Consider the following 120,918-nt stretch of genomic DNA (forward strand, 5'->3'; position numbering starts at 1 on the left):
AAATGTTTCAGAAAAATACATGATGCACAGGTTATTTTTTTTTTTTTAAGCCAAAGCAAAGAGGCATGGTTTGTTCAGTAATAATCTTTTTGGTAGCTTTTGCTACTAAATTAAAATTGCCACTTGTCCCCAACTAAAGACCTAAGTTATTAGGTAATTAGGCCCCTCATTGATTTCTTGGTTTGTGGCCTGCTTATCAGTGCCACAGAAAATTTTTTTCTTCTAAAAATGAACCAGTTAAATTCATGTAACTTATAGCTTTACACACATAAAAGCTTTAAATACATTTTCTAAGCATACGCCAATAGAAAGAATCAAATATTTTTGGTTTACAAGGTGCTTTTCCAACCAGTTATTTTTGAGATACTTATGTTTTTGAACAGTTTTCAATTCAATGAACTCAGAATGCACTTGTATAAACTACTTCAAGCTCTCTGGGAGTAGAAAGATTCTCTCATGTTAAAACCAAATTAGTATTATTTCAGTGCCTCTTGCTAAGATTATTATATAATTTTTTTCTTTTTTCTTGCAATTTAGGACTACTCTGGAAGGTTACTTCATTGTGATCTACTTCAATTACTAAAATGCCCTCCCTCCTTTAAATCTTACTCTGGTGTTCTATTATTTCTAGAGTGTACCCCCCTAGGAGCTCTGGGAATTTTGTGATGATGCCTGAGACCTTAATTTTCTGTAGAAGAAATTTCAGAGGGGGATTCTTGGCATCCCTGTAGGTAAGAATTAGAAAGTTTGTAGGGACTCAGGACAGTGGTGGCTTTAGCTGATAGTCTGTGTACGGGTGGCACACACTTTTTTCTTCATCATCTAGTAACCAAACTCTTCTGTTGTGTTTCTCAGCTTTGAGGGTGGCAGCCCCTCTCTGCAGTTATCATCTTTGGCTTATCTCAGTGTTTCCTTTTGCCCCAACACCTGTCTAACCAATTCCCTATACTGCATACCCTCTAGTGAAATACCTATTATGTTTTTTTTCCTCAAGTGGATCTATCAATAGACCCAGTAAAATCTACATTTTTCTAGTATAAACTGAGCAGGGAGTGGGATTCTCATCCTGATCCTGGGACTCAGGAAAGTCCACGCTCAGTCTGTCTGACTTGTAGTAAAAAACAGACACCCTAACTTTTTATGGGTCTTAAGAGAGGAAGAGGAATGATACAAAAGATAGACCCAATTTATGATCCCCAACTGACAGAAAACCTTTTGGATGGAACTGGTTTCACGGATAGAGTCTAACTGCAGCAGCCTGGGACCATAAAAGCCAAGTTAAAGTGAAATGTAAAGAGAAGGGTGCCCTCAAGTGAATTCAGGGTCCGTGTTGCTCCAAGTCCTGCCAAAACAAGGCATAAATATACTGAAGGGGAAAAAAAAGACTAAAAATTAAAGTCATGATTCTTTATTAATCTTTACACAGGAATTAAGAAATAAGTAAACATACAGTAGTAGCTCAATTCCTTTCAAAGTTTGTGGTATTTTACACACCTTTATGTACACCAAATGTATAGAAGCAGTATAGGAATCTGAGGAAGCCACAAGGTATTTCCAAGAAATGGTTTCCTGAGGCCAAAGTCTCCTGTCATCTGGGAACTGTGACAGAGAGGAACTTATGAGCAGGGGTTTCTTGTTACATGGTGCTGTGGACACATCTGGCAGGAGAGAGGTCAGTGGAGTCTCCATGAGTAGACAGAAGGTAACTGCAATTTACTGGACGCTGTATGTGGGTACTTATGGTCGCACAAAGTCACGGGATAAAGTGAAACTCTCTTCAAAGTGGGACTGGTGGAGTGATGAGGCTGCAGGATAGCCAGGAGAAAAGAACTATCACTTATTAAAGTTCATTTTTGAATCACGGCCTGCACCAGGTGCTCAATGTGTATTACTTTCCTTCACTCTTGATAGCGACTCCGTTAGTTACACTGATTCCCATTTACAAATTAAAGTAATTTGAGGGGGAGCATATAGTTGTGTTGATGGTCCAAAACTTATGCACGAATTACTAGTCCCATAGTTCAATTCCTTATGGAATAAATATTTGTGAACTAAGGAACCTAAGAGCCATTTAAAAGCATTCTTAGCTCACAGGCCCTACAAAAATTGTCAGCGTGCAGATTTGGCTTGTGGGACATAGTCTGCACACCTCTGTGCTAGGGCTTTCAGTTGAGGCCTTAGTGTGTTCAACAGGCTTCCTTTCCCTGGTAGGACCTGAACTGTTCTTGTCTCATTAGCACCTTGTACCTGATGACAACTCCTCTCTGCTTTTCAGAGGTTTTCAGCCTTTTGGCCTCTGCTCTGAACAGTTTCAAAACTGTGATTATCTCTATGGGAAAGCCAACCTTGTGTTTGATGACCCTTGTGTCACTCTAGCTTCATGAGATGGCCAAGAGCTCTGCCGGTTTCTCTGTTCACCAGCAGCAGCCCTGAATCTCAGCCTGCATTCAGAGTAGGCACATGCTATGAGCGAAAAAGTGGTTGCAAACATCAGTTCACCTCTCAAGTCTTCCCTCTCTAGAGTCTTAGCGCCAACTTGGTCCGCATTGTTTCAGTAGCTTTCCGATGCTTTTAAGTAGAAAATTTTACATTTTTTAAATCTGGCTTTTCTTATTATTTTCAGCAGGACTACAGGTTTGCTGCAATGCTACCTGAAAAGCCTAAGATTTGCTTTTCAAATAATTTTAAAATAGTACATTAAAGCCAAATATATTCAAATTCATTTATAATACTATTTCCAAAAATTCACAATGCTAATTATTTTTTCACACTGAAAAACCTTCCTGAACTACAACTCTTAGAATTTAAAGGCAAAAAAGGACTATCCAGAGTGGTGCAGGCTGAGATGCATAAGTTTCCTTTATCTTGCAATATTTTAAGAACATTTAAATTTTGACTGATACAATAGATTCAATATGACTGAAAATTCAAAAAATATAAAAGAACAATAGCAAAAAGTCATTCTTTCATTTATATCTCCCAGTCACCCAGTTTCTCTCCCCACTGGCAACACTGTCTCTCTTGTTCATACATATATTTCTCTTTTTTTGGACAAATGGTTGCTCACTATATATGCTATTCTACAGCTTGTATTTTTGGTTTACTCTGTATCTTACAGTTCTTTTCACATCAGTAAAGTAGGTTTTTTGTTTGTTTAATTGCAGTATAGTATTCCATTGTACCATCATTTATTTGGTGTGTATTGATATGATTAAGGTTGTTGCTAAGCTTGTTATTACAAACAATGCCATACAAAAGTATTTTGTGCCATTCTACATATATGTGAAGACAGCTTTAATAGAGGAAGAATTGCCAAGGTTACCTCTCTAGGAATTTTAAATTTTCTATTCATACCAGGCAACATATAGAAGTGCCTATTTCCCTACACTCTTGCCAAGATTAAAACAAACAAACATGTATCAAAGCAAACCCCAAAAAGCACCTTTATCTTTACTAATCTGAAAGGTGGAAAAATATATGAGCATTAGTATAAGTGATATCATGCATCTTTTAACACATTTAAAAGCCATTTACATTTCCTTTCCTTGAACAATGTTTCTTGGGAAAAAATTTCTCTAGTTTTCCTTCTGGGTTGTTAGTCTTTTTCTTAACGTATTGGCAGATACTTTATTATAAAGGAAATTAGCTCTTTGTGATGAATTGCATCTTTCTCCCCTAGTTTATGTATTTCAATTTTCCTTTATGATAGTTTTTGTTATGCAGAACTTTTAATTTTCATGTGTTAATTTTTACCTGTTGTAAACCACAGTCCATTTAAATTTTTAATAATTATTTAAATTTCTAGATTCTCAATCTCTGCAGTTTTAGAACTCCCTGAGAAATTAAACACTCTCATATCCCTTCCAAAGAAATGGGAGAAGTATCCATACATTCTAATGACTGACACGAAACATTTACTAGTTTCCCACAAAAATGCATAATTTCTCAGAACGACTGAGAAATTAAACTTTTATCTTAAAACCGACTTTAGTCAGAAAGATTTCTTCACAAATAAGTGGTTAGATATGTAAATCCTAAATACATTACCCTATTTTTCCTCCTTTTTTGGTCATAGACTATTCCAGGAAGATTTAATTACATAACTTTTGATTTGAGGCATTACAACAATGCCTACCCTAAACTGTAAAGTGAAATTGCTCTTAAAAAATACTGGTTTGATGAAAAAAGATTTTAGTCTATTTTAGACAAATTTGATTAGTTTCTAACTACATTTCATTTCAGCACAATCATTACTCAGAAGGCAATCACTTTTGAGAAAGGGCAAACTAAATTTTAAATCAGCATCAGAATTCTACCCATAATTACCCAATCAATATTGAAGTGGATGCCGTCAAGTATGCAGATTTCAGTTACAAAATTGGAGGAAAAAAACCCTTAATAATGTATAGAAATACTGATAAATTTAATCTTGAATTTTTACCTCTAGGACATTTTATTGTTATTTACCTTAAAAGGATGGCTAACTAGACATCAGAAGAAATGCTGTTAAAACTATTGTTTGTTTGCTCTAAGTTGTTCACATTAATGAAACATAAGATCAATAGTTTCTAAGTTAAATTCACAAAATGAAATCACTACCTTCTGATTTAACTTTCATGGGTAAGACAGGGCCAAACTCAAGTATCATACTTTCTATTTTTGTCCATAACACAAGTAAGTCAGTATCAATACAAATGATAACATAAGGAAATAAATACATGGTTAGTCAGGTTGTACAACGTAGATACTGTGATATAACTCTCAGTAAATTCCCATTTTTCCCCTTGAATAGCAGATTAGATACAACGGTGCAAAAACTCACATTTTCTGTGTCATTTAGCAAAGAAAGACAAGGAAGAAGACTTTGCCAAACAACACATGCTACTCTATTTTGGACCCAGTCATCTGATCATCTACTCAGTTCCAATGCTTCCAAACTGTCAATCCAGTCCACTCAGCCTTATCCCAACTCTTAGGCCCTTTTGTATCAAGAATCTCGCTTCATCTCTGTCAGTTAATCCCTAATTTTCCAGAAAACTCTGATTCTTCTGACTTCATGTTGATCCAGATCCATTTTAAATCAAAGAAAATGCTGTAATACTTAAAAAAGTAAAGTGGAATAGAAATTAGATTACTTTAGTGTTATGGAAGATGCATTTCATGAGCTCTGCAAATACATGGGAAAGTTGCAAGAAACAGATTTTAAACCCTGCCTGGATTCCTTAACTACTTGGTTATACTATAAAGTTGCTTTAATTACTAGGCAGGACAAAAAGTTGAGCAAAGGCCATAAAATATGCATTTTTTAGGAAATGCATGGAAATGATTTCTTGGGAGTCAGCCAAGGCATTTTTATATCCATAAGGACTGTCAACTTAGTACATCACAGTTACTAAAAAAGGAAAGGAGCGGGATTCTTGCTTACCACTGAGTTTGGCAGAAATACCTTCATATATTTCTCCCTTATAATCACAAGGATTGTCCTGTAATTGAGGACAATGAGTGTACCCACAGAGCAGAATTAATAAAAAAAAAGTTAAGAATCTACAATAGAGAGCTTCACAATCCAGCTTTACTAGATTATAAAACACTCCCTTTACCCATGCATTACTTTGTGTATCTCTGAAACATCTGAAAAATACTTTTCTGTGACTTACTAGGCTGTAGGGAATGAGCAGTTTTAGGCACATTACCATCATCTCTAGTAGAATTTGGTATCTTTTTTCCATTAACTGAACGTTTAAACTGGATCTTTAAAGAAGGTTGCCAATTTTCATTTTTTGAGCCTCTCCGAGGTTTTGGATGCTCCAGATCAGTTTGTCTTTTGAAGTTCCTATCTTTGGAATTCTTCCTCTGTCCGTTTAGTAATCTGTCTGGAGGTGAGGATGTAGCACGTAACTGATACTCATCTGGGGATCCTTTTTGCCGGTTTGGCCTCAGTCGTTCTTGATCCACCTCTTTCTGAAGCTGTAATGCTAATAACCTGTCCTGTTCTTCTTGTTTATGTCTCTCAAAAAGTAGATGTTCCAAATCTATCAGTTTTTGGGTAAAGTTGATTTCTGTGTCCTCTTGGTCTGAGGAAGCTTTGGGGAACATTTTTCTTCTTTTTGCAGAAAAGCATGGATCCCTGGCTCCTTCAAACAAAGATTCCTGGTTTTTTCTTTTGGAGATATCTTTATTGATCAGTAGGCGAGACTCCTCATTTTCTGTCTCAACTGTGTCATTTCTAATTATCTGTGTCATATCAGATACAGTACAGCCACTCTGTGTTTTGCCACAAGGTTCATCTGCAGCTTCTCCAGAGTAGGGAACTCTGGCTTTAGGTTCCTCATGATTTATGACACATAATTCTTTACCATGATTGCTTGATCTTGTTTCGACTTTTCCTTCAAGGCACCATTCTCTACCACTGGCACGTAACTGAGGCATAGGTGACTCCACTGAAGATTTTGCACATTGTTCTTGAATTTCAAGGCATATCTGAGGAGAGAGTATTGGCATATCTTCCTCCATTTCTATGTCTTGCCATGTAGGGCTATTTACATCACTGCTGTCAGTTTCCTGGAGAAAACAGAAAAAGACCAAATAGGGGAAAATATCAAGTCATAATATGTAAGTCTAATTACACTGATACTATAGCAGAGCTGTCAGCATAAGGTAATTATTATTACCAAGAAGGTATATTAATTCTTAATAGTATTTCTATTGTGTGCCAATTTAGACTAAGGTATTTCTTCATTTTCATTCCCATGAAAACCTATAGATTAAAACCCACAAACTAGTTATATATATATGGCCAGGAGCTGGCACCATGACCTGACCTCTCACTTTATAAATTTCCTCTACACTAGAGGTTTTTAATCCCTTTTTGTGTCACAAATCATCCTCCCTTTGGCATTTTTGTGAAGCTTACAGACCTCTTCTGAGAAAAATAGTTTTAAACATAAAAATAAATACATACAGTTATAAAGGGAATAATTTATAATACAATTATTAAAATCTTATAATTTATGATGTAATAAAGCTTATCTATTAAATACATTAAATATTAAGATCTAGTGGCAAGTCTAATAACTTATAATATTGGAGGGATGAATATAAATGATACTTTAAGAGATCTTGCAAACAAATGTAATATGATTAAAAACCTGTGCTTTCTACTGGCAATAAAGTCACAGGTACTGATAACATTATTATGGTTTGCTGCCAACATTCATAACTAAAGGAAACACTAAAATGAGAGGTCAGGCAAAAATGAAAACAACTTTTTCTTCTATCTAAGTTCATATGTACTCCGTGGATTCTACTCATAGACCCTAGGTTAAGAACCCTTGCTTTGCCAGTATAATTCTTCTTCTCACTTACAGGTCTTAGGTATGTCAAGACCTAGGATTATTTTTGACCATGTGAAAGCCTTAAGAAGAAACGCTTCAATGAGAATTTGCTCCACAACAAAAATTACTCCTTGTTGTTGGAGACCTTAAATCTGGTTTTTTTTTTTTAAACACCTACTTTGCTTTGCATTTATCATCACTCATAACATTTCTTATGAATCAATGTGGTTTGGATTGGACAAATTCTAGGCTGCTTACTTGATTTTGCTGTGAATATTAACATCAGGATAGGAAAAAAAATCCCAGCCCTAGAATGCATCTTACATCAGTCCTTAGTTCTAGTATGAGCCAAACTATCTGGACTTGAATCCTCCCTCTACTCCCTCTACTTAAGGGACTTCGGGAGTCTCTTATCTCTGCATACCTCAGTCTTCTCAGCTGTAACTGGGCACAAGAAGGATACCTTACAGAGCTAGTGGTTGGATGAAGATTAAATGTTGGTGTTATAAAACCACCTGGCTGAACTGAAAAAATTTTAGGAACCCATGAGTAAAGGGTTAACAAAACCTCTTCTCTGTAGGAAATTGACTTTGGTGTCAGCTCATCTTTCTTCATTCTATTTGCTTGGAAACCCGATAAAGGGGGAATGTCACATGTGTTACTAGGCCACATAGCTTATGGTAAAAATGACCCTTATTGGTGAACTGCATCTGTACTAGGAGACCTATGAGTGGTCTATAAACATGTTGCAGGAAGCCAAAGCCTGGGGCTTCTTAAAGTAATTTACAACTCCTTTGACTGGGTGTGCCCTTTACCAGGACCCCTGGAAGCTATACCTATGAATTGTTACAGTAAATAACTGACTCTTATGGGGCATGGGACTTCCGAACCTGGGTGGTTACTATACTCTTCTGCATGGTCTCATTTCCAGGCCATCACTTAGAAGCTCTGTAGTAATGACTCTTGTTGAACAGCGATGCCTGATGCTGCCCTACTAGCATGCTTTGTTTTCCATCCTGTAATCTTTTAAGGGAAGCTGGTACCAGGGGTAGCCTATCCAGTTTTGTGAATTTGATTATCTACGTCAGGGATCTACAAACTGTGGCCGATAGGCCAAATTCAGCCTGCTGCTTGATTTCATAAATGGTTTTACTGGAACAAAGACAAGCGCATTTGTTTACATATTGTCTGTCGATGCTTTCACATGACAACAGCATCATTGGACAGTTGGGACTGAGACCCGGTGGGCTGCAAAGCCGAAAATATTTACTATCTGGCTCTTTAGAGAAAAATTTGCTGACTCTTAGTCTAGGTGAGTCTAAGATAATTAAGAAATAATGTTCCATTTAGTACAGTGACTTTAAAAAGAAGTTAGGAAATGACAAGTGTTAACAATTTATAGCATTAGTAAACTTGCTAAACCGAGAACATCTGTAGCACCCACATACCATAGACATGGAGTTTTTCCTGTCTTCTTGTGCAACTTCAGACTGTGATGCTGACCCAAGTTGAGGTTTAGGTGACAAATACCTTAAAAAAAAAAAAAGTTTGCCAAAATCAAATGCTTTAAACACAAGTGGCATGTACCACTAGCTACCAGTCTGTGAGTCTATTTTTTTGTTATGGAATTGTCATTTTAGATATATTTTCAGCCTGTCTTCTTTATCTGATACGGCATTTAAAGCCTTCTAAATGCTACTTCAGTCACATCCCGTAAGTCTTGATGTGCAATATTTTCAGTTCTATATTTCTATCAAGATTTACTCTTTAGCCAATGAGTTACCTGGCACTTTTTCTTAATTTCAAACACTTTAGTAAGCTTTTTGTTAATTATTTTAAATTTGATTCATATAACATAAAATTAACTATTTTAAAGTGTACATTTAGTACAAAGTTGTGCAACCAACACTCTATCTTGTATGTTGCTGTTTTATGTAAGAATTCTTTATATATTCTAGAGACTAGACCTTATCTGTATTTAACTTTGTTTTAACTTTAATCCACTAGTTTCTCAGTTTCTTCTATTTCTGCTTTTAAATTCATAAGTTTATTCTTATATTTCTAGTAAATTTTTATCTTTAAATATTTCAAAGTATCTATTTAGATTCATTACAGTTACATTTTTTAAGCAGGAAAGTACTATATCAATACGAAGTATCTCTGCTTTTCTCCTTTCAGTGGTTTTTCTCTTGATTTCTACTTTGCATATCAGCATTAACAACACTGATGTTGCATATCTTTTTTCTCCCTTAATAGCAACCACTTCCTTTAATGCTGCCCTCTTCCCGCCAATCTCCATCTCCCCATCCCAAGTCTCCACCACCCCAAATCCTAAATTTCTATGAATTTTGGAAGGATGCAAATTACCTGCACATATTTACGCAGTTGAACCAAAAGCCCTTACATGTTTGACGTCTAGATTGTAGTTGATAAACTACAGTTGATAAACTGTTTCAACTATGAACTACTATTGGAAAGCTTATACACTTACAGAGACATCAACTCTTCCTGCTGCTAGCTAGAGGGGCGCTGTGGGGCAACTAAATTCGCTCTACTATTGACTACCTGACTGATTTGTTTTGTATAGTAGAGAAGAAATATAATCCATAAACTGGGGAAAAAGAGAGTGTGGGGGATGCCAAAATTGTAAACTCCTTCAATGAGGATGACCTTACTTGGGACCAGCTTTTCTCACTTGAATCTAAGCCAAAAGAAAAAGGAATCCAATTGATTAATTTTGAGAAAATAGGAACAACATGGAAATCCTGAGCAATCAAGATAAAAAAAGCTTCACATCTCTGTGCTTAAGATGCACAGGATGTGAGCATCTCTCTTATTTTCACTTTACGTCAAGCTTAGACCATGTGGAGGGTTTTCATGCAGGGTTGATGGATCGATTTTGATCAACAGTAGACTCTATGAACAAAAATCTACAGTAGGTGGTCAATAAATAATTGATAGTCATGTTCACTTACTTCTGAATATCTCCAGTGTTTATTTGTTTGTTCTTACTTTTCTTTTGTGATTTGGTTGTGACTGGATCAGATTTTCTGAAATTCAAGGGCGAAGCCAAGATGCTTCCCTCACAGAAATTGTTCTTGAGCAACACAAAAAGCATAAAACAATTTTAAAATAAATTATTAATTTGACTAATTAAATCAGAATCCACAACAGAATTTTTCAGAAATTATGCTATGTTTAAATTCTGTACATCCTTTGAATAATACTGACCATGCAAAAATTAGTATGAACAAGATTAAGTTTACCTAAGTTGGTCTAAATTCATTTTTACTCTACATTATAAACACAAAGAGCATGATGATACTAATCTCATTAGCTGATAGTTTCTGCTAATTTTTCTAATGAATAATTTCATATATTTATAACTACCGTAATCTGTAGGGAAAAATTCAAAGAGCTGTGACTATACCTGGAATAAAAGTCATTTTATGTAAAATAACTTAATCTGGGGATTTAAGGGCATACCAATAAATATCATGAATATTTACTTGTGGTCCTAGTCTCGTAAGTTTCTTACTACACCACTGGAAAATTTTTTTTAAAAAAGGTCAGCAGTGGCCTTGAACCACCAAACTTTTACAAGTAAACCAAAAATTATTCTAAAATATCAATAGATCTGCTCTTATAATCCCCATGTGAAAACAAGAAGAATTAGAATTAACTCTTGAAATACAAGTAAAATTGACCTCAGATTTTCCTCTCTGATATATTTTTTCTTTCCTATCCCATTTGTTATTCTTTCGGCCTGCGTCTTTTATTTAATTCTCAATTGTGTACCATTCCGAAGCTATCCCACTTATATCTTAAAAGGAAATATATTTTTAAAAAGGGCATATAATCTAAAACTTAGGTATATTATTATGAATGGTAAGCCTCTCAAATATGGAAAAAACAAAACCCCAGTTCTGGATATGCTTCATTTTGGTAAATATATTTTAAGATATTTGTTGTTTGAAAGCAGAGGAATTGTTTTTAGAGGCTCAAGCCTGAATGCATGTCACACTTCCCTGGATGCCTCTGGGAATGGTATCCCCTAAATCCCATCCCCAGGGATTCTGATTTAGTAGATTTAGTATAGGAGTTTGCATTTTAAAAGAACCACAGGTGATTCCACCAGGTTCTTTCAAATCACTCAGTCCCCATTGTATCCTATGGTCTTAAAGTATGTGTTTTATCATCCTTTCTTAGTTCATTGTCCCCTAGGCAGTAATTTAACTATAGCAAGATTAATAAAATCCAGGTTTTATATGTTACTAAAAAATTTAATGTGCTTCACTTGCAAAAAGTGATTTGCATCCTGCAAATGCCATTACTAGAAAAGAACTTTAGATAGACTATATGTAGTAATACAAAACACCTCTAAGAAATATCATGTGAAGAAGGTCAGGAAAAAAACAGTGTGATTCACACATTCTTTTTAGGTAAACAAAGTTGTAAGAAACTATTAATAGTTTCTTCTGTATAACATAGGGAACTATGTTCAGTATCTCATAATAACCTTTAATGAAAAAAATATGAAAACAAATATATGTGTGTATATGCATGACTGGGACATTGTGCTGTACACCAGAGACCGACACATTGTAACTGACTCTACTTCAATTTAAAAAAAAGAAAGAAAAAAAAGAAACTGTTAATAGTGCTAACCTTTGGGGAGAGTGTCTGATGTAATGAAAAAGGAATCAGAGTAAAGACGTGGGAGGGAGAAAGAAAACTCATTTTTCACTGAATAGCTTTCCTACATAACTGAATGTACTGACAACTTATAAAAAAGGTTTTTTTAAGTATACTTGGATTAAGGCAAATGTGTAACAATATGCAAAAAAACCCTTTTAAGTAGAGTAAATAATGTCAGAAATAGTTTCTAGTTATGGTAAACAATTCTTCAGGCTGTTCAAAATCACCTAGGAAAAGCAATAGGAATATTAACACTTCAAAGTTTTTAAAACTTACAATATTAATGCTTAGCTTTCTTGCCAGCTCTTCATCACTTTTCAGTTGTTCTTCCATCTCCCTCTGCCTTTTTTCTGCCTGCCTTTTTTCCTCTTCTTCCTCCTCTGCCAGTAATCTCTGAATGTATTCTTCACTGGCTTTGTTTTCTTCTTCCTCATTGGCTCGTCGCTCTGCCTCCACCTTAAAAATGATTAATAAAGAACAATTCCTCCCTGAACTTTTTCGTGTATCTATAATATTTCTTAATAAGAATAATAGAAGTAAAAAAAAAATGGCAGGAATTAACATATTTCAAATCCAGTGCAAATCTGGAGAGACTAATTTCTGTAGAAATGTCCACAAAGTCTCTTTCAGGAGCCTTCCCCAGTCAGTCCAATGGAACCTTGATCAAAGCCTCATCTTTCCTCGCTTCAGTCCTTATCACATTTTCCATTACACTGTAACACATTTTTGGAAGTGTTTCTAGGTAATACTTTCCCTCAATTAATGGAAGGCCTAACTTTGGCCTAGGTTTCTGAACCAAACCCTAGCAAAGCAGATGGAGTGAAAAACTAACTCAAACTAATCAGGGTCTATCCTTGAAGTTGGGATGAATCCTGAAACACACCAGGCAGAGTGGAATGTTTGCTGAAGAAACAACCATAATGGTCATTATATGATTTATGGATGAAGAAACAGACATAGAAAAGCAAATAACTTTCTTAGATCAGTAAATGCAGAGTGCAGACTCAAACAGCTTTGAGGACCTAAGGCCACCCTTGTGGCCACTTAAACTATACTTTCTGAAAGAAATAATCTAAGAGCCACTTCAGGAAGCTAAAGGATTTGACTCAAGAACAAGTCTTTGATCCAATTTAAGTGAAGGAGACGTGAGGAAAAGTTTGCTAAGAAACTTGTACGTTTTCTTGCTGTTAAAGGAAGGTGACTGAAGAGCCTGCTGCTTCTCCCTCTGCATGTTGTGGCACATGCACCTGCTGTTCAGAACTGTGCAGCTATCTTGCTGTTAGCCTGAGGAGAAAGCCAGCTGACAGAAGTTAGCAAAGAAACGAAACTAGAGCTCTGGATGAAACCAACCCTGAAGCTGTTACTACCACTGGAATTCCAATAAATTACAATTTTCTTATTGTTTAAGGCAGTTTAAATTAGATTTTGTTTTACCTGTATTCCAAAGCATCCTGATAGAACGTGTTCTCATTACATTGTTGTAAGGATTAAATTATTCCTTTAAAACCCTTACTGAAGGACTTTGTTTAGACAATATGCTGACACTTAACTATCGTAATTATTTATTAGTTCTAGACCTCACATGATCCAAGACAGCAGCCACTAGCTACATGAGGCTACTGAGCAGCTGAAATGTGACTATCCAAATTGATACGTATTACAAGTATAAAATACACAACTGGAGACTAAATAAGAAGAAAAGTAAACTCTCTCATGATTAATTTATATGTAACTATATAATTAAGATCTAATTATATAATCTGACATGTAATTATATAGGTAATATATAATTTTTTCATTTTTTATTGAGTTATAGTTTACAATGTTGTGTCAATTTCCAGTGTAGAGCCCAATTTTTCAGTTATACATGAACATACATATATTCATTGTCGCATTCTTTTTCGCTGTTAAGCTACCACAAAATCTTGTATATATTTCCCTGTGCTATACAGTATAATCTTGTTTATCTATTCTACTTATGCCTGTCATTATCTACAAATTTCGAACTCCCAGCCTGTCCTTTCCTACCACCCTCCCCCTGGCAACCACAAGTTTGTATTCTATGTCTATGAGTCTGTTTCTATTTTGTATTTATGTTTTTGGTGGTTTTTCTTTAGATTCCACATATGAGCATTCTCATATGGTATTTTTCTTTCTCTTTCTGGCTTACTTCACTTAGAATGATATTCTCCAAGGACATCCATATTGCTGCAAATGGTGTTATGTTGTCGTTTTTATGGCTGAATAGTATTCCACTGTATAAACATATCACATCTTCTTTATCCAGTCATCTGTCAATGGACATTTAGGATGTTTCCATGTCTTGGCTATTGTAAATAGTGCTGCTATGAACATTGGGGTGCAGGTGTCTTTTTGAAGTAGGGTTCCTTCTGGATATATGCCCAGGAGTGGGGTTCCTGGGTCATATGGTAAGTCTATTCCTAGTCTTTTGAGGAATCTCCATACTGTTTTCCACAGTGGCTGCACCAAACCGCATTCCCATCAGCAGTGGAGAAGGGTCCCCTTTTCTCCACAGCCTCTCCAGCATTTGTCATTTGTGGACTTTTGAATGATGGCCATTCTGACTGGTGTGAGGTGATACCTCATTATAGTTTTGATTTGCATTTCTCTGATAATTAGTGATATTGAGCATTTTTTCATGTGCCTATGGATCATTTGTATTTCTTCCTTGGAGAATTGCTTGTTTAGGTCTTCTGCCCATTTTTGGATTGGGTTGTTCGTTTTTTTCTTATTAAGTCGTTTGAGCTGCTTATATATTCTGGAGATCAAGCCTTTGTTGGTTTCATTGTTTGCAAAAATTTTCTCCCATTCCGTAGGTTGTCGTTTTGTTTTGCTTATGGTTTCCTTTGCTGTGCAGAAGGTTGTAAGTTTAACGAGGTCCCATTTGTTTATTCTTGCTTTTATTTCTATTGCTTGGGTAGACTACCCTAGGAGAACATTTTTGAGATGTATGTGAGATAATGTTTTGCCTATGTTTTCTTCTAGGAGGTTTATCGTATCTTGTCTTATGTTTAAGTCTTTGATCCATTTTGAGTTTATTTTTGTGTACGGCGTAAGGGAGTGATCTAGCTTCACTGATTTACATGCTGCTGTCCAGTCTTCCCAACATCATCTGCTGAAGAGACTCTCTTTATTCCACTGTATATTCTTGCCTCCTTTGCCGAAGTTTAGTTGACCAAAAGTTTGTGGGTTCATTTCTGGGCTCTCTATTCTGTTCCATTGGTCCATATGTCTGTTTTTGTACCAATACCATGCTGTCTTGATTACTGTAGCTCTATAGTATTGTCTGAAGTCTGGGAGAGTTATTACTCCAGCCACTTTCTTTTTCTTCAGTATTGCTTTGGCAATTCTGGGTCTTTTGTGGTTCCATATAAATTTTATTATGATTTGTTCTAGTTCTGTAAAATACATCCTGGGTAATTTGATAGGGATTGCATTAAATCTGTAGATTGCCTATAATTAATATTTTCTATATTGATTTCATAATAAAATATTTTAGATATATTGAGATAAATAAAATATATTAAAATTAGTTTCATCCTTTAAAAAATCTTAAAAATGTGACTAGTAGAAAAATTTAAATTACATATGGACTCACATCGTATTTCTAGGGGACAACACTACTCTATACTAAGCAGGGTGCAGGAAGTACTAAGGCTCTCTTAGTACAAGTGAAGTTCAAAGGCTTCACTGTAAGCACCACTCCCTCTTTTCCTATTTAGGGACTTCACAACTAGCCCTTTATGCTCTCATCTAAACACATCGTTTGTGTTCTCCCAAATTCGTATGTTGAAGCCATAACTCCCAATGTGACAATATTTGGAGGTTTGGCCTTTGGAAGGTAACTGGGTTGTAAGGGTGGAGTCCTCATGAAAAGACGAGACATGAAAGAGAGGATCTCTCTCTCCCTCTCTGCCATGTGAGGACACAGTGAGAAGGCAGCTGTCTACATGCCAAGAAGCAGGCCCTCGCCCAATACCAGATCTGCCATGCCTTAATTTTACGCTTTCCAGATCCAGAACTGTGAGAAATAAATGTTTGTTGTTTAAGCCACCCAGTTTATGTGTTTTTGTTATAGCAGCCCAAATGAACTAAGACACCCATAATCTACCACCCTTTATGTTCAAAGCTTCAGGGAAATTAAATAAACTAAAGCTAGTTTTTAACTACTTTGAACAATGTAAAAAATGGAGTCTTTATAAAGTACATTAAAATTATTAACACTTCAATATATACTATTTATAGAAGCACATAAAGCTGTACGTAAAATCTGAAACTGAAAACACAGCAGAGAATTCTTCTAAAAAAGAACAAGTATTTAGTACCGACCTTGCTTATCTCCTCTTCATATTCTCTTCTTAATTCCCCAGGTTTACTTAACAGGCGAACTGGCTGATAGTCATCAACTGTTTCAGATCAAGAAAGAAAATTATATAGGCAACACAGGAGTCTATGGCTAACTTTTATTTTCCATTAAACCTATATTAACATAAAAATGCGAAATTAAAATAAATATACAATTATTAACAGCTATAGCAATATTTTTTATGGAGTTGCATTTTAAAAGAAAAACCAAAGATTTTCTGGTTCAAAACGGCACATGAATATATATACTTAGCTCTTTCTCTAGAAGCCATTAAAATAATAGTAAAGGAGTTTTTAAAAAAGTAATCCTACAATTACAGCAAACACATATTTCTTCAAAAAAGATACATACATATAGCCAACAAGCACAAGAAAAGATGCTCAACATCACTATTCATTAGGGATATGCCAATCAAAACCACAAACAGATAGCATTATGTACCTATTAGAATGGCTATTATAAAACACTGATCTCAGACTTCCCAGCTCCAGAACTATGAGGAGTAAATTTCTATTGTTTAAGTGACCCACTCTATATACTTTGTTACAACAGCCTAAACTAAGATAGATGTGCAGAAACCAAAGTTTGTATTATAACTGGTATCCTCACAAAAAAGGGGAAATTTGGACACAGACACACAGAAGGAAAATGCTGTGAAGACACACAGTGACAACACTGTGTGAACACAAAGGGTTGGAGGGATGCATCTGTAAGCCCTGGAATACCCGAGATTGCTGGCAAACCACCAGAGGTCAGAGAAAGTCAAGAGTTCTACAGGTTTCAGAGGAAGATTGGTACTACTGAGCAAATTTATTTTAATTGGGAGAAGAAATTGTTTCCATGATGACAAAAGCAGAGTCAAAATGAGGGCTGGAAGAATAATTTTATAAACCACTTAACTGTTCAAGTTAGGTTTTATTGTTTATTTTTATTTTTGGTCCAATATTGGACATTCAGTTTTCTAATTAACTTGGATTTTTCCTTCAGAGTAAAATTACAAGTATAGTGATAAATTTCCTTTAATGAATTCTGTCTGCTTTAAGAACAGCACTCACCATAAGAAAGCAACATTAAGTATGGTGGGAACATTTAAGTGATTTATGATAGAAATTTTAGAGTTAACCAACATAAGCACTGTTGGCGAGCTGCTTTCGACAGATGGCAAATATCGACTGTCATACTCACTTTTAGTCTATAAAATGGATTTAGAAATTGTTTAAGAAATAGCAAATAATTGCTGCTACGTAATTTATTGCATCTTTGGTTGAAAAAGTTACTGATCTTAGTTTAGATTTACCTGTGAACAAATCAGTAAGTAAACTTTAAAAATCTCAGTAGTTTCATTAAATTTTTTAAAAAAATTACAGTTCTCTGCTTACTACAGAGTGAGTAGTTAAGCATCTGTAAATTGCATGTTCCTTTCCTTTGCCCATTATTGTAGTGTTTCTCTTAATCTGTAGTTCTTGTTATATTCTAGATGTTAATTCTCTGTTGATTTAAGCATTTGCAAATGACTTCTCCCAGTTTGTTGTTTTTAACTTTGTGACGTTTGTTATCATATAAAAGTTTTGTTTTAGGATTTCTTCTGTTACTCAGGAAATCTACCCTATCTTAAGATTCTGAATTTATCACTTATATTTTCTTCAGTCACTTTTAGTTTCCATTATTTTTAACTCACCCAGAATTTGTGTATGTTGTTGCTGGGATTAGAAAATAATACAACCACTTTGGAAAATTATCTGGTAGTTTATTTTACAATCAAATATACATCTACTCTATGACTAAGAAATTCCGCTTGAGTATCTGCCAAGGAAAAATGAAAACATATGGCCACAAAAAAACTTGTACAAGCATCTTCACAGCAACTTTATTCATAATAGCCAAAAGCTGGAAATGGCTGATGCACCATGAACTGGAGAACAACCAGAAAATTACAGTAGAGCAACACTTAAAAAGAAATAAACTGCTAATAACCAAAACACGGATGATCTGGAACATTATACTAAGTTAAAAAAAAAAAAAACTGCACAAAAGAACACACACTCTATGATTACTGTTATAGGCTAAACTGTGTCACCCTCAAAAGATCTGCTCAAGTCCTAACCCCTGTACCCAAAATGCGATCTTGTTTGGAAACAGGTTGTTGTAGAAATAACTAAATTCGTACTGGAGAAGGGTGAGCTCTTAATCCAGTATCTCTGGTGTCCTTAACAGATAGAGACACAGAAAAGAAATGGCCATGTAAAGACCCACAGGGAGAGTGCCATGTGACTATGGAAGCAGAGACTGGAGTTATGCAGCTGTAAGCCAAGGAACACCATGGACTGTCAGCAACACCCAGAAGCTAAGAGAAAGGCATGGAACCAATTCTTCCCTGGAGCTTTCAACAGAACATGTGCCTGGACTTCTGGCCTTCAGAATTGTAAGAAAATAAATTTGTTATTTTAAACCACTTAATTTGTGGTAGTTTGTTATGGCAACCCTAGGAAACTAATAAAATTCTATCTTATATGAAGTTTTAGAACAGACAAAACTCACCTATGGTGGGAAAAAATAAGTGGTTGACTTTCGTGGGTGTTGAAGTAGGGATTAACTGGGAGGGACATGAGAGTAATTTCAGGTGTGATGGTAAGGTTCTCTATTTTTATAGGGGTTTGTTACATGTTATACTTAAGTGAACACTCAGTGAAGGTAAAATTAAGATTTGTACATTTCAACGTATGTAAAATTTTACATTAAAAGAAAAAATTATAATATTGATCTCTAATAATATGTGTACTTCTATGTATATTTAAGGGGAAATAAAATAAATAAAAAAATAAGAGATTGATGGATGGCTGATGAAAAGATATATGACAACAAGTACAGTAAAATGTTAACTATCACATCTGGTTATGGGTATGAGAGTTCACCATAAAATTCTTTCAACTTTTCTGTATATTAAAAATTTTTTCCCAATAAAATGCTGAAAAAAATGTAAGTATAATACCAAAATTTCTTGAAAGATAGGAAGGAAGGGAGGGAGGGAGGGAGGGAGGGAAAGAAAAACCAAGTGTTGGCAAGGATGTGATGCAACTATACCTCTCAGACACTACTGGTGGGAGCATAAATTGGTAAAATGATTTTGGAAAACCACTTGGCAGTATCTCCTAAGGCTCACCCTACCTGTAACACCCACCAAGGAATGGTCTTATGTTCTACTGAACATTCAAACTCAGAAAATGACCCATAAGGCCACATTTGGCATCAATCTAACAGCACGCAAGCAAGGAAGCCAGGAAACCTTTGCTGCACAGAAGCCAACATCTCTTGTAGCAACAATACAGGCACAGGTTCCCCACAAGGAACATGTTCAGTTACAATGGTCACTACACTTAAGAGACGCACAAAGTATAAAATCCCCAAAAGCATTATAATTCCTCTTAATAGAGAGGCAATCTGTCAATCAGGGATAATTATGACCACAAGCAATGCTAGCTAGTAACATCATGGAAATTCTTATTCTCATTAGGTTTTGGGGGGAACAAAGCTTGAGATCTAATCAAAGAACAGATTCTCATACAGCACAGGAAAGGATTGAACACCTTATCCACATTCTATGACCCCCAAATCTCACTCTGTATCCAACAGAAATGTAGACATGTGTTCACCAAAGTGCAAATAAAAATGTTCACAATAACACTATTCACAACAGCCACCAAACAGGACACAGAATTTTTCATTGTTTTCTCTACTTAATATCCATACAACATAGTCTACATAGCAATGAAAATAAACTGTAACCACATGTATCTCACAAATATAACCATTAGCTAAAGAAGCCACACACAAGAGCACAGGATTACATTTTTTAAAAGGTTCAGAAACAGGCAAATGTGACCTATGGTATTGCAGGTCAGAACAGTAGTTACAGGAATGGTGAGGGCCACTGAGAGGATTCAGGAGTTCTGGGAAAGTTCTGATCTTGATCACAGTACTGGTTACATAGACATGTTCACTTTGAAAATTCACAGACCTATAGACTTATGATTTGCACACTTTTTTAAAATATAAATTTTATTGAAGATTACACATCTAGTAATGATAGGGTTCTGATTTACACCCAGGCAATTCAATTATAAAATTCCTACTGTTTTGCTTTTAATCAGCTGGGGTCTATTTTCATTTTAATTTCCACTTGTTTGTTACTAGAACAGAGAGACACAATTGATTTTTATATAATGACTCTGTATCCTGTCACCTCGATAAACTCTCTAAACCTCACTACAACTTTCTAGTTGTAGTTTTTTTGGTAAATTTAAATCTTTCTGAGGTGGGAGGTGTTCCCTCTCTTCTATTTTCTGAAAGAATGTGTGTAGAGTTGGTCATATTACTTCCTTAAATACTTGGTAGAATCTACAAAGTGAAGGCACCTGGGCCTGGAGTGTTCCTTGTGGAAAAGTTTTTTAACTGACTTAAATTTCTTTCATATATTTAGATATTCAGGTTATAAATTTCTTTTTATGAAATCTTTAGCAATTTGTGTATTTCAAAATATTTCTCCATTTCATTAGACTGCAGAATTTATAGAAACAAAGTTGTTAATAAAAATCTCTTACAGTATGGTTTGTACACATGTGCATATATGTTATGCTTCAATAAAATTTACACGAAAAACAACTTGGGGGATCAACTTCCAGAACAGCAGAGTGAGATCTGCAGACCTGTTCTTCAACAAAACCACCACAACTGGAGAAAGGTATAAAAAGCTGGTTGAATAAAGTCCCTGGAAATTGTCCTAAGAGCATACAGCAAAAGAAGAAACACTTCCCTCCCAAATCTACTAAATTTCAGTAAGAAAAGTGAGACTCTGTGGCACGTAGGCCACAACCTGCTCTCCCTAGCTAACTCAACAAGGGGGAAGCTCCACTCCAAGGGGCTGTAGCCAAGACAGGGCTCCCTGTTTCTCCAGTTCCCAGTCAAGGAGTACAGCATTCTCCAGGAGGAGCAGACTATCAGCATTTCTTATCCTTTCCAGCTCAGTGTTGCAGAGCTGAGTGAAGCTGATGGCAGGTTCCCTTTCCCCATTCACTTCACACTCAGGCACAACAAGCAGAGAATACTGGGGCCCCACTGCCTTCATCACAGAGCAAACCTTTCACTCACAGAGCAAAAGGTTCTTAGGAGATGCAAGCCAAGGAGACCAGAGACTACTATGCCTGTCCACTGACTTGTTCCTACAGAGAGAAGCCACTGTCTCTGCCTCTAGCTCCAGAGCACTGGCTAAGATTTTGCCCAGGGAAAGGGCAACTGAGAGCACCAAAGATTTCCTTCAAAGAAACTGACTTTATTTAGAACAGAATGTGGATTTGTTCAAGTCCAAGGGCACTCTTGAAAACAATAGCAATTATAGTGGTAAACACTTAAAAGAGAAGGCCAGGTGGAGTGATGTCAGCAAAGTGGCAGAGCAGGCAGCTCCAAGCTCTCATTCCTCCATAGAAACATCAAAAAACAAGCAGATTCCATATATGATATCATATGGTATTTTTCTTTCTGTTTCTGGCTTACTTCACTTAGAATGACGATTTCGTCCATCCACGTTGCAGAGGACACTAATGAACTCATCTACAAAACAGTAACAGACTTGCAGACATAGTAAACAATCTTATGGTTACTGGGGGAAAGAGGGTGGGAAGGAATAAATTTGAGAGTTTAAGGTTTGCAAATGTTAGCCACTATATATAAAAATAGATTAAAAAACACAAATTTCTTCTGTATAGCACAGGGAACTATATCCAATATCTTGCAACAACCTTTAATGAAAAAGAATATGAAAACAAATATATATATTTGCATGACTGTACACTAAAAATTGACATTGACTATACTTTGTATACTATATTGTAACTGGCTATGCTTCAATTAAATAAACAAACAAACAAACAGAAACTACCAGAGCGAACACTGTAAGAACTCTGGAAAACAAAGGTTTATAGCAATCAAGAAAATGGTGAATCAAGAAAAAGACAACTTCAAAATAGTAGGAAAGTTTTGTGACACATGTTCTTGCCCCAAGTCCTCCTCAGTATAGTGGCAGTCTTTAAGAGGGAAACCCACATTCTCAGAGTGGGACACTGGTTCCTGGTTTTGGAGGAAACAGGGCAGATCCAGGGAACGACACAGCCTCAGAAAACATATGAGAAGACACTGCGCTTTCACCTTGGGCTGATCCTCGGCTCAGTGCAAGCCTGCCTAAGTGCTGAAGGACAGCCTCAGCACGGAGCTGAGCCATCATGAGGACAGAGAAGTGCTTTTTTGTTTTGTTCCCTGCCTCGCTGACTTCTGACACTCAAGGAAATCTGAAAGAACACTAACTGAACACAAGTTAACACACAGACTCAGTGACCACACACAATAAGGAACAGCCTTTGCAAAAACAGTTTGGGAAATTCAGTAACAAATGAACTATTATTATAGCCTTCAACAATCAAAAAAATGGTAAACCCCAGAGAAAGGGCAGAATCTTGATACCCAGAGTTACCACAATATAATATTCAAATGTCCAATTTTCTCCAAAACAAAACAAAACCAAAAAAACCAGTCAACAAGGCATACTAAGAAACAAAGTTTGGACAATTCAAAGGAACAAAATAAATTAACAGAAACCATCCCTAAAGAAGTCCAGACAAGAGACTTACTAAACAAAAACTTTAAAACAACTGTCTTATCAACAAATGGCACTGGGAAAACTGGATATGCACAAGTAAAAGAATGAAGTTGGATCCTACCCTTAAACCATATAGAAAAATTAAATCAAAATAAAGATCTAAAACTACATGTAAAGCTCCTAGAAGAAAACAGGGGAAAAGCTTCATGACAATGGATTGAGCAATGATTTCTTGAATGTGACACCAAAAGCAAAAGTAACAAAAGCAAAAATAGACAAATGGGACTATATCAAACTTAAAAACTTTTGTGCATCAAAGGACACAACAGAGTGAAATGGCAACCCATGGAATGAGAAAATAATCATATCCGATAAAGGGTTAACATCCAGAATATATAAGAAACACCAACTCAACAACATAAAAACAAATAACCCCATTAAACAATGAGCATAGGACTTGAATAGATATTTCTCCAAAGACATACAAATGGCCAATAAGGACATGAAAAGATGCTCAACATCATTAGTCATTAGAGAAATGCAAATTGAACCATGATAAGATAGCCTCTCTCACCCACTATATTAAACGGGTGTTAAAAACAAACAAAAGCCCAGAAAGTAAAAAATGCTGTCAAAGATATGGAAAAAAGGAACCCCTGAACATTGCTGGTGGGAATGTAAATGGTGCCCCTGCTACCAAAGAGTGTGGTAGTTCCTCAAAAAATTAAACAGAATTACCGTATGATTCAGCACTTCCTTTCTGGTTACATACCCAAGAGTTGAAAGCAGGGACACAGACACTTGTACACCAATGTTCATAGCAGCCTTGTTCACAACACCCATAAGTGGAAGCCAAAAGGTGAAAGTAACCCAAGTACCCATTGACAGATGAATGGATAAATAAAACATGTTAAATACAGACAATGAAATATTGTTTAGACATAGAAAGGAATGAAATTCTGAAATATGCTACAATATGGATGAATTCCAACATTATGCTAAGTGAAAGGTGGTGATCATTTTGTAATGTATAAAAATAGCGAATCACTGCTGTACACCTGAAACTAATGTAAGTTAATTATACTTTAAGAAAAGTTGCCGAATTGTCCTGGAAAAGAGAGGAAAGAAAGAGGGAGGAAGGGAAGCAAGCAAGAAAGAATGAAAAGCAAAGAAAGAAGCCAGACACAAAAGGACAAATACCTACTATGATTCTACTTATATGAGGTAACTAAAGTAGTCAAATTCATAGAAACAGCAAGTAAAATGGTGGTTGCCAAGGGATACTGGAAGAGTGAATTGGAGAATTATTGTTTAATGGGTATGGAGTTTCAATTTGGGAAGATGAAAAATTCTGAGTAGGGATGGTAGTGATGGTTGCACACCTATGTGAATGTACTTAACGCTACTGGGCTGTACACTTAAAAATGGTAAATTTTGTTATGTATACTTTGCCACAATTAAAAAAACACACACTAAGATACCACTTTACACCTAGGATGGCTACAAAAAAACTTTTTTTAAAAAGAAAAAAGTTACAAGTATTGGTTAGGATATGGAGAAACTGGAACCATTATAAATTGTGGTGGGAATGTAAAACTACAGAAAACTTTGGCAGTTCCTCAAAAAGCCAAACATACAATTACCATGTGATCCAGCAATTCCACTCCTAGATATATACACACAAAAAAACTGAGAACATATTAAAAAATACTTGTATATGAATATTCATATCAGCACTCTTCAAATAGTCAAAAGGTGGAAACTACCCAAATGTCTATCAATGGATGAAAGAACAAAATATAATATATCCATAGAATATTATTCTGCCCTAAAAAGGGATGAAGTACTCATACATATCACCTTGCATAAACCTTGGAAACATTATGCTAAGTGAAAGAAAGAAGACAGACAAAATAGATCATACATTGTATGAATACATTTATATGAAATATCTAACAAGCAAATTCACAGAGATTAGAAAAATGCAGGGCAGTGGTGTTGGGGGAAGAATAGGTAGTAATTGCTTAATGGTTAAACAGTTAGGAGTGATGAAAAAGTTTTGGAAACATAGTGGTGATGGTTGAAAAATACTGTGAATATAATTAATGACACTGAATCATACATTTTAAAATGGTGAAAATGGCAGACTTTACCACAATAAGAAATTCCAGAAAAGAGCAAGTACACCAGGGCATATGCACCACATTCTAAGCCCAGACAAGAAACACTGCATGACTTAACTGATCACGTAAGTGATCAAGCTGCTAGAGTCAAGTATACAGTTTGGGGCTTAATGTATAGTTTGTTGTAGAATCCACGTTGTGGAGGGTTTTGAATAAAAAAGAATGAACTACATGGAACTGCCACAGAATGATAATTGAGGCTCACTGCATGCTTAAGAAATGGAGACATAACAGGCAAGCAAGCTAAAGAAAGTAACTGAAAGTGAAAAAAAAAATTAACACAGGAATCCAGTAGTTTCCTTATTTTTGCTGTTGCTATACTATGACTATTGCTCATCTGTGAGTATTTACATAATTTTTCAAATGACTTAAGGCTCTAAGCAGGCAATTTTTTTGGTTTTGGTTTTCTTTCCATTTTAACCCAACAAACACACTGGGTTTTACTTACCTATTTCCTCTGATTCCTGCCCAGAGGCTCTAAGCTTGCATTCCTTTGGATAGTGTTTTTGAATTATCTCCCACAGTTCCATATTGACAAGAGAATTTCTTCGGGTATGGTACCGAGTCCACGAAGAGACCCGGCGGCGACAGAAGGGACAGCACAAATTTGCCTTTTCGACAGTTGATTGGAAACATGATTTACAGAGCGTGTGGTTACAAGGCAGTGTTACAGGCTCGATTAGAATTTCCACACAGATCTGGCACTGGCATTCCGACAAGGAAGGGATGGCGTCTTTGGGTACAGCCATTTTAATATGCTAATAAGGCATATTCAACATCAACACCTGAAAGAGAAAGAATCGTATTTCCGGCCCAAGTACGCAGAAAGCAAATTAACAATATTGTGTTTAAATATTATGCCCAGCAGTCTTCCAGAATTCAGAGATTGGGAGAATCAAACGTCTTGAAGCAAAAAGACGTTCTGCGGACCAGGTAAACAGCACGACCACGGAAGGCGGTGTGTTTGTTCATATTAAGAACATGGGAAAGAAAACAAAAGAACGTTGGCTGCTTCTGGGCATTAACAACCGTTGCGGCAGGGCAGACGGCGCGCTCTGGCTCTCTGGCGCCGCAGAAGGCACGCGCCAAGTTCCCCTCCTCCCTCTTACCAGGTGAGGATGCTCCCTTAGCTCAGGGCAGCAAAGCCCGCGGGCCACCGCTCGAGGAAGAACGCTGCTTCCGCCCGGACGAAGCGCTGCGATGGAGCGGGACTTCCGTTTCGCCGTTGTCGAGGGTCCGCGCGAGGCCTTCCTGGCGCTCTGAGTCCGCCGCTCCTCTCTCTCTCTGGTCAGCCATAAAGCCTAAACTTGGCGGCGGTGCCGTAGCAGCGCCACAAGGGCTAGTGACGTCACAAATGCCCGCCAAAACGGCCACTCCCGCCTAGGGAGCCGACCAAGGGCGACACTACTAACGTACGCCGGGCGGGACTTCCCGGGCCTGCGCACACCGCCCGTCCCGCCCTCCGGCCGGGGAGAGGACCCTCCTCTTGCGTCGCAATCACTGCAGCTTCAGTTTGGGTGGAGTTCAATTGCCCGCAGTGATTTCTACTCCCAGAGGTGCGACAACCGGGGAGTGTCGCAAGACTGGTCTCTGAGCAGAAAAAGGGAACCCCCAAAACAAATGAAAAAACGGAACAGTAATTTTAAAAATTGTTCCCTCAGTTCTCTTCAAACTACCCGCCTGTTTCTGTTAATTTGCAACTAAGCCTCTTAGGTAGCTTTTCAAAGTTCTTGGAAAAGCATCTCTGAGGTTGATCTCAGAGAAAGGCTGTGGTCAGAGAACCCGCAAACTTGCTGCAATTTAACAGGCACTTGGAGAACAAACTGCAGGGCTGCTAGGATCCGGGGGCTTAGCCGACATGTGCATCATTTATAAGGAAATACTTTGCTGTTAAATTTCAGTCTAGCGCAATCAAAATTAGAATCGAAATAAAAAGGAAAATATTTAAACTTTTAATGCATTTTGAAATAAGTTTTTCCACTTTGATATTAAGTTCTTGTACTGACAACTGATCTTACTGAATTGAGTTGTATGGGAAAAGTAGGTTTTGGCTAAGAAAATGATGGGGATTAAATAAAGACTATGATTGTTAGTACCTGTGAACCAAGTCTCATAGAGACAGAAAGTAGAATGGTGGTTGCCAGGGGCTGGGAGAGTTACTGTTTAAAGGGTACAGAGTTTTACAAGTTCTGGAGATGAATGGTGGTGATGATTGCACAATTTTATGAACCTAGTTGATACTACTGAACTGTCCACTTAAAAATGGTTAAGGTGGTTCTCATTATTGCACTTGACTAGTCTTAAAAAAATAAATAAAATTTTTAAAAATGGTTAAGGTGACAAATTTTATGTTTATGTGTATTTTACCACAATTGTAAAATTTTGGGGGGGAAAAAAAAAAGAACCAGGCCTGAGTTTTGACGAAATGTCAAATAGGTGTGGCGGAAGAGAAAAGAAAGTCATTGTGCATGAAAATAGTCTTTAAGGTCTTTCGGATTGGCTGAGGTTTTTCAGGTTGAGAAGATGAGTGCTTTCCAGATGAAGCCAAAATAAGGAGGTGTAGGTCCACTGTAGACAGCTTTGGGAGCTTTTGTTTTGTTTTAATGTAGGTTCAGAAAACTAGTTGTCATTCAGTTGTCCATAGTATCAATCCCTTAGCATGGAATTCCATATGGTCCCAACCTGCTTTTCCCATAGAATCTCCCATTATTCTTTTAAACTTTCAACTGTGATCTATTTGCTGTACAAACCTTGTGTTTTCAGGCTATTGCTTGAAATCTCAATTCATCCCAAATAAGTTGCTTTGTGGCTTTGCCTACTTCAAGGATGAATTTAATGCACTTCCTCCAGGAACTTGTTCTCCATCACACAATAATATCCCTCTTCTGAACTCCATCATATACTGCCTAGTGATAGTGGTTTTTATTGTAGTCTTGCTGTTTAAGTCCTGTACTTATACTACTATTTTCCAGTACTTTTGTCATGTGTAATGGGTACATTTTATGTGCTTCCTTAGATTTCCTTGGCCTTATTTACTTTCTGGACCCACAGTCCCTTCCTCTGTCTGGGCCTGACCAGTTGCATTTTTGGAATCTCTAGCTCCTTCTGCCACATCTGGACTCCTGTGAAACACTGCACTGAACAATGCAGGCACTGGCTTCCCAGTGGCTGCTAAGAGGGCTTAGATCCTGGAAGTACGGGGGGTGGTGTCACTCACCAGAGAGCAAATTTTGGCCAATTGAAAACAGTGGACTGAGTGAGCACAACAGAGAAATTCTCTTTTCTTTTTCCTATTGAAACTGGGACAGGAGGGAAGGGGGCAGGGCACAACCATTAAAAGAATGACATAGCAGTTAGCACCAAGATGGCGGACAAATCAACTCTCAGTAGGCCTTGAGCTTCATTATACGCTCATTGTAATACAATAGCATGCTAAATGGCATTCACATAGGTGCCATTACCGTTTCAAGGCTGAACATAAAAGGTCAAAAAGTGGGTGATGGCCCAATTCCTGGGAATCCCAGGCCCTTCCCCAAAGTTGTTGGAATAATCCTCCCGCTTGTTAGCATATGAAGTTACCGAGCCCATAAAAACTAACAATCATGCACTCACCTCTTGTCAGATATCACTTTCCTAGATGACTCCGTGCTCTCTATCTGTCACTCTCTCTTGCCTTCAGAGATGGCCTGCAGTCTATTGAATGTGTATCTACTTTTACTTTAAACACCCCACACCTCATCACTCTCTTTTGCCTTTGGAGATTGCCCTGCACTCTGTGCATGGAGTGTGTATCTACTTTTACTCAGCCCCCCACCCCAAATGCCTTATGGCCTCTCTGGCCTTCTGAAACAGCCTATACTCTGCCTGTGGAGTGTGCATCTCTCTAAATAAATCTACTTCTACTCAACTATGGCTCACTCTTGAATTCTATCCTGTGTGAAGCCAAAGACCCTCACTTGGCAGGGCACATCCAATGGACTTGCCTGAGACCTGGGACATGGCCATCCTCTTGTACCCTATTTTCCTATATCAAAACCAAGCCCCCCTAAAACTGAGTTCCCCTGCCAAGTTTATCATTAACCTCTCTATCCAAAACTTTATGCCCTTTCTTGTCCCAACAGGATTGAGGAGTATCAAGGAAAAAGGGGGACTGAAACTGAGCAGGACCCTGCAGGGTTCTCCTGGGGACAAAAGTCCCTCTGTGTACCCCATTTCTTATTTGTAAAAAAAAGGCATTTGTTTCCTAGGATTTCCCTGAGTTGCAAAGAGCAGACTCAAGCAGTTACTAATTAGGGAAGTGAGGGAATGCTGAAACAAAGGAAAGACAGTCAAACAGAAAAACTAATGATAGGTTAAACAATACTTCAGTGATAAAACAGCCCTAGTTCCTCCTCAAATGATGTACACAACAATCTGATGCATATCTTTGAGTTTTTCTGCAGAACTTAAGACCTCCACCCAGTGGAGAATGTTGACTACATGCTGGCCACAAGCACTAGACCCCAGACCGGCTGGAACCAGAAGCTTGATGATTAAGATTCCTGAAACATCATTATGTTACCTCACCACCAACCAATTAGAAGAAAGTCCATGAACTGCAACCCTCACACCAAATGTTGCCTTTAAAACGGTTCCCTGAAAGCCATAAGGAAGTTTGGGTCTTTTGAGCACAAGCTGCCTGTTCTCTTGGCTTGGTGCCCTGCAATAAATGCTGTACTTCCCTTCACCACAACCCCATGTCAGTAGATTGGCTTTGCTGCGCCACAGGCAAATGGACTCTAGTTTGGTTCAGTAACACTTCTAGGGCATAGTTTCTCTAAACAGTGTGTCCGGAGAGGGACAAGACGAGGACATGTATCTGGCAAGCAACCTGTTGTGTGTCTCATGGCTCATTTTCAAGGAGGAGCCAGCAAGGTAACACATAATCTTGCATACTTTTTATCCTTCCCCACCTAACATCCTTCCAAAGTGTAACTTCCTTCTGGTTTTCCTGAATTTGCATCTCCCAAATAAAGCATCAGCACTTAACCTTTACCTGTAGAACAGGGTCTACATTTGAAAATGTTTCTGTTATTCATAGCACCTAGCACATGGCATTTGGTCTTTAATAAATATTAGAAATATATGGTCAATATGTGAGAGTTCGCTTTATAGTGTAAATAACTGTGGTACTGTACTAGAGAGAAGATGTACATCAACATACAAAATATGTTAGATGGGTTTTTTCCTGGTCTTTTAATACATAATACATTCACATGGTTCAAAATTCAAAAAGTACAAAATGGATTAACTGTGAAAAGACTTCTACCTTTAACACTAGCCTAAGTTTTCTTCCCTGAGACAACCAATGTTATCACTTTTTAATGTATTTCTACAGAAGAACTTTATGAAGTTGATAGGTATATTAGCATATATATCCATTTTCCCCCTTTTCCATTTAACAATATATATTGGAAATAAATATTTTGAAACAAGACATCTTGGTGATAACTCCATGTTACTATATAATTACACAAAGAGCTCCTTCATTCTCTTATATTGTTACACAGGAAGTATCCATTGTATCAGCATATCATAATTTGTTTAACATTCCTTTCACTTTTGCTACAAAAATAAGCCTGTAATAAATTGTACATATGTATTTTTTTCCCATTTGCAAGATAAATTACTAGAAGTGGAATCTCTGGGTCTAGAGTAACTAGTTAGCTTTTGATTGATGGTATCAACTCTTCTAGGGGTGACTTTTGCTCTTCAGACACCCTCACTGCTTTCCCCTTCTCAACGACCTGGACAGCCTTCAGCAAACCATCCTGCAGAGCCTGGTTCTTTACCATGTTAGTGATCATGAAATTGACATCCCTTATGTACATCCGCCTTACTTTATCAATGTAGTGTTCTGCCTTGTTACCATGTGCTACAAAGAATGTACAAAGTGCTGTGATATCTCCTTCTTGCAGCCCATACTCCTCCAGGACAGACTCCCACACATCTCTAATGTGCTTGTTCTTGACTTTTCGTCTAAGAATGGAGGCTAAGGTGGGAAGTCCTCTCACCAGGTCTGGCAGCTTCTCAAGCACACGAGTATGCAAGCAAATGAGTACTTCAATAACATAGCTGTATAAAATATTCAATTCCATTGAAGTGAACCTACAAAAAATATGGAGAGATTCTTAAGCAGTACAAACATAAAGTGAATTTTATTAGGATAATTCAAAGAACTATGAAACTACTAGGAGAAATATAAGCAGATAGAGTAGGTGGTCCCTAGAGAAAGAGAATCAAGTAAGGCTCTCTTGACAGAAGATAAGCCATTTTTGGCCTAAGCCACTCTGTCTTCTAAGCCTGGTCACAGTGTTTGCCCTTGAACAGGTCTCAATAATTAATAGAAAGGGAGGGAATGCAGGAACAAAGGAAAAGCTGTCAAGAAACAATAGTTCCTAGTTCCTAGAGTCCTACTTCCTCCTCAAGGGATATATATAGCAATCTGATACTTATCTTTGAGTTCTGCAGGAACTAAGGCCCTCAGCCAGGTGGAGGCTGAAATGGTATGTTGACCTTTTCTGACCCTCAGGACTTCAATCAACAAATGCTTGGTCAACTCTGTCAGGTTTTGCCCTAATTCTCTGCTGAATTCTCCTCTACTCCAGCCCCTTCATGAATATGCATGTACCCTTAGCTTAAAACTTCCCCAATTTTACTGTTTGTAGAAACACTGCTTTGGGAAAGATCCCTGGTGTCTCCTTACTTGCTGCGAGTAATAAATCCTTCCTTCTCTCAATCTTTGGCTTGGTTGTATCTTTTGGGCTTAACATCCACCAAGAGGTGAACCCAGTTTTGGGTAACAGAACTAGCTGTTGCAGTTTAGAAAATGCTTTAGAAATAGGGCTTGCCAATGTTCATAGTAACACTATGTACAATAGTCAAGACATGGAAGCATCCTAAATGTCCACTGACAGATGAATAGCTAAAAAAAATGTGATATAAAAAAAAGATGTGATACACACCCACACACACCCTGCACAATGGAATATTACTCAGCCATAAAAAGAATGAAATAATGCCATTTGCAGCAACATGGATGGACTTAGAGATGGTTACATTAAATGAAGTAAGTTATAGAAACACAAATGTCATATGATATCACTTATATGTAGAATCTTAAAAAAATGATACAAATAAACTTATTTACAAAACAGAAACAGACTCACGGACACAGAAAACAAACTTATGGTTACCAAAGGGAAGAGAGGGGAGGGATAAATTAAGAGTTTGGGATTAAGAGAAACACACTATTAAAAGAATTTAAAAGGAAAAAAAAAGAAATAGGGCCTGCACTAAATGGATAGCTTAGATCTCAGGCCACTCATCAGTTTCTCCACAGCAGAGGAGTTTTAGTATCCATCTCTGTGTTAGTAGGACTTTGGCAAGCAAGGGACTCTGTGATGAGATGTGTACCACAATACTGGCAAGCAAACAGGTGCTCAAATTAATCTTTTTTAAATGAATGACCTTAAGAAAATGTCATTTCTTTACAATCCATTGTGGGAACCATATTAAGAAATCCAATTTTAGAATGACCACTGCAAGCTCTCACAAAACCACAAAATTCTACTGATTTCTGACTGGATACTCACTTGAGTGACAGAACTGCTGTCCACAGCTCATCTTGGGCTGCTTGGTTTGCCAAAGTCTTGCTATGATATTCAAATTTCTGTGTCAGATTATCCATGGTGAAGTCCAGTTCTTTAAATTGTGCTTCTAAAGCTTGGAGTTTGTGGTCTACTCTATCAGATAAAAGAATAAAGGGTTAACTTAGATCAAGGCACAAAACCAAAGTTTTGCCTTAAGATAAGGCTACACATCTTGACTATTGTAAGTAATGGTATGTGAACATTGGCAGGCCCTATTTCTGAAGTAAGTGTTTTCTAAACTGCAACAGCTAGTTCTGTTACACAAAAACTGGGTTTGTCTCTTGGTGGGTGTTGAACCCAAAAGATATAACCAAGTCAAAGGTTGGTTACAATCATTATTGAGTTTGCATATTTGTTTAAAATTTAAGATTATGAACAGATGTTCCCAGTTGCCATTGTCTCTAGTCATCATCCTAGTTCTTGCACTCCTTATGTTGCCAAACGCGAACTAATTACCTCAGTTATCTGCTGTGTCTTGTCTTTGTGTTGTACTTTATACTTGAACAAGTATTTTACACAAGCATTAATCTGATTCTCACAACAAGCATAAGAAGTGAAGCAGTCATTTGTACTATTTTGCAGATAAAGAAATTGAGTCTCAAGAAGATTGAGACCTAATGTCATGGCTAACTAGTGCTGAGACCAGTATTTATTAAGGTGGCTTTCTCTACCTTATTCTGACTGTCCAAATCCTATCCATCAAGTATAAGCTCAAATTCCACTGCCTGTCTGAATTCCTCAGACTTTCTACCTGCTTCCTGACTACTGCTCTCTCACAAGGACTGCCTCTACCACTTGTCATGCCCCATCCTTTGCTTTATTTTTAGAGTTAACTTTTCATGAACTAAACTGTAAGCTCTTAGAGGGAGGGTATCAGAGACTATTTCTTGGACATCTTTATGCCTGTCCCCCAATACCTAGCAGAAGTCTTACACAGAAATAATAAAACATGGCTTGTATCATTGACATCCGTGATATTAATGAAATGTCAAGCAGTATAACCCAACGGGGGATCTGAGTAGCTCTGAACAGCCCTGATCATCAGAGGGCACTGTGGCACCAGAATTATGTTTAACTGAACCACAAAGAACTGCAACAGCACAACTCACTTGCCCGAAGCCACCCACATTGTCTTTCATGAAGGAAGCGGTACACGCATGTGCCACTTCCCTGAGTTTCTATGTCCCTAGTGACCTGAATACTGTTGTGGTTGCCTAGGGTTCTATCCTTGACCATGTTCTCTTCTTGATCTTCACTTTCTTTCAAGGCTAACAGCTTCAGATACCACCCCTATCCTAGACCTAAATTTTCAACTATGTTTTGCACATCTCCACCTAGATGGAGGTGTCAGACTCAACTGTATTACGCTGACTCTACTAAGTTCCAACCACCCCACCCCATTTTCAGAAATTTTGGCAGTGGAATTTTCTCACTGCTTTGGATTTTGTTTACATATAGATAAGGCTGTGTATGAAATGTGCATTTTTGTAGGAGTGTAGGCCTACATGACCTAATATGCCAGCAATCTCTGTCTATAATTCAAAATCACATTGTCTGGCAAACTCTTTGTATTAACTTTTGGACCTTTAAGAACATATTGCTTATTGGTCACCTCCAGCTTAAACTCTAGAGATAAACTCTAGCTTGCCGATCACTATAAAGGTTTACAATTGGAGCAGTTCTTTGGAATCCTCTCACCAAAAGGCATTCCCAGATTATTTCAAATAAATCCTAAACATGTCTGCAAATCTGTGTTTCTACTACAGTTCTCCAGCTCAGTTAATGACATCACCATCTATCCAATTGCTTGAATTAGAAATCTCAGAATAACTCATCATTTTTTCCCCTGTTCTTCATCAGCATGTCTCTAATCTGTCCCCACCTCCCCATCTCCACTAAGCCAGTTAATCATTATCTTTCTCCGGGACCTAGGATTACAGTAGCCTAACCGGATTCCTGCTTTTCACCTCCAATCCATCCATCCTCCAGAGATATTCTTCTAAAATACAATTCTGATTATATAACTTGACTGTTATATATCTTTTATGTCTCCTTGACTTGCCTAGTGATATTTTTGGAGCCAAGTTGGATTTCCTCAGCAGGAAACAAAGCTCTTTACCCTTTGCCCCTGTCTTCTGCCAGTCCTCTCACGCATCCTAGTCATCAATCAGGTGAGACATCTAGCTGTTGACTGAATATGGTTTGAGATTCCAGGCTTCTATGGCTTACACAGGCTGTTTCCTCAGCATAGAATTCCTTCCCATATTTCTATTTCTTATAAACTTCTACTCACCCTTTCAGATCCAACTTAAATGTCCCTCTGAAGGGCTCCTTTTCCTAGTATAAAAGGCAAAATTAATTCTTCTCTTTATGTTCTCATAGCCCTGCAGGAACCTCACCATTATAAGGTCAGTCACATTAAGTTGTAAGTATTTTTCAATACTTCTGTTACCCCTAAGGCCATAAGCTCCTTGAGGGCAGAAAACACATTTTACTTATTTTTGTAAACCTAGCATGTAGCACATCCATTAATTGAATGGAATTAGAGCACCTAGGAACAGATTTTTCTTTATTATTAGTTTACATATTTTTTGAACCTGGAAGACTTTTAGACACTTTAACAGAGAAAGAAAGAATTCTAATTAGCATGTTTGTAGTTCTTTGCCTATTTTTATTCTTCATTCTTCTGTTACCCATCTTCCCAGAAAAGCAAACCCAACCTTGCTCCCTCCCTGTAGCCCTTAGCAACCTTTTCATTGCCTCCTTCAAGGATATCAGGGTTGTGGTTTCATTGTTCATCTTCTTAAGGCAAAATGAAAGGAAATAAAGCAAGCAAAACAAAAACCCAGTAAAGGTTTGAATCCAGGGTTTTCTGCTGTCTTCCACTCAGCAACAGGCAGCAGCAGTGTGAGTAATTGATCTAAATTCTGCCTGAAAGGTCACTTGGTACAAGAAGCTTTTAATAGCTTGTACATCCAAATATAGTTTCAAAGAACTGATCGTGTGAACACAGGTGTCCTGGGATGCACTGTAGTATCTGCCTTTGAAAAGTGACCCATAGTGTATTAACATAGCACAACAACCAGATGTATTTTCTGGTAAGTGGATATGAGAGCACACAAATGTATACGTATACCAGGATTAAATTTGATGGAAATACTACTCTCAAATTTAAAGAATAAAATTATTTACTTATAATCTAAATTAGGTTTACAGAAGCCCCAGAGATTTTGTGATATCTTGTATCAGTGCAGAACATCTAATCATCCTTAGAAACTAATAAATATTTATTATGAGCTTGTAGTATTAGATTAGGTATTGAAAATAAAAACAGGCATAAAATAGGATTCCTGAATTTAAGGGGTTTAAATACTAACCGGGGAGGGACTTAAAAGATTAAAATATACTTAAGCCCAGAAATAAACCCATTCACCTACAGTCAATTAATCTTTGACAAAGGAGGCAAGAATATACAATGGCAAAAAGACAGTCTCTTTAGCAAGTGGTGTTGGGAAATCTGGACAGCTGCATGTAAATCAATGAAGTTAGATCACTCCCTGACACCATATACAAAAATAAACTCAAAATGGCTTAAAGACTTAAATATAAGACAAGACACCATAAAATTCCTAGAAGAGAACATAGGCAAAACATTCTCTGACATAAATCGTAGCAATGTTTTATTAGGTCAGTCTCTCAAGGCAATATAAATAAAAGCAAAAATAAACAAATGGGACCTAATCAAGCTTATAAGTTTTTGCACAGCAAAGGAAACCATAAACAAAAGGACAGCCTATGGAATGGGAGAAAATAATTGCAAATGATGTGACTGACAAGACCTTAATTTCCAAAATATGCATACAGTTCATAAAACTTAATAACAAAAAAGACAAACAACTCAATGAAAAAGTGGGCACAAGACCTAGACATTTCTCCAAAGAAGACATACAAATGGCCAACAGGCACATGAAAAGATGCTCAACATTGCTAATTATTAGAGAAATGCCAATCAAAACTACAGTGAGGTATCACCTCACATCAGTCAGAATGGCCATCATTAAAATGTCCACAAATGATAACTGCTGGAGAGGCTGTGGAGAAAAGGAAATCCTCCTACACTCTTGATGGGAATGTAAATTGTTGCAGCCATTATGGAAAACAGTATGGAGATTCCTTAAAAAACTAAAAATAGAGTTACTATTTGATCCAGCCACCCCACTCCTGGGCATGTATCTAATTTGAAAAGATACGTGCACCCCAGTGTTCACAGCAGCACTATCTACAACAGCCAAAACATGGAAGCAACCTAAATGTCCACTGACAGATGACTGGACAAAGAAGCTGTGGTACACATACATAATGGAATACCACTCAGCCATAAAAAAGAATGAAATAACGCCATTTGCAGCAACATGGATGGACCTAGGGATTATCATACTAAGTCAGACAGAAAAAGACAAATATCATATATTACTTATATGCAGAATCTATAAAGTGATACAAATGAACTATTTACAAAACAGAAATAGACTCGCAGACATAGAAAAGAAACTTATGGTTACCAAAGGAGAAGTGGGAGGAGGGATAAGTTAGGAGTTTGGGATTAGCAGATACAAACTACTTTATATAAAATAGGCAAATAACAAGGTCCTACTGTATAGCACAGGGAACTGTATTCAGTGTCTTCTAATAACCTATAATAGAAAAGAATATGGAAAAGAATACACACACACACATAACTGAATCACTACGTGGTACACCTGAAACTAACACAACATTGTAAATCAACTATACTTCAATAAAAAAGATAACATATACTTAAAAGAAACTGTATGTGAAATGTCATGTGCCAAATGAATACGAATATAAAGGTCATAAAAGATGAGAGAGTAGGTTACTGAAGCCTTACATAATTGAGAAACACTCACATTGAAGGTGGGATTTGGTCTTGGCCTTAAAGAAAATGCAGGTTTTTGCTTATCAGAAAAGAGAGAGAAAGGTATTACAAACTGGGGAAATTGTGTGAGTAAAACCACAGGGGTGGCAAGATACATGTTGTGGTTAGGGAACGATGAGTGAGTATCTCTCAAGCAAAAAGATTCATTTGAGAAAAAGAAAAACAGTAACATTTAAACTGGCATAGATTTACTCATTCATTGAATAATTTATTTACTTATTCAATATTTACTGAACACCATATTATCAATTGAATGCATAAAACCTATAAATGAATGGTCAGCACTATTCCAGGTATTGGGAATAAAATGATGAGTAAGACAAAAATACTTACCCTAAGAAGCATACTAGTAGGAGACTGAAAACAAGGATTACAAAAGAGTGGATTGTTCTAGATAGCCTTGTAAGGAGTTTGGACATATGTGAGGTGGTGGTTCTGTAAAGCTAATCTAGCAGTGGTGTTTAAGACAGATCCAAAAGGGAATAAAACCAGAGGCAGAGATGTCCCTCAGGAGACTGGTATCACAGTCAGACGTGAGGTGATGAAGGCCTAGAGTACAATGTTGGTCTTCGGAGTGGAAAGGCAAAGGGACAGATCTGAGAGAAGTATAACTCCCCAATAACTCCTGGGGCTTGGAGTCAGTAAGTCTCACATGAATCTTCAGAAACATTTGGGTGTCCTGAAGGAATCAGGTCCTTCCTTGCCTCAGTGGGGAAACCTTGTTAGGATCTTTGTGTCTTACCCATACTCCCCGACACCTCCCCACACCCACTAGTTTTTCCTCATTAACAGAATCTAAGTCCAAATGTTGTTCAAGTACTGGGCAGCCGTGTGCTTCAAGGGACTTTGGGCACCCCCCACCCCCAGTCACAAGGAGGGTAAATCTTGATTAGACCAAGCCAAACATAGTAATTTCATTATTGTTCCTATTATCATTGGCTTAGGAATGGGCAGGTGGCAGAATCCTAGCCTATGAAATGTGAGAGGAGGCTTACTGTGGGGCTTCTGAGAAAAACGGTTTTTAAACGTGTGATAAAATATAGATAATGTAAAATTTACCATTTTGGGTGGAGGGTGGGTGAAATGGGTGAAGGCAGTCAAAAGGTACAAACTTCTAGTTATAATAAAATAAATGTCTTTGGGATATAATGTATAGCATAGTGACTATAGTTAATAATACTGTACTGTACATTTGTAAATTGCTAAGAGAGTTGACCTTAAAAGTTCTCATCACAAGAAAAAAAACTATGTGTGGAGATGGATGTTAGACTTACTCTAGGGATCATTAAGTAATACATTCATATATCAAATCATTATGTTGTATTCCTAAAACTAATATAATGTTGTATGTCAATTATATCTCAATTTTACCATTTTTGACCATTTCTAAGTTTACAGTTCTGTGACATTAAGAACATTTACACTGTTGTCCAAACATCACCACTATCCATCTCCAGAATTTTTTTGTCTTCCCCAGCTGAAACTGTATCCATGAAACACCAACTTTACATTCTCCCTTCTCTTCAGCCCCTGAAACCACCATTCTACTTTCTGCCTCTATGAATTTGACTACTCTAGTTCTTCATATAAGTGGAATCGTCTTCTCTTGTGACTGGGAGAAAAGTTTTTCTGATGATAAAAAGAAACACATGGGAGAAAAAGGTCTCCCTTCATCCCTCAATATTGTTGGATCTTCCTTCACATGATGCCTAGAACTGCAGCATCCACCCTATTACAACCATAACGAGAACCAGCCTTGGGGAACAAGCCAGAACAGCAGAGCAGAAAGAAGAAAAGAACCTATCACAGTGGAAAACAGTATGGCAGTTCCTTAAATATTAAAAATAGAACCGCTACTATATGACCCAGCAATCCCTCTTCTCAGTATCCATATCTAAATGAAATGAAAACAGGGTATTGAAGAGAGACCTGTACTCCCATGTTCACCACAGCACTGTAGGAGGGAAGAACAAGTCTGACTCCAATTAGATGTGCTCCTTTGGCTCTAACCCTGTACTCTGTTTCCTGTGCTTAGTCATGCTGGTTCTGCACCATTTATAAAAGATTGTTGCCTATAGCCTAAACTACACAGGATAGCCTATTCTCAAGTCATACAAAGACAAAAAGTTGCAGAATAAAAAATAACACTGGTCTTGTTGAAGGTTTACAGGGACACCATGACCTCACCTACATGGATAGCTGCAAGAACAAAGGATTCTGACACCAAAAAGTCTGCAACAACCAACCACTTCTTAGTATAAAAAGAGTCTAAACTCTGACTTGTGGAAGATGGTTCTCCAGGACATCAGTCTGCCCTCTTCTTGGTCTGCCAGCTTTCCAAATAAAGTTGTTATTCCTTGTCCCAAAACTGCATGGTATCACTTATATGAGGAATCTAAATAAAGAAGTTAAACTCAGAAACAGAGAATAGGAAGGTGATTGCCAGGGGCTGGAGGGAAATAAGAAGAGGCTGGAAAAAGGGTAAAGGGGAAAAAAAGAAGAAAGACGCTGTCACTGAATTAACCTCCCCTGGAACTGTTTCATTGCTAGTGTGCTTATTATGAAGAATAACAACTTTGCCTTATTGATTAAACCTTTTATAGTTGGGGCTCTGTCTTTAGGGAGTTAACGGTTCAGCGAAGGAGACTTTATATATCAGGTTCTTCTTTCCTGAGGTTTCTTCTGAAGCCTTCCATTTCTCTGGAGCTAACATTAGTTTTCTTATGAGTAGAATTGTGGCCAGAATCTTGACGAGGAAATAAAACAAAGAAGGAAGAAAACAATAGTGGGAACTCTGATGTAACCTAGTATCTCTGTCTTCAGGTCACTCAGAATAAGCCATCAGAGGACCAGCCCCCAGCCCCCTAGAAGAACGTTTAGAACTGGGCAAAGAGCAAATGGTTCTGCCCAGGGATCAGAGCCTGCCAATTCCACCTAGCAGTGCTGCTTTCTCCAGGATGCTGCCTGCCCATCCAGATCCAAAACTTATTCCCTTCTCCCTACTCTCACTGACCACCTCTTGTCTGGACAGACTTAAACAGTACCTGCTGATCATTCTATCCTTGATTGCCTCTCTGGTATGTGGCCTGTTGTCTGCCCAGTCTTTTGAATTTCCTGATCTCTTCTGCCAGGCTCACCTTCCAGATTCTCCTTGTCCCTTGTCATATTGCTTTCCAAACTTTTTTTTTAAACTAATGAACTATATTTTTTAGAGCAGTTTTAGGTTCACAGCCAAAAGAGCAGAAGGTACAGGGAGATTTTATATATCCCTGCCTTCACACAGACTCAGCCTTCCCCACCACAGACATCCTGCACCACAGTGGAACATCTGCTACAAGTGATGAACTTACACTGACACACTCTTATTACTCCAAGTCTATAGTTTACATTAGGGTTCACTCTAGGTGTTGTCCAGTCTACGGGTTTGACAAATGCAGAATAACATGTACCCACCATTGTAATATCATACAGAATACTTTCACTGTGTGCTCTGCCTATTCATCCCTCCCTTCCCACTAATCCCTGGCCACCACTGATCTTTTTACTGTCCCCATAGTTTTGCCTTTCCCAGAATGTCATATGGATGGAATCATACAGCGTATAGCTTTTTCAGATTGGCGTCTTTCACTTAGCAATATGCATTTAAGTTTCCTCCATGTCTCTTCATGGCTTGATAGCTCATCACTTTTTAGCACTGAATAATACTGAATGTATCACAGTTTCTTTATCCATTCACCTACTGAAGGAATCTTGTATGTTTCTAGGTTTTGGCAGTTATGAATAAAGCTGCTATAAACATCCGTATGCAGATTTTTGTGTGGCATAAGTTTTCAATTTATTTGGGTAAATACTAAGGAGCTTGATTGCTGGATTGCATGGTAAGAGTATGCTTAGTTTCTTAAGAAACTACCAAACTGTTTTCCAAAGTGGCTGTACTATTTTGTATTTCTACCGGCAATGAATGAGACTTCTTCTGGTTCTGCACCCTTGCCAGCACTTGGTGTTGACATTGTTTTGGATTTTGGCTATTCTAATAGGTGTGTAGTGATATCTCATTATTTTAATTTGCAATTTCCTAATGACAAATGATATTGAATATCCTTTCATATGCTTATTTGCTATCTGTATATCTTTGGTGAAGTGTCTGTTCAGGTGTTTTGCCCTTTTAAAAATCGAGTTGCCTGTTTTCTTATTATTGAATTTTAGGAGTTCTTTGTATATTTGGGATAACAGTACTTTATCAGTTGTATCTTTTTCAAATATTTTCTTCCACAAACCTTTTTTATAGCAAAGCTGCAGCCTAAATTCCTGCCTGCTTTCTGTTGCAGGATACAGATCTTTGAAAGAATGCTATACTCAGAGATATACAGCAGTGCCAAGAAGTAAATAGTACTTTGCGCTGCTAAAACAAGCATCTAGAACAGCAGCAGGTGCTTGCTGTTTATCCTAGAGCTGAATCAACTCCTAACAATTGAATATTTTGAGTACTATTTTTGAGTGCTGAACTCAAAGTACAGACACTAAGAGAGTGATACTATTTTCAGAGGCCTCTGACCCAGAGAAAAGATCCACAACTTTTTGCCAGAGATTAAGTTACTTACTAATGTAAGTTTACTAATGGCCACCCTTCCCTAAGAGTTCATGCAACGTGTCACATGTGGATGGAAATAGGACTTGTTAAAATGATACCCTGCCAGGGGGATGGCCTACCCAGTTTTTCCCACTGTATACTTTGCTCACAGTGCAATCTTCAGGAAAGCGCATTCAGTCCAGATATTTATCTACACCAGTACATCAGAGGCAGGGGTTCTTTAACTAGCGAATTCATAAAGACTACAAAGGGATTCATCGAGAATGTCTGAGCTCATATTCTAGAAAGAGAATTCCATACATTTTATCAGTTCCATTACCAGACTCAACTTTTCACCTGGCCCAGTCATCATATCAAAGCAAAGATCCAGATAGTGCCAATTCCAGACAGTCACTCCACTTGCTGGAGACCTGCTTGTGTTGGTTTCCTTCTCCCTCATTTCTAGATTCCGGCTTCTAAAACCTGGTCTGGTGTCCTTCAGGCCAAACGCTCCTGGGCTCTGACCAGATTGGTACAAATTCTTGTTCTACTACTCCTTAGATCTGTGAGCTGTGCAGGTTTCTTAATATCTCTCAGCCTCCATTTCTATATTTTTAAATGGGGCTCATTATCAAAAGGCCTTTAGAGGGACTGAGCCTCTCTTACCCACAGAGGGAACCTGTTCTTTGTGTCAGCTTCCTTCCCTTCTCATCCTCACTTTCCTACTTCTGCATTACAGGTGCTTCCTGGAATTGTAACTGAGCAGGACCCTGTGGGACCTTTCTGGGACAGACCCCTTCCCCACCACCATGTCCTCCACCTGCCTCTTCTTTGTAGAAGAACTTTAGCCTCCTAGGCCTTCCCTGAGTTCCAAATAATAAATTTAATCAGAGAAGTGAGAAAATGCAGAAGCAAAGAAAAAGTCAAGCAAGACAAAATAATAGAGTTTCGCCATCAAACAAACCAAGAACCTTTAGTTCCTCTTCCAGGGTTATAGATAATATTCTGAGCCCTGTCCTTTGAGCTGTTTTGCAGATACTGAAACCCCTTCACCCCTCAGATAGAAGAAGTACCCACAAGCACAGAGACCCCAGACCAGTTGGAACCAGAAGGTTGATGATGCTGACTCCTGGTTACCTCACCACCAACCAATCAGAAGAATGTCCATGAACTGATCATGCACCCTTCAGCCCTCTCCTCAGCATGTATCCCCTTCTTCTTTTCCCTTATATAATTTCTGAACAAAATCTGGGGAGTCAGGAGTTGGTTCTTTGGGACATGAGCCCACTTTTCCCCTGGGATTGCAGACTTCCTCAATGAAGCAATCTTTCCTTTTACCCAACACTTGTCTCTTAGTATTGGATTCTTGAGCGATGAGCAGCCGAACCTGAGTTTGGTAAAGGAATCACCTCACAAACTACATGCAATTTTCATCTTGGGTCCTGCTCTGGGGTAAAGCAAATTAAGACTACACCCCTATATCTATATGACATTTCTTGTTTGAGCACTAATCTCACAAAATCTTAGCAGATCCTACTAGCTAGATTAGTTATTGACTCCAAAATGTGTCTGTGTGTGTTAGTTTCCATTTTATTTTACATATATAGGCATATCCATAGACAGTAGGGTTCTTATGGAAACTTCCATTAAGAAACTGATGAAAACATATAAATGGATTAGCTATTTCAAATCTACTGAATTTTTTAAAATTAATAAGGATTTTTTAAAAAATTGAAGTGTAACATACACACAGAAAGCTGTATATTATAAGCTTGTGAAAATTAATAAAGGAAAACCTCACTAAAATGGCATCGGGAGGCCAGAAGGGGGCGCTCTCGTGCAGTACCACTCAAAGTCAATTCCAGTAAAAATTGTAATTACAGACCCCAATAGAAGAATCATCAACAGGAAAGAATCACCAATTATAGGCCCCAACAGGAAAAGGTGTAGGTTGAGTATCCTACAGGAAATCAACTACCCTAGCAACTCAGCCAATGAGAATCTGTCGTTACCCTGCATTCTCACTTTTCTCCAGTAGGCTTTCATTCAAAACAACCGGTCCCAACTTCCTCTTTTTTTCTATAAAATAACGTCCCCCTCCTTTGTTTGTGGCACTTGCCTGTGGTTTTTACTGTGGCTTGTTTGTCCTGAATTGCTACTCCGTGTTATTACTAATTAACCTTTTTTTTTTTGAAGGTAGAATAATTTTTATTTTTAGAATCAACAATTTCAATGACTGTGATGTTATGATACAATAAGAAATACATATTTGGTCTTTGTCCCTGTTCTTGGCACAGAGCTTCTAAAACTCTTTTTTAACTTCCTAAGTGATAAGAGTAACAGGAACATCTTTTGTTATAATTGTTTTTTGTCTCTTTGTTTTCACCTTTCCTAAAACATGTGAAAGGCACATCTTTAATTATAACATTGGTTTTAGCCACAGTTACTCTAGTAGCTCTGTAGCGATAAAAGTGAAAGGAGTGTCCTTTGTTATTCATAACAAGCCTCTTTCAACCACACTTGAGTTTGTGTTAATGAAGCAATTTTTAGAAAGCCCCTAAGGATGTGGGGCTGGTTGCCAGGAGAACCAACCAAGTGACTAGAGGGTTGGAATTTTCAGCTCCACCCACTCAGCCTCTCAGGAAAGAAGAGTGGCTACAGGTAAAGTTAGTTACTAATAGCCAATGACTTAATCAACCATACCTACTGCAATGAGGCCCCCATAAAAATCCTCACCAAAGGGGTTTGAAGAGCTTCCAGTTTGGTGAACAAGGACACATCATATGCCAGTAGGGTAGTGTACCGCAGACTCCACGGGGACAAAATTCCTATGCTGGGGACCCTTCTGGACCTCCTCCTGTGTATCTCTTCATCTGGCTATTCATTTTGTATTCTTTAGTATATCTTTTGTAATAAATTGTAAACTGTTTCCCTGGGTTCTGTGAGCCATTCTGGCAAATTATCAAACTTGAAGAGGGCACAGGAACCACTGATTTATAGCCAGTCATTCAGAAGTACAGGTGATAATTTGGGACTTTTGATTGGCATCTGAAGTGGGGGCCATCTTGTGTGACTGAGCCCTTAACCTGAGGGTCTGTGCTAACTCTGGGGCAGTTAGTTTTAGAATTGAGTTAAATTATAGGACACCCAGCTGGTGTCCACCAAGAACTGGAGAATTGTTTGATCTGGAAAACCCCACACATCTGGTGTCAGACGTATTGAGTATAGAGAGGAAATGGTGATTTTCCTTTCAATGATTTATCACAAAGTGAACACACTCATGTAACTTCAACCCAAATTTAAAAAATAGAATATTGCCAACATGTCAGATTTGGCATGGCCCTTGTGGCCCCTCCCAATTATTGCTCTCCCTCACTTCCTAAAAGATAATCACCATCTCTCATTATACATGAATTTTGCCTGGTTTTGAACTTTTAGTAAGTGGAATCATACAGTATGTATTTATAACAGCTCTACTGAGATATAATTCATATATCATGTAAGTGACTCTTTAAATGAGTACGATTCAAGAGTTTTTAGCATATTCACAGAGTTCTACAACCACCACAATCAATTTTGAACATTTACATCACCACAAAAAGAAGCCCTATACCAATCAGCAGTCACTCCCCATTCCTTCCTAACCCCTCCTCCCCTGCCTCCAGCACTAGCAGCCACTTTTATACCTTCTTTATAGATTTGCCTATTCTGGGCATTTCATATAAGTGGTCTCATACAATCTGTAGTCTTTTGTGACTGGCTTCTTTTAATTAACATAATGTTTCAAAGGTTCATCCATATTATAGCATGCATCTGTATTTCATTCCTTTTTATTGCTGAATAAGTACTCCATCATATAGTGCTATGGACTGAATTGTTACTCCCCCACCTTCTCTAACCCTGTCCCAAATTTATATGTTGAAGCCTTAACCCTCAATGTCATTATGTTTGGAAACAGGGACCTTGAAAAGGTCATAAGGGTGGAGTCCTAATCTAATGACTACTGTCCTTATAGGAAGAAGAGTCACCAGGGAGGTACATGCATGACAGAAAAGGCCATTGAGGACAAGCGAGAAGGCAGCCATCTGCAAGCCAAGGAGAGAGGTCTTAGGAGAAACCATACCTACCAATACCTTGTTATTGGACTTCCAGCTTCCAGAAATGTGACGATTAATTTTCTGCTTTTTAAGCCATTCAGTCTATGGTATTCTGTTATGGCAGCCCCAGTAGACTAATGTGTGAACCAAACCAAAATTCTAGAGCTGAAAAATGCAACATCTGAAATTAAAAATTTACTGGATGAATTAGACACGAGATGAAAAAAAAATCAATGAATCTGAAGACAAGACAACAGAAACTCTTTAAACTGAAGCACAGAGAAGTAAGGCTGAAAAATAATTAACAGAGCCTCAGTAATCTGTGTGACAATATCAAGAGTTCTGACATATGTGTGCTGGAGTTCCAGCAAGAGAGGAAATTAAAAAAAAAATGATAATAGAAATGTTTCCAAATGTGAAGACACATATAACTCCAAGAAGTTCAAAGAAGCCCAAGCAGAATATACATAAGGCAAAGCACACCAATGTGACTACAGTTGATTACACTGTATTGTAGAATTGAAATTTGCTAAGAGAATAGAACTTAAATGTTCTTAAGAAGAAGGAAGGAAGGAAGGAAGGAAGGAAGGAAGGAAGGAAGGAAGGAAGAAAGAAAGAAAGAAAGCAAGCAAGCAAGCAAGCAAGCAAGGAAGGGAGGAAGGGAGGAAGGGAGGAAGAGAAAGAAAGAGAGATAACTAGAGGGGGGATTCCTTACACAATATATACCGGTATTAAATCGTCATGTTGTACACCTTAAATATCTTACAATTTTATTGGCCAATGATGCTGGGGAAAAAAAAACCCATGTCAAAGCACAACAAAATCAAATTGTTGAAAAACAGTGAGGAAGAGAACATCTTAAAAGCACCAAAGAATAAATTTTGCATTAAATACAGAGAAACAAGATAAACATTACTGCTGACTTCTCATTAGAAACAATACAAGCCAGGAGAATCTGAACTGTCATCTTGAAACTGATGAAACAAAACAAAACAAGGCGTAAGAAAACTACCAACCCATAATTCTCTGTCCAGCAATAATATCCTTCAAAACTGAAAGTGAAATAAAAAGATATTTGCAAACAAAAAAGTTCAGACTGGAGTAGGGGAGGCCATTAATCCAATATGACTAGTATTGTCTTAGTCCCTACAGGCTGCTATAACAAAACATCACAGACTGGGGAGCTTACAAACAAGAGACATTTATTTCTCCTAGTTCTGGAGGCTGGGAAGTCCAAGATCAAGGCACTATTTTGGTTGCCTTCTGGTGAGGACCCACTTCCTGTTTCCTAGCTGGCATCTTCTTGCTGTGTTTTCACATGGTGGAAGGTGCTAGGGATCTCCCTGGAGCCTCTTTTATAAAGCTCACTAATATAAAGTTTACTAACCCCGTCCATACAGCCTCCACCTTCATGACCTAAGCACGTTCCAAAGCCCCCACCTCCTAATACCTTTGAGGTTAGGTTTCAGCATAAGAATTTGGGGGCACACATTCAGATCAGCAAGTGTCTTTATAAGAAGAGGAGAAGAGACACAGACACACAAAAGCAGGCAGCCATGTGAGGACGAAGGCAGATTATAGTCCTACAGCTAAACGCCAAGGATGGCTGGAAAACCACCAGAAGTTAGGAAGAGGCAAGGAAAGATCCTCCCCTACAAGTTTCTTTGCTTGACCTCATGGAATCGGTACTCTTGCACAGTTTTGTATGTGGCCAAAGACATAAGGGAACATCTATGCAGAGTTCTGGATCTTCTCTGCATAGCTCCCATCTGTCTTGTATTCTGCTCCATGAATTTCAGCTGCCTCAGTCTCGACACTCTCTGCCTCTTTTCTCCTTGGCTCAGCAAGTCTCTGAAGCTTTACTTGGGGTCCCTCTTCCTATGCTGATACTTGGTAAATGCCACCAGGCAGAAAGCTAGGGAAATTGTACGGTTCACTTCACTTTTCTCTTTCTTTCAGTAATCACTGTCCTGGGCTGCCTGCGGTCCAATGACTGAAAACAAGGATTTCATATATATTGTACAGCTATTGAATTACTTAGATAACTGACAGGATAAATGACAGGAGGTTCAGTCTGGTACCAGTTATGCTGTCATGTCTAGATATGTGTATTATTTTTTGACTGATTCCTTTTGCTTAGCATTATGCTTTTCAGATTCATACTTGTTGTTGAGTGAAGTAGTTTTCTTTTATTTCTGTATGGTATTCCATTGAACAAATATATCACAATTTACTTATACTTTCTGTTGTTGTTGGACATTTGAGTAGTTTCTGGTTGGGGGCTATTATAGATATTGCTGCTATGAACATTCTTGTACATGTCTTTTGGTATGTGAATTCCTGTTGGGTATATACCTAGAAATGGAATTGCTGGGTCATGGGCTGTATTTATAGTCAAGTTTACACATACTGCCAATTAGTTTTGCAAAATGGTTGTTCCAATTTTCATTCCCATGCATGGTGTATGAGAGTATCCGTTGCTCGATGCTTCATCAACACCCAGTATTGTCAATTTTTAAAACATTAGCCATTCTGGTGGGTGTGTTTTAGTTTGTACTTTTTAGTTTCCAATGAAATTGATCACTTTTTCAGATGATTATTGCCTTTCTGGATATTAATTGGCATATTCATATCTTTTGCCCATTTTTCTATTGGATTATCTGACTTTTTAGATTGATTGATCAGTTAATTGAGTTATTTACTCATTCTGGATTTGAGTTCTTTGTCAGTTACACACATTGCACATATCTTATTCCACTCTGTGATTTGCCTTTTTCCCCTCTTAATGATGTTTTGATGAACAGAAGTTCTTAATTTTAATGTAGTCCAATTTATCAGTTTTCATTTTGATATCCTATATATGAAATATTTCCTACTCACAAGGTAATGAAAATATTCTTTTTCTTTTTAGAAGCTTTGTTGCATTACCTATCATATTTAGATCTGCAACACATTAGAAATAGATTTTGGATGAGTGTGAAGAGATCAAGATTCATTTCTTCTTCATATGGATATACAATTGACCCAATCCCATTTATTACAAAGACTGCCCTTTTCTCACTGCTCTGCAGTGCACCTTTGTCATTGATCGAGTTTCCATATTTGTAAACAACTATTTCTGTCCTCTATTCTGTCCCATTTATCTATTTATCTATTCTTGTGCCCATACCACACTTTTAGTTAATTGTAGCTTTATATAATAAGCCTTAATACCATATAGTGAATTTTCTACCTCTGTTCTTTAAGATTAACTGGGCTATTCTGGACCATTTGTGTTTTCATATAAAATTTAAAACAAGCTTACTAATTTTTATAATAGTACTAGGTGGAATGTTGATAAGGATTACATTGACATCTTTATAATATTTCATCTTCTAATTCATGAATATGAGGGAAAAAAACCTCTAAGATTTTCTTTAATTTTTCTCATTATGTCTTGCAGTTTTCTCTGTAGAGTTTTTGCATGTCTTTCATTAGATTTATCACCAAGGATTTGATGTTCCTTGATGCTGTTGTAAACAGCATTTAAAAATTTTCCCAGGGGGAAAATAGCTCAGTCATAGAGTACACACTTAGCATGCATGTGGTCCTGGGTTCATTCCCTGGTAACTCCATTAAAAATAAATAAATATATAAACCTTATTCTCCCCCTCAAAAAAAAAAAAAAAACCCTACAAAAAAAGAAATAATTTAAAAAATTTTCCCTATTGTTGCTGTTACATAGGAATACCAGCAATTTTTGTATTTTTATCTTTTTATTCAGCAACCTAAATTTGCTTTTAATTTTAGTAATTCACCTGTAGTTTCTTTTGGTTTTCTGCATGCACAATCGTGTTGTCTGTGAATGACAGTTTTACTTCTTACTTTCTAATTCTTATGCCTTTTATTTCTTTTTCTTGCCTTATTGTACTATCTAGGACCTCCCGTAGGATGTCTAATAGGAATAATGATGGAGATATCCTTCTCTTCTCTTATTCCAATATCATGGGAAAAGGTGTCAATGTGGTAACATGTTTCTAAATAATTGACGTCTCAAAGAAGAAATTACAATGAAAATTTAAGATGTTGTATCGGAACAACAAAGTGTGGCACATAAAAACAGAAGTATGCAGCCAACTCCATACTTAGAAGAAAAATCAGTGTGAGCTCCAAGTGCCCATCTCAAGGTGTTAGAAAAAGAGCATATTAAACCTAAAGATAGTAGAATGAAGGAAACAATAAAGATTGGAGCAGGAATTAATGAAATAGAAAACAAATAACAAAATTATCAAAGACAAATTCTGGTTCTTTGAAAAAGCTATTAATACTGAAAAACTTCTGACAAGACTAATAAAAGAGAGAAGCCAGATAAGCAAATAACAGGATTGAAGAAGGAAGCCTCACTATACCTGTAAACAAATATCAAAAAGTGAAGAGGCTATCATAAACAAATTCTTGACAATAAAGAAATAAAGGATATATTGGTTTGTTTAACCATTTACTTGTTTAAAGAATCTGGGCTGATTCCAGTTTGGGGCTGTCACAAATAAAGCTACTATAATTATTTGTGTACAAGTCTTTATGTGAACACATGATTATATTTTTCTTGAATAAAAAGGCCCAGGAATGCCATTGCTGGGTATTATGATAATGGCATATACAGTTTTGTAAGAAACTGCCGAATTGTCTTCCAGGGTGGCTGTAGCATTCTACATTCCCACCACCAATGGATGAGAGATCTAGTTTCTCCTCATCCTTACCAGCATTTGGTACTGTCATTATTTTTTATTTTAGCCTTTCTGACAGGTGAGCAAATGAATTAAAAATATGTCATTCAGATCATTTAGTATTTTTGAAGGGTGAATTGATCCACAACATGTTAAGCCTCTGTAATAGGTACTGAATCAGGTATTTGAGGGCATCTAGATATTTTAAAAATCTTCATTGGTGAATGTGATTTGCAGCCAAGATTGTGAAGACACACTGGTCTCAGAAGACAAAGCTTTGAAGGAAAAGTTATCCTTTAAAGAAACAGCCATATCCAATGATGGGAACGTCATAGACAATGAAAATATGTGGTATTTTCATATTAGAGCTGAATGACATTTCAGTAATATTAACAAGGATTCTATGATCCTGGAAATTAACATACTTTGGGAAAAAATTTTAAGTGAAGAGTCAAACTAGATTAATTTTAAAGAGGTCTATTTAGACAAAAAAATTTTTTTTTAGTTTGAATATCTAAATAACAAATGATTACTTAGTCATGAAGAATTCCTTATTAACAAGAAAGAAAGAAAGAAAGAAAGAAAGAAAGAAAGAAAGAAAGAAAGAAAGAAAGAAAGAAAGAAAGAAAGAAAGAAAGAAAGAAAGAAAGAAAGGAAGGAAGGAAGGAAGGAAGGAAGGAAGGAAGGAAGGAAGGAAGGAAAGGAGAGGATGAAAGAAAGAAAAGGAAAGGATGAAAAGAAATAAGTTGGTTGATAAGGAGATGTAAAATTATGCAACTCAGTTGGGAAAAAATATTAAAAGTTAAGGTAGTAACTAATCAAATTAATTGACCAATTTGAGGCTATCAAAATCTCTGATGACCCAGTAAAGCTGTGGATTGTGTTTCTAGGGGGAGCTGAATCTCTACAGAGCAATGCAGGAAGAGAAAATACTGAAAATTCTAAGAACCAAAAAGTAATGCCTCATGAAAAGCAGTAACATCAATTAGAAAATTACAGTATGTTATTAAAAACTGAGCAAGTCTCAGAGTAAGAGGTTTAAAGGAAACAAAGAAAAAGAAAAGTGTCCAAACCATCCCTGCTTCTCCAGTGGGATTCTGTCTCCAGCAACGAAAGAGTACTGACTAATAACAGGAGCTACGTGACATTTTGGAGAACTGATGGTAATGACACTAGAAATGCTAGTCAGGGCCAGTCAGGGCAGATAAGGTCTAAGTAGTCAAACTTGTTCACCCTCTTGTCCTCCCTACCTAGATTTATGGTGTCAGGACCCACCCAGTCACTGAAAACGGAAACCTGGGCTTCATTCTTGACTCCAATACCTCCTACTGCAATGTGACTAGTTTTCCTATCTGGCTACCTTAGAATTTATACCAAAAAATCCTCTGTGTTCCTTCAGAACACCCCCTTCAGAACAAACTATGGGTTCTAACTGCTATTTCCCCACATTCCCCAGAAACATCACTGACTAGTCCTAGTCTCTCCCATTCCCCTATCCCTAACCCCTGGTAACCACCATTTTACTCTCTGCTTTCATGATTTTTTTTTTTTTTAGATTCCTACATATAATATATATCATACAATATTTGTTTTAATCTGATTTATCTCACTTAGCATAATGTCCCCAAGGTCCATCCACGTTGCTACAAAAGGCAGAATTTTTCTCACAGCTGAATGGTATTCCATTGTATATATACACCACATCTTCTTTATCCATTCACCCTTTGATGAACACTTAGGTTGTTTCATATCTTGCCTATTGTGAATAATGCTGTAGTAAACATGGGAGTGCATATGTCTTTTCAATATCTTGTTTTCATTTCCTTTGGGTATATACCCAGTACTGAGATTACTGGATCGTGTGTTAGTTTTATTTTTAATTTTTTGAGAAACCTCCATACTGTTCTCCATAGTGACTGAACCAGTTTACAATCCCATCAACAGTGCACAAGGGGTCCCTTTTCTCCACACCCTCACCAACACTTGTTATCTCTTGCATTCTTGATGGTAGTCATTCTTACAGGTGTGAGGTATCTCTTGAGGTTTTCATTTGCATTTCACTGATTAGTGATGCTGAGTAACTTTCTGTGTGCCTGTCAGCTATTTGGATGTCTTCTTTGGAAAATGTCTACTTAATTACGCTGCACATTTTTAAATTAAATTTTTTTGGTTATTAAGTTGTAGAAGTTCCTTATAAATTTTGGATATTAACTCTGTATCCAATACATGACTTGAAAAAAACTCTCTCTCATTCTGCAGTTACCTTTATTTTGTTATTTCTTTTGTTGTGCAGAAGCTTTTAAGTTGGATGTAGTGCCACTTATTTATTTGTTGTTGTTGTTTGTGCTTTTGGTCCAAAAAATCATTGTCAAGACCAATACTAAAGAGCTTCTTCCTGCCCATTGAAGTAAGTTTTAGTTTTAGTTTTGGTCTTATGAAACTGAATGGTTTCAGTCAGTTACACTTAAGTCTTCCGAGTTAGTTTTTGTGAGTGGTTTTAAGATACGGGTCCAGTTTCATTTTTCTGCATCTGGTTATCCAGTTTTTCCAACATCATTTGTCAAAAAGACTATCTTTTCCTCACTGGATGTTCCTGGCTCCCTTATCAAATATTAATTGATCATATATATGGGAGTTTAACTCTGGGCTATTTTGCTGCATTGGTCTATGTATTTATTTTTTAAATACCAGTGCCATACTGGTTTAATTACTATAGCTTTATAATATAATCTCAAATTAGGATGTGCGATGGCTTTGTTCTTCTTTCTCAGGATTGCTTTAGCTATTTGGGATCTTTGGTGGTTCCATACAAATTTTAGGATTATCTTTTTCTATTTGAAAAGTGCTACTGGAATTTTGACAGGGATTACATTGAATCTACAGATGGCTTTGGGTAGCATGGGCACTTTTAACAATATTAACTTTTCCAATCTATGAACAAGGGATGTCCTTCCATTTGTTTGTGCCTTCTTTCATAAAGTGTTTTTCTTTCAGTAAAGACTTGTAGTTTTCATCTTACAGAGCTCTCACTTTCTTGGTTTATTTATTCCTAGGCATTTTATTGTTTTGATCCTGTTGTGAAAGGGATAGTTTTATTTCTTTTTCAGATGTTTTATTGTTCGTATATAGAAAAGCACTGATTTCTATGTATTGATTTTATAGCCTGCAACTTTATTGATTCATTGATAGATCCAACAATTTTCACTTGAGTCTTTTATATCAATAATTTTTAATAAAATGTTAACATTTGCATTTATCTAGCCACAGATTGGCTTGTAATATGATTAACAATCTTGTTCATAACAGAAAAATGCACTCAATTTTCAGGTCACTACCTATTTGTGACCTGTTGTGTCAACAACTGTAAGTCAGTTAAGACTTGTTTTTACTTAATCACTGCATGCTCTGGATTCTTCTTCATTCATTGCCTAGAATGATGCAGGAAAATCATGCCCAAGTGAACTTTGGGTCACTCTCCTCAAGCATTTTTTATGGCTATAGAGAAGAGGACCTGATGGAGGCTCTACTAAATCTCAGCCCAGCCTTTTCCTCCATCAGGGTATGGCAGAGGCTCTCCAGGCATATGGAAGGTGTTTGGAATTTCCTCTGGCTGGAGGACAGCCCACCCAGGTGGTGGTGGTGATAGCAGGTTATTTTGTTCACTCCAGTTGGGACTCATGTCCTCACTCTCCCACAGTGTCCCTCTGCCTGACAATCTGGTCTCTAAAATAAGCCTCAGCCCTGTGGAAGGGGCTTCTTCTCTGCTGGGGACATGCCATGGGAAAGGGGTTGGCTACCAAGGAGACCAACCTCTGCTGAGACCCCAGACTGAGCCACAAGATCCTTCTTGTTCCCCATCTCTCACCTCTATAAGGCCTGGCCACGGCTGAGGGACCATCTTCTGTAGTTCTGGCTGCCACCCTCTCTCACCACCAGACTTTACTGCAGTAAGGATAATAGTCACAATTGGCTGGCCAAGAGCAAAAATGTGAATTATTGCTAAGTTTCTTAGATACAATATGAGTATTATGGTTATACTGAAAATTGTTATTTTTAGGAGATGCACACTGATGTATTTTGAGGTCAAGTATCATGGTATCTCACTTAAAAATAGTTCAGAAAACCACACAAACACAGAGAACATATGCAGTGTATTACTCTGTTTTTCATTAATTCTCTACTTATAAATTGGAAAACTGAGGTCAAGGGAGAGCTGTTCATAGGTTAAGGATTATACACAATTCTGCAAGAGGGTGACTGATTAATTCTGAAGGCATTTCTGCTCTTGGCAGGGAGAAGCAACTGGGTGGCACTGCATCAGCCTCAGGATTGTCTACCCTGAATCACAAACTGATTGTGATTTGGAAAGAGAACATCAAATATGAAATGAGCATGGCTGGATATCTGTAAACTGAGTACTGGTTGGGAGAGCTGTGTGCAGCCCTGATAGCTAGTGTTAAAAATAATCTGAAACATAAGCAAAGGGTTCAGTCTGGTTGCCAGGCAACCTTGCCACCAGTTCCCTTCAGGTTGACCTTTATTTTTTCTATCTACATCTCTTAACATTTCTACCTCCTAGACCTTCCTTGATTCATTTAATATTTAATTATCATTGTTTGGGTGAGTTGGGGGGTCCAGGACAGGCCATACCACAAGCTCTGAAACATAATAGGCCAATCTTTGCCCTCAAGTATCTTACACTTTAGTAAAGTATAAAGGCCAAGTATACAATTACCATGATTATGTTCCTTTAACATAATCCTTTACTATTTTAACTTTTATCTGCAAAGATCCTTTTACCGAGTAAGGTAACCTTTACAGGTTCCAGCAATTAAAGCCTGATAGATTTGGGGCACATTTTCAGCCTTCTATAGATGAGGGGCATTGGAAGCCCAGTTCTAAGGGGAGACCACTGAAGTTCTTATTCAGTTATCCAAAGGGCTGGCTGACTACAGCTAAGCAATATTCAAAACAGTATCCTCTCTGTAAGCCCAGGCTGAGGCACTTTCCTTTGGTTATTTTACCATTGTGTTTCCTCAAACTCTAATTAACTAATCTAGGCTTATCTTGGTGAGAATCAAACTGCAGCAAATGGCTAACCTAAGAAGGTTCATTTTACATATACTTTTCACACTAAATTTACCAAAGTATCAATTGTTGGTTGTAGATCTTTCTGGACTGTTGGTTTACCCACATTCCCCTTCCCTGAGAACTACCTCCCCACTTATGGGGGCCAATGTGGCAATTTTGATACTAAATGAGAACCACCCCACCACCACCACCACCAATGCTGGACCACAGCTGAATGGATCAGAGGTAGGCACCTAAGTTGGACCAATCAGATTGTATTCAGGGCCTTGGAACTCAGACACTATTCACTTGGGTGAGCAGGTTGCTGATGTAGCCCTGGGAAGCCAACTTTTATCAGGTGAAAGCTATTACATAGAGAGCAGCAGAGACAAATGACCACAGAAACTCAGAGAAATGGAAAGTACAACAGCTTTGGCTCTTGATGGCTTCCCTGGTTAGAGACTCAAGAGAAGCCAAGCTTCTGTTTTGAGTTGAGAGAATTCTGCTCCTCCACTCCCCATGTTCTAATAGTAAATTTCCCTTTTTGCTTAGGCAGTCTGACTGGGTATCTGTTATCAGCAACCAAAAGAAATTTAAAACTAATGTTTCAATCCTGGTTTAAATACTTCTTACTTTGTTCCCACAAAAGTATTTAGGCTTGATAGCTAAAATAATGCTGTAATTGGGTAGTTTTTCAAAAGATCTCTCTAAAACCTCCAGAGACTACCCACGATTATTAGTCTTTCCTGACATTTTAATAAATATTAGAATCACTGGATAAATACAATATTGTGAAGATGTTTTCATTTCATAAAACAGTGGCATGAAAGGGACCTTAGGGGATGTTTAATTCAATCCCTTAACTTTCAAGTAAGGAAACCAAGGTCCCAAATGGCCAAGAGCTTTGCCCAGTGCTGGAATTAGAAACTTGATACTCAGGCCAAAATCCTTCATCAATGAATTTTTTAGGGCCACGATGATATTCCCCTTGCCTTAAACTCCAAGTGAGATCACTAAACAATATTTACTGACTACCCGCTTAATTGGTCAGAACTCTTAGTTACAACTTGAAAGGAAAAAAAAAAAGGTTCCAGGAATACACTTGTTTCAGGCATGGCTGGTTCCAGGCTCCACATTACTGTGAGGATCTCTCTCCACCCTTAGGAAACATCTTCCCAACGTGAGGAACCTATAGACACAACCTGTCAGCTTAGCTACCTTAGCAATACATGCCTGATTATCCTTGGGATTCTCAGTAATATGAGCCAATAAATTCCTTTTTATTCCCTTAAGTTGATCTGAATTTGGTTTCTGTCATTTGCAACAAGCATTCTGACTAAAACTGAGCTTATCAAGCAGTTCTCCACAAACAAGGATAATGGTAACCAATCAGACTCTCTTTGTAAAACTTTGAATATTAAGAGCAGGCAGTTTAGGCAGAAGCTTAAAGAACATGCAGAGAAGACAGCAATCTAGGCCATGATGAAAACTTACTCCTGACACAGTTTTGGCTTCTATCCTCTACTTCTTCTATCTACCTTACATCTTCTGCTTAGTCAGAGTTTCTGCTTATTCATAATTTTAGCTTACTCTTGGTCCTATCGGCATCATGGACTGGATTGCTACATAATATCCTAAACTGATTTGACCTGGGACACTTCTGAGAAACAGCAAAAGGTGACTGTCAGCAAAGCTTTCTGGGCTTTACACAGAGCAAGCAAGAACAGGTTTCCTCTTCCAACTTGGTAAAGCTCCTCATGACATCCAGGATCTGAAATTACTAATGTTATAATTAATGTGGTGGCCATATTTGGATCATGATGTGGGCTTCCCTAAGGCAGGAGGCTTGACAAGACAATGAAGATCCTTTGCAGGTAAGTAATCATGCCTGCAATTTTCTTGGATCCCCAAGTTACTTAACATCTCTGAGTCTTGATTCCTGTGGCAATAAAATGGAGGAAACCACCCACTTCACTGATTTGGAAAAAGAAATGAAACACATGAAAAATCGCTGGTACATGATTAGTATTCAGTGAATATCAGTTCTCTTCCCCCAAATTTTAATATGTCGTTTACTGTATGAAGTGTTACCGAATTATCTTCAATTGCTCAAATGTTTTAAAATGTATACAATGGAAAGGTATTATTCCACATATGACAAATAGTTTAAATGAAGAATCAGGATTTTTTTTAACCTAAAAGAGATTTGCTGCAGTCTTTCAAATGTTTTATTGGATCTAAAATTCTTTTAAGTGATACAGAGATATACAGCTAGTTTGATCAGCTACCAATATATTTTGGAATCCCTTTATTTTTGTACTTAAGAGCCAGTTCACTTTTTCTCCATGTTCAATACTTAACTTTGGTAACATCGTGCCACGTTCTTCTTCACCTGTTACTGAAGCATGAGTGTTTCCACCCTGTTTGGTACCAGTTGTTCTTTTAGTTTTCTTCCTGTGAGTGTGTTTTGTAGGACTCTTCTGTTTTTTCTCAACTTCACCACCTACATCCCACAACATTATCTTTCCATCATTCCCTCCAGTAAGCAGCAAATAGGATTCTGGCAGAAAGCAGACCTGGGATACCCCCAAAGTATGGCCCTTAAACCCCAGTTCCTGTTCACACTTGACTCCCATCACCCTAAAGATTCGAATCTTACCATCTTCTGCACCGCAACTAAAAATATTGCCACACGATGCCACAGACACAGAATGGGCTAGGGCAGGGTTTAAAAGCTGACCAGGGGATTGTGGGCTTTCCATTTCTTCCATTTCATCCTCCTGTAAATTTGTAATCCAGAGTGGACGGGCTTTCTGAAGGTTCCACAGCATCACCTTCAAATAAGAGGAAGTTACACAGTCAGAGTTTTAGCCATTTTGTTTAACTAACATGCTTATTCCGCTTCTAACAAAATCATCAAAGTAGTCTGAGAATAACTGGTAGGATACATTTCCAGCAACATTAAAAAAAAAAGTTCAGATGGCACCACAACATGCCAGTGGGATGCTACCCTGCTGCCAAAAGTAGAATGCCAATAGGCAGTAAGGTAGAATTTAGAAAACAAGACCTTGAGTAACTTTCGATTAACAAACCAATTAAAGTGTAATTCAAATTCTTAAGCAGATGCCAGTTTCTTTAAATCATTCTACCTTGAAGATTATAAGACTTACTAATTTTAATCTATGCTTGTTATAAGTAAAAATACCGACCAACTAAATAAACTGGAATACTACTGAAGTAAATTCTATCTGAAATGCTTTTTCCTCTCCTTTCCTTTCACATTACCCAAATTACTCATCCGAGGGGCTTAGCTCAAATTCTTATCCCTGTAGGAAGCCTTTCCTAACTATTCCAGCTACCTTCTCTCTTTCTCATATTTAATTCTTACTCATACAATTTCTTGAGATTTACTTCATCTTTGCTAATGCCTAGCATAATACCTGGAAAAGAGCGGAAATTCTAAACATCTCTGTTGATTAATTTGACATCCTGGTATTTTTGGCTTTTTGTTGTTCCTTACCATGATCTTGGGCCGACAAAACTGATTTAAATTAAATGCTAATTAAAATCTGTTTAAAACAAAACAATAAGCTTTGTAAATTGATTCTACTCTATAATCTAGAGATTTTCTTCCCATAGCAACCAATTTGAAAAGGAAAATATTCTTTGTACTTTCAGAGAGAATGGACAGCTTTATTTTGCCATCTAGTACTATCCCTAAATTATGACTCACAATTTAAAATGGACACTAGGATAAGCATGACCCTGCTTAGTCAAAAGTGCAGATCTGAACTGACAAGATTACTGTTGCTAATTATAATAAGGATTTGGTTTTCTAGTCAAGGTAACTTCCCTCAACTCAGCCTACTTTCAAAAGAAATTACATCTAATAACACATATTCTGCTTCTACTTAAGAAAATACAGAAAATCCTTTTGGATTGGATTTATAACACTATACAAATGGCCAGCAATCATTATATGGGTGAAGCTAAATTGCTAACAAAATGAAATACAGTAAAATTTTAAAAATCAGAAGATATAAACAAAAATGAAGTTTCACTAAAACTAGATGTGGAAATAATCTCTATAAAAAACCTAAACACAAGGAAAATGGACATTCCAGAATCTACTAGCTTAACTGTATGGCAGGTATCCCTGAGTTCTTTATCCCACAGACCCCACAATGCCTGGATTATATTTTCTGTCCTAAGCACATCCAAACATGAACTACACGCAAAGCATTTTCAGCAGCTTAAACATTTTTATATTTAATTATCTAAACGTGTTAATAGCCAGCTCAGATTCTACTAACCCAGGAATCATTTCCAAGTGTTGAAGATTTTCAGATTTTTCCTGCCTGAAAATTTCCTTTGTACTTCTTTGATTTTTCCTAACTGCCAACGAGTCCAAAGTTTTGTAATTTCTCAACCACCTGATCAAGCAGCATCACCCTAAGCAAGAGAGCTAAGGTACTAAAGGAAAAGAATACTGAGGGAAACTGATTTAAAGGAAAAGAATACAAGAGTTTGGGGTTTAAAGTCCTATAAAATGTCAAAGGGAGAGACGTAGACAACTGGTAAACGTTCAGAAGTGAATGTAACCATGTCAAAGTGACCCTGCTAAGTTTCTCACCTATAGAAATATTTCTTTCCACATTAAAGATTAATTTTCAAGGGAAAAAAAGCCTCCTTCACTATCCTGATCCTTAAGTGTTAGTACTGGAGACCTTTCAAACTCCAGAAAGAACAAACTTTTGAACCATTTACTTTCAGATGTGGAAATGAGGGGGAAAGAAAACCAAGGTGTATGCTGTGAAAATTCACAATGGTTTCAGATTTCCAAAGTCTTTACAAGAAGAAAGTATATTTGAGTGGTGGGTGCACATATATTTATTTAATGTTACTTTTCATACTTTTCACATACATTATGAATATTATATTGTACCTATTTAACAAAAAAAATAAGTAGTCTCAAGAATCTTAATAAATTACTCTTCATTCTTTTTTTTGGGGGGGGGAGTAATTAGGTTTATTTATCTATTCATTTATTGTATTTTTTAAATGGAGGTACTGGGGATTGAACCCAGGACCTCATGCATGCTAAGCAGGCACTCTACTACTGAACTATACCCTCCCCCAAAACTTCATTCTTAAGGTCCCTGTCTCTTTCAGTAAGCTCTGCCTATTGAAACTTATCTAAATCAAAGGATATAATTTTTATAATTTCTGTAATAACAAAGATAGGTATGTTGAACATATCTATTATGTGTGGCAATAATTCGGTTCCTGCCTTGAGATAAAACACGTTTGTTCACAGAGAAACAACTCTCACAATTAATCTAATAAGAACCCCCACTATTATGCCTACATTCTTGGACTCCCTCATAGACTGGCTATTCTTTTTCTTTAAATTGAAGTATACTTGATTTACAATGTTATATTAGTTTCTGGTGTACAGCAAAGTGATTCAGTTTTATATATTCTTTTTCAGATTCTTTTCCATTTTTCATTATAAGACTTTGAATATAGTTCCCTACCTCTGCTATACAGTAGGACCTTGTTATTTACCTATTTTATATATAGTAGTTTGTATCTGCTAATTCTAAACTGCAAATTTATCCCTCCCTGCCCCCCTTTCCCCTTTGGTAGCCATAAGTTTGTTTTCTATGTCTGTGATTGACCAGCCATTCTTAAAGTTTAGTAAAATACCAGATATCTGGGTTTTAAGAGGTAAATTGGGAGAAATTATAGTTTCAACTTCAGTTAAGGAAGTAATTTCTTAAAAGCATGATTGTGCTGCCTTAACCATTGTTATATCACAATCCAATGCAGAAGTTAATCTACAGTGAACTTCTAGCAATTCTTGGCAGTCAAATCAAAAAGCAATTATCTAAGCCTTCTTTTCACAAAATATTTCCTATCCTGTTTTCTAGCAGCTGCCTGCCACTAAAGCTTCTCACTTAGAACTGGAGGCACAATGTTAAATCCTGGATGCCTACACCTTATTTAATTTGAAGAGTATAAGTCATTTTTGCACACCTAATTGTTTATTGCCATGCCTAGTAGTTAATTAATGAATTATTGAATGATTGAAAACTGGTATATCTTAAAGATGAAAGAATGAGTCAAAGAGACACAGCACAATCTGCCTACTTAAAACAGTATCTGATTGGTTGTGTAGGTCTTTCTGCACAAGCAAGTAAGCAGATTATCCCCACTAGGGTAGAAAATGTGGAGGTTTATAAAGGGCTTGGTCAAGACCTAGGAGTGGAAAAGGAATTTAGAGATCATGGGGTCGCTGTGCCCAGAGGGTGTAAAATGATTCTCAATAGGGACACTACAAAATTTTCGTAGGACAGTTCTTTATTGTTTAGGGACGGTCCCAGCACTGCAGGACATCCACTCATTCTTCCTACTAAATACCAGTAGCTTGGGGGAGAGGGGGTGGTAGTCATAGTGACAACAAGCAAAACCAGCTTCATCTATTTCTAAATTATAAGAGGGTGTGGAGAGTAGAGCATAGAGCGGTAAGATCATTGGCCAAGAAGATGGAAAGACAAAATCTTGACGCTACTAATAGTATCACAAGTCTTACAAGTATCACAAGAAATATACTATATATAGTTGAGATTGTAGATTAAATGCCTAGATCAGTGCTGGACACACACATCATTAATAAACAATGGTTCTTTTACTAGAAGTCACTTGTTCCCAAACTAAGAACTGTTTCTATCACATTACTGATGACATTCTGTTTGAATGTCTCTAGTGTCACAGAGAAAAAAATACAGGCTTTGAAGCCAGAGGGATTGAGGTTTGAATCCCAATCTAGACAGCTGTGGGGACCCTTAATTTGAATCTGTGTCTTCATTTCTAAAAAAAGAAACAGTAACTCTCAGGGTGTGAGTAGAATGAAAACTAATACATATAAAGCAGTGGCAAGCACTCAGTGCTCACCAAAGAGAAGCCATGACTATTCTCACTCACTCCAGTGATTTTTAAAGTAAAAACAATAGATCCAGTCCCTCCAACATTTTTTTTTCTTTTAAAAAGAGTTTGTAGAGAGTGGATGATAAATTCTGCCTTCAGCATTCTCCTCTTTAAACAGATGTTTTGATTAAAATATTTGAATTCTCAGGTTTTAGGAATGTCTTAAAGCATAGAAAAAGGAAGAATAAAAAATTAATGATTACTTTGTGAATAAAATCTGCTACACTTTGTTAAGTTAGTATTAAACATGCAGTAGAAGCAAAGCTTTTGGTTCATGAATACGTAAGATATGTTAGTAGAGAACAGAACATATAAAGATACATTTAGCATGATCAATAATTTGATTCTGTTAGCAAATCTCATTTAGAAATTACCCAAGTACTCTCTGCAAAGCATCACCTGCATATCCAGTCCACATGACACCAGGCTCTGAGGTCTTTGAGGCCGAAAAGCTACAGAGGAACAGATATTGGAATGTCTCTTCAGTGATCTGCTAACTTTCTTTTTTTCCAAGTCTAGGATTTTGATTGTTCCGGAGTCATCAGCAGAAGCCAGCAGGTTTTCAGTTTCATTCAATGAAAGACAATTGATTTCTTCTTCATTCACATGAAAATGGTCCAGGGATTCTTTGAGAGACCTGACATCCAGTATGCTAATGGTTTCTCCATGTGAGGCATAGAGCTTGGTGGGGCAGGAGGGAGAGAATAAGACACTGGTAACATCATCAGCCCCTTGGAAGTGTGTGTGTCCTAATGGAGTCCCATCTTCACCCCAAACCATGAGATCTCCACACTCTGCTCCAGAAGCCACTAGCCCTTCTTGACTTGCATTGAGGCAGAGAATAGGAGAAGAATGTCCACCAGTCCACTTGACTGCCATAATGGCCCAGAAGACTCTGTTAAGAGGAGGGAAAAACCATAATCGCATGTTTTATATAAGAACTCCAGAAGAGACAAATTCAATAAGCAATATTTCAGTTAAATATTAAAAGATATCTAAGCCTGGTACTCTAGTCTTTGATGTGAGGCTCACATAAGAATAAACACTAGAAATATCTATTTTAAATTAAGCAAAATCATTTTTCAGAAAGGACTGCACAATCATCAGGTTATATCTTTTATCTGAATAATGTTTAGAGAGAATGAGCCCTGGAACTCTGGGTTTGGATAGCTCTACTACCTGTTAGTTGTGCAACTTCGGGCAAGTTACTGAATCTCTCTATGATTCACTTTTCTTCTCTATAAAATGGGAATAATAATAATAACATCCATTTCATAGGATCAGAGAGGATTAAATAACATATATCAAGCACATATAATACTGCCTGGTACATAATGAGGGCTCAACAAATACTACCATCTTCACTTCTCTTATTTTTATTAGGCTGGTCAAAGTGGCATCTATACATACTACACCAATAGTCCTCAAAGTATGGTCTCTAGACAAGCATCATCAGCATCACCTAGGAACTTGTTAGAAATATAAATTGTTGGACCCCCACCCTAGACCCACTGAATCAGAAACTCCAGGGCTGGCACCCAGCAATGAGTTTTAACAAGCCCTCCAAGTGATTCTGATGTATGCAAGAATTTGAGAACCTGTACTACACCAATAATCATCTAGGGGAACTGGTTAAAATGGAGACCTTTGGGTCTTACCATCAGAGACTAATTCAGTACATGATTTAATTTTATTCTCAAAAGAACCCTTCTGATTGGCATTATTCTATTCTACAGATAATACAACTGAGTCTCAGAAATGTTAAATAATTTTCCCAAAGTCTTCTGGCCCTTAGGATTTGTCCTTGGATCCAGTATAAAGGGATCCCAAACTTTTAAATAGTGAAGATCTTTTCCTAACAATTCTACTTGACAACAGTTTTAATTTGTTAATATTCTTTGAAAGTACAGAAAATGACCAAAAGCTACTAATAATCCATCACACTGCTTCTATAGGAACTCACATATTTTTAATCACATGATCACCTACTTGCACTTATCTAACAGGAGTACTTATATGCAAAATTTAGATTCTGATACACTAGGCATCCCATATGTATAAACTGGAATTGCCACATAATATTACTCTGCCTTAACTACACACTGGGCAAAGTGAAAAGAGGAAACTGGGTCAATTTATACAATTCTAAATGGTCAGACAAAAAGGAAGCAAACAAATCTATCTGGATAAACTTAATTTTCCATTTCACAAGACAAGGAAGAATTTATCTAGTAAGAAACTACCATGGTTGCTTTGTTATTTTCAGATATGACACCTGAATTTAGCCCAATTGTACAGAGACAAGTTTTCTAATATTGTTTTGAAAATAATTTAAAGTAATCTGGCAATCTGTCTAAAGTTTCTATTCTCAGCACAAAGTTTATTCCCTCCCACTTTTAGCCACACACACACAAGCAAAATCACTAACTAGATTGCAAAAACCACTACTCTACTAGTAATCAGATGATCACAAAATCAGATACAGCAATTCTCATACAGACAACAAAATGGAAAAAAGACAAAAAGATACATTTTCTAATTTCAGCAGAAGCACTCCATTAGTACACAGAGGAAACTAATTAAACAGAGACTGAAGCAAGTAAGTTTTAAAGGAGAGATTTGGAGAGGAAATGACTCAAAGGGAGACAAAGACAGGGAACTCTGGTGGTTTGATTTTTGCTGACAAGTACTTAAATCATAGTTAAATAATTTTCTACCATAACAAAGACTTTTGCCAAATCCAGATAAACCAAGGAAAAAGGACACGGCACAATTTAAAATGAAAGGTATTATTCAGGCTTAGGAACTGTCATACGTGGTGACTATTGACTTATATGATAAAGACAACATCCTATTTTAAAAAATGAAATTTGAATTAATCACTGAAAAGGCCATTTAGGATACAAACAAGTTTTATTTAACTTTGTTATGAATCTTTCGAGTATTGATCACTTATTTCCTAAATTACAGTTTTAATTTTTCTATAATGAATCAACTTTAAAGTCTGAAGTCTGCCCTCTACAGCTTTAGGATTTTGTGTCCTTATAGGTCTTGGATCCCTGTTGTAACATTAGGTTTTCTCTAAGACAAGAATGAGACAGAGTTTCTAGTATTTCTATTTCTCCATCACAGATCTACCTACAGGGGACCTAAGTAAATGTTAACTGGAAGACAAAAGTTTTAGTAGGTTTTCCTCCTAATATAACTCTTTTCCAGAGACAATTAACTCAATTTAAAAGATCTATTTAGTTAAACCTCATTGAAAATTATGAGAAGTTAGGCAATAAATGAAATTTTGTACTTTAAGAGACTATTATAGACAACAATACAGTTCCTGTAAATTTTTCCTTAATGGAACCAGTAGTAACTCTCAGACTTTCTCTCACAAGTCCAAGATCAGCTCTACCTTCAAACTATATGCAGCAGAGTAAAGAACAATTTCTACACCACATGGATAATATTCACTGATCACTTAGCTAGTCAGAAAAACAAAAACAGACCTATCATGGTAAATGCTAGCAAAAAGAATTGGGAAAACCCCAGAAATCTATACATTCTGAGGCTTTTAATTTTATCATGCAGAGTACTGAGCAGGGATTCAACCAGAGCTTCCACCCTCCCCCCCAAACACTTGCTTAGTTTACAAAATTACAATTATTTGTTATTATTTGAAACACAAAGACCGCCATCAAAAAGTGGTGAATAATCAGACTGCTGTGGTAGGAGGTAATGGGAAAAAATTAACTAAATATGGGTTAAATCAAAACAATCTTTCAGAAATGAGTTGGCAAACCACCATTTCTTGTTTTTCTTTTATTGGTGCTGAAAAGCATACCTGGAAATAGCTAAGTGCCACTATCATCACATTTAGGTACCAAGTCAACAGGCTTTTCTTCTTATAGGTAGATGCCTAAAGGGTGAAGCATGGCAATTAATCATATCCCATTGTGAATTACTTTAATTATGTAATAGATTCCTTCCTTCTATATCTAATTAGATCATGGAGGTGGGGGGAGGCGGCATACTTTAAGAGCATTTTTAGAAAGAGTGGAGTGCAAAGATGGAAGTTCTAAACAGCCAGAGGGCAGAAAGCAGGTATTGAACGTGACGGAGGGGGCATAGTAAGGAGGGTGATGAGCAGGCAAGATTTCTATAAAGAAAAGGAGGTAGTGATAAAGGAAGTCTTTTCCTGCTTTGAAATTCTATGTGGACCACTTGGGAGGTACTTTGCCACAAAGTCACCTCACTGACTGGAATAGGTTAGCCAGAATTATTTCATCAGATCCTTCAAAGGCTCTACCTCACTTACACACATGGCAGACAGGTAAAGTCCAATGTCTTTAATAACTGAATGCTCTCTAACACTCTGACACTCTGCTTCTGTCATAATTCCACGTATCCACTTGTGCCTTTAAAGTTGTTCATTAAGTTCAGTTCTTTGTCTGCTTTTTAGATTGACCGACTCTACTTATCCTTGAAGATTTATTTATTTATCATAAGAAAAAAAATATGGAACGCTTCAAGAATTTGCACGTCATCCTTGCGCAGGGGCCATGCTAATCTCTGTATCGTTCCAATTTTAGTGTATGTGCTGCCAAAGCAGGCACAACTTATCCTTGAAGATTTAAAAGAAACTGTAGTGACTTTCCAGACAAAACTGGGACCTTCCTTAGATGTCCTACGGTTGAAGGCTGAAAAATGAATAAATAAAACTCCCTAGCCTGAGGTTACACTATTATTTAAATTATATGAGAGATAGTCACTATCACTATACGTATAGGTCAACTTTTCTTCGTATGTTTGGGTTTTCCGAAGTTGGTCTTGATGCGGAGAAGTTAGATAGCAACCAAAATGATTGAAAGGCTGTGGCATTGACACTAGTAAGAATGAAAAGAATGGGGGTTACTAAGTTCGGAGGAAAAAACATCTGGGAAGAAGGAGCTGGTAGGTAATAACCAAACACCATCTATCAGAGAGTAGAGATGGTGGGCGCTGTTTTTTTTGGGGGGGGGGTTGTTTTTTTTCCCCCCCGGAGAACAGGAAATGGATTACACACAGCAGGGGAACTTTCGTAAAAATGTCTTACAACATAATGACAAGACAGTGGAACTGACTACTAAGGGCATCTGTGAACCCTATTATTATAATAATTATTTCATAGAGTTGTTTGAGTTATATAAACTTCCCCACAAAGGATCGCAGTAGAGTGGCTGCCTCACACGATGCTTATTATTTTCTCTTAGCAAGCATTCTTTAAAGCTTGTCAGAAAACTTTCTGGCCACCTAGGAAAACGTAGTAAAATGACCATATAATGCTGAAATGCTTTCTCTTCCACGAAACCTTCTATAATTATAGCTCCACGTCATTCTCCCGATTGGAATGTCTAATTAATTTTTTTAAAAAAAACACTACTTTAATTCGCCTACTAATCGGTGGGTTAGTAGGAAAGATTAGGAAAGGCCACACTTCCTCAAAAAGAATGTAGCACTTAATAAACTCTTAAACGGCACTTTAAGGTTATCCAAACATTTGGGGGCGGGGATGTTCAAATGTAGCCACCTCACTTTCCGTATACATTCAAGGACACACGTTCTGATAAGCACTGGTACTGTACTAATACTAAGGGAGCACAAGAGGGCCTGACCAGGAAAACATGACCTCAGCTGCTGAAGTAAAGAGAATCCAACTCAAACCGAAGGTGGCCAAGCTAGGGACTGGCTATAAGGAGAGGAAAGTTTCATGCGTTAGGTTGGGAGGTGAAGCAGGGACCCAACTGACTCTGGGAAACCCTACAGGAACAGGGGTCCAGAAAAGAGGAAAAGGTACCGAACTATACCCACGAGCCCACCGGCGCCAGCCTCATACCTGCGCTTCCCGCTTCCCTCCTAGGCGCCTAGTGATGACCTCACCCGTGGGCGCCCAATCCCATCTAGCGTAAAGCAAGAGGCGCCTCGGCCAAACAGTCACATCCGGGGCCGAAAGGAACCGCGCGCGAGCTGGGCGTGCGCCCTTGCTTCGTGCCCTTAACCCGTATGGCGGAGCCACCGGCGCGCCGCGGGGAGGCCTTGCGAGTCGGGCGGTTCCAGCGCTCGTGCTGAGCCGCGAGGGAGGGGCGGGGGACGCCCGTGCGGCCGGTGCGTCTGCCCTCAGTGAGGCGGGGCGCGCGGCGGACGCCCCCGGGCAGGGGCGGGAGTGGTGGAGGGGCCGGGCGGTTGGCTGTGAAAGGGGCGGTGAGCGAGCTGCTCAGGTCTCAAGGCGAGGCTTGGCCTCCCAAGCAGAGACGGGGGGAAGCGGCGGCGGCGGCGGCCCTCGGGCCGGCTGGTGAGGCGATGGCGGCGCCGGCCCCGGGGGCTGGGGCAGCCTCGGGCGGCGCTGGCTGTAGCGGCGGCGGCGGCGCGGGCGCCGGCCCGGGCGCCGGGGCCGGGGGGATCGGGGGCCGGCTTCCCAGCCGGGTGCTAGAGTTGGTGTTCTCCTACCTGGAGCTATCCGAGCTGCGGAGCTGCGCCCTGGTGTGCAAGCACTGGTACCGCTGCCTGCACGGCGATGAGAACAGCGAGGTGTGGCGGAGCCTGTGCGCCCGCAGCCTGGCAGAGGAGGCTCTGCGCACGGACATCCTCTGCAACCTGCCCAGCTACAAGGCCAAGGTGAGGGAGCCCCGCGCCACGCCGCTGACCCCAGTCCCGCTTCTCCGCGCTGTTTTCAGTGCTTCTCAGCTAAGCTTCTGAGTCAGAAGTCTCGCCTCACCATCCGGCCTTTCCACCGCTCCAGTCAATACCTTAACTCAACTCCCCCTACCATAAAGATCTCTCTGGATTGAAGTTTTGCTCCTTAACCCACCCTACTTTCGTGATACAGTTTTTAAAGCATCGGATGGTTTCCCCTACCTGGTTTCCATCACTCAGTTCTACTTTCCAAAGTCTTTGCCCTTAAAAACAGACCACCCCCATTGTTGTACCTTTCAATACTCTAATCTTATTTTTCTTTCTGCCCTTTATTAGATCATTTCGACTGCCTTAATATCGGCTTAGTTTCTAAGATGTTTGCTTTCACTTCACCTTTTCCAAGCTCTGATTTATAACCCTTTTTTCTTTGTTTTCGTCCAGGTATTCTTTAATTCCCTCTGCTATGTTACAAGCTTATAAATGAGTGTGGTCCAAAGCATCCTAACTTTCAAGATACAGGTTTTAATAGAACATCCTCCCGTTGGCACCAGTTAACCGTCATGATACTGCCATGTTCCACTATTATTGGCTACTTCCTTGCCAACTTTTTCATAGTTTCACGTTGATGGTGTGTGTCTCTTTTCTGTTCTGTTTGTCATCTAACATGCTAATTTCATTTTTGCTGTCTTTTTTTCCTGCGAGATTCTTGTGCTTAGTCTTGCCTTTATATACAAATAAAAATGTCAGGTAGCAAGTCATGGTAGAACTGAGAGGATTCTTCAAGCAGTATAAACAAAAGCACCTAAACTTGGGTTCAGTTGGATGGAAACAGCTATTCAGTATAGCAGTCACCAACAGCAAATATGAGAGAGGATAAAGTCTGACCTAGAATGCTGGTAAACAAAAATACATTAATAACTAAAAAGGGAAAACATCCCTTTTAAATGCTAGCCTGCCAGTGGGGCCAGAGTGAGGAGTAAATTTTTTCCACGTGAAATAGATGTAAAATTTATTCTTCTGTAATAGAACATATTTTAGTTTAATAAGATAAGGAATATTGCTCTTAAATATGTTAACTGTCAAATTGTTTTTCTATTAAGTGAAATAACATGTTAATTCACGAGGGCAGTATTTATACATGATAGATACTCAATGGATTCTAGTAATTCATAAAGTAGAGTGCAGAAGATTGCAGTTTTGTCCTACTGTGGCTGATAAACATGTAGGTTTCATAAGTTTTATTTAGTTTTTTGTTTTCCATAATATTTATTGCTTTTACTTATTTTTAATTAAGACATTTTTATAATTGGTCTATAATAGATATGTTCACATGATATAAGATTCATGTAATAATATGTAATAGATAATCTGTTTATGTGAGTCAACATTCAAGCAAAGCAAAGTGATATAAAGAAAAATGCCTTCCTTTCATCCTTGTGCCCCCCACTACCTAGGCTGGAGGCAACCTGTTTTACTTACTTCTTTTGTATCCTCCCAGATATTTTAGGTTTCTTAAGTTTTTAACAGTATGCCTTTGTATTACATGCACTGTAGGTATTATAGACTTGTACTATCACATATACTTTCAGATGTTGCAGGACTTTTCTTGAATATCTTGAAGATAAAAGATTAATTCAAAAGGAGTCAGATAGCCTAGTAGGGAAGTCCTCAGTCTAATAGAGGAGAAAAAAAAGGTATAGAAATAACTAGTGGTTATTACTTAAAAATGGTAGAAATTATTCATAACTGTTAGAGATATTAAAAAATATATATAAGTTAAGTGAAAGATTTACAAGTTGAGTGGAGGATTGGAGGAGGTTTGAAGTTGAGATTGTATTTGAGCTGAATTTTAAAGATAAGGAGAATCTGAACATTTTACTAAGAGGAAATACCGTGAACAAAAGCAGGACAATGGAAAGCAGAGGGCTTGTACAGCATATATTTATATTTTAAAAAATATGAATACTAGGCACTATGCTGAGTTTAGATGCAATGATGAATAAAAACAGATACAAACTCTTATGAATGCCTTGCCATATGAAGCTTACCGTCTAGTGGGGGGAAGTGGGTATTAATCAAATAGTCACTTAGTTGTAAAATTGTGTTTGTGTTAAGTACTATGAAGGGTAGATACATGGTGCTCTGAATATCAATAATGAAGAATTTGACCTAAATAGGGAGGTCAGGGAAGGCTTTCTCTGAGGAACTAATGCATGAACTGAGACCTGAAGGATAAGGATAAATAGGCCAGAGTGAAAGAAGAGCCTTCCAGGAGGGATGAGTATGAGGGACAGAAAATAATCAGTGTGGCTGGAGTATAGAGAGCAAAGGTAAGGCCAGTTTGAGATAAGATGAAGAGGCAGACTGAGGCCAAACAAAACGAAGCCATTTTAAATTATAAGCAAGAGGGGGTTAGAAGTGGGGGATTGGTATTAAGACATTTTTCCATTTTTAAAAGGTTATTTCTAACTTCAGAATTGAGAACAGGTTGGAGGGGTACCTTAGAAATATGAGTAGTATGAAGTATGTAGTAAAAGAGATGGGCAGAAATTTAGGAGAGATTTAGGAAATAAAATCAACAGGACTTTGCAATAGATTTGAAATAGGCATGAGGAAGAGGGAGGTGCTAAGGATGACTCTTAGGTATCTGGCTTACATAATATAAGGATCACCTGGGCTAGATTTTGGAGGAATAACAATGAGTTCAGTTTTGGTAGTGTAGGATTTACAGTGCTTTTGAAACATCCAAGAGATTTCAGCTAGGCATCTGTTACATTTTGGAGCTTAGAGGAGAGACTAAAGATATAAAATCGTCTGGTTAGATGGGAAGTATGATTGTAAAGGTAAGCTGAAATGATATATCATGGAGGTCCTTGACATACAGCCTTCAGTATATAGTTTGGGCTTTGTTTTACAGTTGTAAACCACAGAGATTTGAACAAAGGAGTGACAAATTAAGAGCTGTGCTTTAGAAAAACTAGGCCATAAGATGAATTTGAGAAGGCAGGAGTTGGTGCCTATACCAGAGGTACTTAACACCCAAACAAGTATATAGAGCAGAGAAGGGGTTGGCTGGGAGACAAACTGCAAGAAAACAAGTGCACATAGGTAGACAGCTGGCTGGGTGAGTGGGATGAGGAAGAAGGAAGAGTCAAACAAGATTTCCAGGGAGCCTGGGTAACTGAGAAAACGATGAGAACAGGCTTAGGATAGCATAAAACTGGAAAGTATTTGGAGTTGTCAATGTAACTAGGATTTGTCTTTTTAAAGGTTCATATTTTACATATTACCAAGTAACATCAATTATTCTAGTCATACTTGGCATCTCACTATAATTCTCTAAATTTCAGACTTACAACCTAAACTAGATCTTAAAGCTGTTTGCTCTAATAATGCAAAATCCAGGTTGTACATGAAACTGTGCAGCAAAAACTATAGATTGTTTTTATTTGTTTATGCATTTATTTTTCCATTTTATCTGATTTTTTTTAGTATCCATCTCTAAAAAGATAAGGACACTTAATCACAATACCATTATTACATCTCATGTGTAAAGAAATAAATAATAATTCCTTAATATAAAAAGCATAGTGTTCAATTTTCCAATTGTCTCATAAATGTCAAATGTTGTATCTTTAATTTTCAATTTATTTAAGCAAGATCTATATAAGATTCCCATGACAAACAGTTGATATATCTTTTAAGGCTATTTTAGTCTTCAGATATACCCTCCATCTCTTTCACCTCCCACTGCTGCGACTTACTTGTGGAAGAAACCGAGTTGTTTACCCAGTAGAGGTTCCCTCAGTCTAGATTTGCTGATTTCATTCCCATGGTGTTGCTTAACATGCTCTCTGTTATTTCCTATAGAGGTTTGATCAATTTAGGTTAAGTTAGATTTTTTTGCAAGATATTTTTAACTAGAGTCGAGTGGATGGGGTGTGTAACAATTAAATGTTGCATAGTGCAAACCATGGTGGGTGGGAATTCAGGAGACAGGAATCAGGCAGGGATTCTTGATTAAGAGTAGCTTCACTGAGGTGGTAAGACTAGAGCTGGTCTTAAAGGATATGTGGGAGGAGGAAAGCAGATATGATGCCACAGACAAGGAGGACAATATGAAATTAGAAAGGGAAATAGGAGGAATCAGATCTGAAGGCTTTGAAGGCCAGGCAGAAGAATTTACAGTTGATATGGTAGTCAGTACGAAACTATCAAAGGTGACTGAACTAGGATGAGGTATAATAAAGGTGCTGATATAGAAATTAAACTAGGTTGTTTACCCTGTAGAAATTCCCTCAGTCTGGGTTTTTCATATTTCATTCCCATGGTGTTGCTTAACATGCTCTTCTGTCCTCTGTTGGATTTGATCAATTTAGGTTAGATTAAATTTTTTTTCAAGATATTTCTTACTAGAATCAGGTGGTTGTGGTGTGTATAGCACTTTTAGGAGCTTAAAAGTATGTTATAATAAGAACAGAAAGGAAAAAATGTAGGTATACTTGAGTTTACTTCATCCTTATGAAGACAAGGGATACCTGAACCAAGGAAGTTTTTCGGTTGTTTTTTAATCTGTGCTCTGGAGTGCAGCAATGAACACTGGATGTGGGGGCTGGATACTTGACTTCTCTTTGGGGCTCTTGTATTAACTAGCTGTTTACTTCTATGTCTATGTCCTTACCCCCGAGTTGAACTAGGTGAACTTCAAAATCTTTCCTAATGTTGAAATTCTGTGATTCTGGAGTTGATTTATTTGGTTAACTAAAGCAGTAGGTCCCAGTCTTTAGCTGCTTTTGGGTAGTTTGAATAAAGAGGGGATTTTCTAAAAAAAATACAAACCAAAAACTTTAAGTTATTAAAAATGAGAGATTGTTATTACTTGTACAAAGTAGCAATTTTCATACTGTCTTTATTTTAGAGGCTTAAAAAACTGATAATTACTGAAGTTCAGCTAACATGTCCTGTCAGTGGTAGCTGCTGTTAATGACTATCTCTGCATAAATTTTAGTGGTTGAATTTAAGTGCTATCTAGGGGATTATTTGATTTAGTAAAATGAGAGTGGTGATGTCTCAGTGTATGAGTAATGCCTAGCAAAGAGGCTGAGGATTTAAGATAGTTTGTGGTTATTAAAAGTTTTCATCAACTTAAGAGTTGCTATGACTAAGTTCTCTATTTTACTTAAAATACAATTGTTTTTGGTGACAGCATTGCCAACATGAAAATGTGCATATTTGCATAACTTTTTTATGTAAAAATATCAATAAACAAGCGTAAAGGAAACAATTTAATGAACCTCCCTATACCCATTACCAAGCTTTACCAATGATTAATTATTGGAAAATCTAGTTTCATGTTTATGCCACCCACTTTCCCACTCCATTTCTGAATATTTCAGAGCAATTTCCAGATACCATTGTCACCCATAAACATTTCAGTATTATCTCTAAAATATAGATTCGTGTGTATATCTTTTGATGTTTTAAGAAGTCTATCTGGAGAGATTATACTATTGTTTAGAATTTTTGTCAGTAATGAAACAATTGGCAGTTTTATTTTTAATGTTGTATAATTTATTATGTTAGTATCCCATCCTGAAACTTGAGCCATTTTTTGGAAATGCTTATTGTCTTACTTAAAGTATATAACTTTATTGTTGAAAAACATGTAGCCTAAAGTTTGGGTACTTTTTAATGTTTAAAAAAATCAAATTTCTGTTTCTTTGGTCTGTTTTTCATCTTTTCAGATACGTGCTTTCCAACATGCCTTCAGCACTAATGACTGCTCGAGGAATGTCTACATTAAGAAGAATGGCTTTACTTTACATCGAAACCCCATCGCTCAAAGCACTGATGGTGCAAGGACCAAGATTGGTTTCAGTGAGGGCCGCCATGCTTGGGAAGTGTGGTGGGAGGGCCCTCTGGGCACTGTGGCAGTGATTGGAATTGCCACAAAACGGGCCCCCATGCAATGCCAAGGTTATGTGGCGCTGCTGGGTAGTGATGACCAGAGCTGGGGCTGGAATCTGGTGGACAATAATCTACTACATAATGGAGAAGTCAATGGCAGTTTTCCACAGTGCAACAATGCACCAAAATATCAGGTGAGAAACTGGGTATTTTCTGGGAAGTGAGCCTTTGTTAAATCATGCCTTAATTTGTTTTAAATTTATAAAATTTTACATAGCAGCATTGTTTGTCTTTTTGGTAACTTTTAACATTTTTTATTGATTTATAATAATTTTACAATGTTGTGTCAAATTCCAGTGTTCAGCACAATTTTTCAGTTATTCATGGACATATACACACTCATTGTCACATTTTTTTCTCTGTGAGTTATCATAACATTTTGTGTATATTTCCCTGTGCTGTACAGTGTAGTCTATTCTACAATTTTGAAATCCCAGTCTATCCCTTCCCACCCTCCACCCCCTGGTAACCACAAGTCTGTATTCTCTGTCTGTGAGTCTATTTCTGTCCTTTATTTACGCTTTGTTTTTGTTTGTTTGTTTGTTTTTGTTTTTGTTTTTTAGATTCCACATATGAGTGATCTCATATGGTATTTTTCTTTCTCTTTCTGGCTTACTTCACTTAGAATGACATTCTCCAGGAGCATCCATGTTGCTGCAAATGGCATTATGTTGTCGGTTTTTATGGCTGAGTAGTATTCCATTGTATAGATATACCACCTCTTCTTTATCCAGTCACCTGTTGATGGACATTTAGGCTGTTTCCATGTTTTGGCTATTGTAAATAGTGCTGCTATGAACATTGGGGTGCAGGTGTCATCCTGAAGTAGATTTCCTTCTGGATACAAGCCCAGGAGTGGGATTCCTGGGTCATATGGTAAGTCTATTCCTAGTCTTTTGAGGAATCTCCACACTGTTTTCCATAGTGGCTGCACCAAACTGCATTCCCACCAGCAGTGTAGGAGGGTTCCCCTTTCTCCACAGCCTCTCCAACATTTGTCATTTGTGGATTTTTGAATGACGGCCATTCTGACTGGTGTGAGGTGATACCTCATTGTAGTTTTGATTTGCATTTCTCTGATAATTAGTGATATTGAGCATTTTTTCATGTGCTTTTTGATCATTTGTATGTCTTCCTTGGAGAATTGCTTGTTTAGGTCTTCTGCCCATTTTTGGATTGGGTTGTTTATTTTTTTCTTATTGAGTCGTATGAGCTGCTTATATATTCTGGAGATCAAGCCTTTGTCGGTTTCACTTGCAAAAATTTTCTCCCATTCCGTAGGTTTTCTTCTTGTTTTATTTCTGGTTTCCTTTGCTGTGCAGAAGCTTGTAAGTTTCATTAGGTCCCATTTGTTTATTCTTGCTTTTATTTCTTCTAGGAGAAAATTTTTTAAATGTATGTCAGATAATGTTTTGCCTATGTTTTCCTCTAGGAGGTTTATTGTATCTTGTCTTATGTTTAAGTCTTTAATCCATTTTGAGTTGATTTTTGTATATGGTGTAAGGGAGTGTTCTAGCTTCATTGTTTTACATGCTGCTGTCCAGTTTTCCCAACACCATTTGCTGAAGAGACTGTCTTTATTCCAATGTATATTCTTGCCTCCTTTGTCGAAGATGAGTTGACCAAAAGTTTGTGGGTTCATTTCTGGGCTCTATTCTGTTCCATTGGTCTATATGTCTGTTTTGGTACCAATACCATGCTGTCTTGATGACTGTAGCTCTATAGTATTGTCTGAAGTCTGGGAGAGTTATTCCTCCAGCCTCTTTCTTTCTCTTCAGTAATGCTTTGGCAATTCTAGGTCTTTGATGGTTCCATATGAATTTTATTATGATTTTTTCTAGTTCTGTGAAATATGTCCTGGGTAATTGGATAGGGATTGCATTAAATCTGTAGATTGCCTTGGGCAGTGTGACCATTTTAACAATATTGATTCTTCCAGTCCAAGAGCATGAAATATCTTTCCATTTTTTAAAGTCTTCTTTAATTTCCTTCATCAATGGTTTATAGTTTTCTGTGTATAATTCTTTCACCTCCTTGGTTAGATTTATTCCCAGATATTTTATTACTTTGGGTGCTATTTTAAAGGGGATTGTTTCTTTACTTTCTTCTTCTGTTGATTTATCGTTAGTGTAAAGAAATGCAACTGATTTTTGAACGTTAATTTTGTAACCTGCTACCTTGCTGAATTCTTCAATCAGCTCTAGTAGCTTTTGTGTGGACCTTTTAGGGTTTTCTATATATAGTAGCATGTCATCAGCATATAATGACACTTTTACCTCTTCTTTTCCAATTTGGATCCCTTTTATTTCTTTCTCTTGCCTGACTGCTGTGGCTAGGACTTCCAGGACTATGTTGAATAGGAGTGGTGATAGTGGGCATCCTTGTCTTGTCCCAGATTTTAGTGGAAAGCTTTTGAGTTTTTCACTGTTGAGTACTATGCTGGCTGTAGGTTTGTCATATATAGCTTTTATTATGTTGAGATATGTTCCCTCTATACCCACTTTGGCGAGAGTTTTTATCATAAATGGGTGTTGAATTTTATCAAATGCTTTTTATGCATCGATTGAGATGATCATGTGGTTTTTGTCCTTTCTCTTGTTGATATGATGTATTACACTGATTGATTTGCGTATGTTGAACCAGCCTTGTGTCCCTGGGATGAACCCCACTTGGTCATGATGTATAATCTTTTTTATGTGTTGTTGGATTCTATTTGCTAAAATTTTGGTGAGGATTTTGGCGTCTATGTTCATCAGCGATATTGGCCTATAATTCTCTTTTTTTGTAGTGTCTTTGCCTGGTTTTGGTATCAGGGTGATGGTGGCTTCATAGAATGAGTTTGGGAGTATTCCCTCCTTTTCAATCGTCTGGAAGAGTTTGAGAAGGACTGGTATGAGTTCTTCTTTGTATGTTTGGTAGAATTCCCCCGGTGAAGCCGTCCGGTCCTGGACTTTTATTTGTAGGCAGGTTTTTAATTGCTATTTCTATTTCCTTTGTAGTGATCGGATTGTTCAAGTGTTCAGATTCTTCTTGATTCAGTTTTGGTGGACAGTATGTTTCCAGAAACTTGTGCATCTCCTCTAGGTTATCCAGTTTGGTTCCATATAGTTTTTCATAATAGTCTCGTATGATATTCTGTATTTCTATTTTGTTTGTTGTAATTTCTCCATTTTCCTTTCTTATTTTGCTAATTTGTGCTCTCTCTTTTTTCTGCTTTGTGAGTTTGGCCAGAGGTTTGTCGATTTTATTTACTTTTTCAAAAAACCAGCTTTTGGTTTGGTTGATTTTTTTCTATGGTCTTGTTAATCTCTATTGTATTTAATTCCTCTCTGATCTTTATTATTTCCTTCCTTCTGCTGCTTTTTGGGGCTTTTTGTTCTTCTTTTTCTAATTCATTCAGGTGGTGGGTTAAATTGTTTATTTGAGATTGTTCTTCTTTTTTGAGGAAGGCCTGTATCGCTATAAACTTCCCTCTTAGCACTGCCTTTGCTGTGTCCCATAGGTTTTGAGTGGTTGTGCTTTCATTATCATTTGTCTCAAGGTATTTTTTAATTTCAGCTTTGATTTCCTCATTGATCCATTGTTTTTTCAATAACATATTGTTTAATCTCCATGCTTTCCTTGTTTTCTCCTTTGTTTCTCTGTTGTTGATTTCCAGTTTCATGGCATTGTGGTCAGTAAAGATGCTTGAGATAATTTCTATCTTCTTAAAATTGTTGAGGTTTCTTTTGTGCCCAAGCACATGATCGATCCTGGAAAATGTTCCATGTGCACTTGAAAAGAATGTATATCCTATTTTTGGGGGGTGTAATGTTCTGAAAATATCCACCAAATCTAGTTTTTCTATTGTAGTATTTAATTTCTCTGTTGCCTTGTTTATTTTCTGTCTGGAAGATCTGTCTAGTGATGTTAATGCAGTGTTAAAATCTCCAACTATGATTGTATTCCCATCAATATCCCCCTTTATCTCTGTTAGTAATTCTTGTATGTACTTAGGTGCTCCTATATTGGGTGCATATATATTAACGAGTGTAATATCCTCATCTTGTATCACTCCTTTAATCATTATAAAATGTCCTTCTTTATCTTTCTTTATGGCCTTTGTTTTAAAGTCTATTTTGTCTGAAATCAGTACTGCAACACCTGCTTTTTTGGCTTTTCCATTTGCATGGAATATCCTTTTCCATCCTTTCACTCTCAATCTATATGTGTCCTTCTCCCTAAAGTGGGTCTCTTGTATGCAGCATATTGAAGGTTCTTGCTTTATTATCCGGTCTGCCACTCTGTGTCTTTTGACTGGAGCATTTAGTCCATTAACATTTACCGTAATTAATGATAAATGTGTGTTTATTGCCATTTTGAACTTATCTTTGCAGTTGAATTGGTATATCCTCTTTGTTCCTTTCTTCTTCCTTTTGTGGTTTGGTAATTTTCCTTTGTATTATCATGGATTTTATTTAATTTTTGTGACTCCTTTGTAAATTTTTGGCTTGTGGTTACCCTTTTTTGTAAATCTATCAACCCATTACTATAACTTTTTATTAAACTGATAGTAACATAATCTCAAACCCATCCTACTGTTAAAAAAATTTAAAAAAGAAAGAAAAAAATATTCTATATTTCCCTGCCTCCCTCTCCCACTCTCAGTAATTTGTATGTCTTCTTTTATAATTTCATGTTTACTTTATTTGTAATTCATGAGTTATCACCTTTCCAGTTGTGTGTTTCTCATTTCTGTAGCATCCTGCTGCTTTTCTATTTAGAATAGCCCTTTCAATATTTCTTTTAGCATGGGTTTAGTGTTGCTAAACTCCTGCAGCTTTTTTTTGTCTGTGAAACTCTTTATTTCTCCTTCTATCCTCAAGGATAGCCTTGCTGGATAAAGGATCCTAGGCTGCATCTTTTTTTCATTCAGGGCTTTGAATATATCTTGCCACTCCCTTCTGGCCTGTAGTGTTTGTGTAGAGAAATCAGCTGAGAGCCTTATGGGGGTTCCCTTGTAACTTACTCTTTGCTTTTCTCTTGCTGCCTTTAGAATCATTTCTTTATCCTTGACTCTGGCCATCTTGATTATGATATCTTGGTGTGGGTCTATTTGGGTTCTTCCTGTTTGGGACCCTCTGAGCTTCCTGTACTTGGATATCTGATTCCTTCTTTAAGTTTGGGAAGTTTTCAGTCATGATTTCTTCAAAAACCTTTTCAATCCCCTTTGATCTTTCTTCTCCTTCTGGGACCCCTATTATGCGAAGATTGGGACGCTTTATATTATCCCATAGGTCCCTTATGCTATTTTCATTATTTTTTATTTGCTTATCTTGTAGTTCTTCTGAATGGGTGCTTTCTATTGCCCTGTCTTCTAGATCACTAATTTGTTCCTCTGCATTATCTAGTCGGCTTTGCACAGCTATTAGATCATTCCTCATCTCTGTCAATGAGTTTAACCATTCTACTTGGCTCTTCTTTATAGCTTCAATTTCATTTTTGACATATTTTATATCTCTAAACACTATCTCTTTTAATTCCTTCAGCAATTCGATCACTCCTTTTTTGAAATCTTGATCTAGTAGGCTATCGATGTCTATGTCGTTGATCTTTCTTTCAGGGGATTTCTCTTGTTCTTTTAATTGGGAAAGGTTTTTCTGCTTCTTCATCTTGCTCATACCTCTTTGGCACTGTGGTTTATGGAGTATCAGTTGTTTATTTTGGTCCTTAAGGATTTTATCTATCTAATGCCTATTTAGGAATAGAACTTAGGAAAGAAAGAAAAAAAAATGAGAGAGAGAGAAAGAATTTTAAAAGAAGGGAGAAAGAGGGTTTGAAAACAGTGTATAATGAATAATAGAAGAGTGAGTTGAAGCAGAGTATTAATCGGCTTGAGACGTCCTTTTAAAACCTTTACCAAAAAAGGGGGGGGGAGATGAATACATGTATTTGAAACCTGTGTCTAATCAATAGCAGGACATCAAAACCCAAGAGAAATAGAAATGAATTAAGAAGTAAAAATTAAGAGAGTAATAGAAAATAGAACAGGTAAAAACAGATTAAAAAAAAAAGGGTGGGGGGAGGGTTTGTCAGTGTTCTCCTGGAGTCTGTGTTTTTAATGTGAAGTCTTTCTGTCTTCGTCCTGTTTTGGAAGCTCAGCTTGATGTTTTCAGAGGCCCTCCGTTGGCGCCCTCTTCTGTGCTGCTCCCAGCACCTGTTGGCAAGCAGATCGCGCCTCCTCCTAACACTGGGTCAGGTGCAGCTCTCTGCTGTGGGCGGGCGGGTCGCTGCCCCTCCGGATGCCGCAGTCAGATGTTGCAGACTGGCCAGGTAGAAGGGCGGGTTGTGCCCCCTCCCAGCAACTCGGTCAGGGGCTGTGTTCCTGCCCGAAAGGCGGGGGGGCCGCTCTCCCTCTACCTGCGCCGCTGGTAGCTCCGCTCTCTGTGCGGCTGAGCGCTCTGCCCTGGTCGGCGCTCCGCCCTGGTCGGTGCTCCGCAGGTGGGCTCGGGGAAGACCCGAGGGACAGCCCTGTCCCTGCTCCGAGCCAAAACCCAGCTCCTTGTTTGTCTTTGTGGAGCAAGTTCTCTGAGGGACCAGGATAGAAGCATCCTATCTGCCCCGGGCTGCAGGCCGGTCTCAGTCTGGCCTTTGAGGCTGCTAAGCCCTTCCGTGCGGATGCAGGTTTCGCCCCGCCCCCGCCTGGGTGCTCAGCGCGGAGGATATGGCGGCTGTTCCTGAGCCCCGCCTCTCTTCCCCCGAAAACTTTCCGCGGGTTTTCAGAGATGGGGGTGTGCACCCTTCCCCCGAGAGCACATCAACCTTGCTGTTTTATGGAGGGCCCAGGTTGTTCTGCCCTGTGCACCCACAGTCACAGCGTGCAGCCCCTTGCAGTCCCCCGGGGCTGCCTCTGTGCAGCCGCCCCCGTCCTCCGCCCGGCTTGTGCAGCCTGGCCCTGCCTGCCGCTGCCGGCCTGTCCCAGGCTGGGTGTTGGGGGGACGCTCTGTGCCCGTTTAACTTAGTTCTGTTAGTCAAGGGCTGCTCTGTACAGATCCGAGCCTCGGAGGCTCCCCCTCCGTCCCGCTGGCCTCTCAGTTGGAGAGGGGAGACCCAGCGAGCGAGCGTCAGTCCTCCTTTGCCGCTCCCTCCCCGCGGGACCCGTCCCGCGCTGCTTTGCCTTTTGTTCTTTCTTTTTTCCTTTTCTCCTACCAGATTTTTGGCGTCTTTATCTTTTGAAGAGGGCGATGTTCTGTCGGAGTTCTGCAGGTGCTCTGGTTGGCTGAGTGGGTCTGTAGATGTGGGTCTTGATGTATTTGTGGGAGAGGGTGACCTGCGAGCGTCCTTCTACTCCACCATCTTCTCCGTCTCCTGGTAACTTTTAAATAAATAATGTAATTGGGCTTTTTTGGATACTCTGATAATAATCTTTTAGTATCTCAGTATTTGTTTCCTAATACATACTCAATTTGAGCAGTCATCTTAACTCTAAATCGGGTTGGCTAACTTTTTCTCTATAGAGCCAGATAGTAAATATTTTAGACTTTGTGGTCCATACTGTTTCTCACAACTACTCAACTCCGTTGTTATCACACAAAAGCAGCCATATATTATGTAAATGAGTAAACATAGACCTTGTATAAACCTTAAATATAAACCTTATTTATAGACCTTAAGCCAGATTAGGCCCAGGAGCCATAGTTTGCCAACTTACGCTCTGGATTGTCATCTTTCTTATACTGTGGCATATCTAAATCTACTTCTAGATACCTCACCCCCACAAATGCACTTGTGTGCATGTACATACACATTCACTCTCTGATACTCATTAATCTGTGGATTGGATTCAAAGCCACTGGAGGTGTTAGTGATTTCTTTAAGGACAGGCGAGTTCAGGCAAACTACTGCATTTTAAAATTCTTTTCATCTTCACCTTAAGCCATACTCACTTGATTCTAGGGTTAAAATTATAGTTCTTATTTGTAAAAGCTACATGATTACCATAGATTAAGCAGAATCTAAAACACAATAACCTGGTAAGAAATTGGAAATTTTAAGAAATTATAGATCGCACATTTCAGAGGAACATGTGGTTTGAAAGCTCTAGCCTTGGTTATGACCTCAAGTCAGGCATAATAAAGTAGAAGAACTAAAAATATATCCCATTTCCTGAGGTATAAAAGCCTGGAAGTGTTTTCTTTCAGAGAATCCTTTCCTTACGGTCCTTTCAGACTCTGCAAATACCTAAGGAACAGGTGTCTGGACTTAAGAATCACTGAAGATAAAATCCTGTGACTAGCCTTGTAATGATTTTGTGGTGAAAATCCTTTATTCTTTGTTTTTTAGAGAACATACTGTATGATTTCAGTCCTTTTAAATTTACTGACACATGTTTTATATCCAGCATATGGTTTATCTTGATGAGTGTCCCTCGCGTCTTTGAATGTATATTCTGTTGTTGGATAGAATAAACTATAAAGGGCAATTAGGTCAACTTGGTAGTCTCAAGTCTTCTATATGATTTCTGTATTTTCTTTATACCTGTTCTATCATTTACCAAGAGGAGTATTGAAATCTTCAATAATAATTGCTAATTTATCTATCTCTTCTTTCAGTTCTGTCTGTTTTTGCTTCATGTGTTTTGGAACTCTGTAATTAGGTGTATATACATTTGTAATTGTTATGTCTGCCTACCTGGTTAACTCTTTTATCGTTATGAAATGACCTTCTTTGACTAGTAATATTCCTTGTCTTTGCATCTATTTTGTCTGATATCAATATAGCCAATCCAACTGTCTTATGATTACTATTTCAAAGTATCTCTTTTCCCTCATCCTTTTACTTTTAATTTATCTTTGTATTTAAATTGAGTCTCCCAGATGGCATATAATTAGATCTTGCTTTTTATCTAACCCAGTCTTAAAATCTTTGCCTTTTGATTTGAGTCTTTAGTCCATTTATATTTAATGTAATTGTTGGACAAGGACATTGTCCTTATCTCTGTGGGACATTGTCCTTGTCTCTGTGTCTCTGAAGCTGTGCTTTCTTCTCTCTGCTTTTTGGATGGGTTAATTTCTGTTACTCTGTCTTCAAGTTCATAGATTTTTTTTTCTTCTTGTCACTTCAACTCTGCTATTGAGCCAGGCTAATGAGTTTTGGTTACTGTGCTCCTCAACTCTAAAATTTTCATTTGGCTCTTTTTTATAGTTTCCATTTCTCTATTGAGATCTCTGTTTGTTCATTTATTAGTACTATATTTTTCTTTAATTCTTTATATATATTTTATAATAACTGCTTTGAAATCTTTGCCAAATCCAACATCTAGGGCCCACTTGGAGTCTGTTTCTACTGCTTTTTTCCCCATGAGTATCAGTTGCACTTACTTGTTTCTTTTCATACCCAGTAATTTTTTCATTGAAAATTGGACATGTGGATAATATATGGTAGTAACTTTGGAATGTTTTGTTCTTTTAGAAGCTGCTTTGTTTTTCTGAAGAGGGTAGTTTTTTATGTTCTAGTAAGCAGTTAACTTGTCTGGACTGGAACGGTAAACTGTCTCCCCCACAGTATGCACAGCTAATGTCTTTGTTCAGTTTTTTTGGCTTCTAGCTGCTGCTTTTTCTGCCTGCTTCCCTGGGGGTTTCCCCTGTGCCTGTGTAAATACAGTGGTCACACAAGGATTTGGGCAGAGTTTATTCTCAGACTTGGTAACTTACCCTCTTTGTGGTTTTGTTGCTTCTGGAGTTCCTCCTCTAAGTTTCCAGTTTCTTTACTGTCTCTGCATTTTGTCCTCTGACCTAAAGCTGTAAGACTTTGCCTTTCTGCTCTCTGTGCTGTGTGTATACGTCTGCTGTGTCCTAGTCAAAGGTAAAGCAAACTTGCAAATTTCACCTGGAATGGTTCTGTTTTCTTATGTTTATATTCTGTAAAATAGGGATAGCTCCTAGGATTGATGAGAAAATTAAACGAGATAATACAAATCACTAAACAAATACCAGACTATTAGCTTTTTATGTCTAATCTCTGTTGTCCATGTTTTGTTGGTAATAGGAGTGATGATGATGATTTGGAGGTTCTTAGGTCCATAGAATGGGGTTAATCTGTGATTTGGGTGGAGAGAGGGAAAAAGTAGATGTTGGTAGTTAGTTCTGATAGGAAATACAATGAAGGAAAGTAATGATAGCAGCAGGGGGTATCATTATTGGGAAGTATGAAATTATGATTTTGTTATTACAAAGTTAGGACTTCCTGCCTCCAAGTATATAGATGCAACAATCTCTAGTATTTACAAAGTATAAGGATAAAACACCCTATATCTTTGCTTATTTTTCCGAATGGAAGAACTGGATAATTGTGTTTCTTAAGTTTAGTTTAACAATCAATGCTGCTGTTTTTATAACAAACAGGTGTTTCAGAGTAGTGGACCACAAAGTGCTTGTTTAATAAGCCTATTCTGCATCTTTAGAATCTATAGTCAGATTTGGCTATTCATGATTATATAAGTTCCACATTATTTGTAGAACTGCTTTGTAAACTTTAAAGGCTATGTAAATTTTATTATAGTAATTTTTTTATTGTTGTAAAATATACACAACAATATTTATTATTTTAACTATTTGTAAGTGTATAATTCAGTGGCATTAAATAAATTCACAATGTTGTGTAATCATCACCATTGTATATACCAAAAGTTTTTCATCATTCCCAGCATAAACTCTGTGCCCACTGAACAATAACTCTACATTTCTCCCTACCCCCAGCCTCTGGTAACTGCTATTCAATTTTCTGTCTATATTCCAGGTGCTTGATATAAGTGGAATCATATAATAATTGTATTTTTGTGTGTGGCTTATTTCTTTTAGCATAATGTTTTCAAGGACCATTCATGTGGTAGCACATATTGAAATTTCATTTCTTTTTAAGGTTGAATAACATTCCATTGTACATATGTACTGTAGTAATGTGAGAAAATTTAGGTAGCCTTTTTTGGTAAAATATAACAAGTTTTAGATTTTGGTGGTAAATTTCTTAAGAAAAGCCTTTAAAGAGTAAATAAAATCTGGGAACTGTTCTGGAGGAATATTTACATTTTTAGTATTAAATATGGATCCCACACAAGTCTTAAGTTGAAAAAAAAATACCAAACGTATGTGGTGAAATTGATGTATGTTCTTTTTCTAGGTGTTTCTCCCTGACCGAAAAACTTTTGGTTTTTCTAGATAACTTTTGAGATATATACTCTTTTTAAATTTATTTATTTATTATTATTTTTTGGTGGAGGTACTGGGGATTGAACGCAGGACCTCATGCATGCTAACATGCACTGTACTGCTTGAGCTATACCCTCCACCCCAAGATATATATTCTTAATAATATTTTCAGCTTATTGATTTCTTCTAGCTATGCCTTTGGTGAGTTTTCTTCTAACCTTCTTTTGATGTCTGTTTGCAGATAGGAGAAAGAATTCGAGTCATCTTGGACATGGAAGATAAGACTTTAGCTTTTGAACGTGGATATGAGTTCCTGGGGGTTGCCTTTAGAGGACTTCCAAAGGTCTGCTTATATCCAGCAGTTTCTGCTGTATATGGCAACACAGAAGTGACTTTGGTTTACCTTGGAAAACCTTTAGATGGATGACAGTGGCTTTCTTGGGATGAAAGAGTGGAGGAGATACCTGCTTATGGAAAGTAGAATCTTGAAGTGACAGTGTCATACATGCATGCCCAAGAAACATCCTGAAAAACACATGATATTGTTAACTGGAGAAGCAACTCTACAGCAGAGATTATCTTAGTGTTTCCTCTTTCTACTGGGCCAGAAAAATCCTCAGGGTTGCAGTTGGTTGAGTGGGCAGTTGACATATGCATGTTGTAACAGATTTTGTCTCTAAGTTATTGCAATGTGTTATTTCCAACTTTTAAGGCGAGAGCTTAGAGATTGTGAGAGCTTAGAAAAGGGATAAGATAAGGAAAATAGCAAGAGTTTTAAGTAGTGTGTTTGTGAAGAAAGACTGATCCTATTTTACAACTGCCTGTTTTTTCTCCAGACCCTTTTTTCCAACCAGCTTGACTATTAGAAAAGTATGAAACTGGTTGGATTTTATTTAATATTTTTAATATATTGAGAAGCATGGTCTGCCTGGACTGCACTTCTCTAACAGTGAGATATAAAATTGTGCAGCTATTTTAAAAGTTGTATATTACTATTGTGTGTAAAAAAAAACTGTAAAAAAAAAAGTATAGGACAAAGGAGTTGCTTTGTTCTAGTTCAATTTCTTAAAAACCACTACATGGTACAAAATTAGAATAACATTTAGGGACAGTTTGGTAACTACAAAGAAGAGAATTTTAAGAGGAGATGTGTTGTATTGGCTCATTTTGTATTATATTTGGCTTACAGTTTCCATGGCTATTACAGTCTGGTTTATTTTTTTAACCATCAAAATTATTGTAAAGATCACTCAGTCTCCTGGCTAAGATTGAGGGAAGGCAAATCTATTTCTAATCATACATATATCAGTAATAATAATAATAATAATATGCATCTTATAGTATCTGGTTTTATTTTTTGACCTTCTGAGAAAGGGTGTCATAAGAACACAGAACATTGCCATTTGTTCTTATAGCTGTCAAATATGAAAGCTGTCAGTCACATACCTTAAGAAAATAATTGATCAATGGTTCTTTTATTTTGTAACTTTATAATTCTGTGGGTATTATAATTTTATTAATTTCATATTGTTTACATCATGCAACAATCTAAGCCTCAAACTCTTCATTGGGGTTATCAAGAAAATGTTTACTCACCCACGTGAAATAGTGCCAACCTGAACCCAGCTTAAGAATGTTCTTAATCTTATTATAGATAATTGCCCCCATGGGACTTGAAATAAAACACCTTATGCTGGAAACTTCAGGTTGGCAATATTTTGAAGGTTTCATTGTAGAAGAGTTTAACGTTAATTCCTTTTCAGAATTTTTGACTATACATCTGATTTCACTAATACTATTTCAAATTAATAATTCAACATACATGAGCTGAGGTTTTCTTTTGTTAGAAAGGAAACAAACATCTTTCTGTATGAAAGTATAGATTGTATGGTTTCAGATACATCTTTGTGGTAAGAATCGACTAAGGCAAGTGGAATCTTTGTACTTTTTAGGTTTTGCTGTATGCATATTTTGTCTTGAATCTAATAAAATTAGGGACAGCAAGCAGCTGGCTGGGATTCTTAGGTAGCTCCCTGAGAGTTAATATTATCAATACTCCTACGAAGCAAGGGATTTCAGTCATGAACAAAGATTTTATTTTTGTCACCTGAAGTGTTTACAAGTATTTGTTGTAGATTTGGTATGTTGCTTAAAGGTGAAATCTGTTAAAGATCATTTTTTTTTTGATATTGACATCAAGAAGAAACCTAGAAACCATATTTAATACTACAGAGTAAAGTTATATGTTTAATGTATTAGAGAATATAGCTGCTACAGAATTTTTTTTTTTTTTTGATGTAGAGCAACTTGATTTGACAAAGTTTAAAATTTAATTAAAGAAGAGATCTGGCTCAGGATAAAGATTCAACTAGTTAGAACTGTAAGGTCTTTTAAGTACTTGTTTCTTTTTCAGATTGTGATATGGCCAATTCCAAGAGCTTTTGCTGAGAGTTTTGTTTATATCTTCTGTTTTATCTTAGTAAACATTCATTTGCAACAAACTTTTGAAGGTGCTGAATGGAAAACAGAAACACATGGTTATTGCATATTGAACCTAGAATCAAATAATTGCCTAAATGTTTAACAACAAGCCATTCTTATCTCAAAGGTTTAAATTTTCTAATATCCCATTTGCAAATTTTATAAAATGGAGGTTCATGTTTTGCATGAGTATCAGGGGAATAAAGAGCCTTCATTTATAACTGGTAAATTATCTTGTTCCTGGAGACCAATAGCAGCTGTACAGAATACTAAGACAAACTGTTACAGTGTTTGAGGAAGTGGAATCTCTTTTTCATTGGTGCTGAAACAGCATTTAGGTGGAAGACTGTTGCATCTGAAGATTGAATATTAATCATCTAAACCAATGGTTCTCAACCTTAGCTGTGCTTTGGAGTCATATATGTTTTGAAAAATATTGATGCTTGGGTTCCCTACACTAAGATTCTGATGTTTATCTAGGATATAACATGGCCATGAGGATTTTTTAAAAACTTAAGTGATTTCAACATGCTGCTAAGATTGAGAACCACTCATCTAAATTCTGCCTAATTATTCTCACCTGAAAAAAAAAATTTCCTTGTTCCCTCCCTTTACTACCTCACAAGAATATTGAGGGTAAAGAAGAAAATAATGGGAAAGTGCTCGTGCTATGGACAAAAAGTGCTATTGAAAGGCAAAGTTGTATTTGTTGTATTTCAACTGAAACTATGATCAGGAAAAATGTGTGATTGAATTTGCTTTGTTGACTTGGAAAACCAGGGACACTCTTTGGTTCTTAACTTTAGTGAAGCATGCAGATGGGTAAGAAAACATTACTATTACTCTTATTCATACTACGGTCTTCTGTCAAACTTGATAGGCTGGTTGAATTACCCGGTTTTACATAGGAAAGATGAAATATTAAGGCTTAAAGTCTGTATTGGTCAATGGCTCACAATTCATTAAACCTTTTCATACAAAGAATTCTGTGTTTAATATATATCATTTCTTAGTTGTCATTATTTTTTCATTACCTGACTCTTGAATGTTAAACCATTTATTTCATCTTCTTCATTCTTATTCCTCTAAGTCTAGATATAGATTTGTTAAGGTACCTAAAGCAAGTAGGTGTTGCTCAGTTGAATACTTAAAGCTATGGTTCCATGATTAGGCATCTTTTGCCTTTTAGATATGATTTGACCTGGGAAAGAGAATTTTGAAAATAACAGAGCCCTAACCCGTATAGGAAGTGTTATAATTAAACTTTCATTTATGTCCCCAAACTGCTGTTTATAGACTGTAATATTTATATTTTTTGATCATTTTTTAAAATGAACAGTTTGATGAGATAGAAACTTGAGTTTTAAAGATTAGTATTGATATTACTTTTTAGGAATCAAGACCACCACAATCAGAACCACTTTGAAGCCTTCCTGGAAGGAACAGTCCATACCCAACCCAAATACTATCCTCATAAAGCATTCCTCGGTTCCTCTAGCCAGATGTAATCTCTCCTTCCTTGAAATTTCCTTGTTTTTATATTTTACCTATACTTAATTCATGCTGTATTACTTTATACCTTGTATAAATTTATTTATATTTATGTCTTTATCTCTCCTAAACATCTTGCGAAAGGATCTCTGATGGACTCATCTTTATGCCCACTTAATCAAAACCAGTAGTCAGGTGCTTGCATGTTTGCTGTAGGAAGAAAATAGCTTCTCTGAAGTTACAGACTATAGTGACAAAAGATAGATGAGAAAGATGCTCTTTGTATTCTATCCAAGTGAAGCAAATCTGAGGCTAGTGAGGAAGAAATAATGGCTGTGAATGCATTTACCCATTCCCTTTTATTCTTAAATAGTAGTAAACTTTAATACTGAGTTCTTGGTGTAGATTTCATATTTGTTTAGAATTAAAATTAGAACTCTGTATATTAATTATTGAAATTCTTTTTTTGCTTTAGTTTCTTAATAAAAAGTTAAAACAAACATTAACCACCTGTGATTGCTTACATTTAAATCAAGGAATTTTTTAATACATTGATCAGAAAGAAAAAACAGGGGTACCGTAGTACCCAAATGTGATGATGGAATTTACCTATAAATTCCATGGCTTTTAATAATAGAATCCACATTTCCTATGTTTAGAATGGAACATGGACAGGGAATAGCAATTCACTGGGATCCTGTTTCACTATTGCCCACCCCCAGCTAACAGTTGTTTGATAATGCAGTTGTTTGCCAAGAGTTATAAGAGGCAGGCATGGCTGAACAAATGGTTCCTGTGATCCAAAAGCTTAGAAGAATCAATTGATCATGTTGCTAAAAGTTGCCTAATACATTACTATGTTAAAATTTATACAAAGGATTTTCATTTTCTAAAGGAAAATTAAGTAGGTATAAATTTTCTGTATTTATCTTTTAGTTTAGTGGGAAAGAGATACCAGGGACAGCTTTACCAATCTGTTGTTCTAATTTCTTTTCTGGATCCTCTCCCAAGCTGTTTGCTTTTTATTTAATGTATTCACTAAAATATTGTTTAGAGCAACGTGTTCTCTACTGTTCAGAATAAAGTTTGTTAAAAGAAGTAGCCCTTCCAGATTTAAGATTGTCATTGTTCAGTTTGTGTATATAGGATTTCATGATGAGTGAGTGACTCAAGAAGTAAGAATCATTTAAGGAATTTTCCTTAGGTCACCATTAACATCTTTAATTTCTGTCTTTTAAAACAAGGAAATATAAAAAGATTAGGGAAGTCAAGTCCTGTCTGTCTGTTCTGTGGTATATACTTAGTAAGTCGTATTGTCTTTCTGCTCCTTCCTTTTCTCTATAAATGAAATGGAAGATGATATTGAGTAATGGGAATGGTTTTGAGGTCCCTTGAGAAAGGCTCCCTGAAATAATGTATTAAAATACTAATATCCAGAGTTAGGTTAGTTAGAGGCATATTGTAATGGGAATAGGCCAGATTCTTTGTTTTAGTGTAACCTAATGTATTTATGTTTTCCAACCAATGTTTGAAAGTTCTTTTATTTATCTGTGCCCTTTTTGGTCACCTTTACTTTTGAAAGGAAGGATTCTTAAGGTTGGAATGAAAGAAGTCAATAACTTCTCTCCCCCTTCAACAGGCCAAAGAGCGACATATATTAGACTTCATACCCAAATTGCCCGGAGCACTTCAGCCTCACTAGACTCCACAACCCAGTGGACAGAGTGAGGGGAGGGTATGCCTGGAGTACCTTGAAAGGACAACCAACTGCCCTTTTAAGGAGTGACTCTACCAAGTAAAGGCTGGTGGGGGTTTTGGTTTTGTTTTAACTCTCATGCCCTGCATCTCTGTAACAATCCTAGTACTTCATATTTTTCAAGTGCCTCTTTAAAATTTTTTTGAGAAGGTTAGTAATGTTCTGTCATTTTGGTTTTAAAGCAAGAACACTGGAGTAATAGTTTGGGAGTCACAAGCTCTAAATCCTGGCAGTCCTGCTAGCCACGACATGATTCCTGGGCAGATTTCTTCCCTTTTAGGGCTGTTTTCTTATGTGCTTAAATGAGGAGGTTGACCCAGCTCAATAGTTCTCATTTGGGGATGCCTACTAGAATCACCTGGGAAGCTTTTAATTTTTCAAACAGCTTTATTGAGATATAATCGACATATAATAAGCTACCCTTATTTAAAGTGTGCACGTTGATAAGTTTTGACATGGGTATATACCCATCACAATCAAGATAATACATACCTGGAAAGTTTTTAAAAGATAAGATGCCCGGGCAAATTAAATTAGATGGGATGGGGGATGCACTCAGGCATCAGTTGTTTGGTTTTTTTTAAAGTTCCCGGGTAATTCTCTGAACTAGAAGATAACCATTGAGGACTGACTTGAAGAGACAGGAGGCAAAAATCTCTGTTTTATGACTAGGAGGAGAAAATTATTTTATATATATTTATCATAAATAATCTATATAATGTATAATTTTATATTTATATAATTATATATAATATAGAATTTGTTATATATTCATATATAGAACTCTAGCCTTCTACCGAGAACAAGTCACTGACAGAGCCAGGGCTAGTAGCTAAGGCATCTAATACCTTGTCTGTTGGCCCTTCTATCATCCTCAGTGAGCAAGTCATTTAAAAGAGATCAATGTTCATATTAGGATTCTTTCAGGGACAGTGGATCTGGTATCCTTCCTGAATCAGGATGGTCATGAAATTGAGTGCTAATTCAGTTAAGAAGCTGCACCTGTGATTTGTCACATCTTAGACTCAAACTTTTCACCTCTGAAAAAACAGATATAATCATTGAAAATTGCTGCAGGAGAGAATAAAATCTGGTGTTATGGGTTGAATGGTGTCCCCCCTCCAAATTCATATGTTGAAGTCCTAACCCCAGATACCTCAGAGTGTTAACCTTATTTGGAGCTAGGGTTGTTGCAGGTGTAATTAGTTAAGATCATACTGGGATAGGGCGGGCCTCTAATCCAATGTGTTTGGTGTCCATATAAAAAGGGGGTATTTGGACATGTGCACACCAGGGAGAACACCACATGAAGATAAAGGCAGAGAATGGGATGATGCAGCAAAGCCAAAGAATGTCAAAGATGGCCAGCAAAACCGCCAGATGCTAGGGAAGAGGAGGGCATGGACCAGATTCCTCCCTCACAGCTCAGAGGGAACCAGCTCTGCCCACACTTTGAACTTGGACTTCTGGCCTCTAGAACAGTGAGAAGATAAATTTCTGCTGCTTAAGCCACCCAGTGTGTGGTATTTTGCCATGGCAGCCATAGGAAACTAATACACCTGGTAAGTTTTTGCTCTTCCAACTTTCCTATTTCTCTCTGGGGGCAACTTGGATGATGTATTTTATTGTTCACTGAAATCAGGGGTAAGGCCAGGAACTATTTTCAGGGGTGTTACAGATTTGTTGGAAGGTCTTTTGCCAGGTTATATTGGTAACCCAGTGTTTGTGAGGTACGTAGTGTTGTGGTAAAGGGCCTGGATTCTGGAGTCAAGACCACCCAGATTCAACCCCAGTTCGTATTAACTCTGTAACTTTGGAGAAGACATTTGATTTCTCTGGGCCTCAGTTCTCTTTTCTGTCAAAGGAGTGGGGAGTGCTAACTCCTTTAAGGGATGTTATGAGGTTGCAATGAAAGGCAATGTGAGATGCTTTAGAACAGTACCAGGAACATACTGAACATTCAATACATTTCTTATTACTGTTACTGAACTGTTCTACAATTGATAAATATTATTAGGAACCAACTGTGAGAGAAAAGCTATTCTTGTGGGTTTGTGTGTGGGTGTGTAAACAAACAAAACCTTTAACTCATTTGGTCCTAAAATTAGGAATAGGAAACATTTTAAAGAATATTTGAAGCAACAGAAACTAGGTAGTTTAAGCAAAAGGAATTCATGAGAGACAGGTGTATTTCATGGAGGTCAACGGCAAGAATGCAGTTGGACTTCATGAGGGACTTGGACAAGGCAACAGAAAGGCATCAGGAGCTCTTCCTTGTCTCTGAGACATCTCTTCATTCTGTCTCATCTACAGAGTTCACTTGGTGGAAAATGACTGCCTATATAAACCTCTCCTTTCAAGAGATCAACCCAGGATAAGATTAGACTCTTTGTCCCAATACCAAATTCCAAAAATAGGGACTCCACTTCCCAGTCCTACTCTGTCCAGTCAGCTGTGGTCATGTCATGGGGTGGGGAGCGGGTTCACGTAGTACCTAGGAAGCTTCTAGGATCCCAACTCTGTACCCAAAGGCTGGGCGGGTTGGAGAGGGTAATTGGGACGCAGCCACAAAAAGAGGCTAGATACCCCACAAAATCACAAACAAACGTGCTTTTATTTCAAAGTTTGGCCATAATGATGGCACTTTTAAGGACTCTGAGAGAGAATAAAAAGGAGACTGAAAGGGGTGAGGAGAAAAAGATACAGAGAGGAGAGCAGGGCAACCCCACAGAGGGACGGAGGCTCACAACACAATAGCCCCCGAGGGAGAGGACCAGCGTCTCCATGCCAGCCTCAGCCCTGAGAGGTAACAGACACTGCCTGGGCCGCACAGGGCTGCATCTTAGCAGGAGCTGGTTTGCTAAATCAAGGTCTAAGACAAAAGGCTCAGGTCTTTTGGATCCTGAAGAAAAAAAAAAAACCAGTATGCTTCTTGCCTCACACTTCTGTTCCCTGCTTTAAGAGAGAGACTAAAGAATGGAGAGGTTTGAAATTCAAAGGAAAGCCAGCTCCATGATCTTTTGTTTGGCTGATCTTGCATCATTAGCACCCAGCTGCTCACTGGCTGCTCATCTTGAGCGTTAAAAAAAAAAAAAAAAAAAAGAGGCTAATTGCATTGTTAATAAGTTGCTCCCTCTCTTGTGGGCATCATGTTTGCATATTTCACTGGATTCCTTTCCTAGAGACTCTAGAGTTTAATTTGGGTTATTTTGTGGTGGTGGTGGGTGTCCTGAGGGTCACAGCCTGGAGGGGAGTTTGGTGATGTGGTGAACCGAGGAAATATTTTAGGGAAAGGACAGTATCAGTTGGCTCAGACTGCTATAGTGAAATGCTATAAACTGAGTGGCTTATAAACAACAGAAATTTATTTCTCACACTGTGGAGGCTACAAGTATGAGATCAAGGTGCCAGGCTGGTTGATTTCTGGTGCGAACCCCTCTTGTAGGTTGCAGACTTTTCTAGTTAAATCCTCACATGGTGGAGAGCAGAGCAGAGAAAGCAAGCTCCCTCTTGACTCTTTTAAGGGCACTAATCCCATTCATGAGAGCTCCACCCTTAGGACTTCATCTAATCCTAATCACTTCCCAAAGTCCCACCTCCTAATACCATCACATTTGGGGAGTAGGGTTTTAACATATAAATTTTGAAAGGAACACAAACATTCAGTCCGTAACAGCAAAGGAATCATATGTACAAAATCCTCTAATGCTTCAACCAAGTGAAACGTTTCCACTTCTCATAGAGTGAAACTTAGAATGACAGGTTTTAAGGTAGAAAAGGAGCTCTTGTAGGAAGAGGGAAGCAGGCATCTGTCCAGAGGGGCTCAGGAGGACCACTGCACTGCCAGCACTCTCCCCCTGCCCAAGCATGTAGGTGACCCCTGATTTCATGACCTGTTGTGACCTGCCACCCTTGGCCTAGGGACCCCCATGAGGAGTTAAAGTCTCTTCCCTACAGCTGCCCCCCCCCCCCATGAGGGAGCACAAGATATGGTAAAGGACAAGGGTATTACGACTGCATTGCTCGTTCAGGGCCTTATCAGAGGTTGCTGGTAGAAAATTATGATTGAGGCTTTCTTATCTCTTTTTCCATCAGAAGCATGACTAGCAGCAAGAATGAAATACAAAGAGCTTCTGGTACAGAGAATCACCATAGAGCTCACTCTCCTCACGTGAATGTTCGTTCTTCTCTCCCGCATCTATTGAGCACCTCCTGCAGAGCACGTATGGTGCTGTGTTAGGACCAGGTCCCGGCACTCCTGAGCTTCATAGATGTTGTGCTTAAATTTCTGAGCACCTGCAATGGCTTTACTTATATCTCATTTATTTATCACAATATCTCAATAGCATCCACTTTTTATAGAAGAAAACTGAGGCTGTCAGGGGATAAGTGACTTAGTGTGTTTCAGAGTCTGGATTTGGACCAAGATCTCTGACTCAAAATCTTGATCACTTTCCACTCAAGGGGGAGGCAGATATGTTAGCAGATAAATATCCTATAACAAAGTTAATGCTCTAAAAGGCAGATACAAAGAGTGTTGGTGGCTGACTTGCCCGGAGAGTCAGCAGAAACACTCTGACAGTTTTATTCATCAGGACTGGGGAGACAAATGGGCACAACACATATTCCCTGCCCTCGAGGCATGTTCAGGGTCTGGGCTAGCTCCTCTTTGCCTCCTTTCTCACCTCTGAGAACTGTTCCCTTCTGCTCTGCCTATTAAATATCATCAGCAATAACTATACAACCCCTGACCTATGTCTGGGGTGCCAGATAAAATCCAGGATGCCCAATGAAATTTGAATTTCAGATAAATGAATATTTATACTAAAGTATGTCCCCAATGTTACATGAGATACGCTAAAAAATCATTCATTGTTTATCTGAAATTTAAATTTCATTGGGTGTTCTGTATTTTTATTTGCTAAATCTGGCAACTCTAAAACCCAGCCAGAGACCTCTTTCTTGGTCCTGTCAGCAGCCTTATCTTTCTTAGCCCTTGGCTTTTCTGTGTAGCATCCTGATAGTAGCCTGGCTCTAGGCTCTTGGTCTCCACCCAAGCGCCGTATGTGCCCCAGCATGAGAGCTGGGTCTACTGCTGCTGCAAAGAAAAGCTTTCATCATATTTTCTTGCTTGCCTCCTCTGATAGCACCTCCCTGGCACTACACTGGCAGGCTGGCACAGTGGGCAAAGCATGAAGGTAGAAGCTGGTAGAACTTCATCTCACCGGAAATGGCCCAAGAGGAGAAAATGTTGAAACAGCAGAAGTCTTTGGCCTAAACTCAAAGGACAGATTGTTATAAATACCCTTCACTTTGCAGGCTGGAAAAAGGAGGCATTTTTAGTTACGTTGGGCTCCTGGTCCCCCTTTCTCCTCTACCCTGTTCAGGTACTTACTAAGGACCTACCATGAGCACCACACTATCCAGCAGGCAGAGATAAGTAAAACTTCTCCCTCAAGGATCTCATGGCCCTGCAAATCTACCTAAATAGATATAACATAATAGAAAATGGTAGTGCCCAAGAGAAGTACAGAGAGAAGGCTATGGGACTTCAGAAGAAGAGGGCACTTTGGGGTGAGGGAAGGGTTCAGTCCAATCACCTTCATAAAGGAGGTGTCTTTTGAGCAGACCCTCAAAGGATAAATAGTACTCAAACATCTCTCAATTTGCTAAATAACAAATTATTGAACACTCATTCATTAACAGCAATTTACAATTTGTCAAAGGACTGGTTCAATAAAGTCTTGTTCCTTTTAACTATTTATAAAATGTATAGTAATTTGTTTTTTCAACCAAGGCTTCCAAATATTATTTTTAAAAATCCCAGGCAATGTTCATGTCCCAAATGTCCAAAATATCATAAGGTTGATTTCTCTCTTCCACCCAATTTTATTTTTTAGAGTTTAAAAATTGTGAGTTTCAGGTGTACAGCATTATAATTCGACATCTGTATTCACTACAAAGTTATCACCATCACAAGTCTAGCTGTCATCCATCACCACACAGTTGACCCCCTTCACTCACTTTGCCTACCCCTCGACACCCTCCTCTGGTGACCACCAATCTCTTCTCTGTATCTATGAGTTTGTTCTTGTTTCATCTTGTTTGTTCATCCATGTTTTCTTCAGATTCCACATATGAGTGAAATCATATGGTATTTGTCTTTCTCCATCTGACTAGTTCACTTAGCACAACACTTGCAAGGTCCATCCATGTTGTTGCAAATGGCAAGATTTCATTCTTTTTTTTTTAATTGCTGAGTAGCATTCCATTGTATATATGTATATATACCATATCTTCTTTATTCATTCATCCATTGATGAACACTCAAGTTGTTTCCACATCTTGGCTACTGTAAATAATGCTCCAATGAATTTAGCGGTGCATATATTTTTTCAAATTAGTGTTTTCGTGTTCTTCAGATAAATACCCAGAAGTGGAATAACTGGGTCATACAGTAGTTCTATTCCTAATTTTTTGAGCAATCTTCATACTGTTGTCCATAGTGGCTGTACCAGTTTACAGATCAGTAAGTAAATCCCCATCACCTATGGTCCATGCAATTTTCAATCTGGTGTTTTGCACTGGTTTTGGGGTCAAGTCTGCACATGTGCCCTTTAAAAGTGGGTTTTCCATTCCCTGCAGATCTACAGTTTTCCTGAGCATATTCCCCATTGGTTGTCAAAACCAGGTGTTTGGGATGCTTGTCTGGCTTGTCTCTCCTGTGCAGGATCTAAGGATTGGGGTGACTGATGTAGTGCTCACATCCCTTTGTGGTCCCTCTGAATGTGGATTGCTGAGGCTGGGGTGTGAATTTTTCCTTGGTGCACTGTGTCTCTGCTTCTCCTACCAACCTCAATGTTGTCCTTCGACCCTTGTTGTGGAGGTTCTGTTCACCCAGTTTTCAGGTCCCTTTCTGAGGGAATTATTCCATATGTGGTTGTAAATCTGTTATGTCCATGCGAGGTTGTGAGTTCAGGATCTTGCTACAACACCATCTTGAAACTTCTCCTTTCTGATGAATCTCTTCCACCCAATTTTAAATTCATTTTGCTGTCTCCCTGGGCTTCTGTGACTCCACTGACTTGATTCCCACAAGTACCCTTTTCTGCAGACACATGCTTGAAGCTTTTTTTATCTTGAAACTATTTCTATGTAATTTCGACATTTTTGAAATAAGCAGAATAATAGACTAACAACAAACACCTGTGTGCCCACTGTTCAGCTTTAACAGATCTTATCATTTTGCCATATTTGCCTCAGATAATTTTTTCCCAGAAACAAAATATTACAGATAGAGTTGAAGCCACTATATACCATTGCCTGTGATTTGATCCCTTTCCTTACCCTCCCTCTTCAGAATCTGAGACTTCTCATTCGCATGTTTATTTATACTTTTCTACATATGCATGATTCCACAAAGGTTTAGCATTGTTTTGCATATGTAAAACTGTACATGTATATATGTATTCCTTCTCTAACATTATGTCCTTATGATTTATCCATACCTAAACTTAGAACTGTTAATTCATTTTAGAGTACTGTACACTATTCCATTTTACAAAGCTACTACAATTTATTCACTCTTCTGTGGCTGGACATTTAAGTTATTTCCAATTTTTTATTATTACAGACAAAGCTGGAATGCATTGTGTACATATGCTATTGTCTCTCTAGAATATGTTACTAGAAATGGCATTCTATAGATTATACTCCTCTTCATCTTTGTTAGGTATTGCATAGTTGATTACCAAAACATTTGGATCAGTTTACTCTCACTGGCAATATTTCTGTTTATCAAACAGGGGGTAAGGATAAACCCCACAGATAGTACATGGTACAAGCATGTTTCAACCCAGGTATAAGGGAATGCCTGTGCTGCCTCAGATTCTGAGCATTTCATGAGGAAGTGTGCGCCAGCCAAGCACAGCTGGACACACTATGTACTGTGTGCAGGAGAGGAACGGCATATGTCCTGTGGTCTCACACATTTATAGAGGAGCATGGAGGAATCAGTTTCATCTGAGCAAACTGGCTTTGCGATTAAGATTTTGGCCTTCCTAGCATGAGAAGCGTGTCAGAAGCAGCCTAGTAATTCACAGAATTTGTAGATCAGAGGCTTTGCAGCCCTGTCTGAAGAGCCAGCTCATTGGTAGTCTCACAACAGTCATTCAGTAGACAAAATGGTTTCTCTCTCTGCCTTACACCTCTAGCTCTGGAGACTTATTAACAGCAGCCTTCTGACTCAGAGAGTGTATTAGTTGACAACCTTGTAACAAGTGTACATCATGGGCTATGAAAAGCATAAAAGGTATTTTGGGACTTCTTGTCCACATGTGTAATACAAAGGAAGGAAGAGTGTTTAAAATGTTTAAAATATAGGTCTTTAATCTGTTTACAATTCATTTTTGTTTTGGAGAAAGTAGACATTTCTTTATTAAAAATATAGTTAACTTATCCTAGTCCTATTTATTAAATAGCTTATGCTTTCTTCCCTTGATTTGCAACGCCCCCTCTGTCACTTACCAAGTTTTCATATATACATGTGTCAGTTTGAGGGCTCCCTGTTCTACTCCTTTGGTCTATTTCTCTGCACATAGGCTAACACCATACACTCAGTTATTCTTACTCTGTAATCAGTCTTCATTTTTGAAAGAGCAAGTTCCTCGACTTTGTGATTTTTAAAAATTGTTTTGGATGTTCTTGGCCCTTTGTTCTTCTATATGAATTTTAGATATAGCTTGTCAAGTTACCAGAAAATTCTGTTGTGATATGTATTAAAAATAGAAAATATAAATAATATAATATTGAATTGATAGATTTGGGAAGAACCAATCTATTTTTTTAAAAGAACTGAGTTGTTTTTTTTTTTTTTTTAAGAACTGGGATCTTTATGATAAAGTGTACTCTCATCCATGATCTTGGTGTATCTCACCATCTTTTACAACTTTCAATGTTATCTTTGAGGGTACAATAATTAGACAGGTTTCCCCACTTGGATTTGGAACAAATTGAGAAATAAATGAATAGTACTTGGGAGGCAAAAATATTACCTTTTGCTGATAGACACCAGGTTAGCAGATATGGCTTTAGGTAGATAGTCCAAGTTCTCGGTACTAAATATTAGTAAGTATTCAAAAGATGTATATAAACAATCTCATAGATATAGCTGTATATCAGCAACTTGCACCCCAAGAAGAAGAAAAAACAGAACTGAGCCTAGCATGCTCAGACTCTTCCTAAATTCACTATTTAATATCACTCTTTCCTCAAAGGAGCAGAATGAGTCAAGGGGTAGAGAGAGTGAGAGTTACACCAGTAGCGCTCCTTTCAAATAGATGGAAATCTTACAAGTAGGAAAGAAATAGGTCTTTCTTTATTGGTACCTAAGGTGTTTGTCTTTTAAACTGAGAATGGAATTTGGTTCCCATTACATAATTTCATTGGTTATTATCAGTATTTAGGAATTCTATTGATTTATCTATGATGACCTCATTTTCAGCAACTTTAGAACCACCTTAAGAGATAAGTAATGTTATTATTCTTCCTTCAAACGAAGAAACTGAGGCAATGGAGAGTTTAAGTAACTTGCTCAACATCACAGACCTAGGGTGTGATAGAGCCTGGCTCTGGTCTAGGCAGTCTGATTCCACAGCTATCACTCTAGATCCCAGCACAAACTTCTTTCACATGAATACATGGTATCCATTTTATGGATGACCTACCATTTATTTATCCAATCCCTATTGATGAGCATTTAGTTTATTTCCAATCTTTTCTTATTACAGATACAGTGCAATGAATAACCTTGTACATACATCATTTTAAACACATGTGAGATAAATTTCTAGCATAACAAGATGTCCTACAAGATTTTACTTTTCCTGCCCCAGACTTGGAGTCAATTGTTTTATCAAGGAGCCTGGTTTCTTTTGGTGGGGAGTGGTATCTAGAAACCAGTATCTGGGCATTTGACATGTACCTTTTATTGAGACTCTTTTAACCTTTGAATGTCTAGAAAATGTCTTCATTTTGCCCTCACTCTTGAATAAGTTTGACTAGTGAAACAAGTTCTAGGTTAATTTCCTTTCCTTAGCACTTTGAAAATATCACTTCATTATTTTTTGGCATGACAAGTTTGCTGTCATTTTAATGATCACTTCTCAATAGTTAATCCTTTTTCTCTGATATCTATTAAGCTTTTTTCTTTATACTTAGTATTCCACAATTTCACTTCAATGTGACCAGATATGATAAGTTTATTCTTACTTATCTTGCTTGATACTCAGCATGTACTTTTTATATGAAGACTCATGTTTTTCTTTACCTCTAAAAAATTTCAACTATTTTATAGCTTTATTGAAATGTAGTTCACATACTATAAAATTTATTATTGTAAAATATACAATTCAGTAGTTTTTAGTATACTCACAAAGCTCTACTACCATCTCCACTATCTAATTATAGAACATTCAACACAGCAAAAGGAAACCCCATACCCATTAGCAGTCATTCCCCATTCTTCCCTTCCCCAACTCCCTGGCAACCACTAACCTACTTTCTATCTCAATAAATTTCTAGATATTTCATATAAATGCTCTGTGATCTTTTTGACTGGCTTCTTTCATTTAGCATGATGTTTTCAAGGTTCATTCATGTTGTTGTATGTGTCAATACTCCATTCCTTTTTTGACTATATAATATTCCATTATTATGTACATACTGCCTCTGTTTGTCCCTTCATCAGTTGATGGACATTTTGGTTTCCACTTTTTGACTATTAAGAATAATGCTGCTTTGAACATCTGTATGTACATTTTTTAGACAAATAAATGCATGAAAATATATTTTCAGTAGAACTGCTGGATAATATGGTAAATCTACGTTTAAATTTTTGAGTAATGGCCAAACTGTTTTCCACAGTGCCTGCACCATATTACATTCCTACTAGTAGTGTATGAGGGTTCAAATTTCTCTATATCCTCATCAACACTTGTTATTTTTTTCCTTCTTTTTGAAAAGCTTCTTTTAGCCATCCTAGTGGGTGTGAAGTGGGATCTCATGGTCTTTAAACAATGTTGAATATCACTGGCATTTGCATATATTCTTTAGAGAAATATCTATTCAAATTCTTTACCCATTTTTAAACTGGGAAATTTGTCTTTTTATTGTTGAACTGTGGAGGTTCTTTATATACCTTAGAATAATGGTACCCTCTTGAATTACAAAAATGTTTAATTTGATGAAGTCCAATTTATCCATTTCTTCTTTTTTCAGTTGGTTTTGGTGTCAGTGTCTGAGAAACCACTGCCTAATCCAAGGCCATAAAGATTTATTCCTTTTTTTTTTTTTTTTTTTTATCCTAAGGGTTTGATCGTTTCAGCTCTTGCATTTAGGTCTATGGTCATTTGGAGATAATTTTTGTTTTTATCTACAGTAGGAGTCCAACTTCATTCTTTTGCATGCAGATATACATGTGAACTATTAATTTTCAAAAATTTTCCTCATAATTCTCTTATTTTCTTTTGAGATTAAAAAATGTTTTTATTGAATTATAGTTGATTTACAATGTTGTCTTAGTTTTAGGTGTACAGCAAGTGATTCAGTTATACATATACATAATATATATACATATTCTTTTTCAGATTCTTTTCCATTATAGGTTATTACAAGATATTGAATATAGTTGCCTGTGCTATACAGTAAATCCTGTTGCTTATCTATTTTATATATAGTAGTTTATATCTGTTAATCTTCAAACTCCTAATTTGTCCCTCCCACTCCTCTCCTTTTCCTCTTTTGTAATCATAAGTTTGTTTTCTATGTCTGTGAGTCTGTTTCTGTTTTGTGTATAGATTCATTTGTATTATTTTTTAGATTCCACATATAAGTGATATCATACTATATTTGTCTTTCTCTGTCTGACTTAATTTAATATGATAATATCTAGGTCCATCCATGTTGCTGCAAATGGCATAAAAAATAGATAAACAACAAGGTCCTACTGTATAGCACAGGGAACATATTCACTATCTTGTAATAACCTATAATGGGAAAGAATCTGAAAAAGAATGTATATGTATATGCATAACTGAATCACTTTGCTGTATACCTGAAACTAGCACAACTTTGTAAAGCAACTGTACTTTAGTTTTCAAAAAAATCATAATGAAGAAGCTATTGGCTTTTTAAAAATATCTCCCTGTTCTTGTTTCAATTTTGTCAGAGTTTGTCTCATAATTTTGCATCTGTGTAATGCATGTTACTCACAGAGCTACAAGAGTAGGGGAGGGATAGGAGAGAAGCATTGGCACTGAAGTGACAGTGGGAAGGGAAGAGGGAGGGTTTGGGAACAGGTGCAGAGTTCAGTTTGATAGTGTTGTAGAAAAATGTGTTACAGCTGGGTGTTACAGCTCAGTTGAGACAGCAACATTACAGCTCAGTTGTGACAGCAACCTGGATCCGGGCGAGAGACCAAGCAGCACTCGGAGAGTTGGAGAACTCAGGTTTACTATGCCAGGGGGCCCAGAGAAGTTAACACTCCAAACTCTAGACCCCGTCTGTAGGTTTACACAGGCTTTTATAGGCTGCCAGTTTACACTTGGCAACATCATATGCAAATGAAGTATAATGAAAGTTGACTAGGAACAAGCTTTGTAGAAATGGACCAATCAGGAGGGAGAGATAACCAATCAGGAGTGAGGGAAATGGACCAATCAGGAGTGAGAGAAATAACCAATCATGAGTGAAGGAAATAACCAATCAGAAGTGAGCTCAGGGAACCAATAGAATTTCACGGGTAAGTAAGCTGTTTCAGAGGCAAAAAGTGAGATAGAGCTTCTGGGCCAGGGAACTGGATGGTGCTGACAGGAGAGTAGTGGCCCTGCCTGGGGATCCTGCCGGCCCTTTTATGGGGCTTCCCTCCTCAATAGGAGCAGAGCCTGTGCCAGGAAGTCTAGTGGGAGGCAAGGCTGAAAAGGTGGGTTGGGGCCAGTCTATGGACTTTGGAATAAAAGGTGAGAAAAAGTTAGTTGAAGATTTTGAACATTATTCTCTTGGCAATGTAGTCTTTGAACTTTTTTTCCTTCACACAACAAACCCTTTGATTTAGGAAGGTTAATGTGCTTCAGATAGGCCAAAGGGAGAAGCTCGGTGGTCTAGGCCTCATCAAGAGCCTTGTCTCAAGTGGTCACTCTCCCCCTTGCTCTGCTTTGACCTCCTTTTCTTTAAAAAATAAAAAGTCATTTATTGATTTTAATTTTTCTTTAAAAATTTTTTTTTGTTTTTTTTTTGGGGGGGAATGTAATTAGGTTTGTTTGTTTGTTTGTTTATTTAATGGAGGTACTTGGGACCAAATCCAGGACCTGGTGCATGCTAGGCATGCACTCCACCACTGAGCTATACCCTCCCCCTTGATTTTAATTTTTCTGAAAGTCATGATCAATATAGGTTTTTTTTTTTTAAACCTTTTTTTAACAAGCCTATATACTGATTATAAACCAAAGGTTCCAGATGTCTCCTGCAAAGATTGACTTTCGTGTCAGTCTGTATTTAAAATACTCTGTTTTACTGCCAGTTCCTTCAGAGTTTCCCTCTTCTCAGCCTGGCTGTGGAAAGGGGCCACCCTCCAAAGACACCCCCTGCGCAGGCCCAACTGTCTCCTCCCAGCAGGGGGCAGCAGCCACACACTTCAGGAGCTTGGGGGAGGGTGGCGTGTTGTGGGGTGCCCTGTGGGGAGGAGCTCACAGAAGGAAACCTGTAGAGTGGAAAAAGTTAACTAGTTCCTCAGTCCCAACTCAGAGCTGAACCCACACCCTGCGGCAGGTTGAGCCACAAACACCATGCTTTCTGTAAAGCTGATAGTCTTCTGGAGGGAGGAGGAAGCTCTCAATATTTTTGAGGACCAGGCTTTTTGGTTTCTCCTCATTATTTATCCTCTGCCTTTGCCCATGTAACTTCTAGTTCCTCCGGTTTTCCTTTTCCCATTCTTTCACTTCCTCCACTTTCCCACCACCACAATTATGGGTCAATCCAAATAATCACCTCCTTGGTGCTCTGTCCCGCTGGGAAGAAGAGATGGAGGGAGAGGGAGGGGCACGCTGGCTGGCTTCCCTACCTACTCACCGCCCCCAGAGACATCATTTTTAGATTAGATTAGAGACTAACCACTTCTAATCAAAGGCCCCTGGCAATCTCTCACACATCTTCCTGTTCCCACTCACTTGCTGAATCTGCTACCTAGACAGGATGAGAACACCGGCACCCCCCACAATCTGGCATGTAACTTGGGCTACACCTGCATGCCGCACGGGGAAGGAATTCCTGGGGGCAGAACATGTGGAGTTGGGGATCAAAGCACAGAGGTAAGGGATAGTTTTGCTCACTGCTTTTCCCCAATCCGCTGTTACAAGCCCTCATACAACATCACCACCCTGGCATATTACAGTAGAGGTGGGGTGGTGTAGTAGAAAGCACAGGGGGACCAGGAAACAAGTCCTATGCTTGATTTTTCTGCTGTGTGGTTTTGGGCAAGTCACTTACCTTCAAGCCTCAGTTTTCTCATCTGCAAATTAATATTAATAATCCTCTCTATAACTACCTTACAGAGTTGAAATACTCAAGTAAGATCATGATATGAAAAGGTTTGTATACATAGTAGAATACTTCCAAAATATCATTTATCATGACTATTTCTTTTTCAAGAGCGCTTTGGCTTCTGTTTCCTGGGCACAGAATCCAGTATTGGGACAAACTGGATTCCTGAGGGTTCCAGGGCTATTGAGAGAAAAGACCAGAGGGAACAGAGTGGGGCTGTTTTTAGGGACTTGACTTCTAGCCCTCTGTGAGAACAGGGTTTTTTTTCTTTCCCTGAGGCCAGAGAAGAGAGACTAACAGAGAGACCTATCTTTAGAATTCTGGGTCCAGACAAGACCACCAAAGGGTCATTGGTCTTAGGCCATCTCCCTGCTCCTCAACTAGGCTGCATCTAAACTACCCAGGTGGGTAAGAAAGAATATGGCACGTCATCTAATTGTTAGGTGTTTCCAGGGAGATTCCATATCCTGTCTTGGCATTTCAGAACAAAATATGTTTTACAGTGAGTTCTTCTTTGTATTTAAGTTTTCACCTTTTTCTACAGTTGAAGGTTTTGAGTGCTTTGAGGGCAGGAAAATCGTACATTCATCTTCGTTTCCCATCTCAGCCCAGCACAAAGTGACCCTGGGGTCCAGAGTGACGAGCTGAACTGTATTGTTCTGTCCTCACCAGAGCTAGGAAACATGCTAGTCACTGTTTTTGGCCCATTTAACGTACAGTATTTGCAAAGTTCAAAACAAACATTGCAGTAATTTGGCTAGCATCTTCTCTCTGAATTCCCCCTCCTTTGGGGAACTGAGCTCCCGTTTCTGCTCAAGGACAGGCCCCATGAGGGACTGGCTTAGGCTCCCCTCCCTTCCTTATCAGATGAAATCTGCCACTGAAGGAAATTGGCTTCTCCAGATTGCGAGAGACAGGAAGCAGCACTGAGAGGCAGTGTCCCAGGAGGGAAGCCAGAGAATTAGCTCAAGGCCCAGCACAGTCAGTGCCTGGCCCGGCCTCCTTCCCTACAGCTCTGTCTTGTTCTCATCATCTCCAGCCCCACCTAGCCTCCTCCTGGGTCCTGGCATATGAGGCTGAAAGGGACTGTAGAAATCATCAAGGCTGGCACACGCGAGTTTTGTAGCCTGTGCCTGATGCTTCCAGAGATGGGGATTTTTCTGCTTCCCCAAGAAATCAGCTCCATTTTGCCTTTTATCCAGCTGACATCTGCCTCCAGTCAGGGCTTGTCTCCTCCACTAGACAGCCCTTCAGTTGCCCTAGTCTCCAGATGCTGACATCCCCCAGGGGAGGTCCTGATAAAGGCATTAGTTTCTCAGAAACTCACTAACCCAAAGGGCCTCCGGACAGGAACCTAAGCAGGAAGGAAATGCAGAGAACAATGCCTTTGGTGGTCCCTTTCCTTGCCAAGGAGAGTCCGTGGTTCATCCTGATGTTTACTGTGACCTTGACATACTGCCTTTTCCCCCTTCTGTGTGCCCAGTGTCTTCTGGAAGAATCCTCCCCCACACCGATTCAGCTCACTTTATTAATTTTTGCTAAAATATTTAAAAGTATATTTAAAGACATCATGACATTCTGCCCCTAGGTACTTCTGTATGTGTCTTTAAAACAGAAAAATATTTCCCTGCAGAGCTGCAATCAAAATACCTACCAAAATTAATTATACTTTCCTGACTTTATCGAATTCTTAATCCAAGCTGAGAAGTGGAAGGCAATGGCCCATCTTCTGCCTTTGTCCGACTGCTTCCTTGTTGTAGTGTTCTTCTAGATGGTTCTTCTGTGACCTTTATTTCTGTAAGTGGTAAGTTAGATGTTAGGGTTTGGTTCCATTCCAGTTAAAAAACATTTTTAGCCAGGATATACCCTCGGTGATGTTGGAACTTCATGTTGCCTCACATCAGGAGACATGAGTACTTGTCCTACTATTAAGTGATGCTGAGATTACCCCCTGGATTAGGTGTTGACCCCTTCATTGTGTTTTTCTATCTTGTGACCAGAAGGAAATCTGTGTGGTTGCTGTATTACAGCACTATATAAATGTCAGTTGATGTGTATATTGAAGTCACAGTTGATCAGAAAAAGAAAAAGCAGGGCTGGGATGGATGGAGATTCCATCTCTGTTACATGTTTTGTTCTTGTGTAAATCATTTCACCCTCAAGGCATCAGTTTTCCTATCTGGAAAATAAAGGGTTTGAACTAAAAGATCTCTAAAGTTCCTTCTAGCTTTAATCTGCTTCATTTTTTTTAAAAAAAAGGTTCAATTGTAGTAAGATACAATGACATACAATTTACCATTTTAACCATTTTTGAGTGTGTAGTTCAGTAGTATTATGTATATTCACATTGTGGTACAACCATGGTCATTATCATCAGAACTTTTTCATCTTGCAAATCTGAAACTCTGTACCCAGTAAACAACTCCACTTTTCCCCCTCCCCTCAGCCCTTGGTAACCACCATTCTACTTTCTATTTCTATGAGTCTGGCTACTTGAAATACCTCATATGAGTGAAATCATATAGTATTTGTCTTTTTGTGACTGGCTTTCACTTAGCATAATGTCTTCCAGCTTCATCCATATTGTAGCATGTTTCAGAATTTCCTTCCTTCTTAAGGCTGAACAATATTCCATTAGATGTATATACCATAGTCATCTGTTAATGGACACTTGGGTTGCTTCCACCTTTGGTTATTGTGAATATTGCTGCTAAGAACATGGCTATACAGTTATCTCTTAGAGACTCTGCTTTCAGTTATTTTTGCTGTATATCCAGGATGGTATTGCTGGATCATATGGTGATTCTATTTTTAATTTTTTGACAAACTGCCTGTCTTCCATAGTTGCTGTACCAGTTTTCATTCCCACCCACAGAGCACAAGGGTTTCAATATCTTCACACCCTTGCCAACACTTGTTGTCTCCTGTTTCTTTGATAAAGCCATCCTAATGGATGTGAGATGTTATCTCACTGTGGTCTTGATTTACATTTCCCTGATGATTAGTGATGTAGAGCATTTCCTTCATGTGCTTGTTGGTCATTTGTGTATCTCCTTTAGAGCAATATCTATTCAAGTTCTTTTCCCATTTTTTAATCAGGTTATTTGTTTTTGTTGTTGTCAAGTTGTAGGAGTTTTTTATATATTTTGGATAGTAACTCCTTATCAGATACATGATTTGCAAATATTGTCTCCCATTCAGTGGTTTGCCTTTTTGTTCTGTTGGTTTTATCTTTGGATATACACCAACTTAAGTCTATCAAACTGGAACCACAATTCTTCCTCTCATCTTTGGCCCAGCTGCAGTCTGAAGACCTTAACTTCTCTCCCCTAAACAAGTAGCACTCCTATCTCACTGCTTCTCTGATGGTTCATATCTCAGAAAAGAATTCTAAGTTCTCACAGCTAGAATAGAACTTAGAGGTCTTGCCCGACTTCATTTTACTAACAGACAAACTAGGGCCCACTGTTAACAGCAGAGCTGGATCTAAAATATGGATCCTCTCCCTGTCTACCCAGGTCTCTGTTTCACCAGCACTGTGACTCAGCTCCTCAAGTCTGCTGGTTATGTTAGTAAACTCCTCAGGAAACAAACTGATTACAGGAAAAGACAACCAGCTGCTAAGAGGGAATCTTATTCTGTTGAAGCTGTGCTATGGGAAAATATGCATGTGCTTGTTATATGTGATCTATTTACATAGTCAAAAAACTTTTTACACTCTAAAAGCCATTACCCATATTCTGAGAGCATGTGTGCTGTTTTCTGGTAGGTTAGGAAGTGGCTCAGAGACCAGGAATGAGAGGTGGCGATCAGCCAGCTTCTCTAGGTGAAGTATAATTTGCAGTATTTCCAGGGAATCAATACTAAACCTGTAGAGAGAAGGACCACCATTTCTTATCTGCCCAGCCTCCATCCCTCTTGTGATAAAAGCACTGATTTTCTTTAGAGGGCCACTCCTCCTCCACATTTAATTCATATAGTTTGGGTGAAACTTAAAGGGTAGGCCTATGATCTGATCCACAGACACCAGTGAGTTCCATCCCCCAGCCACAGTGTCTAATGAGGGAAGAAACACTTGACCCCAGGTCATACTAAGGAGACTCAGTCCTGGAACTTTTATTGGGCTATTTTGAAAGAGGCCTTTTTTCTCCTAGAATTGCTAAACTAGTAGGATGTTGGCCTGGAACTGCCAGTAGCCATCTCAGATGCCACCTGGGAAGAGTCTGCCCGTTAAGGGAAACACACAGAAGAAGACAGGGGGCCAGAGCTGGAGAGACAGATTTTTGAAAGCATTGTTTGAGCACCTGGATCCAGGCTTGCCTTTAATCAGACTTGTTGGGGAGATGAGCCAATAAATTCCCCTTTTTGCTTAAGCCAGTTTGAGTTAAGTTTCTATCACTGATAATTAAAAGAATCCTGATTATTCTAAATTGTACTTTAAAATACTTGTGTAAATTATCTGGAGGAGGGTTATAAAAATAATGGGCAAAAAGTGAGACTTTTTTTTTCAGGTAATAAAAGTCAAACTGATGGGAATAATTCTGTAGGGAAATTGTGTGAAACTATGTTAATGATAAGACATTTGACTGTGAAGTTTAGTCTTCAGTGTAAGCAAATGGCTGGTAACACATTCAGGAAACAATAACTTAAATTCTGTTTATAGTATGACAAGTTGCAAGACAAACAACGAGAGGCATTAAAGGCTCTTTAAGAGCATATTGTGCCAAGATGCTTCTGCTGCCACAATATATGGGAAAAGCATAGGAAAAAAAAAAAACCCAAACCCAGTTAACATGATTCATTCCACCCTTGTGTAGATTCACAGTGTGCCGGGTTTACTTTGACCTTCTGGACCCACTCTCCGCCCTTGTCTGCCCTGCTCTCTGCTCAGGGCAGTAGGCCTGTGTTGACTACAACAGCGGTTCTTATGTCCTTTGTCTTCTGGGTGGGATCCCTAACTGGGGTGCTGACAAGACTAGATTAGAGGCAGAGAGGAACCGTTGGGGTATTTATTTTCCTGGTTCCTTCCTCATTGGCTTGAATTTAGTCACATCCTACCCTCTGAAATAATAACAGTTCATTGGATTTGGGATTTTGCTGATGAGCTGTGGCCTGATCCATGGTGCCTGTTTAAGCCAGAGGCGAAGTTAGCTTTCCTTAAATCCTCTGGATTTTCTGGTGGATATATAGTTCCTGGATAAAAGCTGGGGTGGTCACAGGAATAAAGAAATGGATAGGGTGGGAGGGACAATCATAGTGTCACCAAACATGGCAGAAACTAGTAAAATTTGATACAGATCCAATACAGATAAAGAGCCAAGAAAGGAGACAAAACTAAATTTAAAAATTCAAAGAAAAGAGAATTGATCCTAGTGAAAAGTATTTCAGTTGAATAAAGATGAAAATGGATAAAAATGGAAATGTTTCAAATAAGTATCATAGAAAGATGATCAAAGAATTATATTGACTTAGTGTTGTTTGTTCCAGAAACACATTCCTGATGAAAATTAATCAATGTTGGTGTCATTCCTTTGAGATGTTGGCATTGAAAACCTCCTTGGGGATAAAATGGCAGGGATGAAAATTTTCTCTAGCCCCCAGTGACCACTGCCTCTTTGAGGTGCCCACAAGCCATCTCATTAATAATCCATTTTGGTTCTGGGACTTATAAGAAATACAAAGACTTATGATGTATGGAAGTGAATTTTCTCACTGTTTTGAAAATTGTAATGAGCATCTGTCTCCAGAGATCTGTCCCTTAGACAATGCCTACAGGATAATTCATCTGCAAGTCTCCCCACACTCTGGAAAATTTGTTCTGGTCAGATTCCTGGAATTCATATGGAGAACTGAATTGGGTTGTCTCTTGCAATTTTCCCTCCCACCTTGGGTTAACTTTTCCTCTGGGCGTTTCTGTTCTAAGAACATTCCCTGTGACAGAGAAAAACAGAAGCAAAATACAAATTGAGTTCTGCTTTCTCTTTGTCACCCACCAACATGACAACACTGACCACAAATAGCATATCCCTTTTTTGATTATAGTATGACTTTATGAAGCCCTTTAAAGGCCTCAATTCATGTGAGGCTTTCACTTTCTCAAAAGCACGTTAGGTATCTGTTCCACCCTCTTGTGTTTATCAGTGGTTCTGCTCCCCCCTGTCCATTTCAAGATTACTTTCTCTTATAATCAAATAAATGAACATATATGTAACTGTGTGATTTCTTTCAGTCCCTTCCCCTTTTTCACTGACTTGAGATTTCACAGGTAAAGGGAATGTTCTTAAGAAGATATCAAATTCTTGAGCATCTTTCTAAAGTCTCAAGCCATGGTATTTTCTTTTAATTGTTAAAATCTGGGGAACACATCTAAGGGGGTCCTACCATTTCTCTGACTCTCACAAACTTCAAGAACACACAGTTGCTTTCTCCCAAAGTTCCTGTCACTTCCACTCTGCCAGCCAATTCCTCCTTTTGGCCAAATTTAGGTTCAGAATGGCAGTTCCCCTTATTACTTCCTCTACTCTCTGGAAGATGAAATTGTCAGCAAGCAATAATACTAGCTAAGGCCTACTGAGCTCTCACTGTGTGGAAGGCATCTTTCCCATGAGAAAGCTGAGGCCCAGAGGAGCTAAGCATCTTGCTCAAGTTCGTCCACCTGGCAGGTGGTGGAGCACAGGCATTGGTGCCAGAGTCTGACCTCAGAGCCCACATTTTGTCTCCGGTTAAAAGAGCTTATTTCACAGTCTGATTTGAGCTGGGAATAAGTTCAGCAGGCCTGAGGAAGATCACCCGTCTGCGTTGCCCTGCCTCCACGCCGCTTTTGTGACATAGAGAGGCTGTGGTCCGTATCCTGCATCCAGTTGTGGGAGCTGTGGTAATTCCCACCGCAACGTCCTTTCTGGCTCTCTCCTCTCCTTCCACCCTCAGCTTTCGATCCTTGTGACCTACAGCCTAACCTAAGGTTCCCTGGGTTCCTTGGTTACCTCCTAGGGTTACCTAACTTGGCTCCTTGGTTACCCCCAGGATGTCTTCATCCTCTCCCCTCGCCAGTCACAAGGAGAGGCTTTTCTTAAACACCTTTGCTCCCCCTACCTGTGCACCATCTTGCACTCATCACAAACTTGGCTGACAGAAAGGTAACGATGGCATATGTGGGGGGCCACTTGAAGTTGGTGGTGAGTTCCCAAGCAAAATGGTTATTCCTTGCAGATCCTCCTCTACACAGCTCTGCTCTTTTTATTTTTTTTCTCAAGTTTAATCAGTTCTGGGAATGCCATGCCTTTTGGGTTTTTGGAGTAATTTTGTTTCCGTTAAAGTGCTGTCCAAACCTGTTTTCCTTTCCATAGTCATTGAGAGTACATCTGGCTTTACCCCAAGTAATAAAAAACCCAATAATCACAATAAAAACAACTAACACTTATTAATCTCTTAATATAGGTCAGGCTCTGTTCTCAGGGATTACAATATTAATTTATCTAGTTTTTTTTTTTTTTTCAGAACAATTCTATGAACTAAATACTGTTATTACCAACATTTTACAGGTGAGGAAACTGAGGCACAGAGCAGTCACACAACTACTAAGCAGCTGATAACCATCCAGTTTGTGTCTAAAATATAACAAAGCCTATACAAATCTATTTCTTTTATAAACTTTCTATTAATCATTTTCAGCCAACCCATATGATTGAAAGGATCCTAAGATGGAAGAAGTGTCATTTCATTGAAATGATCTTAAATTCATTATTGCCTAATTTAATCTACCAACTATACTTAGAAAGTATTGTTCTCTTGTCAGTAATTCCAATGGTAGTATTTATTATTAAATTTATATAGAATTATAATTTCAGAATAGGTTAAATAGTAATTATAACCCAAACTATAAGTACTTCTAGCACATAATCACAAGTCAGTTCTCCCAATTCTTATTTTTAAGTCTAGTTTGACATTATTTCACCTATAAAAATTTATTGCTTATTAATGTTTTCACAAATTATTTTTGGCATGTTTCAAATATTTCAGTCATTCCTATTCTGTCATCAAGTTTTGGGCCAACACTTAACTCCTTTTCCTCTATGTGTTTCCAGGCCTAACTTATCCTAAAATACATCACCAAAAAGCATCATCTTAGAACATCAGATACTGTCTCTGAAAAGAATTCTATCACTCTATCATTTGAGTGATAGCCTGCTGGGTTAGTGGACTGTAATTTTTCACTTGTGCCAATTGCATTGCAGTCCTGGTTTCCCTGGGAGTCCAGCAGCTGTGCAGGTAAAATCTTACTCTAAAAAGGCTTGTCACTGTTACTGCCTTCTGCTAATTCCAAAGGAAAGCTTATTTTACCTTTCCAAATCCTAATACCTCCTTTGGGGGGGGTATATATATTTATTGAAGTATAGTTCCAATACCTCCTTTGTTCCCCTGCCTTTTCTCCTTCACCCATCATCTTCTTCAACTTAAGGAGTTTTTTTTTTTTTTTTTTTCCCCTTTCTTTCTTTGTTTTTGGTATTTTTCTTATTTGGAGAATGAATCAGGATTCTTGACTGCAAGCAACAGAAACTGATTCTGGCTCACTTGAGCAGGAAAGGAATTCTTGGAAGGATCGTAGGTAGATATGAATGTTAAGGCTGGAGATCTAGATGAGCAAATGGGCAGCTCTAGAGGGAGGTGCCACAAGGACAGCCTGGTTGGAAGGCTGCATCACTGTGAGTGCTGAATGCTGTCCCTGACGCTGCTGCCGCCACTGCCCCAGACATCAGGGGCTGCCGCTGCCATCTCTGGAGCAGTCAGCTTCTTTGCATCACTTGCTCTAGACTCATGGTTCTTGGCACAGATTTAGATGATTGAGCCTAGATCATGCAGTCATTTCATAATTTCCAAGGGATAGGGCTCTGTGTCCTACCAAGGTTCTCCTAAACAGGTGACACTAAGCATCCCTCAAAAACAGCCCAGATTCTTTAAAAACTAAAAATAGAGTTGCCATATGATCCAGCAATTCCACTCAGGTATTTCCAGAGAAAACTAATTCAAAAAGATACATGCACCCCAATGTTCATAGCAGCACTATTTACAATAGCCAAGACATGGAAGCAACCTAAATGTCCCTCAACAGATGAATGGATAAAGAAGATATGGTATGTGTGTATATATATATATTTTTTTAATCTAAATAAATATTTAATAAAATACCACAGCAAAGAAACCACTGAAGTAGAAATCCCACAGGACTTTTAAAATCTGTGTAGCCCTTTAGCATTTTCATAGGACTTTTGAAGAAATGGCTTAACAAGATAAGTTCCTTAAAACAATACAGAAATATCAAGTGCAAGTATTTTTAAGGGTAAGAGCAGTTAACAGTACTCAACAGTGGAAACCAAGCTTTCAAACTCAGGGAAAAATTGCTCTTGGCCATAAAGTTAAGTTCAGACTCTAATATATATATATAGACATACATACATATATATAAATACACACACACACACACACACACACACACACACACAGAATATTACTTGGTCACAAAAAAGAATGAAATAATGCCATTTTCAGCAACATAGATGAACCTGGAGATTATCATACTAAGTGAAGTAAATCAGGAAAAGAAAGACAAATATCATATGATATCACTTATATGTGGAATCTAAAATATGATACAAATCAACTTATTTACAAAACAGAAAGAGACTCACAGACATAGAATGCAAATTTATTGTTACCAAAGGGAAAAGGGTGCTGGGGAGGGATAAATTAGGAGTTTGGGATTAGCAGATACAAACTGCTATATATAAAATAAACAGCAAGGTCCTACTGTATAGCACAGGGAACTATATTCAATATCTTGTAACAACCTATAATGAAAAAGAATATATGAAAAAGAATCCATTTGCTGTACACTAGAAACTAACACAACATTGTATATCACCTATACTTCAATTTAAAAAAAACAGCCCAGAAAATATTGACTATCATGGATCCAAGCCTTAGGTACACAATCCTCTTTTAGCCAAAAAGAAGAAGAGAATCATTTCTAATCTCTAAGGGATGAGAACTCCTTTCTTGTTAACAAGGGATACTAGATGCCCAATGTTTTCTGAAATATAAAAATATACAATTAATTTATATATTTAAATTATATAAACTAAGTATATATATTTATTATATATTTATATTATACTTAATAAAATAGTTGTGTAATATATAATAATACTATAGTTATTATATATTAATAATCTTGTTAGCAACACTCTCCAATGTAGGATTAATGATCATTATGTATTAAATAAGAAATCTGTAGCTTCAAAATCTTCAAAACATTAAAAGACATCTTAAAAGGTGATAAAGGGAGAGTTCAATAGCACTGAAATATTTTTACTTTGAAAAGCAAAATATATGTACGTGAAACACTCAGCAACTAAACGAGGAACTCTGCACAAATTCAAGAGAATATGGTCAAAATTTTATGTCACTCTGTCACTTAGTATGTTTTCAACCATTTGCTTTAGAGTGCAATGACTGAGAAACAAGATGTTTTACATATGTATTTTCCAGATAACTGGGAAGTATCAACTTAAGCATTAATTTTTAAAATTCTGATTAAAAAATTCTTAAACATCATGTACTTCACTTTCTTACTAAGAAACTGAGTCTATAGATTCTGGGGTTTTTTTCTAGTTTTATTTTGTTTATTTATTTTTATATAAAAGCTTTGTTGAGATATAACTCACATGCCAAGCTCATATTAAGTATATGATTCCATGTCTTAAAGCATATTCACAGAGCTGTGCAACCATCACCACAATCAATTTTAGAACATTGTCATCATTTCAAATGGAAACTCCATGCCCATTAGCAATTTCTCCCCAACTTTCCCCAAACCCCCAACCTACGTAACTACTAATCATTCTATTTCTATAGATTTGCCTATTCTGGATATTTGTTACAAATAGAATCATATAATATGTGGTCTTTTGTGACTGACTTCTTTCACTTAATAAAATATTTTCAAGGTTCATTTGTGTTGTAGTATCTGTATTTCATTTTTTTAATGGATGATTAGCATTCTATTGTATGGCTATTACCACATTTTGTATATCCATCGATCCCTCAATGGATATTTAGGTTGTTTCCACTTTTTGATGATCATGGGTAATGCTGCTAGGAACATTTGTATAGAAGTTTTTTGTGGACAAAATGTTTTCATTTGGGGAAGGGGTACCTAGGAATGAGACTGCTGAATCATATGATATCTCCATGTTTCATCTTTTGAGGAACTGCCAGAATACTTTCCAAAGTTTCTGTACCAATTTATATTCCTATCAGTGGTGTGTGAGAGTCCCAATTTCTCTCCACCTTTGCCAGTATTTGTTATCTGTCTTTTTTATTTCAGCCACCTTTGTGGGTGTGAAGTGGTATCTCATGGTGGTTGTGTTACATTTCCCTGATGGCAATGATACTGAGCATCTTTTCATGTGCTTATCGGCCATTTGTATATTTTCTGGAGAAATGTATGTTCATGTCCTTTGCCCATTTTTTAATTGGGTTATTATCTTTTTATTACTGAGCTGTAAAAATTCTTTATATAAGTTAGTCAGTTCTTGATGTCTTAGAGCCTTCTTATGGGAATCAGTGACTGAGATTCACTGTGATACTGAGGTTCCCTCCTCTTGGATCCATGCAGGGCTGCCTGCCCTATATTAAAAGGCAAGACAGTGCTTTCAGAGAGAACCAAAAGGTATTTGTAAGAGCATGTCCTTATATATTTTTATATATCTCTTTTCTTACTTTCTCTGCTATCATCCCCTGTTCTCACAGCTCTAAATATTTATGATTACTCTAGGTAGAAGCCAAAGGTGACAGCTTATCCCATGAATGAGATGCTTGGGTTTTGAGACAGCTTTCTGCTGTGTTTTAGGTGATTTAGTTACCAGGAATTTAATTTCTGAAAGACTTAGTGGTATTTTATACAAGTAGAGATAGAACATTGAATAGGGTGGGATTAACTGAGGCAGGTTTTGAGGAGGGGAGTCTTTAGAGAAATCCCCAATGAGGTCGTGACGATAACCTGGCAGAGGAGATTCCTGTAGGAGGGTTTCTGCACGTTGTGCATGGGAATTTCACCACTGGCATGACTGATCTTAGTAACTATGGCAAGAAGTGATGAAAAGGAAGTCTCCTTCAGAGTGGGGAAGGGTCTAAATTCAGCCTTTGAGCTCATTGCCAGGCTGATAATAATTGGTATGATAGGTCAGTCTTCCTCTGGCTTGATGGTGTGAGAATAAAAGAAAAAAATCACTCCTCCCTGTTTCTGTCTTACCAGCCTCTCCTGACTCTTTCAACCCCGCCCTGCCCCCAGCTTGTGGCTAAACTGCCCAACTGCCAATTAAAACCCACACTTCCCAGCATGCCTTGCACCACCCAGAAGTCCCAGTCCCCACCATTCATTCTGCTCCCCAGCTGAAAGCAGCTCTAGCAAACAACCTTCCAGATTCAGGGCCTCTTGCTCTCTGGGGGCCTTTCCCCGCTGCCTCCCTTGACTGTGGCTGAACCTGCTACCACTTGACAGCAAACCACACTTGACACAGGAACAGGAAGGAGAACGGGGCCCACTGCCCTCGGCCTCTATGAAATCAACAGGGTTGTACTCCTTCTCCTCCCACAGCTACTGAGCCTTCCACCCTTCTTTCCTCTCTCCCAGGCTCTCAGGAGGCCCAGTGGCCTCCTTTGGTGATCTTATCCTTGATGTGGAGACCTTCTGGGGTAGGTGAATGGGAAATGAATTGAGGAGCTCTTGACCTGTGCTTTGTGGCAGTTTGCACATTGCCCCACTGACACGGCCTCTCTGGCCTCAGTCACCAACACCTCCCCCGCCCCACATGCACTCCCTCACTCCTCAGGACCCTGCTCCTACAGCTGACCTCCGGGCCTGCAGCCCTCCCTGTTCTTGGAATCCCACCACCACCTTTTTCTTCTTTTGCCTCTCGGAGCAGCCAGAACCTTGTCTTGTGGTTATGCTTTTCATTCTGCTGCCATTCTAGAATGCCACAGCTGTTGGGAAACACGACCAGGCAGTGGGACAAGCCAGCTTCAAATCCCTGTAAAGTCCACAATTCTGAAATCCACAAAGCTCCGAAAAGCAAAGGCTTTTTTTGTGAGTTTGACCCAGACTCATTTGGTTGCAAAACTTGGCCTGAGCTGACAAAAGCCCATTTTGTTCACTTTATCTTTTGCCCACTTAATGTGAATTTTTATTTTTGTCACCAAAACATTAATGTGTTGATTTTAGGGTAGAGTTCTAGACCCCGTTGGAGGAATTATATAATAGATGGTAAATGCACCATGTAAACCATGAAAAATTGTGATTTTTGAAGCACTCTGGTCCCCAAATTTCAGGGAATTTTGGACCTGTACTATAATGCTGCCCAAAAGAGAACTGGATAATTAACAATATACATCC

General features: G+C 37.9%; 3 protein-coding genes and 1 non-coding gene across 7 annotated transcripts; 1 reads left to right on the plus strand and 3 right to left on the minus strand.

The window, feature by feature from the left end:
* Window positions 1–1,392: 1,392 nt before the first annotated feature.
* On the minus strand, window positions 1,393–26,697 carry RNF168 (ring finger protein 168). The gene is made up of 7 exons (XM_010959315.3): window positions 26,358–26,697; window positions 25,697–26,033; window positions 16,383–16,459; window positions 12,309–12,488; window positions 10,310–10,431; window positions 8,783–8,864; window positions 1,393–6,561 (listed from the first exon to the last, which is right to left on the minus strand). Exons 2-7 carry the CDS (start codon window positions 25,995–25,997, stop codon window positions 5,608–5,610), a joined length of 1,716 nt encoding a protein of 571 aa, XP_010957617.1. The 5' UTR covers window positions 25,998–26,033; window positions 26,358–26,697; the 3' UTR covers window positions 1,393–5,607.
* A 3,767-nt stretch (window positions 26,698–30,464) lies between these two features.
* On the minus strand, window positions 30,465–69,362 carry LOC105072387 (single-pass membrane and coiled-coil domain-containing protein 1). Of its 4 annotated transcripts, XM_010959313.3 has the most exons (6): window positions 69,196–69,229; window positions 67,165–67,239; window positions 63,729–64,224; window positions 58,999–59,173; window positions 32,883–33,027; window positions 30,465–31,395 (listed from the first exon to the last, which is right to left on the minus strand). In XM_010959313.3, the coding sequence occupies exons 3-6, from the start codon at window positions 64,206–64,208 to the stop codon at window positions 30,951–30,953; spliced, it is 1,245 nt and encodes a 414-aa protein (XP_010957615.2). In that variant the 5' UTR covers window positions 64,209–64,224; window positions 67,165–67,239; window positions 69,196–69,229; the 3' UTR covers window positions 30,465–30,950. The 4 variants fall into 4 exon arrangements, with proteins under 4 accessions (XP_010957615.2, XP_074221423.1, XP_074221431.1 ...); XM_074365322.1 differs by lacking the exon at window positions 67,165–67,239 and having other exon boundaries at window positions 69,196–69,362; XM_074365330.1 differs by lacking the exons at window positions 67,165–67,239; window positions 69,196–69,229 and having other exon boundaries at window positions 63,704–63,839.
* LOC123618143 (U6 spliceosomal RNA) lies at window positions 67,833–67,936 on the minus strand. Its single transcript, XR_006726547.1, has one exon. It is a non-coding gene; the product is annotated as a U6 spliceosomal RNA (small nuclear RNA).
* Window positions 69,363–69,501: 139 nt separating the features above from the next.
* Window positions 69,502–90,610, plus strand: FBXO45 (F-box protein 45). The gene is made up of 3 exons (XM_010959372.3): window positions 69,502–69,974; window positions 75,737–76,093; window positions 87,387–90,610. The coding sequence occupies exons 1-3, from the start codon at window positions 69,660–69,662 to the stop codon at window positions 87,570–87,572; spliced, it is 858 nt and encodes a 285-aa protein (XP_010957674.2). The 5' UTR covers window positions 69,502–69,659; the 3' UTR covers window positions 87,573–90,610.
* The last annotated feature ends 30,308 nt before the right edge of the window (window positions 90,611–120,918 follow it).

This window comes from Camelus bactrianus, chromosome 1, assembly GCF_048773025.1.
Source record: "Camelus bactrianus isolate YW-2024 breed Bactrian camel chromosome 1, ASM4877302v1, whole genome shotgun sequence".
NCBI classification, from domain to species: domain Eukaryota; kingdom Metazoa; phylum Chordata; class Mammalia; order Artiodactyla; family Camelidae; genus Camelus; species Camelus bactrianus.

What these genes read in the sequence shown, in the direction of transcription:
- FBXO45 (XM_010959372.3), top strand. Translation starts at nt 69,660, where the DNA reads ATGGCGGCGCCGGCCCCGGGGGCTGGGGCAGCCTCGGGCGGCGCTGGC. An exon ending in TGCCCAGCTACAAGGCCAAG is followed by an intron (nt 69,975 to 75,736) that starts GTGAGGGAGCCC and finishes TCATCTTTTCAG; the next exon opens with ATACGTGCTTTCCAACATGC. An exon ending in ACAATGCACCAAAATATCAG is followed by an intron (nt 76,094 to 87,386) that starts GTGAGAAACTGG and finishes GTCTGTTTGCAG; the next exon opens with ATAGGAGAAAGAATTCGAGT.
- LOC105072387 (XM_074365322.1), bottom strand. Translation starts at nt 64,208, where the DNA reads ATGGCAGTCAAGTGGACTGGTGGACATTCTTCTCCTATTCTCTGCCTC. An exon ending in TAGTTGCGGTGCAGAAGATG is followed by an intron (nt 33,028 to 58,998) that starts GTAAGATTCGAA and finishes CTGATAGAGTAG; the next exon opens with ACCACAAACTCCAAGCTTTA. An exon ending in ACAGCAGTTCTGTCACTCAA is followed by an intron (nt 31,396 to 32,882) that starts GTGAGTATCCAG and finishes TATTTTTTGTAG; the next exon opens with GTTCACTTCAATGGAATTGA.
- RNF168 (XM_010959315.3), bottom strand. Translation starts at nt 25,997, where the DNA reads ATGGCTGTACCCAAAGACGCCATCCCTTCCTTGTCGGAATGCCAGTGC. An exon ending in ATGAAGAGGAGATAAGCAAG is followed by an intron (nt 12,489 to 16,382) that starts GTCGGTACTAAA and finishes ATCATTTTTAAG; the next exon opens with GTGGAGGCAGAGCGACGAGC. An exon ending in AACACTGGAGATATTCAGAA is followed by an intron (nt 8,865 to 10,309) that starts GTAAGTGAACAT and finishes TTTTTTTTTAAG; the next exon opens with GTATTTGTCACCTAAACCTC.